General features: G+C 43.2%; 2 long non-coding RNA genes across 3 annotated transcripts; both read right to left on the bottom strand.

Moving 5' to 3' along the window:
- Positions 1-53,883: 53,883 nt before the first annotated feature.
- LOC133663432 (uncharacterized) lies at positions 53,884-65,750 on the bottom strand. The gene is made up of 3 exons (XR_009828351.1): positions 65,443-65,750; positions 55,382-55,467; positions 53,884-54,612 (listed from the first exon to the last, which is right to left on the bottom strand). It is a non-coding gene; the product is annotated as an uncharacterized LOC133663432 (long non-coding RNA).
- A 197-nt stretch (positions 65,751-65,947) lies between these two features.
- Positions 65,948-131,170, bottom strand: LOC133663430 (uncharacterized). 2 transcript variants are annotated; one of them, XR_009828349.1, is made up of 3 exons: positions 131,124-131,170; positions 129,637-129,825; positions 65,948-66,095 (listed from the first exon to the last, which is right to left on the bottom strand). It is a non-coding gene; the product is annotated as an uncharacterized LOC133663430 (long non-coding RNA). The 2 variants fall into 2 exon arrangements; XR_009828350.1 differs by lacking the exon at positions 65,948-66,095 and adding an exon at positions 129,074-129,552.
- Positions 131,171-144,179: the final 13,009 nt, after the last annotated feature.

Here is a 144,179-nt window from a genome sequence, read left to right as displayed (position 1 = left end):
TTGTGCTCATAGCACGGAAGGCAAAAACTAAAGGAGCTAGCGTGGGAGCTAGAAGGTAAAAAGAAGGCTAGCGTGGAAGCTAGCAGGTTCAGAGCAGGAAACGAAAGTCGTCATCTGATGTATGAAAACAAACTAGGAAGCCAGACCGACTCACTGGCAAGGCAGGCTTAACTAATGTCAGTGATGACTAACAGGTGCGCGTACGGAAACACACGCGGCAGGTGAAAACCATAAGCAGCCATGGCAACAAACTCAGGTGCACAAACAGGCACTCAAGGAGTCCAAAACTAACAGAAAACACAAGTGCCTCGAAAACGTAAACAGAAATATGATCCGGGCAGCGGATCATAACAGTACCCCCCCTTAAGGGACAGATTCCAGATGTCCCCTGGAAAAACTAAAACCCACAAACTACAAGAAAGTTCAAGAGTCAAGGGAGGGCGGAGGGAGGCCTTGGCGGAGGGTCGCCAAGGCCGCCACCGGGGACGAGTCAGGTGGCGGCGGAGAATGGAACGCCGCCGCCGCAGGCAAGGCGGGCGACCACGGAACGGCCACATACGTGGCCGCCGAGAAGGTGGGCGTGAGTGGCACCAGAAATTCAGCAGCCGGAGAGTTATATGACAACGTCCTGGGCGTCGCTGCTGTTTGCGCCACTGGCGTCCATTCACTGACCTCTGAGAGAGCTGCTTGTGCAGCCGGACCACTCGAGGTCGCTGAGACGACGATGAGGGCGAAGAAGGTGGCGGCGCCCTGGGAAAGCCCACCGGAGACGAGGAGAGAGCAGACGTCGCCGTGGAAGCGGTAGGCGTCATCGTTGCCGTGAAAGCAGGAGGAGTCGACGTCGCAGTGGAAGCAGGAGGAGTCGACGTCGCCGTGGAAACACGAGGAGTCGACGTCGCGTGGAAACACGAGGAGGAGCTAGTGGTGGAGCAGGCGGCTCGTCTGCCGGCGTGGGCGGGGCAGGCTGCTCGTTTGCCGGCGTGGGCGGAGCCGGCGGCTCGTCTGCCGGCGTGGGCAGAGCCAGAGGTGAAGCAGGCGGCTCAGCTGTCGGCATGGGCGGAGTCAGAGGCACAGGCGTCCGGGCTGTCGTTGTCGTTGCCGTGGAAGCAGGTGCTGGTGCGGAAACCAGCCTTGGAGTCGGTGCTGGTGCGTAAATCAGCCTAGGAGCAGGTGCTGGTGCGGAAACCAGCGAAGGGGCAGGTGCTGGTACGGAAACCAGCCAAGGGACAGGTACTGGTGCGGAAACCAGCCAAGGGGCAGATGCTGGTGCGGAAACGAGCCTAGGGGCAGGTGCTGGTCGTGCTGCTGCGACAGGTGCTGGTGGAGGTGGCCTAGTTGGGGGTTGCGGCTTGGTAGGCCGAAAGACCGGTGGTGGCGGCCGGGCCGGAAGTTGCGGCTTAGCCTGCCGAAGGACTGGTGGTGGGGGCCAGGCCGGAGGTTGCGGCTTAGCAGGCCGAAGGACTGGTGGTGGCAGCCGGATCGGGGGTTGCGGCTTAGCTGGGCGCAGCTGTGCCACCCCACTAGCACAGCTCCCAGCACTAGCCCCCCCCCTCAAGAAGCAGATACCAGACGCGCTCCTTGTGGTTTGGAACCGTCTTCAGGGGTGGGGGGAGGGAGGTCAGGAGGGGGGTAGACTCCTCCCCTCTCACTTGTCCAAAAAGTCAATTTCTGGGAGCATTAGTCACTGGGGGCGGAGCCAAAGTCACTGGAGGCGGGGAATGGAAAACAGGAGACTGAGACTGAAAAAATCTAAATTTCTAAAAAAAATTTGCATAAGGATTAATTCTAGAAACAAAGTCCTTAGTGGGGGGCTGACAGAGGGAGTAAACAGAATCTAAAAAAAAATCTTGGTCTCTGACGTCATCCCTAGTGGGCGAGATGACGTCATCATTAGGCAGCGGCGTAATGTCAACAGCGCGGGTCTCACTTTGGCTCACAGCCCAGTCGGAAAATTGTTGGGCACAAACATGAATGGAATTACCAAACCTCAGAGGGGAAGACTGGGCTGCTTTTGGCGTGCTGCTGTCCGAAAGAGGAGTCTTCGGGAGCGACGCGTCCTGACGGCGAGGCGAAGACTCCTTGCTGTCCGATGCGAGAGAACGAGGTGCTGGCTTCTTTTTGTCACGATCGGGGCGCATGATGATGCTGGGTTTTGTTCTCCCAAGATACAAAGGACGAAGCCGGACAGGACTTGCAGGTAACAACTTGATTTAATAATAAAACAACACAAAACAGGTACAAAAGAGAAAACAAACCGACTGGAAAAGGTGCCGAGCGCACCGGAAACTAAGGCTACAACTTAGCAAAGACTATGACACTTAGCAGGGGCTAGGAGACAAGCAAAAACTTACGTAGCAGTTGTGTGACGCAAATAAAGAATCCAGACTGACTGACTGGAAAGGCAGGCTTAAATAATGTCAGTGATGACTAACAGGTGCGCGTCCGGAAACACACGCGGCAGGTGAAAACAATAAGCAGCCATGGCAACAAACTCAGGTGCACAAACAGGCACTCAAGGAGTCCAAAACTAACAGAAAACACAAGTGCCTCGAAAACGTAAACAGAAATATGATCCGGGCAGCGGATCATAACAGCTAGGTCCTACATTTACAAAGAATTGATTTAATTCATTGACAATTTCATCTTTGTTTTCAATTAACATATTATCTTTTTTTAAATATCTAGGTAGTTCTGTTCGCCTTGTCTTATTCCCTATTGCTTTATTCAAAATATTCCATGTAGCCTTTATGTTATTTTTATTTTCATGCAACATTCTTTTGTAATATTCCCTTTTTGTTTGTCTCAATATATTGGTCAACTTGTTTTTGTAGTTCTTACAGCATTTTTCAGCATTCTCTGTTCTTGATTTGATAAACTCCTTATAAAGTCTATTTTTCTTTTTACATGCATTTTTCAAACTGTTAATCATCCAAGGTGCATTATTTTGCCTTTGTTTAGATCTGCATGGAACCTCAGGACAATGCTTGTTATACAGAGTAATATAATGTTTAAGAAAATAATCATAGGCAGTGTTTATATCGTCTGTGTACAGCTCTTTCCACTCTTGTTTTAATAGGTAATTCCTGAAGTTGTTAATATGATTGACACTTCTTTTCCTCTTAAGTATTTGATGATATGTTCTTTTAGGGAATTGATTGTCAAATATTGCAAATATAGGCATTGAGACTTTTATTAGTAGGTTGCAGATGATCACTTATGTCATATATCACTAACCCAGTGGTGATGTGAATCCCTAAAACATTTGTAAATATATTGTCTATTAAGGTTGCACTAGTTGTGGTTATTCTGCTAGGCTTTGTAATTAATGGGTACAGCATTTTTTCATATAATATCTCTAAAAAATCGTTTATGTTTATGTGAATCTACCTTTTAGTGTTGTGTCGTTCGCGAACGACTCGTTCGAACGAACAAATCTTTTGAGTGAGCATACTGAACCGAATCACTTCATGAACTTATTCGTTCCTTTCTCAGTTCAGTTGAGCTCCGCCGCGACCATGCCGGTATGAGTGGAACTGGCGCATTCTGTGACTCACTGAACCCTCGACGTCGGCGAACGACGCAGCCAGCTACTCATCATGGGGGCGGGGGGAGGGACTGAGCGAACGATTCGTTCACCGCGGATTAACGACATGAATCACTCAGTGAACGACAAAGCTCTCGCTCTCTGCTCTGCTTGCCCCAATGCCGCGAGTGATTCTCCTCCCGTCGCGGGGATATGTTTCATGCCATTGGCATCCGTTCTCCATTCATTCTCCAAGCTAACGGCTAATGTTGACTCAAGCCACATGAAAACAAACACACACACGCGCCCCGTCCCCATTATCTCAACACATAAAGTTATGAGAGTAGAGGAGACAGAAAGAAACTCAGTGCAGGCAGGGCAAGGCTGAGCAGCAGCGACGCGAGGGGGAGGGGCGGTAGTGTTGTGTCGTTCGCAAACGAGATTCAGGTTCGCGCTGCACTCACTCACTCATTCAGAATCAGGACTCGCGAACCTACTGACACAGAAAACTGACTGTGTCGTGGAGGAGGACGTCACATTGAGGCTCTCGTTCAGTCACTGTGCGCGTCGTTCATTGGGTGCTGAGGGCTTGTGTCGTTCGCGAACTGACACACACCGAGATCTGCCGCTGGGGAAGCTGTTACTGACTGACTCATGATTCGCCGACCTGCACACAGAACTGCTGGTGCAGAAGTGATTCAGGTTCACGTACTGAACTGTGCTGACTGTGGCGCTATGTGTCAGTCACTCACTGCCTGGTGTACTGCATGCACAGAGCTGTGTAGGGGGGTTGGGGGGGGGTTCGGTGAACAAATTTTTTGAACGACTCAATTTAAGGAACTGATTCTAGTGAATCAGTACAGTCAAAAGAACTGCCGATCCCATCACTACTACCTTTAGAAGATCAATATTATAATCTCCACATATTACGATAGTCCTATTTTTATTTAGACCATTAATCATTTCCTCTAATTTATCCATGAAGGTTTCCACTATTGATCCTGGTTTTCTATATACACATGCAACAACAATGTTTCTGTACACATGCAACAGCTACACACTCCATTAAATCATTTATGGCCATTGTCATACATTTAACTGGTCTGCATTTTAGTTCATTATATATATATAGAGGGCCACCCCTCCTCCAGTCCTATTGTCTCTGCTAGTGACATACAGATCATAGTCCTCTAATTTCAGATCAACCTCCTTGCCTTTCTTTATCCATGTTTCAGATAAAGCAATTACCTTAAATCTACCTTTAAGTGACTCCAAAACAATTTTGATTTTAGAAAAATGTTTTGGTAGACTTCTACAATTAAAATGAATCAAAGAAAATGTATTTTCTATGCCCACGTCATCAAGTTGTTCCTCAGTATAATACCGGCAAGAATCCTTGATATGCTTAAATATATGAGTCTCTGGATCCACTTCATTATCAAAATCAAATGTGCCTCTGGAGTCTCTGGATGAGTCTAGATGAGTCTCTGAATCCACTTCATTCTCAAAATCAAATGTGCCACTTTCTGTATAATCAACACTTGAAAGGGCTTCAGTCTTGAAAGAAAGAGTCATGAGTTCCTTACAGGAGATCCAATAATCAAGCAAAAAAGAAGAAAAAGAAAAATGCACTCACTATTTTCATTTGTACTGAGCCAGGTCGTTCAATGTTCTCATCACAATCACTTTGGCTTGTTCTGGTGGTCCGTCTGTCCGGATGACAATTTTTCCATTCCTGGTCCAGGTTGATTGGATTTTATTTTGCTTTTTGAGGATCCGGCCTGTCCAAGCAATTTCCACATTTTGCTTTGTCAGGTGCTCATTTAGATAAACTCCAGTGCCTTTAAGTTTTTGAGCTGCCTTCAGAATTTCCACCTTGTGCTTTCTATTTGCAAACTTGATGATGACTTTAGGCTTGTTTTTTTTGTCCTTACTTGGAAGAACGAAACCTTAGTTCACATGCTGGTAAACTTTACTCTCCTCTTTCAATTGACACCTCTCCCTGGTCAGCTGAGATGCGGTTAAAATTAACCTTTGTTGCCTTTTCTACACATTCAACCGCACTGATGATACCTATCTTGGTTTTGGATTTCAACCACACATCCTCGGGTGAAAAATTTACCACCTGAACTGGAAAGACAGACTTATGAGCTTCAACCAGCGTTTGGACCACTACTAGACCAGTAGGTAAGGGCATTTGTCAAAGGAGAGTCAACGAGAATGCGGGCTCCCGTGGATGTGATAAAAAAGGTGGTGTGTGCCTTGTATTACCTGGCCGTCGAGGGAAGACTACGGAAAACTGCGAATGCTTTCGGACTGGCAAAGCAGACTGTATCAGTTATTGTCCGCCATGTATGACACAGACTCAACGTCTAGGTCCAGAGTATATAAAGTCACCAAAAACGAATGGACAATGAAGGTGAAGGCAAAAGAGTGAGGAGTGTCCTGACCAGATATCTACATCCCGAGATTGATTGTTGTAAAATGTTCTTTGTCATATTGTGTACTTTCACGTGTTGAATAAAGATTTGATTAATTTATGATGGCTCAGGTGTTATACACTACATTAGTGCCCCACAGCACACTGGATTCCAGTTAATCGAAATACCACAACACTGGATATTGTTCAGATAAGTTAAATTGAAGAACTTGCACACAAAGCAACACTGGATGTGACTATCCCAAGCATCATCTGTTGCGCTCACGACAGACTGGTGGACCTATGTGGAACTATGTGACGATAAGCGCTCACTTCATCACAGCTGACTGGGGGATGAGAAGACACGCCCCCTCTACGAGAGTCAACTTGCGCAGGTACTGGCACAAGCAGTGGAGGAATGGAAGATAAAGATATCCCAGTCACACGTTATAATGCCAAAAATCTAATAATTGCAGTGAATGAGGCAGGACTGGGACCACAGGTAGGTGCTTTGCACATTTAGTGAATTTGGCATTACATCTCAGTCAATAGGATGGAGCGCCTCCTTGGGAGGATCAGGAAGGAGGTTTCCTATTTTCCCCCCAAGCATAACAGCTGCTCATGTGCTTAAGACAAAGCAAGAAATGCTAAAGCTGCCTACTCATAAGCTCATACATGATGTCCCAATGAGGTGGAACTCCACTTATGATATGTTGGAGCAGCAGGCAGCAACAGTATATAATCTGCATTGACCCACAAGACCCTGAAGACAAATGTCAAAGATATCATCAACCTGTCTGATGATGATGTGAGAGTGGCAGAGGAGGTCCTCCAGGTGCTTAAACCCCTCACAACTGTTACATCTCTACTGAGCACTGACACTTCACCATCTGTTCCAATGATCCTGCCACTGAAAACAAGGATTATGATAAATAAATGATAAATGGGTTATACTTGTATAGCGCTTTTCTACCTTCAAGGTACTCAAAGGGCTTTGACAGTATTTCCACATTCACCCATTCACACACACATTCACACACTGATGGCGGGAGCTGCCATGCAAGGCGCTAACCATCAACCATCAGGAGCAAGGGTGAAGTGTCTTGCCCAAGGACAGAACGGACGTGACTAGCATGGTAGAAGGTGGGGATTGAACCCCAGTAACCAGCAACCCTCTGATTGCTGGCACGGCCACTCTACCAACCCATGGCTCCAAGTGTGGAAGACAGCAGCATCACTCCAGATGTCAGGCTTTATTTCACTATCTATCTTTCAAGGAAGATGATGTGCCTTCTTATGTTGCACTTTAAGTTGTTTTTTATTAATGGTCATTGGTCCAAGTTTAAAGAAAGGAGAAATGCCTTTTTATGTTGCACTGTTTTTCATTAATTATGTTAAAAGGAAAATAAAAATGCATGTCAAGTTGATCAACAGATTGTATTATTCTCTGTCACGGCCAGGGCTCATCCTTGCGCTCGGACTATCGCACCTCGGGACACGCCCACGGCCGCGTCGCCGCCCTGCAGCAGCCGACAGCTGCAATCATTTACCGGCAATCAGCACACCTGCCGGTAATGAAGGAGCTGCCTTCATAAGCCTGGACAACTTGGCACCGGAGTATAATCATCTGTTGGCATACAGTAAGCGATCGCCTGCTTTATGCAATCCTGCTCTCTCAGTGTTTTCCCTTCCGTGTTTCATTGTCGTGTCATCCTACCGCAGACCTTCGTTCCCGTGTTTTGACGTTGCTGTGTGTCTCGTCATTCCTCGTCGTCGTTCCCCCGCTTCTCGGACTGCCCCTTGGATCTCGACCTCCCGCTTGGACACGGATTCCCCTCTTCCTCTCACACTTCAGCTAACTACACACATTGCCTTACACCACATACACTTTTGGATCTAGTTCACACTCCATTCTATAGTTTATTAGTGTTGTTTATTATTATATATATATTAACTATATATTTAATAAATCATTGTACATACTGCCCTCTGGTGTCAGACAGTTGCCGTCACCTTCCCCCTGCAAACCATAACATTCTCCAGTGCAATAACAGTACTGAAATGAAGGCTAAAAGGGCATTAAAGGCCTACTGAAACCCACTACTACCGACCACGCAGTCTGATAGTTTACATATCAATGATGAAATCTTAACATTGCAACACATGCCAATACGGCCGGGTTAACTTATAAAGTGCATTTTTAAATTTCCCGCTAAACTTCCGGTTGAAAACGTCTATGTATGATGACGTATGCGCGTGACGTCAATCGTTGAAACGGAAGTATTCGGACACCATTGTATCCAATACAAAAAGCTCAGTTTTCATCGCAAAATTCCACAGTATTCTGGACATCTGTGTTGGTGAATCTTTTGCAATTTGTTTAATGAACAATGAAGACTGCAAAGAAGAAAGTTGTAGGTGGGATCTGTGTATTAGCGGCTGGCTGCAGCAACACAACCAGGAGGACTTTGACTTGGATAGCAGACGCGCTATCCGAAGCTAGCCGCCGACCGCACGGATGATCGTGTGAAGTCCTTCGTCGCGCTGTCGATCGCTGGAACGCAGGTGAGCACGGGTGTTGATGAGCAGATGAGGGCTGGCTGGCGTAGGTGGATAGCTAATGTTTTTAGCATAGCTCTGTGAGGTCCCGTTGCTAAGTTAGCTTCAATGGCGTCATTAGCAACAGCATTGTTAAGCTTCGCCAGGCTGGAAAGCATTAACCGTGTATTTACAGGTCCATGGTTTATAGTATTGTTGATTTTCTGTCTATCCTTCCAGTCAGGGGTTTATTTATTTTGTTTCTATCTGCAGTTAAGCCCGATGCTAGCACGTTAGCTCCGTAGCTAAAGTGCTTCGCCGATGTATTGTCGTGGAGATAAAAGTCACTGTGAATGTCCATTTCGCGTTTTCAACTCTCATTTTCAAGAGGATATAGTATCCGAGGTGGTTTAAAATACAAATCCGTGATCCACAATAAAAAAGGAGAGAATGTGGAATCCAATGAGCCAGCTTGTACCTAAATTACGGTCAGAGCGAAAAAAGATGCGTCCTGCACTGCACTCTAGTCCTTCACTCTCACGTTCCTCATCCACAAATTTTTCATCCTGGCTCAAATTAATGGGGTAATCTTCGCTTTCTCAGTCCGAATCGCTCTCGCTGCTGGTGTAAACAATGGGGAAATGTGAGGAGCCTTTCAACCTGTGACGTCACGCTACTTCCGGTACAGGCAAGGCTTTTTTTTTATCACCGACCAAAAGTTGCGAACTTTATCGTCGATATTCTCTACTAAATTCTTTCAGCAAAAATATGGCAATATCGCGAAATGATCAAGTATGACACGTAGAATGGATCTGCAATCTCTGTTTAAATAAAAAAATTATAATTTCAGTAGGCCTTTAATGGGAGCTTTAAAAAAAAAAAAAGAAAAAAAAAAGTAACTAGTTACTTTTCACAGTAACGCATTACTTTTTGGTTTAAGTAAATGAGTTAGTAAATGAGTTACTTTTTAAATAAAGTAACTAGTAACTGTAACTAGTTACTGGTTTTCAGTAACTAACAACACTGGTTATTACTAATCTGTCATATATCTATGTCTGATCTTTTACCAAACATTCCTGCCTACCAACATGTATTATGTGGAAAATAACTTGTTTGGTGTTTCCGTAAAACTAAAATGTAAAATTTTCCAAATAAATGGCATTTTAAGGGTCAAAATAATACAAATCATCATAACAGTTGGTATGTTTTTTATGGATTTACGGTAAGTGAGATTTTAGCGATAAAAGCAAATTAAAAAAAATACCCATTTAGCTATTCGACAGGCAATAGCTGGCACTAGTTTGTTTAAGGGGCTCACTTTAGACAAGACGGTGTGTGGGTCACTGTAGAACTCTAAAATATAATTTAGTGGCTTTAATCCAGCTGATGTTCATCAAACACATACAGTACACCTATCATCTAGTTCTGTAACAAACAAACAAACCAAAATATACATAAGTTTACAACTTGTGATTTGCATAACTAGATTCTTTGATCTGCTTGCGCTGTGGAAGGCGGCTGCATCTCCAGTAGTTCTGTAGTTATATATATTTTAAACATATTTTATGTTTATCTTTTATCTTTAATTATTATTATTATTTATTAGATCTTATAAACTTGTATTTTATCTTTTATCTTTTGTCTTTTATCTTTTTTATGTTTTCCTTGAAGAGAGTGAATCCCTGTACATATCCAATGGATACTTTTGGCAGTTTTAAAAGACCAGCAGCCAGCTTTCTTACTTATTCGAGAGAGGAGCTGCTCACTCTGAAAACAAATGGCCGTACTGGTGTACGACTTTCCATTCCTGTGGAGCTGAGAAAGAATCCTCGGGGCTGCAAAGCGGGGGCTAAGCTAAAGGCTAAGCGAGAGGAAAATCGACGGCGCTATAAACCATCCATTCCTTCCGTCATTATGGGGAACGTGAACTCACTGCCGAACAAGATCGACGAGCTTCATGGACTAAAAAGCCAGCGTGCATATCGAGAGAGCAGCCTGTTTATCTTCACGGAAACGTGGCTAAACCATCTGGTACCGGATGCTAACGTGGACCTACAGGGATTCACCGCAGTGAGAGCTGACAGAGACACTAAAGCATGTGGGAAAAGCAAAGGTGGGGGGCTCATCATATACGTTAACAACCACTGGTGTAACCCGGGACACATCTCCGTGAAGAAAGTCTTGTGTTGCCCGGACCTGGAGCTACTAGCTGTTAGCCTCCGGCCATACTATCTGCCGAGGGAGTTCAGTCACGTGATCTCCCTCTGTGTTTACATTCCCCCGAGGGCAGATGCAGCCAATGCATGTGAGATGATCCACGCCATCACATCAAGGCTACAGACAAAACATCCTGAGGCTTTTTTCATCATTTCTGGGGACTTCAACCATGCTACTTTGGACTCAACGTTAGCTGCTTTTTACCAGGCTGTGGATTGCCCCCCAAGAAACAACAGGACAATTGACCTACTCTATGCTAATGTCAAGGATGCATACAAGGTCACACCCCTCCCCCCACTAGGGAAGTCTGACCACAATCTTGTCCATTTGCAGCCAAAATACACCCCCCTGGTCCAAAGGCAGCCTGTTAACACTTGCTCTGTGGGGAGGTGGTCCCCTGAAATGGAAGATGCCCTCAGGGACTGCTACAACACCACAGACTGGGACGTGCTGCTTCCACAGGGTGAGGACATTGATGGGCTGACTCACTGTCTCACGGATTACCTCAACTTCTGCTTGGACGTGATCTGCCCTGCTAAGACTGTTCGGTGCTACCCTAATAACAAACCCTGGGTAACACAAGAGGTTAAAGCTGTCCTCATCAAGAAGAAAGCTGCCTTCAGGAGTGGAGACAGGGAGGCAATGAGAGCAGCACAGCGGGAGGTGAAACAACGCGTGAGAGAGGCTAAGGACAGCTACAGGAAGAAGCTGGAGCAGAAGCTGCAGCAGAACAACATGAGGAAGGTCTGGGAAGGTGTGAAAACCATCACAGGCCACAAGACAAAGACCAGAGCTGTTGGGGGGACAATAGAGAGGGCCAATGAGATGAATAACTTCTTCAACCGTTTCAACCAGCCCGTGTCCTCTCCACCCCTCACTCCGCATCGCAGCCACCCCCTCTTCTTTCCCCCTCAACACACCTCCCCCTCAGCCATGGAAGCACCCCCCTCCACCACCTCTACGCAGACATTAGTCATCTCTGCGGACCAGGTCAGAGGTCAACTGAGGAAGCTACAGCCTAGGAAAGCAGCAGGCCCAAACAAGGTGTGCCCCCAACTCCTGAAGACCTGTGCTGCAGAACTGGGTGAACCACTCCAGCGGATCTTCAACCTCAGCCTGCAGCTGGGGAGAGTGCCCACCCTCTGGAAGACATTTTGCATTGTTCCAGTTCCCAAAAAGAACTGCCCCAGTGAGCTGAACGACTACAGACCAGTGGCGCTCACCTCTCATCTAATGAAGACAATGGAGCGGCTCTTTCTCAGCCTCCTCAGACCACAGGTGCAACATGCCCAGGACAGCCTGCAGTTTGCGTACCAGGCAGGCGTTGGTGTGGAGGATGCTATCCTTTACCTGCTGCACCGAGCCCACTCACACCTGGATAAGGGAAATGGCGCTGTGAGGATCCTGTTCCTGGACTTCTCGAGTGTCTTTAATACTATCCAGCCCCGCCTTCTCCAGGACAAGCTGGACAGTATGCGAGTGGACCCCTGCCTGGTTGCCTGGATTTCAGACTACCTCACCGATAGGGCACAGTACGTCAGACTGAAGGACATCATATCTGACACTGTGATCAGCAGCACCGGAGCACCGCAGAGAATGGTGCTGGCCCCTCTTCTGTTCACCCTGTACACCGCTGACTTCTGCTACAACTCAGAGCTGTGTCACATCCAGAAGTACGCGGATGACACAGCCATCGTCGGGTGCATCAGGGACGGCAGAGAGGAGGAGTTTCGGAGGCTGGTGAGGGACATTGTTGTCTGGTGCCACAGGAATCTCTTGCAGCTCAATCCGACAAAGACCAAGGAGCTGGTCATTGACTTTGGGAGGTCGAGTCCAAGATCACAACCTATTGTGATCGAGGGAGTCGAGGTACAGACCGTGGACTCATTCAAGTACCTCGGGGTGTGGGTGGACAATAAGTTGGACTAGACTGTTAACACAGACCACTTGTACAGGAAAGGACAGAGCAGGCTGTACTTCCTGAGGAGGCTGCACTCCTTCAACATCTGTAAAAAACTCTTGTGTATGAACTACCAGTCTGTGGTTGACAGTGCTCTGTACTACATCATAGTGTGCTGGGGGGCAGCATATCTAAGAAGGACAGCTCCAGACTGGAGAAATTGATCAGGCGGGCCGGTTCTACAATCGGAATAAAACTGGACTCACTGGTGACGGTGGCAGAGAAGAGGACTGTGGAAAAACTAGTGAGCATCCTGGATGATGCCAGTCACCCTCTGCATACCGTTGTCAGTAGCCAGAGGAGCCTGTTCAGTGCTAGACTGCTTCATCCCAAGTGCAGGACTAATAGACTCAAAAACTCCTTTGTCCCACATGCCATTAGACTGTACAACTCCTCTCTGGGGGGGAGGGGAGGGGGGGGGGGGGGGGGGTAGTAGGATGACAGGGGATGCAAAACAATAACAGTGAAATACTTTTTCATAACATGGTCACTACTGCCTAGTTTCTCTTGTTATATTCTTATTTTAGTGTTATATTTTTATTCTCATCGTTGCTTTTTATTTTTATTCTATTGTAATATTTTTCTATTTTGTCTCCATTTATACCCCCATTATTTACTTTTTACTTTTTACAATTTTGTACACTGCTGCTGGAATTTAAATTTTCCTGAGGGAACTCTCCTGAAGGAATCAATAAAGTACTATCTATCTATCTATCTATCTATCTATCTATCTATCTATCTATCTATCTATCTATCTATCTATCTATCTATCTATCTATCTATCTATCTATCTATCTATCTATCTATCTATCTATGTATCTATCTATCTATATATCTATCTATCTATCTATCTATCTATCTATCTATCTATCTATCTATCTATCTAATCAAAATAAAGATTTACGTGTCACAAAACCAGCTGTACTGCTTTCAGCTCTGACACATAAATGAAAGCAATACAAATTCGCCATCTAGTGGCAATACAATAAACTACAGAATGGTGATGGCATGGGATTTCTGCCAAAGCTAAACAATCAACAGCTGCGGTTATAACATTAGCTGACTGCAATATGCAAATGCTAATCAACAAGCTCTCATTCACGCATATGAATGACAACAACCAGATGGCTAATAGGTTAACAATGACAATCTAGAAGACACATTTATCCTGTCGTCATATTATGGATACATAGCACACACTAACTCTTTGTCATTAACTTCAGTGTTCTTTTCATCACCCGTAAGACATGAAAAAAGGGTCAACATTGGACTAACTGGACCGCGAAGCAGAAACATGTATCATATACTGGTAACAAGAGGAAAAAACTCAATGACAACACAAGATCATAAACGTGACCTCACATGATTATAGGAAGGGCTCATTCACACTGTGCCGGTTTTGAACATTTTTCAAATTGCCAAGAGCGCCACAAAAAATTTAACATGATAAATAATTTTGCCAGGTCCAAGTTGTTCTCAGGTTTCATAGCAGAAGGGTGACTGATGAACAGGTTTGTGTTTGGTGTTAAAATGGCCTATGGCGGAGCACGCAAAGGCTGTGGTGGCGGTTTCTGTAGTGTACACAGTGCCAGGGATATCGCACCATAGTTGCAGCAGCTATGTCTCCTGTTCCCCGTTCTTGTGGAGACCACTTTCTGTTATTGTATGTTCTTTGACTCCAGCACCACGGAGACCGGTCTCTTGTACATCTGTCTATCCAGAAATTCCTGGAGGTGGACTGGCGGCCAGATAATTTAGAGACTCGGCCTCACAGGTACATTCTCTGAAATCCCTCCCCTGTATCTGCAAGTTGTCCATCCTTATAGTGGGGCGTTCCAAGGCATGAACAAGCTTATTTGTGGCGTCAATATTACAAGCCAAAGTACACTGTGATGGTGAATTAAGTGACGATCCGACCGTAGAATATGGGATGGAATAAGTCAATGCACACGCGCTTGTCTTTTAGAGTTATGCGATGATCAATGCGTCCTCCAGCTCAGTTGCCCTTTGTTCATGGCACTTAATCTGGAGGACAGAGTCAAGGCCTTAAAAAAAAAGTCTAATTGTCTCACCGTTCCTGGCAGTCTTGTCATATTAAGGAAATGTCTCTACCACTATCAATATTCCGATCGATCCAGCCATTCGCAGTTTGTAGGTACAGTCAGACCAGTCTATAGTATACCTTACTGTCTATTCAATTTTTTTTTCTCAAAACTGAACTTTAAGACAAAATAAATGTGTTCATACAAAAGGACAAGCAGTAGAAAATTATGGATGGATACAAAGTGGCATTTATGCCTCACCTCGCGTAAAAGGTCACGACATGTCACTGGTGAGCATTAGAGGTAGGAATCTTTAGGCATCTCATGATTCAAATAAAATTACAATTCAGGGGCAACAATTCGATTATAAATCGATTACTTATACATCTATAAGTATTATATTATTGTTTTGTTTATTTGTTAATATATTGTGTATTATTATTATTTATTATTTTTGAACATATTACATATAATTATTAATACTATTAATAAATATACAAGACTCTTCCTTTGGCTACCAAAAAGTCTTTTGATACTTTACGGTACTTTTCTAAATAAAGGGGACCACACAAAATTGCATTATTGGCTTTATTTTAACAAAAAATCTTACGGTACATTAAACATATGCTTCTTATTGCAATTTTGTCTGTTAGGATCCGCTGCTCGGATCACAGTTTGTTTACTTTTTAGTGTCACGTGTGTTTTCAGCACCTTGTTTTTGTTTCTGTTGCCATGACGGCAGATTGTGCTCACCTGCCTCTGGTTAGCGTTCGGGACGTGCACCTGTTGCCCGAGCGCTAATCAGAGGGCTATTTAGTCTTCGCCCGGGCCGCACTCTGCCTGGCTTGCTAATTTGCTTTTACGCAACAGCTAACGACCACTTAGATCCCTGCTAGCTTTCAGGCTATGCTATTTTGCTTGCTAGCTCCCACGCTAGTCGCTTTGTTTTTTTTCTTCCATGCTATGAGCACGTTTTTGTTTTTTCCTGTCTGATTTATTTGCTGAAATAAATCATTTTCCTACCTGCACGCTGTGTCCGAAGCCGTCTGCATTCCTGGGAGAACACCTCGCACCACGATGCGACCCCGTCGTTACAGTAGCAAGCCAGCAAGAAGAGGTTCTCCCGCAGCGAGCACGTTGGAGGAGATGGACGAAGGTGCGTGGGAGGTGTTGCGAGCGATGGAGGCGGAGACGCTTCGCTATTCCCCTTCGGAGCGCCAGGACCTGATATGGGGTCCTAACGGAAGGTTGGTCCCATTCAACTCCGTATGGCCCGAGGACATCGCCACACCCCCGCAGTACCGCACGCGTCAGCGAAGACGGAAGCCGCCCAAGAGGTCTTCACTTCGCTGCCAAGACGCGCCACTCCCTCAGACTCCTCCACCGGTACACAGCAAGCTACATGCAGCCCAAGCTTCCCCTCCTCAGATGTTTGGCAACCCAATTGATCACTTCGCCAAACATTTTTCCGACTGGGCTGTCAGTCACATGGACAGCGGCAACAATGACGTCATTCCATTTGCGCCCCCTGATGAGGTAACTCCGCCCACTTCAGATGACGTCAAAATTCAAGATTATTTTTTTCCATCGTCTACTCCTTTTTGTCAGCCACTTCCTAAGGACTTTAATTCTAAAATAAAACATTATCAGGACATTTTTGTTAAATGTAAATCTAGTCAGTCCCAGTCACTTTATGACTCTCAATCTCCACCTCCTGTTACTATTGCTCCGCCCACTACACAGACTTTTTTCCCCTGTGCTCCTGCCCAATCTCAAGTGGGGGGTGAGAATAGACATATTGGACATTTTAAAGGGGAGGAGTATACCCCCCTCCTGACCTCCCTCCACCCACCCTTGAAGACGGTTCCAAACTGCAAGGAGCGCGTCTGGTTTCCGCTTCTTGAGGGGGGGACTAGTGCTGGGAGCTGTGCTAGTGGGGTGGCACAACGACGCTCTGCTAAGCCGCAACCTCCTGCCCGGCCACCGTCACCAGTTTTTCGGCGTGCTAAGCCGCAACCTCCTGCCCGGCCACCGCCACCAGTTTTTCGGCGTGGTAAGCCGCAACCTCCTGCTCGGCCACCGCCACCAGTCCTTCGGCGGGCTAAGCCGCAACCTCCTGCTCGGCCACCGCCACCAGTCCGTCTGCGTGCTAAACCGCAACCACCTGCCCGGCCGCCACCACCGGTTTTTCGGCCTGCTAAGCCGCAACCGCCAGCTAGGCCACCGTCACCAGTTTTTCGGCGTGCTAAGCCGCAACCTCCTGCCCGGCCACCGCCACCAGTTTTTTGTTAATATCTGCTTACTTTCTCTTTTAACATGTTCTGTCTACACTTCTGTTAAAATGTAATAATCACTTATTCTTCTGTTGTTTGGATGCTTTACATTAGTTTTGGATGATACCACAAATTTGGGTATCAATCTGATACCAAGTAGTTACAGGATCATACATTGGTCATATTCAAAGTCCTCATGTGTCTAGGGACATATTTCCTGAGTTTATAAAAATAATATACATTTTTAAAAAACAGAAGAAGATTTTGTGATGCTAAAAAATATCAATGTAATCATAGTCGTATCGACTAGATACGCTTCTTTACTTGGTATCATAACAGTGGATGTTAGGTGTAGAGCCATTTTTCGAGGCGGTATAGTACCGAATATGATTCATTAGCATCGCGGTACTATACTAATACCGGTATACCATACAACCCTAGTATAGATACAATATAAACATGGAAGACAAGATACATGAGAATTGTAGTAGCCTGCTAAGTGAAAAAATGAATAAACGTCCTTACTTGACAAGTAGACAACCTTTATTTTTTATTTTTTGCCTTTAAAACCACATACTTGTTATGATCGGCTTAGTCAAAGTAGGACACCAATGCAGAGCAAAAAATAAATAAGAACAATAACAAAATGAGCACTTACAATTTTTTTGAAAAAAAACAACTAAGGATGCACATAAGGTGTGAGAAATCGCAAACAAGGTGTGGCCAAACAGCTCAATTTTTGTTTCATCCGACATCACATGGACAAAGATAAGACCTTCTCGAGGATAGTTCTGTGGTCAGATGAAACAAAAATTGAGCTGTTTGGCCACAATACTCAGCAATATGTTTGGGGGAGAAAAGGTGAGGCCTTTAATCCCAGGACCACCATTCCTACCGTCAAGCTTGGTGGTGGTAGTATTAGGCTTTGGGCCTGTTTTTCTGCCAATTGAACTGGTGCTTTACAGAGAGTAAATGGGACAATGAAAAAGGAGGATTACCTCCAAATTCTTCAAGACAACCTAAAATCATCAGCCCGGAGTTTGGGTCTTGGGCGCAGTTGGGTGTTCCAACAGGACAATGACCCGTAGCCAAAAGTGGTAAAGGAATGGCTAAATCAGGCTAGAATTAAGGTTTTAGAATGGCCTTCCCAAAGTTCTGACTTAAATGTGTGGACAATGCTGAAGAAACAAGTCCATGTCAGAAAACCAACAAATTTGACTGAACTGCACCAATTTTGTCAAGAGGAGTGTTTAAAAACTCAACCAGAAGCTTGTGGATGGCTACCAAAAGCACCTTATTGCAGGGAAACTTGCCAAGGGACATGTAACCAAATATTAACATTGCTGTATGTATAATTTTGACCCAGCAGATTTGGTCACATTTTCAGTAGACTTATAATAAATTCATAAAAGAACCAAACTTCATGAATGTTTTTTGTGACCAAAGGGTATGTGCTCCAATCACTCTATCAAAAATAAGAGTTGTACAAATGATTGGAAACTCAAGACAGCCATGACATTATGTTCTTTACAAGTGTATGTAAACTTTTGACCATGACTGTATATATAGGTATATAGATATATATATATATGTACATACATACCGGTACATACATATATAGTTTCAGATACACCGTTTGGTGCCCCTGGACACATCGTCAGTGATGTAACCTGGGATCACAGGGGGTTTTGGGTATTTCAACAATCAGACACCCTCCCCTGTAGCAGTTCCCTGGACAACATAACCATAAACTCTTCGATCAGGCTGCTGATGGGGAGCTTCAGCTTGTTGTTCACGTACAAAGCAGCAGTCCCAGCAATCTGCGAAGAAACCTGCTGATCCTCCTCTCAAAGCCTTCCACCGTTGAAATGGGGATTTCATAGACCAGGAGTGGCCAGAAGGTCCAAGAGACAATACCATGCTGGTAAATCCAGGCCTTAAAGGCCTACTGAAACCCACTACTACCGACCACGCAGTCTGATAGTTTATATATCAATGATGAAATCTCAACATTGCAACACATGCCAATACGGCCGGGTTAACTTGTAAAGTGCAATTTTAAATTTCCCGGGAAACTTCCGGCTGAAAACGTCTAGGTATGATGACGTTTGCGCGTGATGTCAAGGGTTGAAGGAGACATTTTGGAATAGCACGGTCGCCAGCTTAAGTCGTCTGTTTTCACCACATAATTCCACAGTATTCTGGACATCTGTGTTGGTGAATCTTTTGCAATTTGTTCAATTAACAATGGAGACTGCAAAGAAGAAAGCTGTAGGTGGGATCAGTGTATTAGCGGCTGGCTACAGCAACACAACCAGGAGGACTTTGAGTTGGATAGCAGACGCGCTACCGTGAGTACAGCTTCGGCTTCCAAACATTTGATCGCTTGCCCGTACGTGCGTGGCGCTATGTGCATGTCACATATGTAACTTTGGGGAAATATATGTTTCTTGCCGACTCTGATGGCGGCCGGGGTGTCGTCGAAAGCTACAACGCCCGCCGCCGCGCCGCTGTCCTCACCTTGACTTCCTCTGTCTCCGGGCCGCCGACCGCATCGATGATCGGTTGAAGTCCTTCGTCGCGCCGTCGATCGCTGGAACGCAGGTGAGCACGGGTCGTGATGAGCAGATGAGGGCTGGCGTAGGTGGAGAGCTAATGTTTTTAGCATAGCTCTGTCGAGGTCCCGTAGCTAAGTTAGCTTCAATGGTGTCTTTAGCAACAGCATTGCTAGGCTTCGTGTGGTTACAGGTCCAGAGTTTGGTAGTATTGTTGATCTTCTGTCTATCCTTCCAGTCAGGGGCTTATTTCTTTTGTTTCTATCTGCATTTAAGCACGATGCTATCACGTTAGCTCCGTAGCTAAAGTGCTTCGACGATGTATTGTCGTGGAGATAAAAGTTACTGTGAATGTCCATTTCGCGTTCTCGACTCTCATTTTCAAGAGGATATAGTATCCAAGGTGGTTTAAAATACAAATCCGTGATCCACAATAGAAAAAGGAGAGAGTGTGGAATCCAATGAGCCCTTGTACCTAAGTTACGGTCAGAGCGAAAAAATATACGTCCTGCACTGCACTCTAGTCCTTCACTCTAACGTACCTCATCCACAAATCTTTCATCCTGGCTCAAATTAATGGGGTAATCGTCGCTTTCTCGGTCCGAATCGCTCTCGCTGCTTGTGTAAACAATGTGCAAATGTGAGGAGCCCTTCAACCTGTGACGTCACGCTACTTCCGGTACAGGCAAGGCTTTTTTATCAGCGACCAAAACTTTATCGTCTATGTTCTCTACTAAATCCTTTCAGCAAAAATATGGCAATATCGCGAAATGATCAAGTATGACACAGGGAACGGATCTGTTAATATCGCTAAAATTCGTTCCATCTTGTCCACTAGCGACGCTGAGATCATTATTCATGCGTTCGTTACGTCTCGTCTCGATTACTGTAACGTATTATTTTCGGGCCTCCCTATGTCTAGCATTAAAAGATTACAGTTGGTACAAAATGCGGCTGCAAGGCTTTTGACAAAAACAAGAAAGTTTGATCATATTACGCCTATACTGGCTCACTTGCACTGGCTTCCTGTGCACTTAAGATGCGACTTTAAGGTTTTACTACTTACGTATAAAATATTACACGGTTTAGCTCCAGCCTATCTCGCCGATTGTATTGTACCATATGTCCCGACAAGAAATCTGCGTTCAAAGAACTCCGGCTTATTAGTGATTCCCAGAGCCAAAAAAAAGTCTGCGGGCTATAGAGCGTTTTCTATTCGGGCTCCAGTACTCTGGAATGCCCTCCCGGTAACAGTTAGAGATGCTACCTCAGTAGAAGCATTTAAGTCCCATCTTAAAACTCATTTGTATAATCTAGCCTTTAAATAGACCCCCCCTTTTTTAGACCAGTTGATCTGCCGTTTCTTTTCTTCTCTCCTCTTCTCCCCTGTCCCTTGCGAGGGGGAGTTGCATAGGTCCGGTGGCCATGGATGAAGTGCTGGCTGTCCAGAGCCGGGACCCCGGGTGGACCACTAGCCTGTGCATCGGTTGGGGACATCTCTGCGCTGCTGACCCGTCTCCGCTCGGGATGGTTTCCTGTTGGCCCCGCTGTGGACTGGACTCCCGCTGATGTGTTGGATCCACTGTGGACTGGACTTTCACAATGTTATGTCAGACCCACTCGACATCCGTTGCTTTCGGTCTCCCCTAGAGGGGGGGGGTTACCCACATATGCGGTCCTCTCCAAGGTTTCTCATAGTCATTCACCGACGTCCCACTGGGGTGAGTTTTTCCTTGCCCGTATGTGGGCTCTGTACCGAGGATGTCGTTGTGGCTTGTACAGCCCTTTGAGACACTTGTGATTTAGGGCTGTATAAATAAACATTGATTGATTGATTATCCCCGTTTAAATAAGAACATTTCATTTCAGTAGGCCTTTAAATTTGCCAGGGAGGTCAGACTTGTCCACTTTGGCTAGCCAGGTCTCCAGGTCTTAGTTGGTTCTATGAAGCTGCGTCTTTTAGGCTGCAGCTGAACACCTTACCCAAGTGAGTGATGTATATTGCTGGTGCCAAGTGAGAAGCAGAACTTGCCAATAACCTTTCCCTTTTTTAGTATGAGAGACCTTGACTCATGCAAGCCCAGGAAATCATCTCCTCGAGGCCATTCAGGATCCACCTGCAGCCTGGCACAAATGTAGTTGTCACTGTCAGGGCGTCCATGAAAGCTCGGATGGGTGGCTGTCGAACTTCAGACTTGGTGAGGGGCCCCTTACACTGAATTTCCGCAGACTTCACCAGCATGTTCATGGCAAGGGTAAAGATGATGACCAAGATTGTACATCTGGTGATGATTACCTTTTCAAGCTTGTGCCAGTTGGAGGTTGGTGTTCCAGAGGAGACTCTCAGGCGAAAGTTGGCATAGTAGTCCAGGATGAGGTCTCTGAACTTCTTCGGGATGTGATGCCGGTTCAGAGCATCTTCGACCAGCTTGTGTGGTATTGATTTGTAGGCGATGGCGAGGTCCAGCCACAGTACAGCCAGGTCCCCTTTGTTTTCCCTGGCTTCCCTGATAAGCTGTGTGACCACGTCTGTGTGCTCCAGACACCCGGATCCCTCCTTTCTGTGCCAAGGTTTTGATGTATAGTTCTTCAGGAGGTAGTCTGTCAGTCGCCTGGCAACGAGGCTGAAGAAAATATTCCCTTCAACACTTAACAGCGAGATGGTTCGGGACTGATCGATGTTTTCAGACTGTTCCTCTTTTGGGATCCACACACCCTCTGACTGGCGCCACTGGTCCCTCCTCCAGATCACCTTCAGGATCTTCAACAGCCTGTGTAGTAACCTCAGGCAGTTCTTGTACACCTTATATGGTACTCCACTGGGCCCTGGAGCAGAGCTTGATCTTGCCCTTTTAACCACCTCCTGGATTTCCTTCCAACCGGGCTGCTTCTCGTTGAAGTTTAGGGCTGGTACAGGTCGATTGATCAGAGACCTGCAGGGGTCTTGCGTGCATCAGGTGCTTGCATCACATGGTAAGCTACGGGCACTGTGGGGTGACTCTAGGGTAGGTTCCTCCTGCGTCTCTCCAGGCATAGTTTCTGAGTGCTGTGACGCTACGATCTTCTGCATACATTTCATCTTGGCCTGGTGGATCCGCAAGCCATGTTGGTTCTTGCATACCTTGCCACATAGGCATTCCATAAATCAAAAATATGAGGTAGATCACTTAACTTGGTCATTTGAAAAGTAGCTAGCCTGCTTAATTAAAGATTTTTACGATTTTAAGAAATTAAAGATTTTCTGTGTTTCTGCTACGGCGAAAGTAATTAGCTTCTGCTTGCTGGAGATTTAGGGAACTTGATTATCATACCAATGAGTACCAGAAAAACAGTATTATGTACACTATAATGTACACTATAATTTGAATAGAATAGAATGTGATCTTATAGTCCAAATAGAATGGAGCAGAGCTTGATCTTGCCCTTTTAACCACCTCCTGGATTTCCTTCCAACCGGGCTGCTTCTCGTTGAACTTTAGGGCTGGTACAGGGCGATTGATCGGAGACCTGCAGGGATCTAGAGCTTTCTCTCTGCATTTATAACTGTAGGTTTTCTTGAGGTGGTGGTCGACCTCAGCTTTGGAGCTTGCAAGTTGACCGCTATGCTTCTGTCCTAGAAGCTGTTTTGTGAACCCAAATGGCTTTGCTAGGAAGGCAGCTCTCCTCCGACACCTCTTCTTCCTCCTTCTCCTCTGCCACTCAGATCTCCTCAAGATCATCAACCTCTTGCGGATTATGCTGCGAAACTCTGCTAAAGGTCCCTTCTTCTCTTCACTCGCAACCCTGAACTCTTCAGTTCCTGTCTGAGCTGATGGATCTTGCTTGCTCTGTTGTTCATGGTATAGAGAGGCTTCACTGCTCTCTTTTCTTCTAGCCTGAACCTCTATGCAGCTAGGCTGATGATGATCGTGGTCATCGTCTTGAGTCGTCATTCACTCTTCCTTTGGCACTTGACTGCTAGATGGTGTCAGTGTCTTCGTCAAAATGAAGCTACTCCTTCCCCTTAATAGCTCGGGGCCACTTCACCCGTTCTGGTGCTTGCATCACATGGAGGCTCCGGGCACTGTGGGGTGACTCTGGGCCAAACCAAGCCAAATAAAAGCCCAGTTCAGCACAGTTTTTACCTGTTAAGTGTTATTCGTGCAGTGATGGGGAGGGCTGTGGGGGTAAGAAATTGCTTTGATATATAGTGTTGTCATTAAATGTTATCTTGCTTTAAAGACGAGGCTATACCGAGCATGTGGCTAATTTTAATTGTTTTAAATTAAAACTATGAAATTATTTAAGAAAACACAACAATTAAATACCATATTACAGCAAGTTTTAAAATTAGTGGCCGCTATATGGAGTAAAAAAAATATATATACAGTATATATATTCTCGGATGCAAAACAAGTGTCTGCTGGCCACTTTACATACAAGTGGTCACTGACACAGTTTTGACTGCATATCTTTTCAGAATTACTTCATTTTAAACATGCAGTGTTATGTTGCAAGTGTTGCTTTCATGTTGGAAGAATGGGTGAAGAGAGTAGTCAAGAAAGGAAATGCCTGTTCATTACAGTGTGCCTGTCTGTTGTGGGCATACAATAGAGTTTGTCTTGTAGCCAGAATTTGAAGGGAGGTTGTATAAACTTTGCTGCTCCCCCCCCAACCCCCCCACTGTTATTTAAATTTCTTCTAGCAGTATGTGCTATGGAGAGCAACAGGAGGTAACATTACCAAGTGTAAAATATGGCAAAAAGAAATTAAAGAAAGGATGATGAGGACAAGGATCAGGATTAAGCAAAAAACAAAACAACAACAACACGAAAATACTTTATGTCCAACATGATTAACCAGCTCCTTTACCACACTTACAGTGTCTCAACATCAAGAGGCTGTCAGGAAAGCAGGAGCGTGAAGCAAGTTGAAGGTGCAAATCGTCTTTGCTCGACTGTCCAGGTCTGTACCACTACCCAAAAGAACAAACAATCTATTTTTATTTACTGTTAAGATCCTCATGTTGTATTGTTCCTTGTAAATTGTCTTTTCTCTGAACAACCCTATGGTGGTACATTATTTGACAATGAATGACAGTTCACTTCTTTGTAAGCACCACCTGAACATTGTGTTTGCATGCTAAATTTTTTCATAGAAAGAACAAACTCACCAGATTTTGAACCATGTGGATGTGATGAGAGGAAACTCATATCAGTCATGCTAGGAGATCACATGGCCGATTTCAGCGCAGGTTAATACATTTAACCTCTGTAATCTGGTTGCTGTCTCAATGGTATAGTTTTTACCTCACTATGGGTGTTGTCGCATAATGTTTAACCTCAAAATGTATTGAGCCTGTTTCTCTTTTGAATATGTTAATGGTATGATCTATTATGTCAATTGTGTATTAATTTTTTTAATGTAGTGCCATTTTATGTTTATGGCACCTCAGTCTTAATCCTAAATCTCCTAAACTCATTAATATTATTTGATTTCACCATCCTGGATTTACAGTTATCCACTAATGATATTAATGTTAGTGTGATGTTACTGTAGGTCAACTAGGGATTACATTTTTATTATTGAGGTTACTCTGTTGGCTTGTCAGAGAGCTCAGCAGACTTTTAGATGTCCTCTGTCCAAGACAGAGTTGAACTTGCCCATCATTCGCCTGTTATGTTTGCAGGAGGAGTGTAGACGGCACAGACCACATGGGGGAATTATTGCTCTGTGATTTATTATATATATTAACTATATATATAATAATGAAACAATATATTAATTAACAAGGGTATGGGGTGTGACAAAATCCAAGGGAGTGTGTGTGTGTGTTTAAACTATGTGTGGGAATTAACTGCTGAGTGTTACCGCAATTATGAACGAGAGGAGGGACAAGGCAGCGCTCGGAGGTCCGTGAGACAGGCAGGTAGTCTGGGGGGTATAGCGAGGCGTCAACAGGTCCGTGTCCAGAGCGGGGGTCAAGGATCGGGGGGGGGGGGGGGGGCAGTCAGAATCCAGTGGGGTGTCCAGGGAAGTGAGGCGCAAAGCTCACTTCCAAGGCGACAGAGGATACTGCGGGAACGACACAGGAAAACGCACAATGAAACTTGGAGGGGATAAACACAAAGAGAGGGAGAGCAAGGTTGCATAGAGCATGACGTGGCTTACGGTACTCGAACAACTGATTTACGTTCTGGCCTCGAACAGCTGATTTACGTTCTGGCCCCGGATAGTAGGTTGAGAAGGCTTTTAAAGGCAGTCCTCTGATGATCAGCTTCAGTTGCGCTGATTGCCGGTGAATGATTTCAGCAGGGCGGACAGGCCCCTGGTGCGCTCCTGGAAGTGTGCGGTCGTGGGTGTGTCCCGAGGTGCGCTCTTGGAGGTGCAACTAGCAGAGCGCACAGATGAGGGCGCATTGGAATGCGCCCTGGCCATGACATCGCCATCCTTATGTGAGACAAGAACAGATGCCTTTCTCTTTTATTTGCCTCGCATATAATTAAAAACTGCTAGCAAGAGGCGGCTAACAATGCTGGTAAGGGGAGTCATCTAGCTGACCTCTAAAGGCTTCTAAAAAAACATAAAAAAATCACCAATATCGCTAAATTTATATGCTGTGACCTGCATATTAACCAAGCTATAGAAACATTGTTATTGCAAGAGCTAACACAGAGGAACTACTTTTAGTAACACAGCGCCTTGCTTACAAAGACACTAACACCCCCCCACCCACTATTGAGAGCTAAGCTAATTGCTGAGCTACTGCTGCTGAATCTCGTATTAGTTTGAAAAATTATAAACTATGCCTCACACTTGTGTAGTAGAAGACCCGAAGACATCGCTAGGAAGACTCGGCAAGATGCTCGTTACATCCGAGGTTTTTTACCTGACTGGTGAGGTTCATGCTGAATTTACCAGCACAAGTCTGTGCTGAAAAATACAACCATCCACCAGTCGGCGTCCCAGTGAGAACGACTATTGTAAGTCACTGTTTTGTTACGTTTGTATTTTGTTCAACACTAGTATATCCTCAATATAGTCAGATCACAAATGTGTACGTATAGGTTCTGGATCCTCATTTGTCCCAAAGTAATTGTGGTTAGCTCTCACAAAGTCTGCCATGATTAGTAGTAGTTGTTGTTGACGGAAGTAGCATGCGTTGCTATGCACTCTGTGTAATTAATGTGCCCTTGAAGAAGTTCCGGTAATGCATAACATGACCAAAATACTGTAAAGATGTACATGCTATCATGAATGTGCGTGCTACTAATTTACATACATACAACATGTATTTAAAGTCTTGTTGGTGTCATAACCTCTCACGACATTAATTCTTAGTTTCTGGTATTTTGTTTTATTTTCTGTCCAGTGCTCTTATTTTTTTAAATTTTCCATTTCGCTTGTCTGAGCGCTGGCTCCCTCATCTGTCCCCAATTAGGACACCCCTGTCCCTGGTTGCCAACCTTGATGATTTTTATGCCAGCCCTGCCTTCTGGTCATTGTGATTTGTAGCTCCATGCTGTATAGCTTTTCCTATATGTTTCCTGTGACTGTTTTGCCCTTTTGTACACTTCCTTTCTGCATTGTGTGTCATTAAATATATTTTACCTGCACTTTGCCTGTCTTTTCTGCAATTGTTGGTCGTGACCTACACAACCGTTGTCTGACATTGGAGGATTTTGGATGTTTTTAGAGGGGTTTATAAGCGAGGTCAGCTCACATTACCTGTATTGTTAGCCACCTCTTGCTAGCATTTTTTTGCACTATTTAGAACACCCAAAAAAGAGAAAGAGATGTGTGTTCTTGTCTCACATAGGGATTGTGGATGATAGGCAAAATCCCCAAAAAGCGCAGTTCACCTTTAAGGTTTTTTTATCTGTTATTGTGACTTTCATTGGCACTGACAACTGGGTGTTAGCATTGTTCCCCCATTAGATGTGGGACCCAGGGCATAGCACCGCATTTTGGGCCCCCATACATAATACTCCTGAAGGACCTCCCACCCCTTCCTGATCCCAGCACCGCTGGCCCCCCATATACACAAACTTAGTACATTTACATGCATTAAAAAAGCAAAGTATTGCATTTTAAACTCTAATTAGTATTTTTCTCAACATGTCAGGATTGGAATTGGAATTGTAAACCGGTTCCCTCTTGCATTTATACATTCTCATTGAATGATTCAAGATTTATTGAGTCGGAAATTTTTTTTATTGGCATTTTGATTAGTTTGTTCGTTTTTGAATACTGTATTTATTCATCATTTTTATTCCTGTGTTAACGAGAACCCTTTGATGCACAATGGAACCCGTTTTGTCACAGTCTCTGTGACAGTTTTGGATTATTACGCTGGGGTTTATGTGTTTGTTAGCTAGTTAGTTAGCAACATAGCTTTTGATGAAAGTTTCAGGAAAGGTCAGAAATAGGTAATAATAAAACTATAGCTTTACTTTTTTGGTGATACACTCATTGTGTAAAAAGATTCAAGATTCAAGATTGTTTATTGTCATATGCACAGTTAAACAGACAGTTTGCCGTACAATGAAAATCTTACTTTGCTAGTCCACCCTTCAACAAGTCACACGGTACTTAGCTAAAATAAAAAAATATATACAAGGCACAGTGAGTAACATAACATTAGTGCACATTCTGATTCACAGTCAACAGTATAAATATGGAGGTGACATTGGATCACAGCAGCAATTAAAAGCGTCTTTAGTGATCAAAGGTGAAAAGTGTCTACAGTGATGGTTCACAGTTCGGGGGTGGTCATGGTAGCTGTCTTTTGTTCAAAAGATAAAAGTAAAAAAGGGAGGAGGTAGCTAGGGGAGCTAGCATTCACAAGTTAGCATTCACAAACCTGATGGCCTGTGGGTAGAAACTGTTTATCAGTCTCGTAGTCCTGGCTTTCAGGCTCCTGTATCGTCTGCCTGATGGTAGGAGGCTGAAGAGACTGTGCTGGGGGTGTGCACTGTCCTTTATGATGTTGTGTGCTCTCCTGTTGGCCCTGGTAGAGTACATGTCCTGTAGTGAGGGGAAGGCTGCTCCTGATATGTACCGAGCAGTTTTAATCACTCGCTGGAGTGCCTTCCTGTCCTTAGCAGCGCAGTTTCCATACCAGACCGTGATTGAGCTGGTAAGGACACTCTCAACCGTACTTCTATAGAAGTTGCTGAGAATTTTGGGTGGCATGCCAAATTTTCTCAGCCTTCTTAGGAAGTACAGTCGCTGCTGGGCTTTCTTAAAGTTAAAGTTAAAGTTGAAGTACCAATGATTGTCACACACACACTAGGTGTGGTGAAATTTGTCCTCTGCATTTGACCCATCCCCTTGATCACCCCCTGGGAGGTGAGGGGAGCAGTGGGCAGCAGCGTAGCCGCGCCCGGGAATCATTTTTGGTGATTTTTATTGTTTTATTGACTTTATTGTTTGTTGGGTGTTGTGAACCCAGGTGAGGTCCTCACTGATGTGGGTCCCGAGGAATTTAAAGGTTTTCACCCTGTCCACCTCCGTCTCCCCTATGTACGGAGGTGTGTACTGTGCACTCCTTCTCCGTGGGTCAATAATCATATCCTTGGTCTTGTCTGTGTTCAAGGAGAGATTATTATCCTGACACCAGGCCACCAGTTCATCTACCTCCCTTCTGTACGCTGCCTCAGATCCCCCGGTGATCAGTCCGACGACCGTAGTATCATCTGCAAACTTTATGATACTGGTGTTGTTCTGGAAGGCCACACAGTCGTGTGTGAAGAGGGTGTACAACAGGGGGCTCAGCACGCAGCCTTGGGGGGTCCCTGTGCTTAGAACCTTTGTGCCTGATGTCTGGTTGCCGACTCTGACTGACCGGGGCCGGTTTGTGAGAAAGTTCAGCACCCAGTCACAGAGAGCCGGTGTCAAACCAACAGTGAGGAGTTTAGCAGTGAGTTTTTGTGGGATGACCGTATTAAAGAGCTGTAGTCGATGAATAATAGCCTGGCATAGGTGTCCTTGCCCTCCAAGTGGGTGAGGGTGGTGTGGATAACGGTGTTGACTGCATCCTCAATGGACCGGTTCTGCCGGTAGGCAAACTGTAGAGGGTCCAGTGTGTCTGGGATGGTCTTCTTGATGTGTGACATGACTATCCTCTCGAAGCACTTCATCACCATTGGGGTGAGTGCAACGGGGCGATAGTCATTCAGACAGGTGACACAGTGTTTTTCTTTGGCAGGGGCACGATGGTGGTGGCCTTGAAGCAGGTGGTACAACAGCTTGTGCTAGTGACAAGTTGTATATGTCAGCAAGTACATCAGCCAGCTCTGATGAACAGACCCTGCAGGCCCGGCCAGGTATGTAGTCTGGGCCGGCTGCCTTCTGTGGGTTTGTTCTCCTCAGAACTGTACGTACCTCTGCTGTTGTCACAGTGAGTGATGGGTCCTGCTACCGTGAACACAGCATCGGGGTGTGCGGTCTCTTGTTTACTGATGACGTCATGCAGCAGCCCCAGCGCTGTTGTGGAGTCCGCCCGTGGCGGGATGTAAACAGACAGTATAAACACTGCACTGAACTCCCTTGGCAGGTAAAAAGGTCTGCATTTCACCATTAAAAACTCAATATTGTCCAAGCAGTGTCTTTCAACCACCTGTACGTCCGAGCACCAGCTGTTACTCACGTAAACACAGACGCCGCCGCCTCTCGCCTTTCTTGAAGCCATTGTCCGGTCTCCACAGTAGACTGAGTGCGTTGCTAGCTGGATGGCAGAGTCTGGGATGCTGTCCGAAAGCCAGGTTTCCGTGAAAATAAGAGCAAAACATTCTCTCAGTTCACGCTGGGATGTAATGCTGGTTCTCAGCTCATCCAGCTTGTTGTCGAGTGAGCGCACATTAGCTAGCAGCAGGCTAGGTAGCGGTGGTCGTGTAGCTCTAGCCTTTAGTCTAGCATGTATGCATGAAATCAGCGAAAACCAGCTAATGCGCATGTAAACACATATATCCAAATGTATTCAATGTATTCAATTCAATAAGTCAAAATAAAACAGTCTATCAAATTAGAAACCAGTTCTCCCTTGCGTGTACACATTTCGGACCAGTGGCAATTGTTGTGAGACTGCAAGAGAAGCTCAGCTCCCCCTAAAACAGGGGTGTCATATGTGTTTTCATTAAGGGTCACATCAAAGTTTGGGCGGTCTTCAGAGGGCTGCTTACCCATATGAATCCATCCATCCATCCATCTTCTTCCGCTTATCCGAGGTCGGGTCGCGGGGGCAGCAGCCTAAGCAGGGAAGCCCAGACTTTCCTCTCCCCAGCCACTTCGTCCAGCTCTTCCCGGGGGATCCCGAGGCGTTCCCAGGCCAGCCGGGACACATAGTCTTCCCAACATGTCCTGGGTCTTCCCCGTGGCCTCCTACCGGTCGGACGTGCCCTAAACACCTCCCAGGGAGGCGTTCGGGTGGCATCCTGACCAGATGCCCGAACCAGCTCATCTGGCTCCTCTCCATGTGGCGGAGCAGCGGCTTTACTTTGAGCTCCTCCCGGATGGCAGAGCTTCTCCCCCTATCTCTAAGGGACAGCCCCGCCACCCGGCGGAGGAAACTCATTTCGGCTGCTTGTACCCGTGATCTTGTCCTTTTGGTCATAACCCAAAGCTCATGACCATAGGTGAGGATGGGAATGTAGATCGACCGGTAAATTGAGAGCTTTGCCTTCCGGCTCAGTTCCTTCTTCACCACAACAGATCGATACATCGTCCGCATTACTGAAGACGCCGCACCGATCCGCCTGTCGATCTCACGATCCACTCTTCCCTCACTCGTGAACAAGACTCCAAGGTACTTGAACTCCTCCACTTGGGGCAGGGTCTCCTCCGCAACCCAGAGATGGCACTCCACCCTTTTCCGGGCGAGAACCATGGACTCGGACTTGGAGGTGCTGATTCTCATCCCAGTCGCTTCACACTCAGCTGCGAACCGATCCAGTGAGAGCTGAAGATCCTGGCCAGATGAAGCCAACAGGACCACATCATCTGCAAAAAGCAGAGACCTAATCCTGCAGCCACCAAACCAGATCCCCTCAACGCGCTGACTGCGCCGAGACATTCTGTCCATAAAAGTTATGAACAGAATCGTTGACAAAGGGCAGCCCTGGCGGAGTCCAACCCTCACTGGAAACGTGTCCGACTTACTGCCGGCAATGCGGACCAAGCTCTGGCACTGATCATACAGGGAGCGGACCGCCACAATGAGACAGTCCGATACCCCATACTCTCTGAGCACTCCCCACAGGACTTCCCGAGGGACACGGTCGAATGCCTTCTCCAAGTCCACAAAACACATGTAGACTGGTTGGGCAAACTCCCATGCACCCTCAAGGACCCTGCCTAAAGTATAGAGCTGGTCCACAGTTCCACGGCCAGGACGAAAACCACACTGTTCCTCCTGAATCCGAGGTTCGACTGTCCGGCGTAGCCTCCTCTCCAGTACACCTGAATAGACCTTACCGGGAAGGCTGAGGAGTGTGATCCCACGATAGTTAGAACACACCCTCCGGTTCCCCTTCTTAAAGAGAGGAACCACCACCCCGGTCTGCCAATCCAGAGGTACCGCCCCATATGAATATACATGTATAATCCCCTCATCTTGCCAACGCGTTGCATTATCAGATTTGTGTACGTTCAAATTGATGGATACTTTAAAATCATATATGAGATCTGATTGTTATTTATTTATATAATAATAATATAATAATAATAATAAATCAGATAATTGCTTTACTTTAAAAGATATGCAATTGCATGCAGTAAATAAAAACATTTCTATCACGATGGAAATAACGGAAACAAAAGTACTTGACGCATGCTATTATATAATGATGTGGCAGTTTGACACCTGTGCCCTAAAATATAAAAAAAATAGGTGGTCAAATATCTACTTTTGTGTGTACATTTCATTTAATAAATATGCGCTAGTGTGTTGAACCTCTGTTCAGAAGAAGATACTTTTTACGACAGCTGATAAAACTTTCTTCTCATTCATTGTGGTGGCAGTCACAGTGCAATAAACAGTGTGGAAGCTGAGTGTCCATTGACTTCAATGGGGGAGCATAGAGTGGGTTGTTCCACTGCAGCCAAATTAGACAGTCATGGAGGCTGAGCTTCCGCATGATGATTGGATGATCTGTCTGAGACTGAATACCTTTTTGTTTTGCCAGCAAAATGAGCACATCAGTGACCTTGAAATATAAACCACTGCCAAAGCATCAATCCGTTTTTCCGGGATAATACAGATAATTTTATAATCTCATAAATGAAGTTTTCTTGGTAAAATCTAGGTTCTTTATATAGTTGTATATGTTATTAAAGACTGTTTAGAGCAGACCTGGGCAATTATTTTGGCTTGTGTCTAATGTGTCTAAAGGCTGGTTTATAGTTGTGTGTAAAAATCTGATACAATATTTGTGCTGGGGTCCCTTTTTTCAGGAACACTAATACAAAAACACACAATGACTGAATGAATGCTAAAACCGTTATGACAACACTTCAAAAAACAGAATTGAATTGAATTTTTTTTTTTTACTAACTGTGTCCCCCGGATTGTACATAAAAATAGAATGTCGGATTTACAATATTAACTACGAACGATAAAACACTGAATATTAACAGCATATGAACGTTGCTCCTCTTTTATTTCTCAGACCACCTCTTTGATCGACGTCTTTTACAATCAGGCAAAATGCAACAAAAATGCAACACACACGGCAAAATATGAATTTAAAGGGTAAAAAACACCTAATCTGATGCAATATCACTTTTCTGCGTAACTTTGTTCTAAAAATCTGCTTCACACCCGTGTTTCAGGTTGGCTGGCTGCTCTGAAAACAAACCCTGTCCACACTGCTTGGTGCCCCGTCTGTTTGGAGCTACTGTGATGTAGATTACCGTAATAACCCGTAAATCCCTCACAAGTGAAAAGTTCCAACCATTGACATACTTTCCATTGTTCAAGACTTATGGAATTTTGAAAACAGCACTGCACATCATAATGGCGGCTACCTGTGGTGTGCCGTCAGGGCCAGCAAAGCCTTCTCTGCTGGCCTGACATAACCAGAAATCATGATCATAATTAAAGATAACAGTATTTTTAAATTTACTTTCCCTAAATATCTAAAATTATTCATATTCTCTTCATGTCATATTATGCTCGTTCCAGTGCTGTTGGTTTTAGTTTTAGTTTGTATCCAATCAGAATTCAGCCAGTTTATGCTGCCATGCTGTACGAAATCTGCCCGAGGCCTTCAGAATCAACAATGCGGGCGTCTGTGCACTGTAAGTGAACGGGGACATACAGTGATAGACAGTTGCGATAGATCAGATCACAAGTTGTTGTCAGTAAGGCCTTCCAGATGGCCTCACGTTGAACATGATGTTTACGAGTCCTGTGATTGGATACTTACCGGGACCGTTAGCGGATGAATTTGAGAATACATAGAGTTGAGAGACAGTTGCGATAGCTAATCAGATCACAAGTTGTTAACAGTAGCCTATCTAAGGCCTGATGTTAACGAGACTGTGATTGGATACTCACTTGTCATTCCAAAGTGAGTATCCAATAAAAAGTTTAAATTTAGCAGGAAGCGGGATGTGTTGCGCCGTAGCCAGACCGGGATAGCAGAGAAGGAGAACAAATCGTTGATGAGGTGGCAGATGTATTGTAGCGTCCCGGAAGAGTTGGTGCTGCAGGGAATTCTGGGAATTTGTTCTATTGTGTTTATGTTGTGTTGTGGTGCAAATATTCTCCCGAAATGGGTTTGTCATTTTTGTCTAGTGTGGTTTCATCATATGGCACATATTTATGACAGTGTTGCCGTTGTTCATACGGCCACCCTTAGTGTGACGTGTATGGCTGTTGACTAAGTATGCCCTTCATTCACATGTGTTCAAAATTAACAGGATTATTAAAATTGACATAGATCTGGCAGAGTGAAATCTTTTCTTTACATCTTCAACTAAAAACCATTATTAACTCATCAAACGCTACAATATATTTGCAAGGCCATTTTCAAGAAGGATATTTCAAGAGAAGATAGATCTTGTGAGACGGGAATCAGCCGACGACGAGGGGTACCACTGGTTAAAACGGCGTCGAAAAGTGAGTTCAAATATTTTATTTTCTCACTTTTAATATGTTTGTTGCAATTTTTATTTTTACAGTACCACATAAGATATGTTATAATTGTTGAAGCGTTTTAATTTATTTTTAAATGCGCCAGAAAATAACTCGTTTTGTATACTCTTGAGATGATTCAATGCACAGTAGTGTGTAAATGTGTTCCTGTATAGTATTTCTTCAGCAATGGTCATGTAGTGACATAAATGATGTTTTTTGAGAGGTAATCACTGAAGTCGAATATCACTGAAGGCCTAGGTGGGAAACGCACGGCCCGCCACTGGCGGCTACAGTTTCAATGTCAAAGGTCTAAAAAAATTATTAGTAAACGTGCGGAGGGCCAGATTAAAATCTTAATGGGGCACATGCGGCCCAAGTTGCATTTTGCCCAGATCTGGTAGAGAGTCGTTGATAATGAGCTTCCCTCACATGGACGCTGCCACTGCTTCCAACGATACAGAACTCTAAAAAAACATCCAAAAACTGCCAACTGTGTTACGTACGGCGGGGGAAGAAGACGACACCACAGCAGGGATCGGTTCAATAGGTTTATTGATGCTGCTGAATAGTTGGGGTGTGTATGATACTCTACGTGAATGGTGCAAGACGATGTGTAGAATTAACAGTGTAAATGTTACTAGAGTAATCCTTTGTCAGACCAAAGGGTTACCCCTTGCGGTGAGAAGGTAGTCCGCGGGAAAGTGAGAGGCGGCGAATTTCGTGTCCCAGTGACGTGCAGTCAGTAGAGGCAGGGGAGGCGGGGCCTCACCTGTCATCATGGAAAGGTGGTACACACGCAAAGGCTGGCTGTGTGGATGTCCAGCAAGAAAGGTAAGACCATAATAATGTTTTTTTTATTAAATGTGCTTTTTTGTGTGCTACAGTTTGTATGTGTAAAGAATGCTGGTATGAGCTTTTAAACATAACCCATTAACTGCTGCCAATCAAATGGTGAATAAGATACTCTTTAGGGCTCATATGTTTGTAAATCTGACTGTGATGAAGTCAGTGCCTCACTAGACATGAACCTCACCGCACGTCACTGGCGGGGTTAGAGGATCGAGGGAGGCAGTCCAAAATCCAGTGGGAAGTCAAGGCACACTGCTCGATCACGGGCAACAGAGGGAACACTACGGGGAACACAGAGGACATCAGACACAGGCACAGGGTAGGCATAGATAGAGCAAGTAGGCAGAGGGAAGCCAGAGACGGGATGCTTACTACGAAGAGTGAACTATGTTCCGGCACTGGATCTTTGGGTCCGCTGATCTTTATGCTGGCTGCCCTCATCAGGCCCAGGTGTACGGATTGATGATTGCCTGCAGCCGTGCAGGCGCGTGGCCGCGATGCGGGAACAGCGAGCAGGGGCGTGTCCCGGCGCGCTTCTAGCGGAGGTGCCGGCTGCGTTTGCAGCAGATGACATGCGGGATTGCGCCGTGACAAACTGAGGCTGTTTATACCAACAGGGAGGCACATATTTTTTATATATTTTTTAAGTATTTTTTATATGAATACAATTACATTTAAAAAAAAAAAATCTGTCACAGTGTGGACAATACTGCAAATGTGGTATCTTTGTGGGTAATTTTTGGATCCGATACCAAATAAATAGGCCTAAACAGCCAGTATTGCCAATACTTTTTACTTGAAATGTTTACATTTATGATATAAATATTTAAGACATGACTTTGTTTGGTTATTTGGTCATAAATGTCAATTATTTTAATGTTGACATAGGTTCTGTTAAGTTTTTCTCAAGAATTTTCAGTATGCAAAAAGGAAGATCCAGGTGCAATTCAGCTTAGAGTCTTTTAATGCTCAAAATACGGAAAAAACACACGCAGCAGTGTAACAGCAAACACACGGTAACAAAACATGAACCGGGGAGGCTTCAACAGCCAGCTTGGCCGGACGGTATCACAGATAATTTAGATACGCAAGCAAGCAGTAAAACGCAGTATCACACCTGGAAGAGGTAAAAGTTAAGGATTCAGGAAATGGTTGGGCCAGTACGAACCTGCGATCACGTGTAATCATTAGGCATTTATAGAGTGAGTGAAGACAATTGTCAACAAACAGGTGCACACAGTGGTAATGTCTTCCGCCTGAAGTCAATGGTGTAAACATGTGAAGGAGACAGAAAGAAAATGAGTAACCACAACAAACAGCAGATCAACAGAATATAAGAAGCTAATTGTTTAAATTTCAGGTACATTTGTGGTACTAAGCACAAAAGTGTTAAATTGAGTTGCATCCACCATGAACAATGTAACATACTGTATATGTGAACCACTGTAGATCACTAATCATTGACATTAATTAGTATTATTACTAATGAAAAAACATCATAATTGGGTTCTATGTGTTCCACTTTGAGCAGAAATGTGTCTGGGTTCTTATGGGTTTTTCATTACTCACCTTGCCAGGTGTGTGGGATCCAACTATGGGATTGATATTTTGTCATTATATATTATATTGACTTAAAAAAATAGTTTTATTATCAGGTTATTTGGGTAAGCCATCTATTTAATGTCTTGTTGGAGCTGATTACATCCAAACATGAGATATTTTATTTCTACATGAAGTTGGCCCCATATCTTTTTAGAATTGCTTCCTATTTTGGGTCCCATCACTGAGTGCCAGTCTGAGGCTCAATGATCCATCATGCAGCAGGCGACCATGTTTTGTGAAAGGACCGTGAATTTGTTGCCATCCGTTCAGCCTCTAAGTCTGAATGTCAGTGCCCCCCCCCCCCACCACCACCTTTTTTTTAACATCCCCTTTCTGTGGACTTTCCTTTCCCAGGATCATGGACCAACTGAGATAATTGGGCTGCATTCAGTGTGACCAAGTTGAAATGGAGATATCGAGTCTTGTTCCATCATTTCTTCGACCTTCCTTTCAAACCTCTTTCTTTTGCTTGCCTCCCTCTGTGGCCATGACGGGTGATCATCATGACTTCTCACAGTGACACAACAACCATAGTACATTATCCTTAGTGGGTCTGCTGGCCTGGAGCTCTGTCTATAGACTTCTATTTCCCAAGCTGTTGTCTAGTATCCTCAGTTCTAGCCTGTTAAACATGGCACATATTCAAAACCTCAAGGGTATTTAACTCTTCTGGCAGAATCCAATCTTTTTCTTCCCCTTGCTGCTCTCTTCTGAGTTTAATGAGTGCGCAAACATAAAGGGAAGCTTATGATTTGCTGAATGAAGGCTGGAGGAGTTTCATTAAGAATATTCAAGTGTTTTTTTTTTTAACCAGAGGCAAAAGTGATTGAGATGTAAGAGACAGAATCACTGACTCTGGCAAGGCAACTTGAGCATTCGTAAGCCCCGGAGGGGGTGACGATAAAGAGGATAAAAATCTAAGCCAAAGTATTATGATGATCAAACTGATTCACGTAGCTGTATCTGTATCACCTCCAGTGCTGTGTTTTATTTTAATGATTGCTCTGGATCGTATGCTTTTGTACGAATTTTCCTTTGGGCACAAATGAAGTCCTATTTGTCTGTCCATCCGTCCATTCTTTTATCTACTGTCTGTATCTATCGGGCAACAGATTAGACTACAGGAAGCATCCAGCTTGGTTTGTTGTTTTGCATGTTCTAAGCCTTACACTGGTTCTCCAATGGGGGTACTATTATCCCTGGGAGTACTTCAATGCACTCCACTGGGTACTTAAGATTTACAAAATATGTTTGTACACACGCACACACACACACACACACACACACACACACACACACACACACACACACACACACACACACACACACACACACACACACACACACACACACACACACACACACACACACACAGACACTCACATTCTTGTATTTGTTACCTTCTTGAGACTTCCGAAAAATGCCTACCTCTTTAGGACCACCCTTTGTAGATATATAAAGATTTGTATTTACAACATTAATAGAATAGAATAGAAAGTACTTCATTGATCCCTGAGGGAAATTCAGCACCACGGTTCGCTCACAATAGACAGTAATAATAATAAATAATATAATATATATATATAATATAATATATATATAATATATAAATAATATAAATGTATTCTACATATACTCTACATTTAAGTGCAGTCAAGGAACATATGCATTATACAGTCTGATGGCTGTCGGTATGAAGGACCTCCTGTGTCGTTCCGTGTTGCATTTTGGAAGTCTGAACCTTCCACTGAACGTGCTCATTCTCCCCGCAAGGTCCGAGTGTAGTGGGTGGGAGGTTTTGTCCATAATGGCTAGGAGTTTTGCTAGACTTCTCCTCTCTGACACCACCGCCATAATATATACATACTATGCAAATATAAAAAAGGTAAGCTTTTTGTTAATTTTTTGTGTGTAATTGGTTTTTAATCTTTATTATTTACTTCAAGTTACTACAGTATGTCTCTATATACATATTTATTTTTATTTTTTAATTAATTTTGGCCTAAGAAGGCACATTTCAATTTCTTATTCTTGTTACATATGTTGGCCATAGGAGGAGCACTTCAAATTTGTACACACACTTGTTAGTTCATATGTTGACCAGAGGGTGAGCACTTTTAAAACAGACACACAGTCAATTTGAAATATCACTCCTTTTTGGGACCACCCAAATGTTGATAGATTTCACCACAAGGGGTGCAAATGAGACATTATCTATCAGATGCAATGGTTTTCTGTATTGGGACCATTATTTCAGTCCTAACTTGTTCAACGGTCTTCATATGGAAGGTACTTTTCCTTGTTGATGTCTCAAGAAGGGTAGAAATACAAGAACACACACACACACACACACACACACACACACACACACACACACACACACACACACACACACACACACACACACACACACACACACACACACACACACACACACACACACACACAAATAAAATAAATAAATAAATAAATACTATCATATTGTGTCTGTGAATATTTGTAGCATTGTTGAACACTCTGGGAGTTTCGGAGGGATAAACGAACAGTGGGTTCATATAGTTGCCGCTAGCGTTAGCACAAACAAGCAGTTTGTCATTCATTCATTCGTCAGCTTGTGTCCTGGAAATGCCTTCTCCTTTGCTGTAATGAGGTCCGCTGTGGCATATTGTATGGTTTCATCACAAATAAAGACTTGCTGTGGAACAAAGCCCCCTTTGTTGATAAAATCCTCAAATTGAGGACATGGTCCGCACACAGAGGCATTTTTGGCGCGATGTAAATGTTCGTAAATCGAAAAGGACGCAATAAATACATACATACCGTATTTCCTTGAATAGCCGCAGGGGCGTTAATTAATTTAAAACCTCCTGTCACTCCTGCGTTTACCGGAAACCGGCGGGATGGCCGTGCATGCGGTAATTATTTTAAAACCTCTTCTCACTCCGGCGTTTACCAAAAGGAATCCATAAAATTTAGGCGTGCGCTTTGAGTGTGATGTAAGCATACCATCATGAAAAGCACATTTAATTAAAAAAAACGTTATTATGGTCTTACCTGTACTTATAAATGGAGTCCATTTGCAGCTCCTTCTGACCAAAAGCATCGATAACTTGTTTATAGAAGTCTTCATTATTTTCTTTTTTCCGTTTTAAAAGTCTCTGTCTCGATGGAGATATTCCTTTAATTATTACCTCCTGCTTCCATTGAAAGTCCAGTTTAGAAAACTGTTTTATTTTAGATACCGGTATGTAATCCTCCTTGTTAAAAAAAAAAAAATCTCTTGCTGCGTGTGTTCACTTCTTCTGCAGTACCGGAAGTCGCAAGAAGGATCACTAGCGCGGCAGCGCCCTCTACCACCAGGAGGCGGGAGTCATTTAATGACTTATACAGTATTTCACACACGCAGCTACGGTATATTAATAAAACATAGATGCTTACTGTTCTCTTTAACATACTGTGCCGGTATTCAATAGCTTGGACCTTAAATCCTACTGAATAGCTCTTTATCTTTTTTCCTTTGTGCGATTGTAAACTACTGAAATCAGCTTCCTCCATTTTGAAAATGAGGACAGATGCGTCACTCGTGACGTAACGAATTTGACCCGGTGGAAGTTCTAGCCATATGCTAAATATTTTGCGAAACGAGTTTGACCCGGTGAAAATTATAGACATGCGATAATAAAATTAATATTTTGCAAAACGAATTTGATCCGGCTTCAATAATAAACCGGCGATAAGGCCAAGCATGCGTTAATTATTTTGAGAAACGAGTTTGACCCGGCAGTAATTCTAGACGTGCGAATACTATATTCCCTGCGCCAATTCAAGGAAATACGGTATATATACACACACACACACACACACACACACACACACACACACACACACATATATATATATATATATATATATATATATATATATATATATATATATATATGTATGTATGTCTGTATATAAAATGAAGATTCACAACCTTATCTTTTTGAAGCTAAATATACGAAGGATGATCCACTGCTTCTAGAAGCCAGCACTAAGGACGAGTGAGACATTGGAGCTGACAGAAGCCAAGAGAGTGAGGTAAAAGTGACTTGAAAATGCAAAATGTGGAATTTGAAGCCATGCTATTTCAACATAAATGGAGTGCTTACCCAAATAAATCAGTAAAAACGTTCTCGGCCAGCTGGACCAAACAAACAATTGTCCATCGAGTGAGTCACACTTTATATTGATCATGACACACGCAGCACGTCATGTCAGTACAGATTAGTGTCCTTTCGCAGTGTTTTGTGCATTACAAACTCAAACGCATTTCGTGCTCAGGTAGAAGAAGGCTTATCTCTTTCCATAGTTAGCTTGTACAGCTAATACTGAAGCATACCGATGTGTTACTATGCTAGAAAAAAAAGTTCCTCAGTGTTCGCTCTTACAATAACAATGTTGCCACAGGTTACCGAACGTAAATTAAGTATTGTTGATGGTTTTTTAATGCATTTTTAAAGTGATTTAGTGGTAGAATCAATTGCTCCCAATAGCTGCATTACTAGCAACAAAGAACGAGCTAATTTTTACATGTTAGAAAGCAAAAAAAATAAAATAAAAATGTGTCTTCGTATATCTCAAAATGATAGAACGATAGATAAAATTCCAAAAAAGTGCAGTTCACCTTTTAAGCACAAACCATATTCCAAAGGGAATACCGTATCTCCGAACTAAACCGAACAAAAATATGAACGCAACACCTTTATTTGTGCTCTCATTTTTCAAGAGTTGAATTTAAAGATCTAAAACTTTTACTATATACACAAAATACCTATTCCTTTCAAATATTTTTCATAAATCTGTCTAAATCTGTGTTAGTGAGCATTTCGTCTTTGCCAAGATAATCCATTTGGCCTCACAGGTGTGGCATATCAAGATGCTGATTAAACATCATGATTAGGCTGCCCACAATAAAAGGCCATACTGAAATGTGCAGTTTTGTCACACAGCACAATGCCACAAATATTTGAGAGAGCGTGCAGTTGGCATCCTGACTGCAGGAATGTCCAGCAGAGCTGTTGCCCGTGAATTGAATGTTAATTTCCAAAAGTGTTGCAGAGAATTTGGCAGTACATCCAACCGGCCTCACAACCGCTGACCACGTATAACCACAACAGCCCAGGACCTCCATATCCAGCAAGTGAACCTACAGACCAGTCACCCGGACAGCTGCTGCAACATTTGGTTAGCGTAACCAAACTGTGAGAAACCGTCTCAGGGAAGCTCATCTGCATGCTCGTCGTCGTCATTGGGGTCCCGACCTGACTGCAGTTAGTCGTTTTAACCCACTTCAGTGGGAAAATGCTCATACTCGGTGGCGTCTGTCACGTTGGAGAGGTGTTCTGTTCACGGATTGATTTTGGTTGTCACTGTTCAGGGGGGGGGTGCTTGAGCTTATCTCAGCTGCATTTGGGCAGAAGGCGCGGTACACCTGACCCCGAAAGGGACAAGCGGTAGAAAACGGATGGATGGACTGTTTAGGGCAGATGGCAGACAGCATGTGTGGCGCCGTGCAGAAGAGCGTTTTGCTGATGTCAACGTGAATCAAGTGGCCCATGGTGGGGGTGGGGTTATAGTATGGGAAGGTATATGTTATTGACAACAAATGCAAGTGCATTTTATTGATGGCATTTTGAATGCACAGAGATAACGTGCCATTCAACCGAGAAAATCACCTAATGTTGCAGCATAACAATGCACGGCCCCCCGTTGTACGGATATGTACACAATTCCTGGAAGATGAAAACATCCCAGTTCTTGCATGGCCAGCATACTCACCGGAAATGTCACCCATTGAGCATGTTTGGGATGCTGTGGATCGGCGTATAAGACAGCGTGTTCAAGTTCCTGCCAATATCCAGAAACTTCGCACAGCCATTGAAGACGAGTGGACCAACATTCCACAGGCCACAATCAATGCCTGATCAACTCTATGCGAAGGAAATGTGTTGTTGTGTGAGGCAAATGGTGGTCACACCAGATATTTACTGTTTTTCTGACCCCCCAGACCCCAAATAAAGCAAAACTGCACATTTGAGTGTGGCCTTTTATCGTGGGCAGCCTAAGGCACACCTGTGCAATGATCATGCTGTTTAATCAGCATCTTGATATGCCACACTTGTGAGGACGGATGGATTATCTTGGCAAAGAAAAAGTGCTCACTAACACAGACTTAAACAGATTTGTGAACTATTGTGAAATATTTGAGAGGAATATGCATTTTATGTATAAAGTAAAAGTTTTAGATCTTTGAGTTCAACTCATGAAAAATAGGAGCATAAACAAAAGTGTTGCATTTATATTTTTGTTTAGTATATATAATGCCATTAATTCATGTCGATCTGTGACTGGTGATTTGCGTGCAACATGGTTTTGGAACTCAACAGGAACATAGATGAAGATAAATGGCAGTTGGTTATGATCACCTTCTCTTCAATCTGTGCTCGACACAGGGTGATACAATGCAAAGTGTTTGGATACACTTTGTGATAGGTATCATCAAGGGATAGCTGATCTTACCCACATGTTTGGAACTGCTTCGCCCTGTCCCAGTTTTGAAACTGTTTATTTCCCTTTTAGCTGTCACCTGAATTTGTATGAGTCCCTCACATAGTGGTGTTATTTGGCGTGGTACCTCCAGACATTCGACTGCCAACCTGAATTGCCAATTTTGGGGCTTTTCTCAGCTTGCTTGCTAGCTGATGCACTGGAAGAATCCTTGCTTTACCTCTCCCTTGACTTAGATACAAGATGCTCTACCTTTCAAGAAGTTGGAAAAGATAAGGCACTGTCTCCGTGGATCTGATGCCAAGTTTGCCTAAATATGGCACTCATTTCAGGAACATGCAACATGCAAGAAAAGCATCTGGTTATGCTTCAAAAAGGGCCAAATTCGTCTGCAACATGAGCAGCCTGTTGTGCTTTTTATCAGGCATCACCTTTTTATTCCTCACCCACTTTGTTCTTGTTCGTTTTTTAACTTGATGCACATTTTACTGCCATTTTTCACATACTTTGGATTCTGCACCAGGCTTTGTTCACATTGCAGGCCAATCAGATATTTATACCGATATATGACATACAGCTGATTTTTCATGCCAGTGTGTGAACAGTACAATTACATAAAAAAAAAAAAAAATCATACCCAGGTCTCTCTCGTGTGTGGTCCTAAATCCGATATGTAGCCGATACGACTGCAGTTTGGATGCTCGGGTTGCGCTCATCCGATCCATATGTCATCGAAAGACAACAAAGGTTATAGTTATCCAGCTAATGCTGTACAGAGTAAGGAACTGGATGTTGGGCAAATCGTACGGTGTTAACTGTGGCCTTCGCTATGCCAACTCGTGGAGAGGAGGTATCTGAAGCTGGCACATAGCTAAAGTTTTTTCTGGCAATTAATGGCAAAAAATTGCCAAGCATCTAAAACAATTCACAAGATGGGGCACTCGTAAACTGAGCTACGACTGTAATAAAACAATTTAAAAATAAAGAGTTAACTGACTGCTGCGATATTATGTCCATCATCCATAAACGCTCTAGTGGTCTTTTGGAAAGTTCAATATTGATTAATTCAGTGGATGATGATGGTGGCAGAATTAGCTTGAGATTATGTCTGCTCGAGTGAAATTAATACTGCAAAGGTAATCCCAATCTTCAAAAATGGTAAATGGAAATAAAAACTATCTCCTTTCTCTTGTAATTTTCACAACATTTTAGAAAAACTGTGTGACAGTTTCGTGCTGTCATGGGGGTTCCAAGGACCATCAAGAAACGACATTCTGCGAGCAGATGTAGACTTTTTTATTTTGCAATAAGAAAAAGACTCTTCAGGTTGCTTTTCAGCCTTGCCGTTCGTCTTCTGCTCGCTCCTAGGCTCCAGCTCTTCAGCTGCGTGCGTCGTCGTCTTCCTTGCGCTCTCTTTCGCTCTTGCTCTGCATCCGCCTCTCTCTGGCTCCTTCTCTTATCTGCGCCTCTTCCCCGGCTGCCGCCCTCTTATACAGTTCACAAGGATTATTAAATTGTGCCCAGCTGAGCGCTCCACGCACCTGGTGATAATTGCGGTGATAATTGCGGCATCGATATCGGCAAGCTCAGCACCGCGTGGTGACCCCTGCTTTAAACTGATGTACGGTAGCGATTTTGTAATGGCCCGTCGCTTGAAAGTTTAAGTACTTGTCTGACATGCTTTCTGTTTTGCCAGTAAAGCACACACACAGTTCCGGGATGCAATGTCGTAAAATGGTTTAATGAAGAAGCAAAATGTGCAAAAAGAAAAACTTGCTTAGTTCGTCTATAGAGAGCACGTAGTGGAAGAGTCCAAAGCTTTCAATAAAGCGTCCCATTTCTCCTATAAATCGTGCAATATAGCATGTAAAAGCGGTCAACAAAAATTATAGTTATCCAGCTCAAATTTCTCCTCTCGCCACGCCAAATGCAGTTAACAACGCCCCTTTTATAGTGCCTGCATCTAATGTCATGTGACACATACTTCCGTTCTTTGAATACACCCACAAACTCACCAATGTGACCTTACATACACATTTCTCGCTCTTACACACCAGCCCCTTAATTATGTTCTCATAATTACCCTTAGCAATATAACAAGCAGGAGACAAATGCAGCAGCAATAATATCAATCTTAGAAGCATGTATGGTGGCCTTCAAAAAAATAATCATTCATACTGGCATATTATTTCTTCATTAAAAACAGCATGTCCATAGTCAATTGTGAACAAAAAAGATGTCCCCCACAAAAAAGAAAGAAGCAAAATGAATAAATAAATAAAAATAAAGTAATTCACAAATGGATTTCTGTGAAGTCCAAAGTCTGTACAGAGTTTCTTCTTCAGCTCTGCTATACACTTTCCCCCGTCCTCCTCATCGAGGGCATTCTGCGTCTCTGTCCACAGCTTGCCATCCTTCTGTATTTTGGAGATCCCTTTCGCGATCTTTACGGTCCTCTCCATCTTGGTCGTCGTCGTCCTCCTTTCCACTCTTCTTGCTGGAAGAATCCTGTACTTTGATCCTGCACCTCTTCTTCTCTTGCTCGTAACCTTTTTGTTTCTTATCGTACTTGGAAGATCTGGTCCTTGCCTTTGCATCAGAGCCTGTTGCTTTGGAATTGTCATTTGTTTCATAGATTACTTTGGATAAAACTGAGATTCTGTTGTCTGTTATTTGTAGCATTTTACCATTTATGGTCGTCTATTTGCTGCCTCCCACTGGTCCATTAACAGTCCATCCCAGCCTAGTCCTTCTGGCAAATGGTCCTTCGTCTTCACTGTACACCACTTCTAAAGGCTCCAGGGCTTTTGGCACATTTGTTCCGATCAGGAGCTCAATTCCTGCTTCAATTTGAGACAAGTGAATGTGTTTCAGGTAAAGCCATTTTTAATATCCTTTTTTGTACAGGAATATTTACTTTGTGTACTGGCATAGACTTTAGGCAGCTCAAGAAATTCACCCCCATGTAACGCAGCCACCTCCAATCCTAACACTGTGTTTATGCTCACAACCTTCTGTTGTTTCATCGTGCATAGAAGGATGTGTTCTTTCCTTTCTGTGAGTTGCAATTTATTCATTAAGCTTTCTGTACAAAAAGTGCTGTACTTCCTTGATCCAAAAAAGCATAAGTTGTGACAATTGTATTTCCTTTTTTAGATTTTGCTTGGACTGGTACAATTGGCAGCTCGCAATTTGGGTCTCTATTCCCAGTAAGACCACTTGACACCAGCGTGTGGATACCATCTTCTGCATCCTTCTCAGCCTGCTCTGAATTATTTTTTTGTGTGGAGTACAGTGGGATGCTTCAGGCTACACTTGGCAAGTTGGCTCATGCAGCAAACTGTTGGTTGTTATTATTTCGGTTGTTGAATTTATTATGCTTTCTGCTGATTATATACAACCATAACCCCAACCCCAACCTTAAAGGCCTACAGAAACCCACTATTACCGACCACGCAGTCTGATAGTTTATACATCAATGATGAAATCTTAACATTGCAACACATGCCAATACGGCCGGGTTAACTTATAAAGTGCAATTTTAAATTTCCCGCTAAACTTCCGGTTGAAAACGTCTTTGTATGATGACGTATGCGCGTGACGTCACTAGATAAACGGAAGTATTGGTACACCTTTGAATCCAATACAAAAAAGCTCTGTTTTCATCTCAAAATTCCACAGTATTCTGGACATCTGTGTTGGTGAATCTTTTGCAATTTGTTTAATGAACAATGAAGACTGCAAAGAAGAAAGTTGTAGGTGGGATCGGTGTATTAGCGGCTGGCTGTAGCAACACAACCAGGAGGACTTACTTGGATAGCAGACGCGCTAGCCGACGCTAGCCAACGCTAGCCGACGCTAGCCGACGCTAGCCGCCGAACGCACGGATGATCGGGTGAAGTCCTTCGTCCTTCCGTCGATCGCTGGAACGCAGGTGAGCACGGGTGTTGATGAGCAGATGAGGGCTGGCTGGCGTAGGTGGAGCGCTAATGTTTTTATCATAGCTCTGTGAGGTCCCGTTGCTAAGTTAGCTTCAATGGCGTCGTTAGCAACAGCATTGTTAATCTTCGCCAAGCTGGAAAGCATTAACCGTGTATTTACATGTCCAGAGTTTAATAGTATTGTTGATTTTCTGTCTATCCTTCCAGTCAGGGGTTTATTTCTTTTGTTTATATCTGCATTTGATATGCTATCACATTAGCTCCGTAGCTAAAGTGTTTCGCCGAGGTATTGTCGTGGAGATAAACGTCACTGTGAATGTCCATTTCGCGTTCTCGACTCTCATTTTCAAGAGGATATAGTATCCGAGGTGGTTTAAAATACAAATCCGTGATCTACAATAGAAAAAGGAGAAAGTGTGGAATCCAATGAACCCTTGTACCTAAGTTACGGTCAGAGCGAAAAAAGATACGTCCTGCATTGCACTATAGCCCTTCACTCTCACTTTCCTCATCCACGAATCTTTCATCCTCGCTCAAATTAAAGGGGTAATCGTCGCTTTCTCGGTCCGAATCTCTCTCGCTGCTGGTGTAAACAATAGGGAAATGTGAGCAGCACTCCAGCTTGTGACGTCATGCTACTTCCGGTAGGGGCAAGGTTTTTTTTTTATCAGCGACCAAAAGTTGCAAACTTTATTGTTGTTGTTCTCTACTAAATCCTTTCAGCAAAAATATGGCAATATCGCAAAATGATCAAGTATGACACACAGAATGGATCTGCTATCCCCGTTTAAATAAAAAAAAATCATTATAGTAGGCCTTTAACCCTAACCAAAACCCAAACATAACCATAACCCTAACCCTAACCCTAACCTAAAACTTATTTTCACCAGTATTTTTGTATTTATTTATTTCTGATTTCCGTATTACATTGTCTCTCTGATTAATTTACGTTGTCGTCACCCCTGTGGGCACGTCCTTAAGTGGAAGCGACTTAGAGTGTACGTGACTTAGACCTAAAGTGGGCGCGAATTAGTGTAGTTCTGCATGGCCGCAACTAGATTTATTAGAATTTATTTAGATTTTTTGGTTTAATGAGTATTCTTCTTCTACTCTTTCCACTGCTGCTTCATTGTGACACATATGCCCTGCTGTTGCCCCCTGCAGGGTGGCAGAGGAACTGCATACATGAGCCACCCTAGTTTGAAAGGTTTCATCAAGCCTATTCAGGTGATGTTCGGCGAGCCAAATGAAAAGCTTTGGCTGAATGTGGTCCACGGGCCGCAAGTTTAATAGGCTGGTTTATTGGTATTTGGTGTGCATCACAAAACACATGACCTCTTTATTTTTAGTTGGTTCTTGTGGGTTTTTGTAATGTTGTTCGGTTTCCTTTATCCATTGTCTTGTTTCATTTTGAAATGATTAGGTGTATTTTATTATGCCTGAAAACCATTCGACTTGTTTATCCACTTCATCTTGTGGCAGTAGTGGCAACAATTTGTCATGAGCATTGCTTGTACATTCAACAAGTGTATTCAACTTCTCCAGAAATTCCTTGATTTGAGAAAAAATGTTCTTTTGTCTCATGAGCTCTTTAATATGTGATATCATTCCTTTGACTTCGTTCACAAACCTTTTGAGCTCATTTTCCAGGTTTTCAATTTCATAAAGCAAAGCCTTTTCTTTTTTTAAATCAAATTTTTTTTCAGTCCAGTGAAACGATTGCATCATATATTCCACTCAATCCACAGTGTGTGATGAAAAGATGGTTTCACTTCAACAAAGCAATACCATCCACTGCATTGAAACTCCACATCGCAATGTTTAAACCACAATGACGGCGTTCAAACGTATAAACAAGCACACGTGTTGCAAACAGCTCATGTTAAAGGGGAACTGCACTTTTTTTGTTGCCTATTGTTCACATTCTTCATGAAAGACATGAGGACAAATGTGTTTTTTTTAATGCATTCTCATAAATAAACATAAATAAAAGTCAACTTACAACGCAGCTAATGGGAGGTCTTCCATTCCGCTCATGAAAACCCAATAAACAAACATCCAAAGACCTCAAACAATACACCATTTACATTTCATGACTTGAATATTAACCAAGTATTAGTGATAAAGTTATTATAAGCGCTAACGCAGACAAACTATTTATAGCGGCGCCGGGATCACTAGCGTGTGTGTCAATGTTGACTAATCAGCCGTTTCCTCTCTTTCTTTGCCCGTGAAAGTTTATTGTAGAGCATAAATCATGCGTCTCACCTGGATAGTAGAAGGACAAGGACGTATTCCGACAAGTTGGTACACTCTGACATCCAATTTAGACCCGGTATTCTGCTCTTGCTTTTTGCTGGTTAGCTTAGCAGATAGCTAACATGATATAATCCTTGATGAAAAAAGAGTCCCAAGCGTCTAGTGTAGTTTAGGTCTTTTTAGTGAAGGATCAATCGTATATTTTGTAAAACTGTGAACAAAAACACATAAACAAACATTTTACATTCAGCATACGTCTATATACAACATACATGTTTACGTAGCATCCAAACCGACAAAATGCTGCCAGTAATTAGCTTTCAACAATGGGCACAAATATCTTACTAAAGCAGTCTTAAACTGAAAATGCACAAATAATGTGTCACAATACACATATGCATGTTACATTCATATAAACTTACAGGTTTAGACCTTCAAAGTCTTCAAAGTCGAAAAGAAAGCTTAAAGCCTGCAGTACGTCCTGTTTGTTTGACATCTGCTCTCAACTGTTCTCTACTGCTCTCTGAAACACACCCTCACTAAGCTGACTACGGCAAAACAGGAGGGTCAAAATAGAACACAAACTGCAAAACTGATTTCCACCTCTAGGTGTCTTAGAAAATAACATTGTGGGGCATAACACCCGGTAATGGCGAGAACGACACGAAAAGACACTTGCTTCCACCCCCTTTTTCTTCATAAGGATTATGAGTCATTAAAAAAAAATAATAGAAAAACATATGTGTTCTTGACTTACATAAGGATTGTGAATGATGGGCAAAAATCCCAAAAAAGTGCAGTTCCCCTTTAATCAGTGCATGCACGCATCAAACAGCTGTCAGTCAGAGCGTGTGCAGCCAACACACTTCCTTAAATGACCAGCGCTTGTCAGAAAGTTCCACAAAAACACAGTCCAGTAATAGAGCACAAGCCAGTCATTTTCCATGAGTAAACATAACCAGGCCTCCTACCTGCCCTCCAGAGCAGTGTTTGCATGGTCGTGCTGTGCGATACCACTGATTTTCTTTCCGATCCGATACCAAGTAAAATTCCGGCTAGTATCAGTGATACTGATCCGAAACGATACTTAGTACAAATATGCCTAACGTTTCTGCTAAAATGTAAAAGTTGTGTTGTGGTGGAGGAGTGTGATCAGCGCTGCTTGCAGGAGGAAAAGTCACCGCCGCTGTCCATGGTACTGAAGACGAGCACCATCGGGCAGGTGCTGACGGCGAAACACAGCTGGTAGGTGATTAGATTTCACAGGTGGTACGCGTTAATCTAATCATCTGTTGTCTTTAACAGTAAGCGGCCGGGAGCAGAGGAGAGAGGAGGATACGGACATGACTGAAAAGTCATGTTCTGGGAGAGAAACCGATTACTGAAAAATATTATCATTAAAAACCTTGTAAAACATGCACGCTGGACTCTTGTGCCATGTCTTCAGTGGAACTGCTAGGAAGCGACTTCCACATGTGTATTTTCAAATAAAAGTGAAGTGAAGTGAAGTGAATTACATTTATATAGCGCTTTTTCTCAAGTGACTCAAAGCGCTTTACATAGTGAAACCCAATATCTAAGTTACATTCAAACCAGTGTGGGTGGCACTGGGAGCAGGTGGGTAAAGTGTCTTGCCCAAGGACACAACGGCAGTGACTAGGATGGCGGAAGCGGGGATCGAACCTGCAACCCTCAAGTTGCTGGCACGGCCGCTCTACCAACCGAGCTATACCGCCCCGCATATCTATCTAAAAAAAACAGCAGTAAAAATATAACAAAAAAGAGCAACAAATTGGAATTTAATGATAAAAAGCTATTTTTTTAGACTAATAATAGTAATACACTCAGTCACCTAAAACACAAAGTTTGTCTTTAAATACAGTATATATAATATCTATTTTCAGCATTTAAAAAAATAAAAAATAAAATAATAATTAAAATGCCCCCTCCCCATACTTGACTTTTCAATATGCAGCAATTGGTGGAAAAGGTTTAGAGACCCCTGATCTACAGTATTAGAAGCTCTCAAAAAAAAAAAAAGATATACCTAAAATATAAACAAAGTTCCATTCATCATTTTTCTACAGCTTGTCCCTCTTGGGGTCGTGGGGGTGGCTGGAGCCTATCCCAGCTGCATTCGGGTGGAAGGCGGGGTACACCCTGGACAAGTCGCCACCTCATCACAGGGCCAACACAGATAGAAAACATCCACACTCACATTCACAGTCTAGGGCCAATTTAGTGTTGTCAATCAAACTATCCCCAGGTGCATGTCTTTGGAGGTGGGAGGAAGCCGGAGTAACTGGTGGGAGCCATAAACAAAGTTTAGTTAGTTCATTAAGAAATAAAATAATATTAATTTATGAATGCAGCTAAGATAGGCTCCAGCACCCCCGCAACGCCGAACGGGACAAGCGGTAGAAAATGGATGGATTGATGAATTAATTTGAAAAATGACAACAACCATAATAAACACTGTTAAATGTGTATCTTTACTGGACATTAATATTTTCGTACAGGCAGAATTTTTGATAAACTAGGTTATGCAGTTACACAATTATTAATATTTCCATTCTAGTTACATGGAAAAAACAACAGTAAAATGTAAAAAAAAAAGAGCAAAATGAGTATGTAATGAGAAAAAGATGAAATGTTCTAACTAATAATAATAACATACTTTGTCACCAATAATACAAAGCTGACACAATATCTGTTTTTAGCATTTAGAAAATAATAATAATATCACAATGGCCCCCGCATACTTTCACTTTTCAGACTGCGGCCCTTAGTGGAAGGTTTTTGGACACACCTGAACTACAGTATCAGAATTATTGTTATTTTGATTTGTGAATCGATATTAGAGCATAAATATTTGGTATTGCCCTGATGTGGGATCTGAGCAGACGATGTTGTTGTGGCTTGTGCAGCCCTTTTTTCCTTGCTGGTAGCGGTGTCTTGTATCTTAAATTGTGTGTGGTGGCTTTCCTTCAACACCATTTTTTGTTGACAAAATGTAGCGACTCCAAATCGGGCTGTTGCTTAAAAGTAAAAAGCTGGGTTTAGTACTTGTCTGACACGCTTCCTGTTTCTCCAGTTAAGCACACACACAGTTCCCGGATGCCAATGTCGTGAATGATTTGATGAAGTAGCAAAACGTAAACAATAAACTTTCTTAGTTCGTCCGTAGACAGCATGTAGTGGAAGTGTCCATAGCTTTCAATAAAGCGTCCACTGTCTTGCAATAGAATATAGCGTGGAACAGCGTGCAACAAAAATGATAGTTATCTTGCTCATCTTTCTCCTCGCCAAACGCAGGTAACAACGCCCATTTATAATGTCATGTGACACATACTTCTGTTCTGTGAATACACACCCACTAACACACCACGTGACATTATACACACATTTCACAACTAATTTAGGCAATGTCCACACTGACTCTCCAGTCTTAAAAAGATCTCCATTCACACAAGTGTCATTTCAAAACAGTCGCTGCCCACAGGAAATGACATTTACGGCTGTCATGCGTATTTGGTCCAATCACATGCCAGAAAAGCCGCCACCGCTGACTTAAAAGTGTATCTAAATCTCCCCATACTTGTCCCATTCGTTTGTGCTATGTTTGTGCTGCAAAAATTGTGTCTGTGCCGTTGCTAAGCATTTGTAAAATACATTTTCTGACTAGTGATGTCATCCAACCCCCCTCCCCCCCAACACACACACATACACCTTGTCCAAATCACCGCAAATGTGTTCCATTTCACTTGTGCTGCAAACATTTTTTTGCCTAAGTATTATATTTTTTAAGTTATTATCGTATCAATATTCATAACCAGCCCCCCCACCTTGTCAAAACCTCCCCAAACCAGCCCCAATCGTTTGTACTACATTTGTGCTGCAAACATTTTTGGTCTCACTATTATAGTTTTTAAGTTATTAATGTTTTATGGTTTTGTGTTATCAACGCGTAATTAACATGTTTTTATAATCATAACTATAACCCAACTATTTAAACATCTCCCCAAATATGTCCCATTTATTTGTGCTGCAAAGATTTTTGGTCAAACTATTATGGTTGTTATGTTATTAACGTTTTGTGATTCACCCGTGTGAAGTTGCCCCCTCAGCCTGTCCAAATCTCTGCCGAAATTGTTCCAATCGTTTGCTTATTATTTATTGTTTATTGAGGATCCCCATTAGCCGACGCACAAACGCCAGGCTAGTCTTCCTGGGGTCCTCTTCAAAAGTTCAAAGTAAAATAATAATTCACACATCCAGTTACAAAACATACACAAATCCAGTTACAAATAAAAAAAAAAGGAAAAAGGAAAAGAAAAAGAAAATTCTCAAAATAATAAAAAAAATAACAGTACACAGATCCAGTTACAGAACATACTAAATCCAGTTACAATAAAAGAAAGGAAAAAGGGAAAGAGAAATTTTTTTTTTCTCAAACTGATAACATGAAAGATGAACTCTTAAGTCTAAAAAAGTGACTTTACATGATTCTTACATGCTTTTATACTGGGAATAGTCCTAATATTTAAATTAAGAGTATCCCATAATAAAATGCCTCTGTATATGTGGAGGGGGCGCGGCCTGCGGGCCTGCCACGGAACAGGGTGTGTCAGGACCGGCCTCGAAGACAGCGACAGGTGCGTAGATGGCACAGGTGGGCCTTGTTAGCTAATCACCTGTCGCCTTTATTAGGAGCAGCCGTGATGAAACGAGTGGTGGTAGTTGGAGGTGCTGCTGAAAGACACTGTGCTGAAAAGCAAAAGACTTTGAACACCAATGGAGAAGAAAATACACGGTGCTGAGAAGCAAAAGACTGCACCATTGGTTAAAAATAAAACAGTGTTTTATCCTGAATTCCTGGCAGTCTGTGGTGGTCTGAAGAACCCACTAGAGGGCAACCTTTACAGTATTCAACAGTGATTTTCATTGAATTAGTTCTTGGTCGTGGTAATGCAAGTAGACCTTGAGTTGAAGCTCTGGTACTGTAGTGGTGAACATCAGCATTATAACCAATCTGCTTAAAAAGAGCTGTAGGGTACTTGTTATGAATAATATTTTGAATAAATAACAATAAACTGCTGGATAATCTATGAATAACCTTCAGCCATCCAAGACAAGAATGCATACGGTCCACACTTGTCATGATCCTGGGTCCGGATCATGTTTGTTTTGTGTTTTCTGTTAGTTTTGGACTCCTTTTGTTATTGCCTGTGCACTTATGAGTTTGTTTCATCATCATGGCTACTTATGATTTTCACCTGCCTCTCTTGTTTGGGACACACCTGTGTCTAATCATCAGAGACTCTATTTTAGCCTGATTTTCCCGGTCACTCATTGTAGCTCCGTTGTTTGCTGTATGCAACAGTCACGTTTGTTTATCCCTGTTCTTGAGTCCTTATTCTTGATTCCGGTGCTAAGTAAGTTTTTGTTTTAGCTTCTCGTGCGAACGGCACGCTTTCCTTTTGTTTTTGTCTGTTTGTATCCATTTACTATTTATGTTAAATAAACCACATCTTACCTGCACGCTGTCGTCCGGAGTAGTCCATGTAGCATTGGAGGAACGATCCCGCAGCAAGCTGCAACCCCAACCGTGACAACACTCATCTATAAGAACAATCAAGAGTAAGTCTAGCTGCCCTATTTTGAGCTGTTTGTAATTATGTAAGCTCAACCTTGGGTACAGAAGCCCAAATAACTGAAAAATAATCCAGATGACACAACACCAATGTTTGTACTACCTGTCTGCGAATTGCAGGTGTTACATACGTAGCAGCGATACTTCTACCTATCTTAGCGACAATTTGTTGAGTTATTCGTTTGTGCTATGTTTCTGCTGCAACATTTTTTGTTTGTGCCATTGCAGATTTTAGATGATGAAAGTTGAATGGTTTTTATGGTATCAACGTGTTATAATTCATAACCAACCCCACAACCATGTTAAAGTCTCCCCAACTTCACCCAATTGTTTGTGCTACATTTTGGCTGGTTTTTACTGCAAAATGTTTTGGTCTAATTATTATAGTTTTGAAGTTATAAACAAATAATGATTCATAAAAAGCCCCCTCTCCCACACCTTCTCAAAATCATCCTAAACCTGTTCAAATTGTTTGTACTGCAACATTTTTTGGTCTAACTATTGTAGTTTTTAAGTTATTAACGAATTAGGATTTATAACCAGACTGCACGATGGAACGGGGGTTAGTGCGTTTGCCTCAGTTCAAGAAGGTCCTGGGTTCGATCCCCAGGCTCAGGGTCTTTCTGTGTGAAGTTGCCATGTTTTCCTTGTGACTGCGTGGGTTCTCACCGGGTACTCCGGCTTCCTCCCACCTCCAAAGACATGCACCTGGGGATAGGTTGATTGGCTACACTAAATTGGCCCTAGTGTGTAAATGTGAGTGTGAATGTTGTCTGTCTATCTGTGTTGGCCCTGCGATGAGGTGGCGACTTGTCCAGGCCTTCCACTCAACTGCAGCTGGGATAGGCTCCAGCTCCCAACAGGTGTAAAAGAAAGGGCATCTCTATCCTCCTTGAGAACCGCAATAAAAGTACCTGCACTTTTGAGTTCACACCTGTATCAATATCCGAGGTAAACAGTGCACTAAAGAGCCTGGACACAACTAAAGCAGCAGGACCTGACCAAATTGAACCCTTTTTCTTAAAATTGGCTGCTGATTTTGTTGCTGAGCCTCTCTCGCATATTTTTAACCTAAGTCTAACAAGTAAAAGCATTCCAAAAATCTGGAAATCGGCCTTTGTTCTTCCCCTGCTAAAAGGGGGTGAACCCACAAATATAAATAATTACAGACCAATTTCTAAATTATGCATTTTAGCAAAATTGTTTGAGAAGATCATCAGTAACCAGCTAGAGGATTTTTTTAGAATCAAACAATATTTTATCTCCATTTCAATCTGGTTTTAGAAAACAGCATAGCACTATTACAGCTGCTCTTAAGGTCCTCAATGATTTAATCGAGGCTGTGGACGGCAAGAAATATTGTGCCGCCCTATTTATTGATTTGTCAAAAGCATTTGACACAGTAGACCACAGTCTGTTAATTCAAGCCCTTCATCACGTTGGATTATCTAAAAATGCAGCTGCTTGGTTCACAGACTATCTCTCCAGCAGAACACAACGTGTACAGGTGGCTGGGACCACCTCTTCATTACTGGACATTACCAAAGGTGTTCCACAAGGCTCAGTGCTGGGGCCCATTTTATTTTCTATCTACATAAATAATCTTTGTAATAATTTGTCAAATGCAATGTACCATTTTTATGCAGACGACACCATTATTTATTGCTGTTCAACCTCCATCACTCAGGCTTTTGAGTTTTTACAAGCTGCTTCTGATGTCATCCAGGCTTTCTTATTTGATCTTAAATTGGTTTTAAATACAGATAAAAGCAAGGTAATGGTTTTCTCTCATTCAAGGGTGCTACTAGAAAATATTCCAAATATTGTAACATCAAATGGAAACCCTATAGAGCAGGTCTTAAATTACAAGTTTTTGGGTTTTACTCTTGATCAGGAGCTTTCATTTGAAGCCCATATTAACAACTTGGTCTCTAAGCTTAGGGTAAAGCTTGGTTTCTTTTTTAGAAATAAAAACTGCTTCTCTCTTAAAGTCAGAAAGAAATTGGTGACAGCAACTATCTTGCCTGTAATTGATTATGTAGACGTGCTTTATTTTAGTGCTTCATCTAAATGCCTCCAGTCCTTGGACACTGTTTTTCATTCAGCACTAAGATTTGTTACTGGCTGTCGTAGTCTCACCCACCATTGTCAACTGTATATGAAGTCAGACTTATCTTCATTGAGTGCACGCAGATACACACATTGGCTGACTATCATTTATAAGGCTCTTTTAGGTTTAATACCTCCATACTTGTGTACTCTGTTACAAAGAAAAAGCAGCTCTTACGCATTACGTTCTAACAATTTGTATGTTTTAACTGTTCCTCATGTACGGACTGAATTTGGCAAAAGAGCTTTTGGCATTGCTGCCCCTATGGCATGGAATGCATTGCAGACGAAACTTACAGAACTACTTCCATTTGGAGCCTTCTGTTCTGTCCTGAGGGACAAACAGCGAGAGACATTTGCACAGTGCCTGTGTTTTTAAAGATGTAAATCTCTGTTGTTTTACAGTTCTCTTATGTATTTTAAAATGTATGTCTTAATGTATTATTTTTTAAACTGCTCTGTGACATGTGCTGTTGACCTCTTGGCCAGGTCACCCTTGTGAAAGAGATCTTGATCTCAATGGGTTTTCTTATCTGGTTAAATAAAGGTTCTATATACACCTCCAGGCAACTTCAACCCTAAACTAACACCCTCCCCAGGTTGTTAATAATCAAATGTAAATAATCAAATGTAGATACTTTTCTTATGCTTTCTGATCTCTCTCTATCTCTCTCTCTCTCTCTCTCTCTCTCTCTATGTCCACTACTTGCTGTACATATCCTACCAAGTCAGACCTACACTGTTTCAAAGTCCATTTCTCTGTTCTCCATTGTTGATGACTGAAGTGATGATAACAACCAAACCTAACCCCCCACACCCCCTCCACATCCCACACCCCGGATTGTAAATAATGTAAATAATTCAATGTATATACCCTGATGATTATCTTGTGTGATGACTGTATTATGACGATAGTATATATCAGAGGTGGGACCAAGTCATTGCTTTGCAAGTCACAAGTAAGTCTCAAGTCTTTGCCCTCAAGTCTCGAGTCAAGTCCCGAGTCAAGACAGGCAAGTCCCGAGTCAAGTCCAAAGTCAAGACTGGAAAGTCTCAAGTCAAGTCACAAGTCCTGCATTTTGAGTTTCGAGTCCTTTCAAGTCCTTTTAACCACAGACTAATATTTTTACACAGATTGTGTATGCTTTTAAACCGCTGTATTTATTTATTAAAACAAGTGCATTTGAAATAGCATGAAAAAAAAATAGTACTGACATTGCAATTCATAATAGCACTATTAACCAGTCATTTTAATAGTTTAAACAATTTTAAACATTTAACTCATTCCTTTACAGAATAAACACATTTGCAAAAACAAGTGTAACTGTACTTATTTGTACAAAAGTGTTAACATTGTATTTCCATGGCATATTGCATTGTAACTAGTTCCACAGCAGTTTCTATCCTGTTCTTACCTTATCTCATTGATCTCATCTCATACTGTATGTGTGTTTATGTGTGCGTACACATGAAAAACATAACAAATACATGAACATAACAATGAACAGAGTTGTACTTTTTAGATGTCAGGGCCCTATGCAATATGTACACATATTCTTAATATAGTATACATTTTAACTGACCTTTATTTGACTATGTTTGTCTTTTTGTAGGTGGCTAAAATACGCGGTGCTGCTGACCGCCGTCTAATGTTACGTTACTGTGTGTGATACATTGACTAACATAACGTTAAGTAGAGGTACCTCATGCAACCCTGCTTAAAAAAATCACTTGACAAAAAGTATGAATAAGGTAGCAAACTGCAGTGGACGCATCATATTGCTGTGTTTGAAATGATGTTATAACCATAGACATCTTATAAGTAGACGCAGTATTGGTTGCTGTGACGCAAGCAAATTGCATCTCGAAGTGGTGATGAGGAGCCGGCGAGCAGCCTAAACTGACAGTTGACAGGTAGAAAACAAAGATGCCGGGCTGGTGTTCAGCGTTTTCCTGCTCAAATGAGCGGACTGTTGAAAATAGGAATCGGGGGATTACTTTTCACAAGTAAGATTTAACATTAATGTACTATTGGTTGTATTTTATGAAAATAACATTACCACAGAGTTGAGAAGGAGCAAAGATCTTCAATATATGTATGTGAAAATCACAAAGAAATCTTCTGGGGGAGGATGACACCCCTACAGGGGTTTGGTTTACAAACTTTCAGCCCCACCTAAAACAAAATTCACCAGCCGCCACTGATTATGATGCATTCTCATTTTAGGCAAAATATAAGACAATACTTTCTTAACAGTATAATTGTAACCAGGAATAAGTCTTCAAGTAACAATATTCAAATACTAACATTGTTGGGTAAGACAGCATTTAGTTTTATTCTGAATCCAGTGAAAGAGATTGGTGGTTTTAGCTGATATAAAGAGTTTCAGGTGTTTATATATGTTTAAGTATTTGGCAGACGCTTTTATCCAAAGCGACATACATAAAAAATACATGTATAACAATCACTGTAAACATTATCATTTAAGGGAAGAATGTAATACAAAATATCAATACAAAGTGTCAAGACAGAATAAACTCTCTGCTGCTGCAGCAACAGAGATACTGTCTATACGATATATAGATATCTAATGTATTCATACATTGTTTATGTAGGATGTACGCATGTATATATAACATAATCATATTGTTTCTTCAACTTAAAAATAGCTGACCGTTTTTTTCCCCCTTCTCTGGGCTTATATTCCCAGTTTTGATCTCGGACGTCTGGTCACTTATAGCATATAAGAATATTATATTACTGTTAAGCAAACTATGAATAATAAAACATGTGTCCGTTATCATAGCTACACGTATGACAAAAAAGCGCGTGAAAATGAGTGGTATTCAGTGAGGTAAAATGAATTAAATGCGCTGACAGTTCATTGCTCCTGCCAAATGAATTGCACTGAGTGGAGCGGATCACCACTCCAAGATGGCGGCCCCGCGTCTCGTCTGCGCCAGTAGGCAGTAGCGCTCGATGCTGCGTCTACTTATAAGATGTCTATGGTTATGACGTTAGCAGTGAGTTTACAGCCTCACTGATTTAACTACACAGCAAATAAAAGTCATGTTACTTAGCCAATAAACGTTAGCTTACATTCAAAACTTACCCTTCTTTGTGCAACTTCAAATGTCGAACGAAGTTGGAAGTTGTTGCGTCTCCGTCTGTAATATTCGAACTGCGTGATTTGCATACGGCAATTCGTTTTTTGTTGACCAAGTCGTAGTTTTTATACCCGAACGAAACCAACTTTGGTATAAATCTCTCTCACTGGCGCGTTGTTTGACAACTCTTGTTCATTGGTTGTCCTGCAATTTGATTGGCTGAATGCTGTGTGATGAAAACAATGTAGATCTAATTTGATTGGCTGTTGTACTGACACGCAGCACACACGCTGATGGACAGACACGTACAAAATGAAAGCAACGGAGCGCTCCCAAATAACTTTTTAAGCTTTAGGTTTTGGGGAAAGTAGCAAGTCATGTCAAGTCAAAAGGCTCAAGTCCAAGTGAAGTCACAAGTCATTGATGTTAAAGTCTAAGTCGAGTTGTAAGTCTCTTTACATTTTGTCAAGTCGAGTCTAAAGTCATCAAATTCATGACTCGAGTCTGACTCGAGTCCAAGTCATGTGACTCGAGTCCACACCTCTGGTATATATCTGATAGTATATATCTGTATCATGAATCAATTTAAGTGGACCCCGACTTAAACAAGTTGAAAAACGTATTCGGGTGTTACCATTTAGTGGTCAATTGTACGGAATATGTACTTCACTGTGCAACCTACTAATAAAAGTCTCAATCAATCAATCAAAAACCCCCTGCGACCTAGAGAGGGACAAGCAGTAGACAATAGATGGATGGATTCATAACCACTTCACACGGGTCGTTATAACACCTCTGTTCATCAACATAGTTGAACGTGCTGTCACCGACTCGCATCGCTGCAGTAGTTGTGACCCCAGGACGCAGGAGACAGGAGGACGATACACAGGTAAGAGTCTTTTAATGTCCACAAAATGGCACGAGGTGCAGCAGGGAAGTGCACAGAAGCAATAAACAGCATACAAGGAGAGCCAGACTGTAAGTGACATTGAACACAAAACCATCCTCCAGCTCTGATGAAAGGGCGAGGCAGGCATTTATAGAACCCAGCTGGCTGAGAACCACTACCAGGTGTGGCCAGGTTGCCAATCAGCGGCAGGTGAGGGGAAAGAGCGCTCAGGGAGACATGCAGGAAAAGCAACCAAAAATAAGAGCGCTACACAGGAAATAAAACACAAACTAAAGGAAACCTAACAAGACGTGATGTGACAGATCGTCACTGGTGCAATGAAGTCTATATTATCTTCAAAACCAGCACACATTCACACAGAGCCCAGGAAACATCTTAAATTTTTGTTTTACCACCTGCTCAGTGGCCTTGTGGTTAGAATGTTCGCCCTGAGACTGTAAGGTCGTGAGTTCAAACCCCGGCCGAGTCATACCAAAGACTATAAAAATGGGACCCATTGCCTCCCTGCTTGGCACTCAGCATCAAGGGTTGGAATTGGGGGTTAAATCACCAAATGATTCCCGAGCGCGGCCACCACTGCTGCTCACTGCTCCCCTCACCTCCCAGGGGTTGAACATGGGGATGGGTCAAATGCATAGGATCATTTCACCACACCCAGTGTGTGCGTGACTATCGTTGGGACTTTAACTTTAACTTTAACTTTTAGTTGCCCGATCATGTTATAAGAAAGGAAACCAACACTTAAGAATAACTTCATGTTCTGTTGTTGTATAAAGGTTATGAACATTAGATAATGTCACACCTTTCTTATGACACAAACCAAAACGTTGGCGAAATGTCGTAATAAATAGACCCCTTTTTAGACCAGTTGATCTGCCGTTTCTTTACTTTTCTCCTCTGCCCCCCTCTCCCTTTGGAGGGGGAGACACACAGGCCATGGATGAAGTGCTGGCTGTCCAGAGTCGGGACCCGGGGTGGACCGCTCACCTGTGCATCGGTTGGGGACATCTCTGCGCTGCTAACCCGTCTCCACTCGAGATGGTCTCCTGCTGGCCCCACTATGGACTGGACTCTCACTATTATGTTAGATCTACAATGGACTGGACTTTCACAATATTATGTCAGACCCACTCAATGTCCATTGCATCCGGTCTCCCCTAGAGGGAGGGGGGTTTCTCATAGTCATTCACATCGACGTCCCATTGGGGTTGTGAGTTTTTCCTTGCCTTTATGTGGGTTTTGTACCGCGGATGTCGTTGTTGCTTCTGCAGCTCTTTGAGACACTTGTGATTTAGGGCTATATAAATAAACATTGATTGAAACATTGAGTATATATGGAGAATGTAGCAGCACCAGCGTCTTTTGGAGCCCATACTGACCCGTCGGGAAAGACGACACACAGTTATGACATCATCAGATGGAGACAAATAAGCCATAACTCTTCGTTTAACCCGTCCACACACGCGCGAAAGACGGAGTTTTTAAACTCTACACCCTCGCTGACGTTTTAAGGGCATACTTTTAGTGTTGCCTAAACACACTCATTTGTTCTTTGTTTTGGTGCATGGAAATGTACTGAAATGTTTAAAAACAACGGCTAGTAGCTATGTTCCAGTCGACCCTTTTGATGACGTCAACTATTCCCAAGCAAGCATCAAGCTACTCACTCCAGTCCTGTCTGGCACTCTTTGGTCCTAGTTTCATTTTCAGACACATTCATATGGTAATAAAGGTCATTAGATGAAGGGGTTCTCACGTTCAGTTAAACTTAGCTCTTTGTTTAGCCATGACTCAAGCTACCGAAACAGCGGCCAAGGGGGGGGAAATCCCCAGTGAGTCTGGTCTTGGTTTGGACCGTGCACATACTGTAGGGACCGGCCTGGTCTTAATGGAGACCTGACACTATGGGCAACTTTAGGATTTACATGGTACATTTAGTAAAATCCTGCTTTTTTTTTGTTAGAATTGATGGTCTGTAATTGGGACGTAGCTCAGTTCCTATTGTCGGTTAAAGGCCTACTGAAATGATTTTTTTTTATTTAAACGGGGATAGCAGATCTATTCTATGTGTCATACTTGATCATTTCGCGATATTGCCATATTTTTGCTGAAAGGATTTAGTAGAGAACAACGACGATAAAGATCGCAACTTTTGGTATCTGACCAAAAAAAGCCTTGCCCCTACCGGAAGTAGCGTGACGTAGTCAGTTGAACATTTCCGCAAAGTTCCCTATTGTTTACAGTGATGGCGGCCAGAAGTGAGAGCGATTCGGACCGAAAAAGCGACGATTTCCCCATTAACTTGAGCGAGGATGAAAGATTTGAAGATGAGGAAAGTGCAAGTGAAGGACTAGTGAGGAGTGGAAGCTATTCAGATAGGGAAGATGCTGTGAGAGGCGGGTGGGACCTGATATTCAGCTGGGAATGACTACAACAGTAAATAAACACAAGACATATATATACTCTATTAGCCACAACACAACCAGGCTTATATTAAATATGCCACAAATTAATCCCGCATAACAAACACCTAGGTGTTTGTTATGCTAGCTCCTAGCTCCTAGCTACCGTCCATATAACCCGCCAATACAATTCAAACACCTGCACAACACACACAATCACTCAGCCCAAAGGACCGTTCACCTAACCCAAAGTTCATAAAGCTTATATATTTACCCAAAGTTACGTATGTGACACGCACGTACGGGCAAGCGGTCAAATGTTTGGAAGCGCAGCTGCGTACTCACGGTAGCACGTCTGCGTCTGTGTATCCAAATCAAAGTAATCCTGGTAAAAGGTCTGTGTTGTCCCAGTTCTCTACAGGCGTCTGTGTATCGAAGTCGAAGTCCTCCTGGTAAGAATCTCTGTTGTCCGAGTTCTTCGATCTTGACTGCATCTTTCGGGAATGTAAACAATGAAACGCCGGCTGTGTTGTGTTGCTGACTTCCCTCGCAAAATACTCCACTTCGCACCGACAACTTTCTTCTTTGCTTGCTCGGCTTCTTTCTCCATAATGCAATGAACAAATTGCAACAGATTCATCAACACAGATGTCCAGAATACTGTGGAATTATGAAATGAAAACAGAGCTATTTTGTATTGGCTTCACTGGGCTACCGATCCTCCTGTTTCACTGGCTACGTCACGCGCATACGTCATCATCCAAAGAAGTTGTCAACCGGAAGTTTAGCGGGAAATTTAAAATTGCACTTTATAAGTTAACCCGGCCGTATTGGCATGTGTTGCAATGTTAAGATTTCATCATTGATATATAAACTATCAGACTGCGTGGTCGGTAGTAGTGGGTTTCAGTAGGCCTTTAATGCATATTTAATGCTATTACAAAAATGTCCAAAATCATTTGAAATATCTTTGACACATATCTCATACCAGTTAAGCTTGGTTCATGCTTTTGTGTCAAGGCTTGCTCCTCCCATGCGTAGTAAATAAAATCTTAACTTGTGTTGTGATGTAGTGGACCGTAAGGAATTGGTCTGCTTTTAGAACATTATTTCCTGTGTGTGTATACAGCACGGTCCTTTTCCTCGGATTTTGGATCAATATTTGTAATAAAATTCACTGTTGTAACACATTGATCAATTCTAGCTTCAATAACACTTTTCATTTGTCTTTAATTGGCATAGTTTACTAGTAACGAAGGAAGTTAAGAAGCTAAATAATAGACGAATGCCATGATTGCGCTCTGAGCTGACACACCTGTCATCAGTTTTCCTAACATTTTGGCGGGATATGCTGCAGGTCAGGTCCACACAATCCAGAACATGATAAGCGGAAGAAAATGGATGGATGGGCTTACAATGGGAGTGTCATGATCCTCTGTGACCGTTTTTGGACTTGTGTTGTTTTCCCTGTGCGGGGTGTTATTTCCATCGCTCTTGGTTAATGGTTTCCATTTCCTGCTTGTCTTTCATTTCCTGCCACTTCCCCTCTGGCCTGAGCATTGCCTCTCTCACCTGTTCCTAATTGGCAATCAGGACACAACTGTTCCTGGCTGCCAATCAACATGCTTCATATACCTGCGCCCTCCTCTAGATCCTTGTTCTAAGATCTCATAGCTTTCTCATAGCTTTTTTTTTTTTTTTCCCAAGGTGGCGCCGCTGTAGTGGCTGCTGTTGACAGGAGCTCTGTGCTCTTGTGTCATCCTTTTGTGTTTCCCTCTTGTTTTCATGTGTTATTATATATATATATATCAATCAATCAATCAATCAATCAATGTTTATTTATATAGCCCTGTGACGAGACCTCTGTACCGGGTTCTTCTGAGACCACAGGAAAGGGCACAACACTCTGCTGCGGCGGTTTACAATAGTTTTAATTATATTGCACACACGAGTCAGTTGGCTTTTCAGCTCCTCCTTGGTGTCCTCGCCTCTGCTTTTCAGCACCGCTCTCGTGGTGTCGCTCTCGTGCTCTCCAGCCCACCCCCCCCCCTCATGGTCTCCGACGCTGCTAATAAAGGAACAGGTGATTAGATAACTCGTTCCAGCTGAGATATCCACTCACCTGTCTGCCGCTTCATGGCCGGCCCCTGCACACACCCCGCCCGCAGGGAACGCGTGAACCACGCCCCTCTCCACAAGCCCTAAATCACAAGTGTCTCAAAGGGCTGCACAAGCCACAACGACATCCTCGGTACAAAGCCCACATACGGTCAAGGAAAAACTCACCCCAGTGGGACGTCGATGTGAATGACTATGAGAAACCTTGGAGAGGACCGCATATGTGGGTAACCCCCCCCCCCCCCCCCCCACACGCCTCTCTCTCTCTCTCTCTCTCTCTCTCTCTCTCTCTCTCTCTCTCTCTCTCTCTCTCTCTCTATATATATATATATATATATATATATATATATATATATATATATATATATATATATATATACATATATATTTATTTTGCCTTTTGGTTCGGGACCCTTTGGGACTGTGTGACAAGGGGTGGCACTTAAGTGACTTCTGTGGTGCTTTTTTGTGGACTCTGGATCTGCCTCCTGGGAGCCTTTTGGCCATGGAGACCATCTGCTGGGTCTCTGCCACACCAGAGTCCGTTTGGAGAGACTGGAGGAGATGTGGCATGGTATTTATAATTTTCAACATTTACAAACAAGCAAAGAAACAATAATAATCCAAAGAAGTACAGAAACAGTACAAAAACAGTACAATACAGTGACAGGGGGTTGTAAACTCAATAAAGCAACTAAAGTAGAATGCAAAATATATATATGTAACAAAGTGTAAAGCCATAAACTCACACAAGTTCCGTAAATAATCCAAATTTGGAGCACAGCATCATAGTTTTCACAGCGTTTTGGTTGAGGTAGAAAGTGTTTTAAAGGAAAGTTCTAATTCCATTTTAAAGGCACAAAAAACAGGTTGAGTATTGAGAAACTTACATTTATGAATATAAAACTTAGCTAATAGTATAATGAGGTTGCAAAGGTAAAATTCCTTTTCAATGTTTTTGTCATTCTGTGTACATCCAAATAGCACATCTTTAAAACAAAGGACAAATTTGTAATGAATATTGTCCAGGATGAAAGGACAGATGCCCTGCCATAGTGATCACTTGCACAACATGGTTGAACTCTGCAGCTCTTGCACACGTCACATACAACAGCGCAGCCTCTTAAAGGCACACACACATAAATCACAGCTATTACACTGCCTTGCCCTTTATGAAGCTCTTAGCCCCGAGGGGTCAACGATAAAATCAATGAACCTTGGTGGTCTGCGCCTGTCTCTGTAGCTAGCCCTGTACTGGCTCATGTTCATCAACAGGTGGCACTAGCGGCTGAACAGAGACAATAATGGGAGAATCTGAGGAACTTTGATCCACTAAACGTCCTGTGCCATCTGGTGAGGCAGGCACCGCCTCAAACTGGGGAACTTCTCTGCCCCTGTAGGCTGCCAACAGATCTCTATGCAGGGCTAACTTTCTGAAATTGCAACTTCATAAACTACCTCTCCTACCCTCTCAAGGCGGGTCTGTCCCAATGACTGTTCAACCTGGGGAAAAATCCTTATTTTATTTTGGGGCGTGTACACCCAAACCAGCTCGTCAGGCTTGAAAAGAATCTGAATAGATTTACTGTTAAACCCCTAGTATTAATAATTTATGGGAGTGCGTCATAGTGTGTTGATAGTGACTTGATGTCCTAAAGTGACCATGCTGGAACCAGCACGGACAGGGCCGGCCCGTGGCATAGGCCGTATAGGCAAATGCTAAGGGCGCCGTCCATCAGGGGCGCCACGCCAGTGCCACAAATGTTGGAGAAAAAAAAAAAAAAAAAAAGTTGGTACTATTATTTCTAAATACAAAAAATAATCCCACGTTAATTAAAATGCAAAGTAAAGCCTATTTAATAGAAATATTATTCGTTACAACATTACGCGCCCCCCATCCCCCCGCACGGTGCGCCCCCTCCCTTCCCGTATCATGACTCTTACCACATCAAAAAATCAACACAAGATGTCAAAACGGCCAAAACTGCCAGGTGCCCAAGGAAGAAAAAAAAATAAAAGAAGAGGAGGAGAAACGAGAAAAAGACAGAGGTAGCAGGTAGGTAACGTTAGCCTACATGAAATTATTTGTCTGTTACAGAATGTGATAGTAACCTGGCTTTAGCATTAAGCTAATGTTACATGATTCGGCAATTGCTAATCAATAAATAGCTAGTTCTGTTTTAACGTCGGGTTAATATTGTGGAGGGGGCTTAATTGTTATGGAAAATGTCGTAGAATTTCTGACCTTTTGACCTATATTACTTGTCTATTAAGAATGTCCGCTCATTTTCAATTGTCTTCTATTTTGTGCCATTGAGTGGACCAGTTGTGGGACAAAGGTGAATATGGAGTTATGCCAACCTGTCTACAGAAAGTTTAGATTTTCCAAATATGACTAAGAGATACAAGGTTGTTTTGGAACAGACAAACCAAAACAAAACAATCATGACGCACTAGATAAAAACAGTGACGCACAAGATAAAAAACAGTGACGCACAAGAGACATATAAAAAATGGCAGAAGACCGGAACTCGACAGTGATTTTGGCTTGTGTGTGTCTTGTTTGCTCCGGAGTAACATGTGGTCTGTCTGCACGGCCAACTCAATTCAACCTGCACTTCTGATAATGGGTAAATAAAATTGTTGTACTAAACTACTTTTGTTGCCTGCTTAAGCTTCGGACAATCCACTACAAAAATAATAATGTAACGTTAGGCAATTACAGTACTCCCACCTTACATTCCTCAGGGACATTTGTATTAGATCTTTTAAGCAGGTGTTTTTGTTTACATTGTTATTGCCTTCTGGTTAGCTAATGTTTGCCCTGCAGGTAATAGTCACTTCTCCACCCCTTTATATATTAGGTATAGTGGTAAGCCTAGTTGTTAAAGTGCACATCATTAATGTTAATTAAGCAATATCACATGAGAGGGAATGCTGTTTTTTAATTTGAGCACTGCTGTGATTCGGTTAAAGATAATCATAACATAACATTCTCATATAATATGTTAATTTGCTTTCTTTAAGTAAAAAAAAAGGTCAAAGACAAAGCTATTCGGTTTCTTGTGAGTATATACACTTCACTGCCGATGTGGGGGGGCGGGGGGGTGGGGGCGCCACCTAAAGTCTTGCCTAGGGCGCCAGATTGGTTAGGGCCAGGCCTGGTCACCAAACACTGTAATGCAGAACATAACACGGAAAGACCACTTGTACAGTAATCCTTAAGGATGATGTTGCTGGAAAATATGCAACAACTTGCTTAATTGTTCACATACAGTTTGGCTATTTTCTCCCGTTTTTTAACACACTTGAAGTTACACATGTTTCTGTAATTTTTATTCTCCCATCCAGCCAGTTAACCCGCCCACCACAAAAGTACTTAAGTCGTGAATTAAAACTTTGCCGCAAAGCTTTTTTTTGGCTGTGTGAAAATCATAGAACATGGAGTTTTACTAACACTTTGTCTTTGTAATCCATTAAAAAAATAACATTTAAAATCTGAATAGGCCATACAATCCAGGTCGTGCTAGATGTCACTGTGGAAAAAAGCATCCGGGTTTACCCAAACCAGAAACCCTGGATGACAAGCCAGGTCCGCATGCTCCTCAAGGCCCGCGGCACCGCTTTCAGGTCAGGTGACAGTGCTCAATACAGTGCTGCGCGTGCTGACCTGAAGACAGGACTCAAGGAAGCCAAGATGGACTACAAAGAGAGGATCGAAGACCACCTCTCAAGCAACAACCCATGGCAGATGTGGCAGGGCATACAGCACATCACCAACTACAAAGGCTGTGACGCAGCAACCGGGCACTGGGATGTATCGCTGGCAGAGGAGCTGAACTGCTTCTTTGCTCGCTTTGAGACGTCACAAACAGTCACAACCACACCACACCCAGCCCTCCCAACCCCCCCAGCCCCCAGCACTCCCACACTCACTCTTGAGGAACACAAGGTCAGACGGGTGCTCAAGGCAGTGAACCCCAGGAAGGCGGCTGGTCCAGACAGTGTACCCGGGAAGGTGCTCAAAGCATGTGCTGACCAGCTCTCCTACATAATCACCGTCCTCTTCAACCTCTCCTTGGCACAGGCACTCATCCCACCCTGCCTTAAATCCGCCACAATTATCCCGGCACCCAAGAAAGCTGCCACAAACAACCTCAACCACTATCGCCCAGTAGCACTCACACCTGTCATCATGAAGTGCTTCGAGAGGCTAGTCTTACACCACATCCAAGCCTGCCTCCCACCCACCCTAGACCCACAGCAGTTTGCCTACCGGGCGAACAGATCCACGGACGACGCCATAACCATGGTTCTCCACTCTACCCTGAGCCACCTGGAACACCGGGGTAGCTATGTCAAGATGCTTTTCATCGACTATAGCTCCGCCTTCAACACCATCATTCCAGACATCCTGGTCACCAAACTGCTGGATTTAGGCCTCCCCACACCCACCTGTCTTTGGATTAAGGACTTTCTGACCAACCGACCTCAGACAGTGAAACTCGGCCCCCATCTCTCCTCCTCCCGCACACTCAGCATCGGCTCTCCACAGGGCTGTGTGCTGAGCCCTTTGCTGTATTCCCTCTACACCCATGACTGTAGTCCAGCCCACCCGGAGAACACCATCATCAAATTTGCCGATGACACAACGGTGGTGGGTCCCATTACAGGGGGGGATGAGTCTGCATACAGAGATGAGGTCCTGAAGCTATCAGCGTGGTGTTCAGTGAATAATCTGACACTGAACACCACAAAAACCAAGGAACTCATCTTTGACTTCAGGAAAAACACTGCAGACCCCGCCCCTCTCTACATCAACGGCGAGGAGGTGGAGAGAGTCAGCTCCTTCAAGTTCCTCGCTACCCTCATATCTGCTGACCTCTCCTGGCCCCAAAATACAACTGCGGTCATCCGAAAGGTCCAGCGGAGACTCCACTTCCTGAGGGTGCTGAGGAAGAACAGACTGGAGAGGCAGCTGATGGTGACCTTCTATCGCTCAGCAGTCGAGAGCCTGCTGACGTACTGCATAACAGTGTGGTACGCCAGCTGCACTGAAGCAGACAAACAGGCGATTCAGAGGGTCATAAAGTCTGCACAAAAAATCATCGGTTGCCCCCTCCCCTCCCTGAAGGATTTACACAACTCCCGCTGTCTCAACAGAGCAAAAAGCATCACTAAGGACAGCACACACCCTGGCTTCCACCTGTTCGACCTACTACCATCGGGCATGCGTTACAGGATCATCAGAGCCAGAACAAACAGGCTCAGAGACAGCTTCTTTCCCAGAGTTGTCACCATCCTGAACTCTAACTTATAATAATAATTCACCCCTAAACAATATCCTACCCTAATACCCTACTGTGCAATATTACCCTTCGAGTGCAATACATCCGACACTGATTGTTATGTTTTACTCCGGTACTCTTGCCTTGTACTGTATGTTGTACAGTATTTTGTATTTTGTATTTCTATAGTGTTTTGTATATTGTACAGGATTGCTTATTATTTTTATTGAATAGTAGTCTGTTTATTTCAATTGTTAGTTGTTGTTTTTTTGTTTTTTTTCATTACCTCTTGTCTAATTTATTTTTACCCCATATTTTGCACTTTAAGTTGGAGTCCTTAATCTCGTTATATGCAAATATAATGACAATAAAGTCCATTCTATTCTATTCTATTCTATTCTATTCTATTCTATTCTATTCTATTCTATATTGCATGTGTGTCGGCATGGTGATATAGTAGTGTGTGTATGCACACAACAACAGCTGTTTCGTCTTGGCTGGATGTGGATAATAATCCGTAGATTCAACTTTGTTTCACTTATTCAGTGTAGCCACTGATGTTATTTGTAGTGTTGAGCTGTATGGACAAACATACTGTATATATCCCAATATAGGTATTTTTTATATCCTGATTACGATATATACAGTATATCAATATTTTTTCTTAAAACTATTTATACACACAAAATAAATGCCAATTTTGATTGTCTTTTTTAATTTTATTTATAAGACACATTTAATACGGTGGAACAGGAGTTAGTCCGTGTGCCTCACAATAAATAAATAATAAGAAGGTTCTGGGTTCCATCTTCAGGGTCTTTCTGTGTGGAGTTTGCATGTTCTCCCTGTGACTGCGTGGGTTCCCTCCGGGTACTCCGGCTTCCTCCCACCTCCAAAGACATGTACCTGGGGATAGGTTGATTGGCAACACTAAATTGGCCCTAGTGTGTGAATGTGAGTGTGAATGTTGTCTGTCTATCTGTGTTGTCCAGGGTGTACCCCGCCTTCCACCCGAATGCAGCTGGGATAGGCTCTGACAACCCCCGCGACTCCGAGAGGGACAAGCGGTAGAAGATGAATGGATATTTAATACGGAACAATTAAAAAAACAGATTTGCGAGTGCCAGCCTTTCTTTTCAACATTGTAAACTAGGGACATGTCAACACATTAATTTAGAGATGGAATCTGTAATTTCTCAGTGTCTGCTTGTCATATAGACGGTACTTTTGGACTAAGTATTGGTATTGTTTTGATATTGGCCAAATTTAGTGGATTACTCCGAAAGGGACAAGCGGTAAAAAAATTAATGGAGGGTTGGATATCGGGAAAAACAATTGAGTCTCTCCAATTTATTATTGTGCGACGTGCCGTTGAAATTTTTTTTTAATAAAAATATGACAGCAGCAGCAACACACTGCAGCCAACCCAGTTGTGAGCGGGTGTGCCATTTCTCTTGGGGCATTGTCATGTCTCCTATGTGGAGTTACTATACATACAAAGGAAATAAATGTAGGTAGGTGCAATTTGTGTGAAGCGGCATTGGACATTTCAAAACCACAAATAGAGTCTAACATTCGGTAAAAGCATCACAGTAAGGAGTATGTTGAGTTTTTTATTGTATTTTTTTACTTTAGTCATCTAGTGCTAAGAATAAAGCTGAGCAAATTCTGATTCAACTGAGGTCTGTTGCTGATTTCTATTTGAAAAATAACACGGCACACACATGGTTGTGCGTCCAGATATGTCCTTTGAAAACAAGAGATGGTGAAATGTGTGACAGGCCCAGAGCAAAAGTAAAACACGGTTAATGAAAAGACACATTTATTTGCTTTCTTTTTTGACTGCTTCTCTTTTAGTGCTGGCTTTTAGTCAAGGACTACAGACAATGTTGATTTTGTCATGGGGCGTGTGAAAAATAAACACGAGCAGGAATGTATATTTGTGTCTTGTGTGCACATTCTGCAACCTAACTCAAGTCTTTCAGTCAGCAAACTGGTTTCAGAACAGCTATAATTTGACTTTTGAGTAGTTGTATTTTGTAGTTTACTTACAAATATTAAAAAAAATTTTTTTAACTTGTCTTTATAAGCAAATCTAGATAATATGATTTCTTACCACACACTTCACTTAGTTATTTAATTAAATAGATTTTTATTTGTTCCATGGCCCCTCTACTACAGTAAATTTCTCGGCAATCATTTTGCAGTCATTTCAAGGTCAAGGCCCCAGGCATGATCCTGCTCATCACTTAAGTTTATGTGGCCTGTAAAAGCCAGAAAATAATGCACGTCATACCAAAAATGCAGTTAATTAAATGTGTTGTTGAATGACAAAATGGTTGTGGCCCCTTTATGGGTGTACTAATCAGATACATTAGATTTTACACTAATTTGCTTTATCAACTCTTATCTGACAAAATGCTGTAATAAGACAACACTCAATTTAATGGGGGCCTAAGATGATTTTTCCTTTTTCTGTCTGATAAATTTTGCAATGTTGGATACCTGTGTTCAACAAGGCCAAAGTCATCAAAAATTGACAATAACAGCACTATAATATTACGCCAAATTCACCAATATTAAGAAATAATTTCATTCCTTGATGACATTAGACCATTTAATGCCCCTGGCAAGAGTTCCCCCCTCCTCCCCCCAGAAAAGTTTAACCCCCCATCCCAGAGAAAAGTCTATATTCAGCATTACACAGTAGGTAATTATTTATTTGACATGTAAAGACAACAAAATGCAATTTGGAGAAAAAAAACAACATTTAAATAGATTCCCTGAAAATAAAATTATAACTTAACACCTACAAATGTAGTTCAAATAGCACCTCCGCCGCCAGCTACTCGTCCGCCCAGCCTGGCCGGCACCTCCAGCAACCTCAGTGGGCCCTGCCACAGGCGCAACCCGCAACTCCAGTGGGTCTGCCGCAGGCACCACCATCCTCTGCAGTGGGTCTGCCGCAGACGCCGCCAGTCTTGGAGTCAGCTCCAGCATCGCTGGCAATCCTAGAGTCAGCTCCAGCTTTGCCACCAATCCTGGAATCGCCTCCAGCGTCGTCGCATCTTGTCCTGCAGTCAGCTCCAGCGTCGTCTTTTGCTTGTCTTTGTCATTATATTAAATAGTTATTTACTTGCACGTTGCCTCCTCGGCCTTCTGCATCCTAGGAACACACCAGTATCGCCATCATGCGACCCAAACGTCACAGACGCCAGTGAGACGTGAAGGCTATATTAAAGAGCCCCGATGACAAATTGCAGAAATGGCCAGGCAAATCGTGCCATATTATGCATTTCAACAGCCAAGCGTTAAATTACGATTGTTGCATTGCACCTAAGGTGCAGTGCGCCGTGCATGCGCAATGATCCACCTGTTAGCACACGACACAGGTGACAAATGTTCAAAATTAAAGATGATTTTGTGTCAACATACGATGGTCTGGCAAAGCTGGAAATGAAACACATGCTAACGTTAGCAAATCAGCATCTATTTGTGGTATGTACTCACTAGTAGTAGTGCTGAGGAAGCAGTCAACAACCATAGCCAGAGCCACACTGACTGTGGGTTTGTTTGCCATTAATTAAGCTAAATATGTTCCAGACCAAAAATCCCTCCATATTATCTCTTGCTTGCCTGTGTTGCCATACCTGAATTATTGTGTCAAAATATGGGGAAATAACTGCAACAATACACTTCATTCACTAGCCATGTTGCAAAAGAGGTCACTTAGAATAATACATACGATTGGATATAGAGAACATTCAAACCCTTCATTTATTGTATATCAAATATTGAAATGTAATGACTTGGTGCAGATGCAAACAGTCAAAATTTTGTACAAAGCTAAATTATACCTGCTACCCAAAAATGTACAACAAGTATTCACACAAATCCGGTCCGAAGCTGCAGCCATCGGGCACCGCTCCTCAAGTCAACATATTGCAGGGGGTAGAAGCCACGAAAGCGTGGGGTGGGAGTATTTCTGCCTATCTGTGTAGTAGTGCATGGGTGCGTGTTTTCGGAATCAGAATCAGAAATACTTTAATAATCCCTGAGGGGAAATTAAGATTTTCAGCACAACCCCACAGGGAGACAAAACAGGATTGCTGACGAGTCTGCCAACTTTCGGCGCCCCTTACAAAGAAGGTGAAAAACAGGTAAACGCTGGGGGGAAGAAAAAAAAATTCAGTCTAAGCCTGGGCCCCTGGAGAGAGGGTCCATACTGAGGCCAAGGAAAAAAAGACTCATAGCCATAGCACACATAAACATGTGTGTAAGAGGGAAACATAAAAAAACACAAAGGACATTAAATACATTAAAAGAGCAGAACTGATGTAACCAGCCACTTCTACACACAGCCAAAAAATTAAAACAACAACAACAACAACAACAACAAAAACATATACACAATGGTGGCCTCTGCGGTGTTTCACGCCACCGTCTGCTGGGGTGGGGGGAGCATGGCCAGAGACAGGAGCAACAAAGCAACCAAGAGAGCCGACTCCACCCTGGGCCGCCCACCAACTCTCGGCCAGTGTCCAGTCCGCATGGATGAGCGAGGATGCGTCTAAGGAGACCGAGGTATCCGATACCTGCTCATTCAGCCAAGACACTGTGAAAGTTGTCCGTCCCAGCGCTCAGCGCCAGCTCCGCAGCCCTGTCTCTTCATCCGCATCCCCTCCAGTCTCTCCAAACGGACTCTGGTGTGGCAGAGACCCAGCAGCTGGTCTCCATGGCCAAAAGGCTCCCGGGAGGCAGATCCAGAAGTTCACAAAAAAGCACCGTAAAAAAGTCACGAAAGTGCCAGCCCTTGTCACACAGTCCCAAAGGGTCCAGAACCAAAAGGCAGAAAAAAAACACATGAAAACAAGAGGGAAACATCAGGAACACAAAAGGATGACACAAGAGCACAGAGCTCCTGCCAACAGCGGCCACTACAGCGGCGCCATCTTTGAAAAAAAAAAAGTCTAAGTCTTTTTTTGTCTATAAGCCTGGAGGTCTGAACATCCCAGGTGTCTTTGAAGAAGAAGGAAGGGAATTTCAGAGCATCTTTTGCTGCAATGGTCTTACAGAGGTGTTTACAACATGGCCTTGCCAATGCCATAGCAGAGGCAGCCGAATTATAGATACGTATTTTTTTGGTTAGGGCAAACAAACACATTACAATTGTTCGTCTGCTCTATTCTGGCTTTCAAATTGATCATAATTTTACCTTGCAAAGTAAAAAGCTTATCCGAGATTTTATCCAATTTGCGATTGAATTCTGAGATGGCCAAAGTCAGAGTGCCCACAGCTCTGCCCAACCCATCCATCATATCATGTTTTATGTCGCACGTTTGCACCAAGAAAAATTCCTAGTTTGTGAACCCGTTCTCAAACAATGGCAATAAAACTATTCTGATTCTGATTCTGATATCGAGCAGCCTTTGGGCTTCTTGAACGGCAGCCATCGTCTACCGAATTTGTCGATAGACCAGAGCAATGCTCAATCCAATCAGCAGATGTCCTGTTATCACCGTTCAAAATAGATGGATAGCTATCTTCAATGATTTGGACAGAAAGAACCGTCAGGCATATGACTCTCCATTTATTCCAAGAGTCCTTCATGTATCCAGCAGCAAAAACATGACAGGGAGAGTCCCCCAAACCAGAGCTTCTCGTCAAGAAAACTTGTCAATTAAGTTGAGACCAGTTTATCGATTACGTGCTTTAGATTTCCGAGAACAGTGTATAAGAGAGGCTCTTAGAAAGTTACGACAAGACGAGACAAGACAAGACAAAGAAGCAAATCAGGAGAGATATGAAATGGAGGGAAATGCGTCCGCCTTTGTTGATAGCCAGGGAGAGCAAAAGTCAATATGAAAGACACTAAACAGCACCTGGGTCCTTCTGATGAGAAACTTTAGACAAAAATATGTTACGGCTCAGACTCCTGCCGACGCCGCTCATCCGTCTGTGCGCACCTCGGTACACGCCCACGGGTGCGCACTGCGCACATCCAGGGACGCGCCGCGCGCGTCTCCGCCCTGCAGCAGCCACCAGCTGCAATCACTCACCAGAAATCTGCACACCTGGGACTGATGAGGGCGAGCTGGATAAAAGACCAGTGGACCCAAGGATCGGCGCGGGAACTTAGTTTTCTCATGATGTACCGTAAGCGTCAAGCTTTATGCTCTCGTCTTGTTTTCCTCTCCGTGGCTTACTTGTCCCTTGTTTTCTCCCGCGTCCCCGCAGAATTCCCTCTTCGAGATCTCCCGTTGTTTCCCCGGTGTTTTGGACTGCTTTCCTCGTTTCCCGACTTCTCGCTCGCCCCTGGACTCTGACGCTTCTCTCTCGCCGCTGATCACCTGCCTGCCCCATGGACTGCCTCGTTCGCTCTCGTCAAAACTTGGTAACACACTTCAGCTAACTACACACATAGTCTTACACCACACACTCTTGTATTCTAATTCACACTCAATTTCCTTAGTTTAGTTGTATTGTTTATTATTATTATTATATATATATATATATATATTGTCTATATATATAATAAATAATTGTACATACTCCCCTGGTGTCTGTTTGCCGTCACCTCCCCTTAGTCCAACCGCAACAGTAAGTTCCCGCCAAATTAAACATAAGGACCTGACGGCACAATTTTTTTTAGCTCGTCCCCCAGTGACTTTAGCCCCGCCCCCAGTGACATTTTTTTCCCAATTATTTTGCCCCATTCACCATGGCCTTTTCTTTTTTTGCTTCAAACCGGAGGATTTGTCTTGTCCTGCCGAGCTGTCATGGTAAGGCATGTTCAGTAGCAAATTTTCTAATCGCCTGGACACCCTCCTCCCACCCTTAGAGACTCAGTCAACTGGAAGCGTCTGGAATCCGCCTTTGGAGGGGGGAATGGTACCGACAGCCGTGCTGGTGAGGTAGCTCAGCTGCGGCCAGCAAGACCGCTACCATCGATCTTTCAGTCTGCCTGGCCGCAACCACCAACCACGCTACCAGCACTTGTCCCCGAGCAGGCGCCCGAGCTAGCACCAGCCCCTCGGCTAGCCCCTGAGCTAGCCCCTGAGCTAGCACCAGCCCCTCGGCTAGCCTCCGAGCTAGCACCAGCCCCTCGGCTAGCCCCCGAGCTAGTACCAGCCCCTCGGCTAGCCCCCGAGATAGCACCAGCCCCTCGGCTATCCTCCGAGCTAGCACTATCCCCCGAGCTAGCACCAGTCCCCAGGCTAGCCTCTGAGCTAGCACCAGTCCCCAGGCTAGCTTCTGAGCTAGCACCAGTCCCCAGGATAGCCCCCGCGTCTCCACCAGCTCCCAGGCTGGCCCTGACCTTCGCCCCTCGGCCAGCAGCGCCGACCTTCGCCCCTCGGCTGGCAGCACCAACTTCAGCCCCTCGGCCAGCAGCGCCAACTTCAGCCCCTCGGCCTGCTCCGCCGACTTCAGCCCCTCGGCCTGCTCCGCCGACTTCAGCCCCTCGGCCTGCTCCGCCGACTTCAGCACCTCGGCCTGCTCCGCCGACTTCAGCACCTCGGCCTGCTCCGCCGACCTCAGCACCTCGGCCTGATCCTCAGCTGTCCTCCTCGTTTCCGGCGCCGCCGAAGACGTCCGCTGCTTCCTCGCCGCCGAAGACGTCCGCTGCTTCCACGCCGCCGAAGACGTCCGCTGCTTCCACGCCGCGGATGACGTCCGCTGCTTCCACGCCGCCGATGACAACATGCCCTCCTCCTCGTGTCCGGTGGGACGCACCACGGCGCCATTCGCGTCCGCCTTACCGACGGCCAAGAAGTCGACCGTTCCTTGGTCATCCACCTCGCCGGCCGCAGCGACGGTCTACTCGCCGCCGCCACCAGACTTGTCCCCGATGGCTTCTGAGACACTTGGGCCGGCGTCCCACCACCAGTTCTCCCCTCCGCCCTCCCTTACTTTTTGAGTTTATTTTTTCTTACTTTTTGAGTTTGTTTATTTTTTCTACCATGCCTATCCTGATGTTCCACGGCGCTCGTCGGGTGCCTCGCCTAAGGGGGGGATGGGTTTCCCCGGTGTTTTGGACTGCTTTCCTCGTTTCCCGACTCCTCGCTCGCCCCTGGACTCTGACGCCTCTCTCTCGCCCCTGATCACCTGCCTGCCCCATGGACTGCCTCGTCTGCTCTCGTCAACACTTGGTAACACACTTCAGCTAACTACACACATAGTCTTACACCACACACTCTTGTATTCTAATTCACACTCCATTTCCTTAGTTTAGTTGTATTGTTTATTATTATTATATATATATTGTCTATATATATATAATAAATAATTGTACATACTATCCTGATGTTCCCCGGCGCTCGTCGGGTGCCTCGCCTAAGGGGGGGGATGGGTTTCCCCGGTGTTTTGGACTGCTTTCCTCGTTTCCCGACTCATCGCTCGCCCCTGGACTCTGACGCCTCTCTCTCGCCCCTGATCACCTGCCTGCCCCATGGACTGCCTCGTCTGCTCTCGTCAACACTTGGTAACACACTTCAGCTAACTACACACATAGTCTTACACCACACACTCTTGTATTCTAATTCACACTCCATTTCCTTAGTTTAGTTGTATTGTTTATTATTATTATATATATATTGTCTATATATATAATACATAATTGTACATACTCCCCTGGTGTCTGTTTGCCGTCACCTCCCCTTAGTCCAACCTCAACTGTCGTAGAATTTCTGACCTTTTGACCTATATTTCTTGTCTTTTAAGAATGTCTGCTCATTTTCAATGCTCTTGTATTTTGTGCCATTGAATGGACCAGTGTGGGACAAAAGTGAATATTAAGTCGTGCCAACCTGTCTACAGAATGTGTTGACTGTCTAAAGGATTCGAGTTGTTATGGAACAGATAGGGAAAACAACAAGACATTGACGCATTTAGATAACAAACAATGACGCACAAGAGACATATAAAAAATGACAGAAGACCGGAACTTGACAGTGATTTTGGCTTGTGTGTGTCTTGTTTGCTCCGGAGTAACATGTGGTCTGTCTGCACGGCCAACTTAATTCAACCTGCACTTCTGATAATGGGTAAATAAATGTGTTGTACTAAACTACTTTTGTTGCCTGTTTAAGCTTCGGACAATCCACTACACAAATTGGCGTCACGAACAGGATGGTTTAGAAGCTACAGGTCGACAGCCGCTCCCGCTCTCTCTGTCAGGCAGACAGTGTGCTGCACGCGCGCATAACAAGGTAAGCAGTTTGCTTAAAGTGTAAACATTTTCTGCCTGGAGAGAGCCGGATCGATAAGACTAATTGCTGAATCTATTTTTGATAAAAGATAGGTTTAGTCAGGTTCTCCAAAAACAACCTGGACTGGGGTAAATTATGGTTGGATTGAGTTGTTTTATATGTGATCATTTGTCTGTGTGTTTGTTGAAAACTTGTGATTTCTTGTTTTTAACATAAGGGGATTGTTGATAGAATTTTGGTAGTTTGGAGTGTAGAAGCATAGACTATGTGAGACGAAAAATTTCTCTTAACCTCTTCATCCTCTGTCGTTGTTGGCAGAGGATGCTTCTTTCTGCAAGTGAATCAGAATTAGCCAGAGTTGGATACAGCTAAATTTAAGGCAGGGGTTTGCTAACTGGTGTAACATTTGGCCCATACAAATTCATGAAGTCTATGAATGTGCGACATATCTCTCTATGTGGAAACTGCAGCGTTGGAAAAGCCTCATTTTGGGTGACCGTTTGGTGACTCCGGTAAAGGAGATCAACTGAGCTGTATTTGTCACGACGTTCTGTTTAATTGGCTGCAGTATAGATGGATATTGATCGGGCTGCATATGGTAGAGCTTTGGTGGAGCTTTGGTGAAGCTTTGGTGAAACTGTATGGAACTGACCAAAACATGATGACTGTAGAGCATTGGGTGATTATCAGTGACTCTATGGTGCTTTTATGCTGTTGCCGTGTATTGGTCAGGGAGTAAAACCAGGGGCTGCTCCGCTGAACGGGTTAATCGCCGTTGTATGAGTAATGATGGGACCTGTGTTTGTTAATGAGACGGCCGATTCCACAAAAGCACGCGTATATTAGTTGTTTATATTGGTCCGGACCAGGGGGGCGTGGGTTGTGGGATAAAAATGTGTGTTTTTAAAATTTATATATATATATCTGCATAATTTAATAACTTTTGTGTAGCACCTGGTTTCTTATCTGGTTTAATTTCCCCCTTCCTTTTCCTCCCCCCCTCTCGCAACCTCCCTTCACGCTTTTTCTCACAGCCCCGCTATCTGTAAAAGTTTGGAAATTGTCTAAAATGTGTGTGCGTGTGAGAAAGTAGACAAAGTTTATGTACAGAAAACATATGAGTGTATGATCTATCCATTTAATTATCTTATTCCGCTCTCGGAGGTTGGATCGCGGGGGAAGCAGCCTAAGCAGGGAAGTCCAGAATACCCTCCTTAAACTTGACTATTTGTCCATCTAAGAGTGAATGATAAATGTTGTTCTTACTATTAAGGTTCTGATATGATACAGCTGTGCTTCTGGATGAGAAAAATAGTTGTCTATTGCATTTACTTTTAACTGTGTTGGTAAATTCTCTGTGTGAGTGACTGTGTGACGCATATAAAGAAAAGAAAAAAAAGAAAAAAAAAGAGTCTCAGCTGGAAGACATTTTGAGATAAGAGTGTGTGCGTGTGGCGAGGCTGTGTGAGTGTCAGCTGTACGAGGCGTGGGCCAAAGAGGTGTGACAATGTTAGGATAGCATTGAGCTAGGTTAGCATTGTGTTAGCATAGCATTGAGCTAGGTTAGCATTGTGTTAGCATAGCATTGGGCTAGGTTAGCAAAAGTTTGCTTACTGAGGCATAGTAAGGCTAAGTTAGCATCTAGCTTGGCATTACTAAGTGTGGTTGAACAGTTATTCTCGGTCTATAGAGTGTGCTAGTAGTAGGTGCTTGCTAAGTCCAGTAAAATAAGAGATATATGGAAAATTACACGTTTAAATATCAATAAATAAATACGGATTGTGGGACATTGAAACATTGTTTAATTCATCATTATTTTATACGTCTAGTATACTTTTTTTTGGTACAGCCTTGATGCTCTGCTGATCCATACAGTTCCTGTGGGAAGTTGCGACAAACACACACATCATAGATTAGGACACACTGTAACTTTGAATTAATAGTTATACAACAAATAAATTAATAATATTGCATTTAAATTTGATAAAGATAAATTGATTATACATTGACATTTTAATTTTTTTTAGGAATAAACACACAATAAAATAAAAGTTAAATTTATATTCTAAAACATCTAGGGGTATCTGTGCAGGCTGTGAAACATAGAGTCTGAAGAAGTACAGATAAGAGCCACTCAGCGCCATTGTCAAAACAAAACGTAGAGAAGCGTTAAACAAATTCTAATCAGAAGGAAGACAGACCAAAATATGAGAACTTAAGTAAACAGACAGCAAGTAAACCAGAAATAATAATATAAATAAATAACAAAGAAAGCAAATTTCTATGTGACATTTGGTGCATGTAGAATAACATGTAAAGAATAAAACTAAATGGAAACAACTGTCTGCAAGATCAGCATGACGTCATGAATTGTGCTCGGTTTAGTAATAGATAGATAGATAGACAGATAAAACGTTATTGATTCCTTCAGGAGAGTTCCCTCAGGAAGAAGAAGTAAAAAGTAAACAGTAACTAATAAGGGTATAAATGGAAACAGAATAGAAAAATATTACAAGGAGAATAAAAATAGAACAGTAAAATAAGAGAAACTAGGCATTAACGACCATGATATAAAAAAGTATTGCACTGTTATTGTTTTGCATTCCCTGTCATCCTAGCCCCCCCAAAGAGGAGTTGTACAGTGTAATGATGTATGAGACAAAGGATTTTTTATAGGCTAAACCAGTAGTTCTCAAAGGAGGGTATGGTGTTTCCGCCCGGACAAAAAAGGGAGGTACTTGAAGGTATGCCAAGGGGTACCTGAGATTTTAAATATTTTAAAATAGCGACAATTCAAAATCCTTCATAAATATAATTATAGAAGAATAATTCTTCAACAAAATAAATATTTAGAATTAAGTTCACGAGCCCAGATGGATCTTTATTACAATATCCAAAGAAGGTTGATGATTGATTATATGTATAGAAATCTTTATTATAATTTCATTACTTGTAAAATTTTTAAAACGTTTTAGTTATTCTTATATTTTTTGTCCAAATAAGTCAAGTAAAACCACAACAAATGAGCAATATGGTGCACTGTTATACAATTTAATAAATCAGAAAATGATGACATTATGCTGTATTTTATTTCTTTAGTTTACTGGGAAAAAAGGTTGAAAACCACTGCCCTAAATCATATCTAAAGCTAAAATTATTTTATAAGACTGATTATTTTGGATTATTGTGTTTGTATTGTGAGAGAAGGAGAGAAAGTGAGAGAGAGAGGAAGAGAGAGCAGGTGAAAAAACAGAATGAGGGTGAAGAGGATGGTTTGAGAAAATATGGGAAAAGGATGTTTATAACCTTACGTTATGTGAATGGTTTCTAGGAGAACAGAAAATAGAAACATTGTGTGAAGTGTAAGGAAGAGATGGATACAGGATGTTGTTTGTAAAGGAAAACGAAAGTGAAGAAAAGATGAGAAAGTGACAAAGGAAGGTATTCGTAAATGGTATGCTGTTGATTGTGGTTAGCTGCAAGTTTGTTTATTTGTTTATTTGTTTAGTTGTTTAAGTGAAATGGGAAGAAATCAATAGGAATAATTACATGCAAAATGGAATAAAACTATGAGTGCGATAGATAATGAATGAATAAATGAAATAAGTTTATTTTGGTCATATAATCAACCATCAACCAATTTGTGTGAGCAGTTTAACAGTAAATTAGACATATTAACAATCATACACATTTACACACAGAACAAAAAAGAAAAAGAATGACCGGAAAAAAAAAAAAAGAATAGGCGGAAGCCAAAGCTTATTATGGCCTATGATATACAATTACTGAACATTAAATTACCTGGAACATCAACGTTAAAAGATGAAAGTAATTGTTACTATATTTTATTATGTTCAAAAAACTTTACTTTTCAAGGGTCTCCAAAACCATAACAAAAAACTACATGTGTTCAGCTCATCACTGAGGATGGTACATTATTTAACTCCTAAAACTGAAATACATTTGTGTTTTTATTTTATTTTACTTGACCTATTTCAAAAATCAATATCCCCCGTAAATGATAGTTTTCTCTTCATAATGCAAATAAGCTAAGAATACAAACTGGAAGGCTGTTGTTCTTTACTCAGAAACATAATTGCCATTGTTTTAAAATTAAATTATCTGAACATTTAACACATTATGACTTATAAAAATGGATTGGTATGATCATAATAATAATGCTTTGTGTAATATTGAAATGAGCCTTTTAATTTTACGTATTGGGTCTATATTTCTTCTATAAACATTTCCCCAAACTTCAAAACAATATTACACATGGAAAAATAAATGAATAATATAACATGTGCAGACATTTCTTATTCAGCATGTGTTTAACTTTATACCGAATAGCAATGGATTTGGATATTTTTCTTTAATATGTTCAATATGCGGCTTCCAGCATATTAATGATCAATTACTTGTGACGATCGGTCACTTCCTTTCTGTTTGTCTCCTTGGTTTTTGTATTACTTCCGGTCAGTGCTCTTATTTTGTTAAATTTCCTGTTCCGCGGAGCACTGTTTTCTCTTCACCTGCCGTTGATTGGCAGCCGGTCCACACCTGCTGCCAATCAGCATATGTCTATTTATGTTTTCTCTCGAGCACTCTTCAGTGCTCGATGATAGACTTCTATGTTTGGAACAATTCTGCAAGACTGCTTTATTTTTCTGTTTATGTTAATTAAAATCATCTTACCTGCACATCCTCCTCCTGGTTCTTGCATCTTGGGGACACACAAACTGCAGCCATGCGAGTTCCTCACATTACTATTCTCAAGAATGTAGTTCATATACTCTGTCAATTTCCACTTGATTCAACTTTAATTTTTGTTTCACAATTTGACTTTGCACCCTGGACAGGTTGCCACCTCATCACAGGGCCAACACAGATAGATAGACAGACAACATTCACACACTAGGGCAAATTTAGTCTTATTAATTTCTACATATTGAGATCTATTACTTAAAATAACTACTTAACCACTGTTGTGAAACACTTTTACTTTATGGGAGTATTGGGATAGGATTGAGGAAGATGTCTGCTGTGGTGGTGGTTAGTTTGGAAATTAATTTAATAAAAGTAACTTTAATGTGCAGTCTGGCATTTTAGTTTGGAGTAATTTGTGGTTTTATTTAGACATTGCAGTACACCATACCATGCGCCCGGGAATCATTTTTGGTGATTTGGCTCCCAAAATTTTTTGTGGTCTTTGGTGTGACTCGGCCGGGGTTTTGGGCTTGCGACATGCCGATCTCAGGGCGGACACTCTAACCACTAGGCCACTGAGATGAAGTAGGCAAACAAAATCTCAACAGCTTTCAGTTAGCTATAGATTTTGAGAGTATAATGCGAATAACTATAACTTTACAACTGTTTGCTGTGAATAGTGTTGAATAATAATTACAAACAACAGCCTACATTAATAATTAGAATAAGAGCCGATATGTAAAGTGTTAAAAAGAGGAGAAGTGTGATTAGGGCTGGCGCCTAGAGCATGGCCTTGTGTGTTTTGTTGTGACTCGGTTGGATAACCAGTCGGAGACAGGCAAGGAAAGGATAGGCAGCTTTGTTTGTGTGGCGTTTTTCATGCAACAAAGTGAAATGAAAGAAAATAAAAGCAAAATTAAAATGCAGACAATAAAAATAAACACAGTGCGGACGTTAAAAGTTAAAAGATTAAAATATATAGCTGAAAGATAAGGAGAAACGTGAATAAAAACATTCCTTTGTTTTGGAGAGTATCACGCACAGCGGGAGGTCAGAGTGCAAGCATGACAGCTTGCTCGCGCCTACTGATAGACAAATGATAGTTTAAATTAACTTATACATAATCTTTAAGTGAATTAAAAGGGTACTTAAATACGCATGAAGTAGTACGTATAATCTTTGAATTAAGGTTTTTGATTAGCAATTAATGGGATAGTTAAGACTGTAATTTTAAAACGTGATATGCAAATTGAACTAACCGAGAGGATATGAAAACGATGGGTGTACATGTTTTGAGTTCCAAATTCTGGAGGAAAAAACCTCAACAAAACGTAAAACCATACAGACGGACTTGGGTGGTAGCCACGGTTGTGCTAGGTCAAGCAAGGGTGGAAAGGATATGCAGCCGGGGGACTGCCAGCTTCTCTGAACAAGACAAGCTCCAAGGTGTAGCCAGAACATGCTCACAAAAAATACAGGTGTGACAGCAGGACGAACAGCAGGATACAAACAGACCCCTGCTGGACATAAGTGTCAATGGACAATGTTCAACACAATCTTTGAAGCATTCCTTTGTGGTCAACCTGCACACACCTTGTAATGACCTGCTTACGAACTGTGCCCTGACAATTCAATACTGCACAGAAGGAACTTCCTGATGTTGCCTGACAGCACGACATCAGCTGACAACTACTGGGGACGCCTCCCAGGAATGAGTGGAAGACGGGGACTGCTCCAACTGTCCTAGCACTAGCTGACTGAGGTGCGTCCGTGTGTCCTGCCACCCAAACCGCCAAAGTGTATGATCACCAATTAGACGACTCATAATAGGAGCCTTTTGACTCTTATATATGGTGGGACTCAAGGTATGGCCGCTCATGTGAACTATCCTTACAACAATTAGAATGGTATACGATGGACAACTAATGAACCACATTGTTCCTTTGCTCTCTGTCCTGCCTACGAAACCAAAAATGTAGGTCAAATGATAAAACAGGGCGTAGCTGCCGCTGATTGAACCGATACGCTAATACCACATTTTCAATTATTTCGGTTGTCTGTTAAAAACAAAGCTATTGGTTGCAATTTGGACATTCCTGCTGTAGGCTACAAGGAGCTAGCAGCTACACAACAGCTGAGCTAAAACAAAATTTAAGCATATCAAATAATTGTAGTTGCTTTTTACATACACAAAGTCGCAGAGAGACAGAAGTCTGTAGAAAGTATTCAGTAACAAACGTGTCCGCATTATTAAACTTTCTACCACAGGAAATATACTGAACAAATACAGCAGTTACTGTCAGACTCGAATCCGGATTACCGTGTCTATCAGAGACATGGTTAAAACCCACAACACCTTTCGTTCTAATTAATGTCCCGGGGGACAAGATTACAGAAAAGACAGATCGAGTGACAAAGGGGGGAGGAATTATGATTTATGAAAGGGAAAACATTAAAAGTAGATCAATTTGAGTATGTTGAAATTAAAATCACATTTTCCTCAGAAATGTATTTCAAGGTAATTGTAGTATACCGACCGACCACAGCTAAAGACATTTTTCTTGATTCATTTTCAGACATCCTCAAACAGCATAGTATGAAAGAAGTAACGTCATGGAGGACGTTAATCTGGACTGGTTAAATAAAACACGTAGAAAGAAACTTAAGGATATTATAAACGGCTTCTACATGATACAAATGATAAGCAGCTCTACTAGAATTACAATTGGATGACAAAAATCAAAGAGAACATCTGTAAATACACAAATACAAAACCAGAAAGAAGAGTGCTAAAATAAAAATACCATTGGATTCTAATAAAGACATGAGGACTCAGCTCTCATAAGAGCAATTATAACAGGTCTAAATACAGATCGTATGATTTAAAAGTTTGGAGGAACAAAGTTACAATGTTTATGCGGAAGTCTAAGGCTGACTTTCACTTAGAAGTAATCAAAGTGTCAAAAGGGAACATTAGAAAGTTATGGAAAACCAGATACAAACTTACGGAAAGAGAGCAAACAAGAAACAACACTATAACATTAAATATCAATGGCGCTACTATCGCAGACAGTCTGGACATAAGTAATAATTTTAATGAACATTTCATCCAGTCTGTACAAACCCTGAATAAAAAATCCCTCAAAATCAGTGCAAATAATTGTCATTTATTCAGGATGGACTAATTTTAGAAGTAACAAATGAAACAAAGTTAAACAAAATCTTCACTGCATTATCAGACTCACGATCTAGAGATATATATATATATGGGTTGGACACTATCTTCCTAAAAACATATAAGGATTGTATTATTGCTCGTATAACAACGATTGATAAATAAATCAATAACGGAAAACACTTTCCCTACCACGTCGAGAAACTGCTACTATAATTAAATCCATAAAGCAGGAAATAAAGAAGACCAGAACATGTACAGACCAATTAGCCTTCTCCACGTTATAACAAAAGGAATAGAAAATTTGAAATTAAAAAGTGGCTTTGGAGCAATCAAGGCTGCTCAGACGGTCACTAAGAGGGGCATTATGTTGACACATCAATTTAATGAGTATTATATTTATCTATGAGAGCATTTTTGTTGTAAATTGTGAGGTATGGCTGTTAAAATCTTGGTTGTTTTTACGAATGATGACAGATGTGAACAAGAGCATGTATGGTCTTTGTGTGATGATGTAAATAAGGTGTGGTTGTATTGTATGGTAAGTATGTGTCCATGAAGGGGCATTTGGTGACTTTTCTTATAATTGATTACATGCTACAGTATGATTATTTTTGATTAATTATTGATTATTATGAATGTATATATTTATTATGATTAATTAGTGTCATAATTTTATTGCTTGATTTTTGGATTCCTTTAATTTAGGTAGCCAGGGACTGCAGATGGAAAGTAGCTATTTAGATATAATCTGGTACAGAACATATCTGTTTCTGAAAGTAATGTTTCTGTGCATTGTCCCATCATAGATAGACTAAATAAAATACAACTATTTAGTGAATTATTGAGGCCACGATAATTCACTAGGTGTTGTAAAATATCAAAGTACTATTGCAAAAGCGAACAGTGACCTCAAACATGACCTGTCCTCCGCCTCTGTTCTTGCTGCACTTGACTATCAGCTGTCTTTTCTTTTTCTTGGATGTTTCTGAAACTACTAATACTACTACTACTATTACTATTACTATTACTACGACTAACACTGTCCCTGTGAGAGGGACAGAGGGGGGAGGTGAGTTTGGATTGGGTGAAGTTTGAGCGTGTTGAGGTTTTATTTAATCGATATGATCAATCCGGTACAAGGATAAAGGAACGTAATGATTTAGATTGACAATTGCAGTGGTTGGCGGAAGCAACCCCACCCTCAAAGGAGGGTGCCAATTCAGTAATTAAATGTTTTGTGAATTATCTAATATCCCGACATGGTTTCCCCAAAAAGATTAGGTCAAACAACAGCACCTATTTTAAGAAAACAGGTTATCATCTCAGTCACAAGATCAGCACTTCTCAGGACCAGCAGCTTCCTAGGAAGGTGGAAAGACCATGAGACCAAAATGGTAAGTTTGCAAAATGTAGAATTTGTGTGCCAGTTCCTCTGTGCAGATTTGAGGATGAAAGCAGCCACTCCAGATTCCCTTGCACTCGCTAAGAGGGGCACGGTCAAAGCCAATCCAGGACCAACACCCGATACCTGACTGGAAGGAACCGAGAGGAGAGACAACACCTTGCCAGCGATGACGAGAACGACTAAGGTTGCCAGCCAAAATGTGTCCGTCGGGACTCCAGCAGCTGTGGAAGGAGGCCCTGAAGCAAGCCGAGGGCCTGGACCAAAGCCCCCACGCCCCATACTCTGCCCCAGCCTTCCCCAAAGCCCCCACAGCTCCAACTCTACCTGAGTTTTCCCCAATTTCGGCCAGCACGCACATGCCATTGCACAGTCTGCCCAATGGACTGAACCACACCCCAAGAAGAGACAGAGACAGACTGTTTGAGTGGATCTCTTTCTTCACCAGGGCAGCCGAAAGCCCAACGAGGTGTCGGCAGGCCATCAGCCTGAGGCACCACCGAGCCATCTATACGAGCACTAATCGAACATGGACTTATACGAAATTCAGTTGTGTGTTCAAAATCAATTGATAATTAACAATATTGGTAACTACATTCATTGCAAATGCCGGGAAAAATATTTTTGCAAATGTCTTACAGTCATAAGTCTATATACATTCATCTATTTATGTTCAATGATGTTCATGATCAAAGTATTTGTTATTCCTTTACTAAATCAAAGGGTAGGCCACTAATTGTGTTCTGTGAGATGGTTTTACTGCAGGCTGGTAACAGCGATCGCTCTGAAGGAGGGTCATAGACGGAATTTTTGCCTCGTATAAAAACATTGAGGTTTTTGCCTCTATCTGTGGTAGAGATTTAACTAGTGGTCTACATCAGAAATTGTTTTGGTCCAGGGTCTTAAGACCCTGGAAGGAGGGTATGTCGTAGAATTTCTGACCTTTTGACCTATATTTCTTGTCTTTTAAGAATGTCCGCTCATTTTCAATTCTCTTGTATTTTGTGCCATTGAATGGACCAGTGTGGGACAAAAGTGAAAATTAAGTCGTGCCAACATGTCTACAGAATGTGTTGACTGTCTAAAGGATTCGAGTTGTTATGGAACAGATAGGGAAAACAACAAGACATTGACGCATTTAGATAACAAACAATGACGCCCAAGAGACATATAAAAAATGACAGAGGACCGGAACTCGACAGTGATTTTGGCTTGTGTGTGTCTTGTTTGCTCCGGAGTAACATGTGGTCTGTCTGCACGGCCAACTTAATTCAACCTGCAGTTCTGATAATGGGTAAATAAATTTGTTGTACTAAACTACTTTTGTTGCCTGTTTAAGCTTCGGACAATCCACTACATAACAAAATAAACATGTTGAAACAGTCGTCCAGCATAATTATGCACACTCTGCAAGAAAGGGTTTTCTTTTCACCGAAACACTTCACAAACGATTGGTCGAGCGGCCGTGCCTTAAGGGTTCCAGGTTCAATTCCCTCTTCTGCCATCCTGGGCAAGAAACTTTACCCATCAGCTCCCAGTGCCACCCACACTGGTTTATTCTTTGGTGGTGGAGGGGGAACTAAATGTAATAATCTTAAAGTGAGGCGATTGTCTTGTTGCTGGCTCCCCCCATTCAACATGTACAGAAGTAGCGTTATATACTGTTGAGTTTGTTGCTCTAAAACCGAGAATAGCAAAAACAAAAGTATGGTCTGGAGTGTCATATGTCGATGAAACAATAAAAGGAGGGATCCAGTTGTCGTCTCAACGACCTGTTGTATTCACGGCCTTTCAGCTATTCTAAGTGCTAACTGCTAGCCTCAGGCACGTAACATTAAAGTACCAGTAGAGGGATGCATTTATTAATATTATAAACAAACATGCTCCTCTACATAAATTCAAGGTGAAAAGTAGAAATAATAATTTCTTCTCTTCAGAACTGTCCAGTCTCAGGAGGCAGCCTAGGCCAAGCCTTGAAATCCAAAATCCCTTGGTGACTGGATGTTTTTTAGTCAGCTCAGAAATCACTTTACTTCTCTTGTCAAGAAGTCAAAGTCTAAGTTATATCTTGCTTGTGCAAACCACCGGTAACTTGAACGATCCCAAGAAATTCTGGAAAGTCATAAAAACATCTTAAGGGAGTGAAACCACAAATGATCTGCCAACTTGTATTTTGAATGACTCATGTAGTCTAACTGATAAATCAACCAATGAACATTTTATTTATTCTGGTTCTTTATTTGATTCCTTATTTCCACATCCAAATCAGCCAAATGTTCAGAAGGATTGCATGTCACCACCCTTTACACCTACATAGCTAATACATTTAGTTTCAAGAGAGCTTTATTCAAGATAATTCTGGTAAATCTGCATGTCCTGACAAACGTGAGCCCTTCTTTTTAAAGTCAGCCATTTATTTTATTGCAGAACCTCTTATGCATATATTTAATCTTTCCTCATCCAGTAATTACATTCTTAGTTAATAACTATAGACCTATCTCCAAGTTATGTATCCTAGCTAAAGTTCTTAAAAAATGATTGTTAATCCAGAACTTAAAGAATTCTTAGACACCTATGGTCTGCTTTATCAACGTCAACCAGGTTTTACAGAGAGACATAGCACCATAACTGCTGCTATCAAAGTTGTTAATGATAATATTGAGGCATTGGATTGCAAAAAAATATTGTGCAGTTCTATTTAGCAACCTGTCAAAATTCATTTGATACAGTTGACCATCTTGGCAGCCATCTGTGTATATGATCTCTGTGATAATTGTCATGTCTGTTCATGTTTTTGTTTTGGTTATGCGTCATGTCTGTTAATGTTTTTGTTTTGGCCATGTGTTTGTTTTTTGGACTCTTTTTAGTTCCTGGTTGCACTTCCTTGTTTGGTTTGGTTTCCATGGTCACCCATTAGTTTTCACCTGTCTTGTCGCGCACCTGTTTCGAGTCACGCACCTGTTTTCACTGATCACGTCACTATTTAAATCTGTCTGTTTCTGTTGTTCGTCCTGGCGTCCTCACACATTCACACTCCTGCCACTCTGATGATCCATGCTGCTCTTTTTCATGTTTTTTCTCATACCAAGTAAGTTTTGTTTATTAAGACCACAGTTAGTGTTTTTGTTTCTTTGTTCATAGTTTTTGTGTCCACGTGCATGTCTTTTGTTTCTTAGTCAAGTTTGTATTTCCGCCTTTGTGCGCGCCATTTGTTTGCTTCCTTTTTTGTAGTTTGTTAGTGTTAATAAATAAATCATGTATTTAAATTCACGCCTTGCCCGCGCCAATTTTCCTTTGCCTTCCGGAGAAGCAAACCCCAAGAATCAAGTCATGACAGTAGGACGCCAGCAGAAGAGTTTCTCCGCAAGAAAATTGGACAATTTTGACGAGGCAGCGTGGGAGGTCCTCCGCGCGATGGAGGAAGAGACGCTCCGTTATTCCTCCGGGAAGCGCAGAGACCTGATGTGGGGGCCAGATGGAAATCTGGTGCCATTGAGCTCCAGTTGGCCTGAGGACGGCGCTGCGTCACCGCAGTCCCGGAAGCGCCGCTCCAGACCAAGGACATCAGAGAAGGCGAGCGGACAGCATGCGGCGCTGCCGCAGGCTCCTCCCACTGCGGGCGGAAGCAGGTTGCTGCCAGCTCCGCAGCTCCAAAATGACATCACAGACCAGGATTTTTTTTTTCTGAACTCTTTTTCTTTTGATCACCCGCCCCCAGCAAAAGACTCTAAGTCCAAGATAGAGCATTATCAGGACATGTTTTTACAAATTAGAGCATATCAGTCACAGTCACCCAGTTTTCATGCCCCGCCCCCCCAGGACTCAAGCCACGCCCAAGTCACACAATTTTTTTTTTTCACCCACTCAATTTAAGGAAGAAGAAATACCTTTTGGACAGTTTGGAGGGGAAGATTCTGCCCCCCTCCTGGCCTCCCTCCACCCACCCCAAAAGACGGTTCCAGACCGCAGGGAGCGCGTCTGGGATCCACTCCTTGAGGGGGGGGGGCTAGGGCTGGGGACTGTTCAGGTGGGGTCGTTCTTCGGTCTGCCAAGCCACAGCCTCCAGCTCGGCCACCACCACCTGAATTTCGTCACGCCAAGCCACAGCCACCAGCACGGCCGCCACCACCAGTCTTTCGACCTGCCAAGCCACAGCCTCCAGCTAGGCCACCTCCACCTGCTCCACGCCCTGCTCCAAGGCTATCACCATGCCAAGCTCCACCATGCAAAGCTCCACCATGCCCAGCTTCACGCCAAGCGCCACCAGTCGCAGCTTCACGCTAAGCGCCACCAGTCGCAGCTTCACGCCAAGCGCCACCAGTTGCAGCTTTACGCCAAGCGCCACCAGTCGCAGCTCCACGCCAAGCGCCATCAGTCGCAGCTCCACGCCAACGCCACCAGTCGCAGCTCCACGCCAAGCGCCGCCAGTCGCAGCTTCACGACGCCAAGTGCCGCCAGTCGCAGCTTCACGACGCCAAGTGCCGCCAGTCGCAGCTTCACGACGCCAAGTGCCGCCAGTCGCAGCTTCACGACGCCAAGTGCCGCCAGTCGCAGCTCCATGACGCGACCCCTCAAGCCAAGACCAAGATCCCCCAAGTCCAAGCCAAGACCAAGATCCCCCAAGTCCAAGCCAAGACCAAGATCCCCCAAGTCCAAGCCAAGACCAAGATTCCCCAAGTCCAAGCCAAGACCAAGACCCCCCAAGTCCAAGCCAAGACCAAGAACCCCCACGCCAAGACCAAGTCCAAGACCAACCATGCCAAGACTATGTCCAAGACCAACCATGCCAAGACCAAGACCAAGTCCAAGACCACCCTCGCCAAGACCAAGACCCAGACCCTCGCCAAGACCCTCCAAGCAGCCAAGACCCTCCAAGCGGCCAAGACCAAGCTTCGCCGCCCGAAGTGCCACGCCAAGCTTCGCCGCCTGCTTCGTCTGCTGCACCCGCACCTGCTTAATCTGCGGCTTCCACGCCTGCAATGACGATGACGCGCCTGCCTCCTCGCACACATTTAAAAAGGAGCGACCGGGAGGATCGGGGGTTGACAAGGAGTACCGGGTGAACACGCGCAGGCTGGGAAGGAATCCCCAGGACTATCCAGCAGACCCACAGGCTACCGGAGCGAACCCCCAGAATCCCACAACATGCAGGGGCAGAGGAAACTCTGCCTCCAAAGTAAGTGTCGTGCCTTCTGGATTTGCGGGGGTATTCAACTGCCTTGGGCTGTGGGCTTGCGGGGCGTGCGGCGTGCGCTGGCTGTGTGGTTCTGTGAGCAGGAGCAGTCGGGACCCGGAGACCTGCGGTGACTCCCGGGAGAGACCAAGAGGCGGAGCGAGCCGGGACAAGTACGGCTACTTAGGTCCCGCGAGAGACCGGAGACTGGCGAGGAGGGTGGGCGTGCCCAATACTTCTCTGCAGAATTACAGCAGAGGCAGGGCCTGCCTTGCGCGTAAGTGGGACGTCAGCCCTGAGAGCGTCTCGGTGTTTTTAAATTATTTTAACCCCATGGCCTGCCTCCGATTTAATTTGTGTGCAGGAGGACGCCGTGGAAGTGAGCGGATGCCAGGACACTGACCACACCTGTCGTGGCTGTACCCTCACCTGTATTATTGTTTACCAATTGGTATTTTTAGTGTTATCCACTTGACTGTTTTTATAATCTATATTGTAATCAATTGTAAATGAGCATCATTATCTTAACTTATTTTGGGACGGTTGCTCTCACTACATTGGGTTCTTAATATTTATTAGTTTTTAGCAAAATTTTATTAGATTTTAAATTTCCACCACTCGGGTCCATCACACGGTCATATATTGTTCATCCCCCGCTGTAGCGCAAACCATTGAGCTCCTGCAGTCTGCTTTTGATATTGTTCAATCCCAGTTGACTCAGCTGAGACTTGTGCTAAATCAGTTCAGTTCAGTTCAGTTTATTTATTTAAATGGCACATTTAAAAACAACACCAGTTGGCCAATGTGCTGTACAGACATGAGAAACAATTTGCAACAAAAAAGGGCCACATAGTGTAACATTTACATGGTAATACAGAAGGATGAATAAAATACAATAATAAAATATACCTTACAAGAAGTGCAGAATATATCAAATAAAATGTAATAAATAAATAAAAAAGGATAAAACAAGAAATAAAAAACAACAAATGTCCTGCCTAACTGGATTTGAACCCCAGGGAGTAAAACTATGTTTTTAGCCTAAGTTTAAATTGGCTCAGAGACTGGGAGGCTCTAATAGATAGTGGAAGGTTATTCCACAGTCTGGGCCCCGCCACTGAGAAAGCTCTATCTCAGGGGTCGGCAACCCAACATGTTGAAAGAGCCATATTGGACCAAAAATACAGAAAACAAATCTGTCTGGAGCCGCAAAAAGTTAAAAGCCTTATGTAAGTGTTATAATGAAGGCAACACATGGTGTAAGTGTCTCAGAGGGTTAGATAACTCCAGGACTTACTGGCTTAAAGCTGCCAAAGGTATATATGTGTGTGCCCAAGTTAAAGGAAAGGACAGGCTGTTTTCTTCTAATGGATTTATTACAATCTTTGCAAGCTGGGTAACATTTGCTGTAGTCTGGAACAACAAGGCACACAATCAGAAATGCAGCCAATGCAACATACAAATAGTGTGTCATGAGACACGCAAATATAAATTAAATACACAGGACATAAGTAAAGGAAATTAAATTAACTCAAATATACCTACAAACGAGGCATAAAGATGCAATATGTACACACAGCTAGCCTAAATAGCATGTTAGCATGGATTATTAGCACTCCACGCAAGTCAATACCATCAACAAAGCTCACTTTTGTGCATTCATGCACAGCACAAAATGTTTGTTGGACAAAATGAGACAAAGAAGGAGTGGCATAAAGCACATCTTTCTGTGGCACCGACAGAGAAAGTTGTACCCGTAAACATACTACGGTGAGTTCAAAGACCGCCAAAATTAGTAGAACAAAACGGTGCTGGCAAAATACTGTCATCAGTGAAGCATGAACACAAACATATTACACCGTGGGCATTCTAACAATTAGGAATGTTTGTGTTATGTTTGTCCTCCTACAGAAACATTATTAAAACACACATTCCCCTCGGGGATTAATACAGTACTTCTGATTTTGATTATGATATTTTTCCACTCTTTTTCCATTTTTGAAAAAGCTCAAAGGAGCCAATAGGGCGGTGCTAAAGAGCCGCATGCGACTCTCGTTTTTAGCCTAGTTTTTGAGACAGCCAATAGGAGCTGGTCTGAAGACTTCAAGGGTCCTGCTGGGACAATAAGGCTGCAGCAGCTCAATAAGATAGGGCTGTGCTTCTTGGTGTAAGCATTTAAAAACAATATGTACAATTTTCTCCTCCGGGTTGCGGAGGAGACCCTGCCCCAAGTGGAGGAGTTCAAGTACCTCTGAGTCTTATGTTAAAGAGGTTCATTTAGCCTAATAATGTGTATTTATAAATGGTTGATTTATATAGGCTAGTAAGGTAAAGTTTTGTACCTGACAAGTGTGCACACCGCCATCCCACCACCTCAGGTGGGATGGAACAATCCATATAACACGTCACAGATGACGTCACACTAACATCACGTGACACCTCTGAGGAAGGCTGCAGAAGCAAGATAGCCGAAACTTGTCAGGTACAAAACTTTACCTTACTAGCCTATATAAATCAACCATTTATAAATACACATTAGTAGGCTAAATGAACCTCTTTAACATATTACGTATAAGTCATGGACAGTGCAGTGTCAAAGAATTCCGTTGTTTGGAACAACTGGAACACAAACTGGCCCGCTTCCGCAACCACCTGAGATTCACATTACGTTGCCGAGATGAAAGAGTTGTTCCAACAAGCTTTGGGATCAAAAACCCAATTCCGACGATGAACGCGGAACGAATTGTAAGAAAAGCACGGAATGCCTTGGTGAGAGAAAGAATACGATGCACGGTGAATAAGATCAACAACATAGAAGAGCAGTTAACCGAAAAAAGGAGTGGATTTAAACAACGTTTCCCCCTGGACACGGAAACCGAACGAATAATGAATGAACACCTACAACGTGAGCACGAGAAGGAATTCAAGACAACAAAATACCGTCACATCAGAAAACTTGAGAAGCTAACCTCAGCGAAAAAGGAGGAGGAAAACACAGAAAAAAGAGAAAAATGGGTATGTAACCTTTCACAACGCAAATTAACAGTAACGGAAAACAAGGTGTTGTCTCGCGGTCTTAACTTTGCCACAACCCCAATAAACATCCCATACGAAGAATTCATCGTAGCAACAGAGATAGCATGTCATAAATTAACAAATCAAGGCGACAAAGCGGGTTTGCGCAACGAGGTAGCAGAGATACTGAAGACTGCCAAAATAACACACAAAAACACCAGTAGGGAAGAATGGAAAGCTATACAGTCAATAGCCAAAGACAAAACCATCAAAATACTACCTGCAGATAAAGGAAGGACAACAGTCATTATGGACACAAAACAATATGAAAACCAAATGATAGCTATGCTGGAGGATAAAGACACAAACTGAAGACTCTACTAAAACCATTAGTGGACGAGGGAAAAATAGACAAGGACAACTACAGTTTTTTAGTACCGACAGCCAGTATCACCCCTAGAATATACGGCACCCCCAAAATACATAAAAAAGACGTTCCACTCCGCCCAATTGTTGACAGTATAGGCTCAGTTACATACAACCTTTCGAAAGCCCTAGTCGAGATAATAAAACCTCTCCTAGGCCAGACGAAGCAACGCTGCAAAAACTCAAAGCAGCTGGCACAAGAATTAAGCACTGTAAAAGTAGAATCAGACGAGATACTCATATCTCACGACGTAGTCTCCCTATTCACAAAAACACCAGTGGACGTCACAATAAACATAGTACAGAACCGCCTGAAAGCAGATTCAACACTCCGGAAACGAACAAACCTAACAGTTGAAGACACAGTCCAGTTGTTATCATTCGTAGCCAAGTCTACATATTTCCTGTTCAGAGGGACCATATACAGACAGAAGGAGGGTTTTGCCATGGGGGACCCCCTCTCAGCCATCATGAGTGGTTTCTTCATGGAGGACCTGGAGGCCAAAGCCATAGCCACCGCCCCCGAAGGATGTAGACTGTCCCTCTGGAGGCGCTATGTGGACGACATCCTGGAGAAGATTAAGACCGGCCACACACAAAGACTCACAGACCACTTAAACACCATAGATGAGACGGGAAACATAAAGTTTACTCATGAAGAGGAAGAGCATAGATCCATCGCATTCCTGGACCTGAAAATCAAGCACACTGAGGATGGAAGCATCAAGATAACAATATACAGAAAACCCACACACACAGATCAATAATTACTATGGACATCAGAGCACCCCACAGCACACAAATTGTCAGTAGTCCGCACCCTATATGATCGCACCAAGGTGATCACAGACAACCATGACAGAGAAAAGGAGGAGGACCATATAAAACAGGCGCTCAAAGCCTGCAACTACCCAAACTGGGCCATAAACAAAGGCAAACGAGAGGTCCAAAGGAACAACAAGGAGGAAAAAAAGAAGAAAGGTTCTAGGCCTGAGAACCTGGGCATGGTCACCCTCCCATACGTCAGGGGTGTCACAGAACGCATACAGCGAGCGATGAGGAAACACCACATCAGCACACCAGTGAAGCCGCACATCAAGCTTCGCCAAATCCTAGTACACCCTAAGGATGAGATCCCCCCTGAGAAAAAGTGTGATGTGATATATGAGAACCCTTGCCTAACATGCAATAAAACATACATAGGAGAGACAGGTCGACAGTTCAGCACACGAAAAAAGGAACACCAGAAAGAATGTGAAAAGGAAACATCTGGAACGCTCACCCGTGCAACGAGAATGAAAGCAACGCAGGAAAATCTGAAATCAGCCATTTCAGACCACTGCAAGAGGGAAAACCATCTAATGAACTGGGAGGCAGCCAAGGTAATTAGAATGGAAAGCAACACATTCCATCGGTGGATCAAAGAGGCGGTTGAAATCAGGAAGCGGGCCCCAAAGACTGTCAACAGGGACGAGGGAGCCTACCAACTATCCCACACCTGGGACACAGTCCTGCAGGGCCGCCCCTGGCCGTTTGGTGGACATCCGGACGACAGGGGGCGCCCCGCCCTACCCCGGACGCACACCAGGGGACACCGCCATCCCACCACCTCAGGTGGGATGGAACAATCCATATAACACGTCACAGATGATGTCACACTAACATCACGTGACACCTCTGAGGAAGGCTGCAGAAGCAAGATAGCCGAAACTTGTCAGGTACAAAACTTTACCTTACTAGCCTATATAAATCAACCATTTATAAACCTCTGAGTCTTGTTCACGAGTGGGGGAAGAGTGGATCGTGAGATCGACAGGCGGATCGGTGCGGCGTCTTCAGTAATGCGGACGCTGTATCGATCCGTTGTGGTGAAAAAGGAGCTGAGCCGGAAGGCAAAGCTCTCAATTTACCGGTCGATCTACGTTCCCATCCTCACCTATGGTCATGAGCTTTGGGTTATGACCGAAGGGACAAGATCACGGGTACAAGCGGCTGAAATTAGTTTCCTCCGCCGGGTGGCGGGGCTCTCCCTTAGAAATAGGGTGAGAAGCTCTGCCATCCGGGGGGAGCTCAAAGTAAAGCCGCTGCTCCTCCACATGGAGAGGAGCCAGATGAGGTGGTTCGGGCATCTGGTCAGGATGCCACCCGAACGCCTCCCTAGGGAGGTGTTTAGGGCAAGTCAGAAAATACTTTTTTTTTTTCATGTTTTTCCTAATAAATTCAGTTTACAAAAAAAAGATAACATTTGAGGTGCTGTGGCTTAGCCTAGCGTATAAAATAAAATAAATCACAAAATAATTCGAGTCTGCAAAACAACGTGTGACTCTTTCTACCACGGGGAAGACCCAGGACACGTTGGGAAGACTATGTCTCCCGGCTGGCCTGGGAACACCTCGGGATCCCCCGGGAAGAGCTGGACGAAGTGGCTGGGGAGAGTGAAGTCTGGGTTTCCCTGCTTAGGCTGCTGCCCCCGCGACCCGACCTCGGATAAGCGGAAGAAGATGGATGGATGGATGGATGTACAATTTTAAAATTAACTCTAAAAGTAACTGGGAGGAAGCCAGTACTGGGGTAATGTGCTCACGTCGTTTGGTTTTGGTTAAAAGACGAGCAGCAGAGTTCTGAAGGCACTGCCGCCGCTGGAGAGAGCCCTGATTCAGGCCTACGCACAACAAATTACAGTAATCCAGGCATGCCGTCACAAATACATGGATAGCTCTTTCAAAGACAGCCAGTGGAATATATTTTTGCAAGGAATCTTAGTTGAAAGAAGCTATATTTAATGACAGAGTTAATGTTTGTCCAGCTTAGGCAAGCTGTCAAAGCGGACTCCACAGCTCCTTGCTGATTTTGCAATATGAGGACAGAGGACCAATATCGCTGTCATGTCCTTGCAGCGGGTTTGTTTGACCAAATATGACGATTTCTGTTTTATTTTTGTTTAAGTATAAAAAATTGCCCCCCAACCATCCTTGTACATCATTTAAAGAGTTCTGCAGAGTAGTCATGGCAACCTGGGTATTGCTTACTGTTACAGAATCACAATCAGAATCAGAAATACTTGAATAATCCCCGAGGGGAAATTAAGGCAGATATATTTGAATATTATCTGCGAAACAGTGAAAAGAGACATTGGGCCACATTCAGCAACCGTTCTTTAGAGCAAATTTCGTTTTTAGGCCCACTTATGACATTTTTAAGGAGATTTTTGTATTCACCAATGTTTTCTTAGCTGGGATTTGTTCGTAGGTAAGAACAAAATCTACGAGTGCTCCAGAGCACTCTTAAAGTGGCCTATTTGTTCTTAACTGTGACGAGTTCCCTTACTTCTATTGTCTAATGTTAAATTAATATCATAGATAGATAGATTGATGGATAGAGATAGATAGATAGATATATAGATATAGATAAGACAGACAGACAGACATATAGCAAAATGAGCAATATATAGACATTTGAAAATACTGTGTGCGTGCACATGCGCACGCACTCACGCACGCACGCACACGTGCACACTCTTGCTGCTACTGCAAGATGCCGCAGATCGTGCCCTGGGAAGGGAGCGCATATTTTACGACCATGGGCTACCTCAGCAGTCCCACTTTCTTAAACTTACGTTTTGACATTATGTATTTCGGGATTATACGAATTTCTCTTTTGTAATCTGTTTGTGTTTTCTCCGTGTGTCTGATGTTTGGCTTTTCCGCCAGAATTGTGCCCTTATATGAGGAATTAAGGGCGTTTACCTATGAAAATTACGGAATTAAGGGTGTTTACATGTGCATATATATAAATAAGGGTGTGTTTATCTCCAAATTATGATAGACGCGCATGCGCTAACCATTTGGCATTCAGCAACTTAAGAACAGCAGGTTGGAAAAATTTGGGCGTTTAAGAACACGTCATGAATTTGAATGGACTCCTCTTAGGAAATCACTTAGGAAGAAAGATAAGAGGAAAAGTTAGGAACGTATTGCTTAATGGGGCCCATTGTCCATCCATCCATCCATCCATTTTCTACCGCTTATTCCCTTAGGCTCCAGCGCCCCCCGCGATCCCGATCTCAGCTACAATCGTGCGGAAGGCGGTGTACACCCTGGACAAGTCGCCACCTCATCACAGGGTGGGGCCCATTGTGATTTTTAAAAACAGCACCCAGAGGAAGCATGTATAAAGAAAAGAGGACAGGTGCTGAAATTTAACCTTGGGGTACACCATACTTAAAGGCAGACTCAGAGGAGAAGTATTGGCCTAGGTTTACGGAAAAACTCCTGCTGGTCAAAAATTCCTGGAACCATTTTAGAGCTGTACCCTTAATACCCACACAAGACTCAAGGCAAATTAAAAGAATGGTATGGTCCACCGTATCAAAAGGAGAAGTCAAATCTAAAAGTACAATGACTGCAATTTGACCTTAGTCCACAGCTAGAAGCAGGTCATTAAAAACTATTAAAAGGGCAGTTTCTGTGCTATGTTGTGTTTTAAAACCAGACTGAAATGTTTCCCCAATATCATTTGAGTTAAGATAAGAAAGAAGTTGATCATAAACAACCTTCTCACTGGATAAAAATGGCAACTTTGAGATTGGTCTAAAATTTGATAAAATATTGGGGTCAAGGTTATTCTTTTTGATTAGTGGCTGGATCACAGCATGTTTCAAGGAGGTTGGAAAACATCCACACTTCAGTGAAGAATTTACTAGATAGGCAATAAAAGGCCCAATAGAGTTAAAAAGCCGACATGGCATAATGTCCAGTGGACATGCAGAGGGTTTTATCTGTTGAACTGTTTTTGTTAAGTCAGGGAAGGCAGTAAGACATGTTTCCACTGAGACTACAGCAGCAGGAAGGGACAGTCTAATCATTGATATTTTCTCTGTGAAAAATGTCAAAAATTGTTCACAGAGAGTTGAAGAAGGCACCACACTGTTGGAGTTCAGTGGATGAATAAGCCAGTTCGAAGTGTTAAATAGCACATGTGGTTTGTGGCTACTGTTAGACAAGATTAGAAATCAATCAATTAATCAATCAATGTTTACTTATTAGCCCTAAATCACAGGTGTCTCAAAGGGCTGCACAAGCCACAACGAAAGAAAAATAGATGCTTTTTGCTACTTTGACAGCCCTTTGATATTCTACTAGACTGTCCCTTAATATTTGTGGAGAGATGCAAAGGTTGTCTTTTTTCCACTTCCGCTCAGCGCGTCAACACGCACGTCTGAGCTCGCGGGTGTTATCATTTAGCTGCCTGGTTGGTTTGATGCGTGTCTGTTTAAATGGGGCCACTGCGTCCAGGATCTCCATGCAGGCGTTATCAAAATAAGGGAGCAGTTCATCTGGGGTGGAGTTAAGCAAATCACAATGAGTTAGGATCTCAGATGAGGTGATAGATTCGGAAACGATGATGCAGTTTGTGGGTTAATTGTGCTTACCCGTAGCCTGGCTTTGTAAGCATGATACAGAAAATATTATAGCAAAATGACCCGAGAAATGTATTTCAACAGTTTCAACTTCAGACACATTGCAGCCAAAAGATAACACAAAGTCCAGTGTGTGTCCTCTTTCATGTGTCGAGCCCGACGCCGACTGTATCAAATTGAAAGAGTCTTTTAGGCTCAAATAGTCTTGCAAAAAAATCTAAAGTGATGTTATTTTTTAATGGCCAACGACTGCCATTGAACATTCCAAAAATATCATCTGCTCATAAGGTTGAACTTAAAATGGTCACGATATATAAGAACATGGGAATTGTTGTTGATGAAAACTTGTCTTTTAAATCACACATATAAAAACTTGTGGTTGAACTTTAAATCAAATTGTTTTTTTTCTTTAGGAACAAGTCCTGTTTTCCCTACAAGTTAGAAAACGCTTGATTCTGACCACTTTTGTACCCTTGCTAGATTATTGAGACAAACGTTTTATTACTGGTTGTAGCAATCTTGTCCACCATTGCACTTTGTATGCAAAAGCAAACTGTCCATCTTTGTTAGTTTGCAGATTTTCTCGATGGATAGTTTTTATGTATGATTCACTTCTTGGTCTGGTTCCCCCTTACTTATGACTCCAGTCACTACAGTTTAATGTCTCAGAACATCCTTTGTGTGTTGGTTCCTAGAGCCAACACAAGTCTTGGTAAAAAAAAAAAAAAAACCTTGAGATTTACTGGTCCATGCTCATGGAATGAATTACAAAAGGATCTGAGGCTACCTGAACTGGCCACTTTGGGGGAATTTCAGGCCATTTTAAAGGATGGAGTTGCTGTTTCTATTGGGCACTCTACAGGGGAACCTCGATTCACCAACGCCTCTATTTGCGTTCTTTTTGGTCGACAAACGTTGAGACTGAGCCAAATATGCCTCGGTGTGTAACCAATGTCTCGGTGTCGGTCACTTCATTAATTTTTTCATTTATTTATTAATTGTATTTGCCGCTAGAACCACTGCGGGGGCAGCCATTTTGATGAAAACACCATTTTGAAGAGGCGGGGCTCCGACGTCACATCCTGTTAATGTTTTGATCGGAGTACCAGACTAGCGTTACCGCCAACGGGTCATGGATTGGCTAACATGTCTGTCAAAAACCAGTCCACAATTGCAACCATTATCAAAAAGGACGTTTATATGATTGCTGACTTTGCCGAAGGCGTTAAATAACTCCGCAAGGACGGAAAGAACGTACAAGGGAAGGTGAAAAAGTTGTCGCAAGTGTAGCTGAATGAGAATCAGCCAGAGAGAGGGCTTGCCATTTATATGGCGACTTGATGTCCTAAAGTGACCATGCTGGAACCAGCACGGACAGGGCCGGCCTGTGGCATAGGCCGTATAGGCCAGGGGTCGGCAACCCGCGGCTCCGGAGCCGCATGCGGCTCCTTGACCACTCTGATGCAGCTCAGCTACATACATGTCGACCCCCAATTTTCCCAGGAGACTTATGGATCTCAGTGTCTCTCATAGATTACTCCCAGGGAAAAAATAATCCTATTTACACTCTAATTACTAAATAAAGGACGTGCCCTAATTGCACTGCAGTAATTGTCCTCTATAGCATTTATATACAGCACCAGTCCAACAACATGTTGCATGTTGTTATTACTTGCAAACACAGGAGACAGCAAAGCATACTTACTCATCAGCCACACAGCTTACACTGACGGTAGCCGTATCAAACAACTTTAACATTGTTACGTTACAAATATGCGCCACACTGTGAACCCACACCAAAAAAGAATGAAAAACACATTTCTGGAGAACATCCCACCGTAACACAACATAAACACAACACAAACATTACCCAGAATCCCATGCAGCCCTAACTCTTCCGGTCTACATTATACACCCCCGCTACCACCAAATCCCCCCACACATCAACCCCCCCCCCTCTCCGTGCGTTGGTTGAGCGGAAGAGTTAGGGCTGCATGGGATTCTGGGTATTGGTACCGTCAGTGTAAGATGTGTGGCTGCTGAGTTAGTAGCCTTGCTGTCACTTATTTGAACAAGCTGGACAAGCATTCTACGTGTTGTCGAGCAGGTACACTGTTAGGGCAGATTGTAGAGGGTGCCAAAAGCAGTGTCACCACGCTCTGATATTCGGGAGTCTCCCGGGAAAAATGAGAGGATTGGCAAGTATGACGCTATCAATTGCCATTCATTCAAAACTCGCGGGCTGCACTAACATCAAATTTCCACATTAAAGCGCGTGCCGGTGCGTGTGTCGGAGACCCCTGGGTAACATAGCACAAAGCATTTAAGCTCTGTATGCGGTGTTTTTCATTTTAAATTTTTTTTTTTTTTTTGTGGCTCCCATTACTTTCTTTAATTTGTGAAACTTGCCAAAATGGCTCTTTGAGTGGTAAAGGTTGCCGACCCCTGGTATAGGCAAATGCTAAGGGCGTCGTCCATCATGGGGCGCCACGCCAGTGCCACAAATGTTGGAGAAAAAAAAAAGAAAAAAAAAGTTGGTACTATTATTTCTAAATACAAAAAATAATCCCACGTTAATTAAAATGCAAAGTAAAGCCTATTTAATATAAAATATTATTTTTTACAACATTACGCCCCCCCTTCCCCCACACGGTGCGCCCCCTCCCTTCCCGTATCATGACTCTTTTTGGACGTCACCACATCAAAAAATCAACACAAGATGTCAAAACGGCCAAAACTTTCAGGTGCCCAGGGAAGAAAAAAGAGAAAAGAAGAGGAGGAGAAACGAGAAAAAGACAGGTAGCAGGTAGGTAACGTTAGCCTACATGAAATTATTTGTCTGTTACAGAATGTGATAGTAACCTGGCTTTTTAGCATTAAGCTAATGTTACATGATTCGGCAATTGCTAATCAATAAATAGCTAGTTCTGTTTTAACGTCGGGTTAATATTGTGGAGGGGGCTAAATTGTTATGGAAAATAATAATGTAACGTTAGGTAATTACAGTACTCAGGGACATTTGTATTAGATCTTTTAAGCAGGTGTTTTTTGTTTACATTGTTATTGCCTTCTGGTTAGCTAATGTTTGCCCTGCAGGTAATAGTCACTTTTCCACCCCTTTATATATTAGGTATATTTGTAAGCCTAGTTGTTAAAGTGCACATCATTAATGTTAATTAAGCAATATCACATCAGACATACCACAAGTTAAAGAGCATTTCCTGGGCTTTTTTGTTGCACAGGAATCAACAGGAGATCATTTGTCAACTCTCATCCTAAAACGGTTAGAGGAGCTTAACATTCCTTTTGAAGACTGCAGAGGACAGTCTTATGACAATGGGGCCAACATGAAGGGGAAAATAAAGGTGTTCAGGCAAGGTTGCTTCAGCTAAACTCAATAGCTTTTTTGTCCCATGTGCTGCCCACACTTTAAATCTGGTAGTAGCTGATGCTGCAAAAAGCTCACCAGATGCCCTTAGCTACTTTGGGCATTTAGCAAAGTTATTCAAGCTCTTCTCAGCCTCCACCCATAGGTGGGGTGTCCTCCTGAAACATGTTAAAACCACTTTGAAATCATGGGCTGAGACCAGATGGGAAAGCAGGATAAAAAGCATTGAGGCAGTCAGATATCAGACTCTGCAAGTCAGAGAGGCTCTTCTGGAGGTGAGGGAAACAACTACAGACCCTGTGGTGAGAGTTGAATCCCAGTCTTTGGCTGAGGAGATTGGATCCTATCGTTTGTGCATTTGTACAGCCATCTGGTATGACATTCTCAGCAAGATCCAGTATGTGAGTAAACTCATGCAGTCGCCCTCCATGCAGCTCGATGTGGCTGTCGACTTGCTGAAGAAAACCAAAGATTCCCTCACCAGCTACAGAAACACTGGATTTTCTGATGCACAGACAACGGCAAAGGAGATGTGTGAAGAAATGAATGTGGAGGCTGAACTCAAACAAAAGCGATTGAGAACCACCAAAAGGCACTTCGGTTATGCGTCTCCAGATGAGCCCATACAAGATGCACTTAAAACAATGGAAACCACATTTTTAATGTGGTAGTGGATACAGCCATCTCTTTACTTGATGAGAGATTTCAGAGCCTTGGAGAGGTGAGAGGTTTGGAGTACTCCTCAATTTCCACAACTTACAAAAAGAAGAGCTGCTACAGCAGTGCCAAACCCTGAGAACTACTCTGACCCATGACAGCCAGCTAGACATTAATGGCACAGAACTTGCAATGGAAATGCAGAATTTCCCACCATTGCCATCAAAGAACATGACAAACATGGAACTCTTGACCTTCCTGCATGAGAAGAAGCTGGCAGAAATGTACCCCAACATGTGGGTTGCTCTGAATCTCTGCCACTCTTCCTGTTACAGTGGCTGCTGCTGAAAGAAGCTTCTCTAAGCTCAAACTCATTCAAACCTACCTGAGATCTACTATGATGCAAGAACGTCTCAGTGGACTTTCCATCATAAGCAAAAATCATGTGGTCTCAAATCAGTTGTCATATGATGATGTTGTAGATGACTTTGCTGCAAGAAAGACTAGGAGAGTAAGGCTGTAGCAGGTGATGTGAGGTTGATGAGATGGTGGTGTACAGTAATTTGTAAGTCATTCTAGTTAATGCAATATTAAAAAGCACAAATAGAGAACTGTAGGATCCCCTTTTTTTGTAATATAGTTGTTAAAGTCATACTGGTTTGATATCTTGTTTTGTGCAGTGCCTTATTTATATTGTATTTTTAATTTATTTTATGCAACTTGACACGTTTTATTTCGTGTTTATGTATGTAAAAAATATTGTATTTCATATATTCATTTTTTATTTTTTGTATTCATTTATTTATTCATATTTTTTTTAATCTTGTTAACTATTCTGATTGTTAATTTGCTTTCTTTAAGTAAAAAAAAGGTCTAAGACAAAGCTATTCGGTTTCTTGTGAGTATATACACTTCACTGCCGATGTGGGGGGGCGCCACCTAAAATCTTGCCTAGGGCGCCAGATTGGTTAGGGCCAGGCCTGAGCACGGAAGAACAATTTAAGGTGATGGGTGTTTGGAAAAGTTTCAAAAGAGAAGCTGTCATTCACAGCGTCGGTGCCCGCTGCAACGCTGACTCTTCAATTTGGATTTTATTTACGAGGGGAGATTTACACCTATGTTTTTAACTGTCATATGACCAAAGTTTTTTGGTAAAATGTGCCAGGGGGATATTTTTCGCCAGAACACGTAAACACAACAAGCCTCACACTGCTAGTTCGTGCTAACTCTAGCTGTGGGTGGAACATGTGGAAGATGACGCTATGATTGTTTACCTCTCCCAGACTGTTCAACAAATGTCACAAATATTCAAAGTCACAAGGTAAAATAATTGTATTGTAGCAACATGTTTGCTAACATTTTGAAGTGATCCGAAACGGGACTTGTGTGTGTGTGTGTGTGTGTGTGTGTGTGTGTGTGTGTGTGTGTGTGTGTGTGTGTGTGTGTGTGTGTGTGTGTGTGTGTGTGTGTGTGTGTGTGTGTGTGTGTGTGTGTGTGTGTGTGTGTGTGTGTGTGTGTGTGTGTGTGTGTGTGTGTGTGTGTGTTTGTATTTCTACCCTTCTTGAGACATCAACAAGGAAAAGTACCTACCATATGAGGACCGGTGAACAAGTTAGGACCAAAATCATGGTCCCAATACGCAAAATCATTGCATCTACAGTAATAGATAATGTCTCATTTGCACCCCTGGTGGTGAAATCTATCAAAATTAGAGTGGTCCCAAAAAAGAGGGATTTTTCAAATTGTCTGTGTGTTGCTTTTAAAAGTGCTCCCCCTCTGGTCAACATATGAAATAACAAGTGTGTGTACAAATTTAAAGTGCTCCCCCTCTGGCCAACATATATAATAACAAGTGTGTGTAATAAATTGAAATGCGCTCCCTTTGGCCATAATAAATACATAAAATTTTAAATATTAAAAAATATATGTATATAGAGACATACTGTAATAACTTGAAGTAAATAATGAAGATTAAAAACCAATTACAAACAAAAAATTGAAAAAAAAAAAAAGATACTGAAAGCGTACCTTTTTTATATTTGCCTAGTGTGTATATATTATTAATGTTGTAAATACACATCTATATATATCTAGAAAAGGTGGTCCTGAAGAGGTAGGCATTTTTCGGAGGTCGCAGGAAGGTAACAAATACAGGAATGTGTGCGTGTGTGTGTGTGTGTGTGTGTGCGTGTGCGTGTGTGTGTGTGTGTGTGGACACATTCACAGTTAAGCTGGCTCTTGTTGTTGTGATGTTTAAATTAAAAAATATATTGTTCAGCCAATCAAAGACCTCAATGAAAAATAAAAACTATGGACCCAGATTTCCCTCGCCCGGACGCGGGTCACCGGGGCCCCCCTCTGGAGCCAGTCTCGGAGGTGGGGCACGATGGCGAGCGCCTGGTGGCTGGGCCTGACCCCATTGGGCCCGGCCGGGCACAGCCCGAAGAGGCAACGTGGGTCCCCCCTCCAATGGGCTCACCACCCATAGCAGGGGTCATAGAGGTCGGGTGCAATGTGAGCTGGGCGGCAGCCGAAGGCAGGGCACCTGGCTGTCCGATCCTCGGCTACAGAAGCTAGCTCTTGGAACGTGGAACGTCACCTCGCTGGGGGGAAGGAGCCTGAGCTAGTGCGCGAGGTGGAGAAGTTCCGGCTAGACATAGTCGGACTCACTTCGACGCACAGCAAGGGCTCTGGAACCAGTTCTCTCGAGAGGGGCTGGACTCTCTTCCACTCTGGCGTTGCCGGCAGTGAGAGGCGACGGGCTGGGGTGGCAATTTTTGTTGCCCCCCGGCTCAGAGCCTGTATGTTGGAGTTCAACCCGGTGGACGAGAGGGTAGCTTCCCTCCGCCTTCGGGTGGGGGACGGGTCCTGACTGTGGTTTGCGCTTACGCGCCAAACCGCAGCTCAGAGTACCCACCCTTTTTGGATTCACTCGAGGGAGTACTTGAGAGTGCTCTCCCGGGTGATTCCCTTGTCCTACTGGGGGACTTCAACGCTCTTGTTGGCAGCGACAGTGAAACCTGGAGAGGCGTGATTGGGAAGAATGGCTGCCCGGATCTGAACCCGAGCGGTGTTTTGTTATTGGACTTTTGTGCTCGTCACAGATTGTCCATAACGAACACCATGTTCAAACATAAGGGTGTCCATATGTGCACTTGGCACCAGGACACCCTACGCCGCAGTTCCATGATCGACTTTGTAGTTCTGTCGTCGGATTTGCGGCCTCATGTTTTGGACACTCGGGTGAAGAGAGGGGCGTAGCTTTCTACCGATCACCACCTGGTGGTGAGTTGGCTGCGATGGTGGGGGAGGATGCCGGACAGACATGGCAGGCCCAAACGCATTGTGAGGGTTTGCTGGGAACGTCTGGCAGGGTCTCCTGTCAGAGAGAGTTTCAATTCCCACCTCCGGAAGAACTTTGAACATGTCACGAGGGAGGTGCTGGACATTGAGTCCGAATGGACCATGTTCCGCGCCTCTATTGTCGAGGCGGCTGATTGGAGCTGTGGCCGCAAGGTAGTTGGTGCCTGTCGTGGCGGTAATCCTAGAACCCGTTGGTGGACACCGGCGGTGAGGGATGCCGTCAAGCTGAAGAAGGAGTCCTATCGGGTTCTTTTGGCTCATAGGACTCCTGAGGCAGCGGACAGGTACCGACAGGCCAAGCGGTGTGCGGCTTCGGCGGTCGCAGAGGCAAAAACTCGGACATGGGAGGAGTTCGGGGAGGCCATGGAAAATGACTTCCGGACTGCTTCGAAGCGATTCTGGACCACCATCCGCCGCCTCAGGAAGGGGAAGCAGTGCACTATCAACACCGTGTATGGTGAGGATGGTGTTCTGCTGACCTCGACTGCGGATGTTGTGGATCGGTGGAGCGAATTCTTCGAAGACCTCCTCAATCCCACCAACACGTCTTCCTTTGAGGAAACAGTGCCTGGGGAATCTGTGGTGGGCTCTCCTATTTCTGGGGCTGAGGTTGCTGAGGTAGTTAAAAAGCTCCTCGGTGGCAAGGCCCCGGGGGTGGATGAGACCCGCCTGGAGTTCCTTAAGGCTCTGGATGCTGTGGGGCTGTCTTGGTTGACAAGACTCTGCAGCATCGCATGGACACCGGGGGCGGTACCTCTGGATTGGCAGACCGGGGTGGTGGTTCCTCTCTTTAAGAAGGGGAACCGGAGGGTGTGTTCTAACTATCGTGGGATCATACTCCTCAGCCTTCCCGGTAAGGTCTATTCAGGTGTGCTGGAGAGGAGGCTACGCCGGATAGTCGAACCTCGGATTCAGGAGGAACAGTGTGGTTTTCGTCCTGGTCGTGGAACTGTGGACCAGCTCTATACTCTCGGCAGGGTCCTTGAGGGTGCATGGGAGTTTGCCCAACCAGTCTACATGTGTTTTGTGGACTTGGAGAAGGCATTCGACCGTGTCCCTCGGGAAGTCCTGTGGGGAGTGCTCAGAGAGTATGGGGTATCGGACTGTCTGATTGTGGCGGTCCGCTCCCTGTATGATCAGTGCCAGAGTTTGGTCCGCATTGCCGGCAGTAAGTCGGACACATTTCCAGTGAGGGTTGGACTCCGCCAAGGCTGCCCTTTGTCACCGATTCTGTTCATAACTTTTATGGACAGAATTTCTAGGCGAAGTCAAGGCGTTGAGGGGTTCTGGTTTGGTGGCTGCAGGATTGGGTCTCTGCTTTTTGCAGATGATGTGGTCCTGATGGCTTCATCTGGCCAGGATCTTCAGCTCTCACTGGATCGGTTCGCAGCTGAGTGTGAAGCGACTGGGATGAGAATCAGCACCTCCAAGTCCGAGTCCATGGTTCTCGCCCGGAAAAGGGTGGAGTGCCATCTCCGGGTTGCGGAGGAGACCCTTCCCCAAGTGGAGGAGTTCAAGTACCTCTGAGTCTTGTTCACGAGTGGGGGAAGAGTGGATCGTGAGATCGACAGGCGGATCGGTGCGGCGTCTTCAGTAATGCGGACGCGGTATCGAACCGTTGTGGTGAAGAAGGAGCTGAGCCGGAAGGCAAAGCTCTCAATTTACTGGTCGATCTACGTTCCCATCCTCACCTATGGTCATGAGCTTTGGGTTATGACCGAAAGGACAAGATCACGGGTACAAACGGCCGAAATGAGTTTCCTCCGCCGGGTGGCGGGGCTCTCCCTTAGAGATAGGATGGGAAGCTCTGCCATCCGGGGGAAGCTCAAAGTAAAGCCGCTGCTCCTCCACATCGAGAGGAGCCAGATGAGGTGGTTCGGGCATCTGGTCAGGATGCCACCCGAACGCCTCCCTAGGGAGGTGTTTAGGGCACGTCCGACCGGTAGGAGGCCACGGGGAAGACCCAGGACACGTTGGGAAGACTATGTCTCCCGGCTGGCATGGGAACGCCTCGGATCCCCCGGGAGGAGCTGGACGAAGTGGCTGGGGAGAGGGAAGTCTGGGTTTCCCTGCTTAGGCTGCTGCCCCCGCGACCTGACCTCGGATAAGCGGAAGAAGATGGATGGATGGATGGATTGTTCAGCCATTACCTGCTTGGTATGTTATTTTGATACATATACAGTATATATACACATTATATTAGAGTGTCCGCCCTTAGATCGGTAGGTTGTGAGTTCAAACCCCGGCCGAGTCATACCAAAGACTATAAAAATGGGATCCATTACCTCACTGCTTGGCACTCAACATCAAGGGTTGGAATTGGGGGTTAAATCACCATAAATGATTCCCGGGCGCAGCACCGCTGCTGCCCACTGCTCCCCTCACCTCCCAGGGGGTGAACAAGGGGATGGGTCAAATGCAGAGGACAAATTTCACCACACCTAGTGTGTGTGTGACAATCATTGGTACTTTAACTTTAACTTATAGTCTCTTCAAAGTATGCATTTTATAATACAAAATGGCGACTTTTGTCGAGGCTAGAACCAATTATTCATGTTTTCATTGTCTGTTTAACTTGACAAACGTTTCGGTCGGCAAACCATGTTTAAGAACATTTTATTTTTTATCTGTTGCATGTTTTTTATGTTTATGTTGTAAGTCATGTGTACTTTTAACTATAGTGTGTGACTGCTCCTGTTTTCTGTTGTTCTATGTATTTATAAAACCTGTTTTTGCTGCCCTCTTGGCCAGGTCACTCTTGAAAAATAGATTTTATACTCAATGAGGTTTTTTTTACCTGGTTAAAAAAATGAAAATGAAATGAATGACTCTAAAACCAAAGGTGCAGATTTCCCTTTGGTTTTTTCAGTTTGCCATATTGGCATTTTTTTGCTCAATGGCTTCTTTAATCTTTATTTGAGGGGTCTGTGAGGGATGAAAAATCTCTTCAGATTTGTGTGTATGCTGCTTTTGTTAACTTGGCTGTAAGAAATCAATTTGTTAACGAGGGCTGATATCGTGTACATAAGATGTTGAGGCAGTAGCAAGAAAAGATGCGACGTGCAACATTATTTTGGGGTACATTCCACTATACTTTTACATTTACATGGGACTGCCCAAAAGGTCTTGTTCCTATTTCTGGAAAATTATTTTTAAGAATTGTATGCCCTCGTTGAAAATGAGTAGTGAAGTAAATTCTATTTATATAGTGCTTTTTCTCTAAAGACTGAAAGCGCTTTATAGTGGAACACATTATCTACAACTTTTAAGCTACATTTAAAGTAGTGTGAGTGGCGCTGGGAGCAGGTAGGTAAAGTGTCTTGCCTAAAGACACAGCTGCAGTGACGAGGATGGAAGTTGCAAGGTTGCTCTACCAACGGAGCCACGCCGCCCCAGTACTGCGTTCGATTTGGTCGAATATCTCAGTAAAGTGATACTGAAATGGGATATATACTTTTGGGATATTCAGAGGGAATCTGACTTTAATGTTATACTTGCGTCATTCTGTACTCTAACATAGTATTGTGTTCATTCATTCTCGATCATGTTTGTTTATTGTACTGCCGTCAGTGAAATACATTCTCACGCTTTGTTTCACACACACTTCCTATGGGATTCCTCTCGGCCTGTTGACCCGTTACAAATGTAGGGTGCTCTGTACTGTATGTGCCTCAGCGGAATGTTCAAGTTATTGCGTTCACTCGACTGTGTTCATGGCAAATCACTTTAAATATTCCCTTTGTAACGACCTGGTCGCATCGTGGTGCGAGGTGTTCTCCCAGAGATGCAGACGGCTTCGGACACAGCTTGCAGGTAGGAAAATGATTTATTTCAGCAAATAAATCAGACAGGAAAAAACAAAAACGTGCTCATAGCACGGAAGACAAAAAACAAAGGGGCTAGCGTGGGAGCTAGCCAGCAAAAATAACATAGCATGAAAGCTAGCAGGAAACAAAGTGGTCGTTAGCTGTTGCGTAAAAGCAAATTAGCAAGCCAGGCCGAGTGAGGCCCGGGCAAAGACTAAATAGCCCTCTGATTAGCGCTCGGGCAACAGGTGCGCGTCCCGAACGCTAACCAGAGGCAGGTGAGCACAATCTGCCGTCATGGCAACAGAAACAAACACACGTGACACTAAAAAGTAAACAAACTGTGATCCGAGCAGCGGATCCTAACACCCTTAACACTTTTAAAGCAGCATTATGTTGTAACTTATTACTCTTATGAGAAGAGCCGAGCATACACGTTGATTACAAATGTACTTTTCATTGCTCATTTGTTGCTCATCTTAATGTTCAGGGTTGCTTGTTGCACACTTCAATTATAAAACAATATCTAGGTCACGACTGTACATTAATTAGCTTGACTTCTCTATCTTTTGATGTCACCTTTTTTAATCTTCTCATTACAAAACTTGTCTTTTACAGCCGGTTTGCATATATTAAATCAAAATAGTCCTTTCCGTGGGTTTGTACAGCTATATATATATACTCTGTTAAGCCGCTGAGGTAAATTAAGGTGCCTCAGCAGCATTTTCACACAACATACTGTAGCCACAAGTGTGTATATTAAATACAATATCTACTTAATAGAAAGGCACCAGCAGTATTGAGTAATACAATAGATTGCTTGTAAAATGAATTAGATACAATATTGTCAGTAATAACCTGGTTTATACCAGATCAACAAAAAACACCACTGTGCGCAAGCTTTATTGTCATTCTAGTCAAGACATACAATGAATTCTGAGCAGAATCTGTGTTAGATATGCGTATATTATACTTACTGTATGGTTATGGTGTTAGTTTATTCTGAACATGCATACAATTACAATATGAAACATCACATAATTACAGTTACTCATTCCAGCATGTCCGAAAATGAGCAGGAAGAAGCCGAGCTTATTTAATCCTAACCCTTTTCATATCATTGAAATTACTGAAACATGTTTTACTCATACTGTAACACAACAAGGTATCAATGAATGAATGAATCAATCAATCAATCAATCAATCAATAGACAAATTAATGAGTAATCAACTATAACATACATAAAAAACAATAAATAAAGTTCTCAAAAATAGTTAAGTAGTTAATGGTTTACATTATGAGATGAATAGGATGATCTAATTTTTAATAAGATTCAAGATTGTTATCAGGATTCTTCTTCTTTGTACTTTCATTGTACATTCCATAATTTAATTCCACATACTGATATGAAAAAGTTATTAAGTGTTATACATGCATACAAAGGTTTTAAATTAGATTTTTCTCAAAGGTTACATCTTTCTTTTTTTGTTGACAAGAATTGTTGTACATTTTTGGGTAGCAGGTTACAGTTTGCCTTGTACATAATTTTAGCTGTTTGCAAATTCACCAAATCATAGAATTTCAATATTTTTGATTCAATAAATAAAGGGTTTGAATGTTCTCGATAACCTACATTATGTATTATTATAATTTACCTTTTTCAGAACATGGTTAGTGAATGAAGCCTACTCATGTAGTTCCATCCATCCATCTTCTTCCGCTTATCCGAGGTCGGGTCGCGGGGGCAGCAGCCTAAGCAGGGAAGCCCTGACTTTCCTCTCCCCAGCCATTTCATCCAGCTCTTCCCGGGGGATCCCGAGGCGTTCCCATGCCAGCCAGGAGACATAGTCTTCCCAACGTGTCCTAGGTCTTCCCCGTGGCCTCCTACCGGTCGGACATGCCCTAAACACCTCCCTAGGGAGGCGTTCGGGTGGCATCCTGACCAGATGCCCGAACCACCTCATCTGGCTCCTCTCCGTGTGGAGGAGCAGCGGCTTTACTTTGAGCTTCCCCCGGATGGCAGAGCTTCTCACCCTATCTCTAAGGGAGAGCCCCGCCACCCGGCGGAGGAAACTCATTTCGGCCGCTTGTACCCGTGATCTTGTCCTTTCGGTCATAACCCAAAACTTATGACCATAGGTGAGGATGGGAACGTACATCGACCGGTAAATTGAGGTAGATCGACCGGTAAATTTAGAGCTTTGCCTTCCGGCTCAGCTCCTTCTTCACCACAACGGAAATTCTGTCCATAAAAGTTATGAACAGAATCGGTGACAAAGGGTAACCTTGGCGCAGTCCAACCCTCACTGGAAATGTGTCCGACTTACTGCCGGCAATGCGGACCAAGCTCTGACACTGATCGTACAGGGAGCGGACCGCCACAATCAGACAGTCCGATACCCCATACTCTCTGAGCACTCCCCACAGGACTTCCCGAGGGTCACGGTCAAATGCCTTCTCCAAGTCCACAAAGCACATGTAGACAGGTTGGGCAAACTCCCATGCACCCTCAATGACCCTGCTGAGAGTATAGAGCTGGTCCACAGTTCCACGACCAGGACGAAAACCACACTGTTCCTCCTGAATCCGAGGTTCGACTATCCGGCATTGCCTCCTCTCCAGTACACCTGAATAAACCTTACCGGGAAGGCTGAGGAGTGTGATCCTACGATAGTTAGAACACACCCTCTGGTTCCCCTTCTTAAAGAGAGGAACCACCGGTCTGCCGATCCAGAGGTACCGCCCCCGATGTCCTCGCGATGCTGCAGAGTCTTGTCAACCAAGACAGCCCCACAGCATCCAGAGCCTTAAGGAACTCCGGGCGGTTCTCATCCACCCCCGGGGCCTTGCCACCGAAGAGCTTTTTAACTACCTCAGCAACCTCAGCCCCAGAAATAGGAGAGACCACCACAGAATCCCCAGGCACTGCTTCCTCATAGGAAGACGTGTTGGTGGGATTGAGGAGGTCTTCGAAGTATTCCCTCCACCGATCCACAACATCCGCAGTCGAGGTCAGCAGAACACTATCCGCACCATACACTATGTTGATAGTGCTCTGCTTCCCCTTCCTGAGGCGGCGGATTGTGGTCCAGAATTGCTTCGAAGCCATCCGGAAGTCATTTTCAATGGCTTCCCCGAACTCCTCCCATGTCCGAGTTTTTGCCTCCGCAACCGCTGAAGCCGCACACCGCTTGGCCTGTCGGTACCTGTCCACTGCCTCCGGAGTCCTATGAGCCAAAAGAACCCGATAGGACTCGTTCTTCAGCTTGACGGCATCCCTCACCGCCGGTGTTCACCAACAGGTTCTAGGATTACTGCCACGACAGGCACCAACTACCTTGCGGCCACAGCTCCAATCAGCCGCCTCGACAATAGAGGTGCGAAACATGGTCCACTCGGACTCAATGTCCAGCACCTCCCTCGTGACATGTTCAAAGTTCTTCCGGAGGTGGGAATTGAAACTCTCTCTGACAGGAGACTCTGCCAGACGTTCCCAGCAGACCCTCACAATGCGTTTAGGCCTGCCAGGTCTGTCCGGCATCCTCCCCCACCATCGCAGCAAACTCACCACCAGGTGGTGATCGGTAGAAAGCTCCGCTCCGCCCCTCTCTTCACCCGAGTGTCCAAAACATGAGGCCTCAAATCCGATGACACAACTACAAAGTCAATCATGGAACTACGGCGTAGGGTGTCCTGGTGCCAAGTGCACATATGGACACCCTTATGTTTGAACATGGTGTTTGTTATGGACAATCTGTGACAAGCACAAAAGTCCAATAACAAAACACCACTTGGGTTCAGATCCGGGCGGCTATTCTTCCCAATCACGCCTCTCCAGGTTTTACTGTCGTTGCCAACAAGAGCGTTGAAGTCCCCCAGTAGGACAAGGGAATCACCCGGGGGAGCACTTTCCAGTACTCCCTCAAGTGTATCCAAAAAGGGTGGGTACTCTGAACTGCTGTTTGGTGCGTAAGCACAAACAGTCAGGACCCGTCCCCCCCACCCGAAGGCGGACGGAGCATACCCTCTCGTCCACTGGGTTGAACTCCAACATGCAGGCTTTGAGCCGGGGGGCAACAAGAATTGCTACCCCAGCTCGTCACCTCTCATTGCGTCCAACGCCAGTGTGGAAGAGAGTCCATCCCCTCTCGAGAGAACAGGTTCCAGAGCCCTTGCTGTGCGTCGAGGTGAGTCCGACTATATCCAGCCGGAACTTCTCCACCTCGCGCACTAGCTCAGGCTCCTTCTTCCCCAGCGAGGTGACGTTCCACGTGCCAAGAGCTAGCTTGTGTAGCCGAGGATCAGACCACCAAGAGCCCTGCCTTCGGCTGCCGCCCAGCTCACGATGCACCCGACCTCTATGGCCCCTCCCATGAGTGGTGAGCCCATTTGAGGGACTCATGTAGTTGTTTTCCCATATTTCTGTACAATAACTCAGATATGGTAACACTAGCGAGCAATAGAGTTTGAGTGATGTCTGGTCCAGAACATTTGGTTTATTCATTACTTACATTTTTCTTGCCACTTTATTCTGAGTATTTTCAATATGAGATTTCCAGTTAATTTTATCACCTAATATTACACCTTGAACTTTGGTTTATTTTATTTTCCTCTTTCTACTCCGTCTATTTTTATTTGTAATTGACTTTCTCTCCTTATGTTGACAAATAGCATTATTCTAGTTTTAATGAGATTCAAAGATAGTCTGTTTTTTTTCAAATCTTATTTTTAATTTGTTAATTACTTCTTTTATTATTTGTATTAAACAAAACGCAGCCATGTTGTCTGCAAATAATAACAACTTTAAGTCCTTTGTAACTTTACAAATGTTGTTTATATAAAGATTAAAAAATGTTGGTCCCTATATTGATCCTTGGGGTACGCCACAAAATACTGTATATTTAATGCTGTGGATGTATGTTTGCCTGGCTTCTGGTATTGCTTATTGTTAGTTTAGTACAGGGATCCCCAAACTACGGCCCGCCAGCCGGATCCGGCCCGCCAGCGTCCAAAATCCGGCCCGCGGGAATTTCCAAGTTAAAAAATGTTTTTTTAAATTATTATTATTTTTAAATCTGTCCTTTCTAATCTATTTTCTACCCCTTGTTACTCTCGGTGTCTCCTAGCCGCTCAGGCAAATCATATTGTCTAAAAATGCATTTTCCCATCGATAACGTGACATCATCACGCTTGGAACGTGTATATATATATGTGGGAGGGGGTTGTGATTAGCGCACTGCAGGAGCAAAAGGTCACCGCCTCAGTCGATGGTGTTGAGGGCGGAGCACCGTCGACTAGGGGCGGGGCATGTGCGGGACGGCGAGACGCAGCTGGCAGGTGATTAGATTTCGCAGGTGGTACGTGTTAATCTGATCATCTGTTGTCTTTAACAGTGAGCGGCCAGCGGAGGAGGGGGGAGAGAGAGAGAAACGTCTGAAAAGATTGTACTGGATATTATAACTTATAACACATGTTGATTAAAAGGCTTGATGAAACGGCACGACTGACTCTTTGCAGTAATATCAGGGGAACGGGTAGGGAACGACCTCTACATCTGGCGCCCAACGTGAAAGAAGAAAGGCTGCGATGTCGTCACCAAGCCCCATAGAGGCGCTGGGACAATTCTTGGCGGAGGTGTCGACGGCGAACCACCGGCAGAATGAGGCGATGCAGGCCCAAATTGCACAGCAGAGCCAGATCCTGCGAGCGCTCACGGAAAGGTCCGGAGCGGGGACAACCCCAGCAGCAAGGCCGACATTGACGACGGTGGGGATGCACAGGATGGCAGAGACAGAAGACGCGCAAAGTTTCATGGACATGTTTGAGGCGACAGCGAAGGCATGCGCATGGCCGGAGGAAGAGTGGGCGGTGCGGCTGCTACCGTTGCTGGTGGGAGAGGCGCAGCAAGCGGCGCTCAGCCTGCCACCAGCGTCCCGCGTGAGCTACCGGGACATGAGGAGGGCGGTGTTGGACCGGACAGGAGGGTCCAAAGAGGACCACAGACGCCGGTTCCGGACCATGAGACTCGGTCAAGAGGAGCGGCCTTTTGCCCTGGGCCAACAGCTGAGAGACGCGGCGACCAGATGGCTACAACCCGGAGGAATAGAGGAGGTGATCAAGCAGATCATCCTGGAACAATTCCTGGAGGCAATCCCGGCGTGGACGTCAGTGTGGGTCCGCTACCATCGGCCACAAGGCGTAGCAGCGGCGGTAGCCTTGGCGGAGGACCACCTGGCCTTACACCGGGAGAAGGGGAAGGAGGAGAAGGCTGCAGGAGGAGCGGAGCGGCCAGTCCCGGTGCCGCGCAGGATGCGGGCGCTGCCAGCAGAAGGAGCCCAGCCGTGGTCACGGCCACGACACAACCCAAGTCTGCTTTCTCCTCCTCAGGGCCAGGCCGCTGCGGACACTGCGTTTCCCCCGCAAACGGCGCCTCGAATGCCGGGGCAGGTGTGCTGGAGGTGTGGGCGGCTAGGACACCTGCAGCGGGAGTGTCCAGCGATGGATGTGGGGCAGGTGATCCGGGTTGGCGACCCTCCAGCACCCTCCCCCGGGCCAGGAGAGACATACTATGTACCGGTAAGGATACAAGGTAGTATACACCGGGCGATGGTGGATTCGGGCTGCGAGCAGTCCATGATTCACCAAAACCTGGTTCGACCCGGGGCGTTGAGAAAAGCTACACGGGTGCGGGTTAAATGTGTGCCTGGGGATATTCACGAGTACCCTATCGTGCCGGTGGACATTTTTTTTAAAGGGGAAAAACAAAGTGTTAAGGTGGCTGTAAATTCGCGCCTGGCGCACCACTTAATCTTGGAAACAAATTGGGCGGGATTTAATGGGTTAATAAAGCAGTGCGCAGGGGTGCGTTCACGACCGGTAGGAAAAGGGAATGTCCGCGCTGTTCTCATCGGCGACGCGAGATTATCCAACGCTGCCGGGGGGGGGGGGGGGAGGGGAGCCGGCGGGGGCTTCGCAGGAGGATCTCCTGTTCCCCAATGGCGCCCCATGGATGATTTTCCACTCGAGCAGTCTCGAGATGACACTCTGCGCGCGACCTGGGACCAAGGGATTTCAATTGATGGGCAGCGGGTTCGCCCGGGTATAGCGCGGGATTTCCCTCACTTTGCATTGATTAGGGATAGATTATACAGAGTGAGTCTTGACACTCAGACAGGGGAGGAAATCACCCAATTGTTGGTGCCAAAAAGCCGTCGGGAAATGATTTTCCAGGCGGCGCATTTTAACCCGATGGCCGGTCACATGGGTTATGATAAAACACTTAATCGGATAATGGTCCGGTTCTATTGGCCAGGCATTCGGGCAGACGTGCGCCGCTGGTGCGCGGCCTGCCCGGACTGTCAACTAGTCAACCCCGCGGCCACCGCTAGAGCACCTTTGCGGCCATTACCACTCATAGAGGTCCCGTTTGAGCGAATTGGCATGGACCTCGTCGGACCATTTCACCCGAGCACCCAGGGATATCGCTTTGCACTAGTCCTGGTGGATTTTGCAACGCGCTATCCCGAAGCAGTGCCGCTGCGCTCTATCTCTGCAAAGAGTGTCGCGCAGGCAGTATTTCAAGTTATCTCCCGAGTTGGAATCCCGAAAGAGATTCTAACTGACCAGAGCACGTCCTTTATGTCACGCACGTTAAAGGAGCTGTACGGATTATTGGGGATCAAATCTATTCGGACCAGCGTTTACCACCCACAGACGGATGGGCTGGTAGAGCGGTTGAATAGAACCTTGAAATCCATGATCCGGAAGTTCGTACACGAGGACAAACCAAATTGGCATAAATGGTTGGATCCCCTGTTATTTGCAGTTTGGGAGGTTCCTCAGGCCTCAACAGGATTTTCTCCATTTGAACTGTTGTTCGGCAGGAAGCCGCGCGGGGTTCTGGACCTAGTTAAAGAAAGCTGGGAGGAAGGTCCAAGCCCCAGTAAAAATGAAATTCAGTACGTCATGGACTTGAGAGCAAAACTCCACACTTTGGGGCACTTGTCACGTGAGAATTTGCTCCAAGCCCAAGAACGTCAGCAGCGCCTGTATAACAAGGGGTCGAAACTCAGACAATTTTCACCGGGAGAGAAAGTACTTGTATTACTCCCAACATCCAGCTCCAAATTACTCGCCAGGTGGCAGGGACCCTTTGTGGTCACACGACGAGTAGGTGACGTGGATTACGAGGTCAGGCGGTCTGACCGGGGTGGGGCAAAACAAATATACCACCTCAACCTACTAAAAGGTTGGAGGGAAGCGGAGCCTGTCTCCATGGTGACGGCGATAGCGGAGGGCGAGGAGCTGGGGCCGGAGGTTCTCCCCTCCCCCCGGCCCTTTCCTCTCCGCTGTGATAATCATCTGACGCCGTCACAGAAAGCAGACGTGGCCAAATTGCAGCAGCATTTTGCTGACGTGTTCTCCCCCCTGCCAGGCCGCACGACTCTCACTCAGCATCACATAGAGACCAGCCCAGGCGTGACGGTGAGGTCTCGGCCCTATAGGCTGCCCGAACACAAGCGCAAAGTTGTTCGGGAAGAATTAAAAGACATGCTGGAATTGGGAGTGATAGAAGAGTCACACAGTGCGTGATGCAGCCCCATAGTTCTGGTGGGGAAGAACGATGGGTCTGTGTGGTTCTGTGTGGACTACCGCAAGGTAAATGATGTGTCACCTTTTGACGCCTAGCCAATGCCCCGGGTCGACGAGCTTCTGGACCGGTTGGGCACTGCTCGGTTTTTTACGACACTTGATTTGACTAAGGGCTACTGGCAGATTCCCTTGTCTCCAGAGTCTAAGGAAAAAACGGCATTCTCCACTCCGGAAGGTTTATACCAATTCGTGACCCTTCCGTTCGGCTTGTTCGGTGCGCCCGCCACATTTCAGAGACTCATGGACCGGGTGCTGCGGCCCCACGCTGCATATGCTGCCGCCTATCTGGATGATGTCATCATCCAGGGGAACAGCTGGGCGGAGCATGTGCAGAGGGTGGGGGCGGTGCTCGAGTCCCTGAGGCGGGCGGGGCTCACCGCCAACCCGGCGAAGTGCGCGGTTGGCCGGAGGGAGGTACAGTATCTGGGGTACCACTTGGGGGAAGGTCAGGTGCGGCCTCAGGTGGAAAAAACCGCAGCAGTTGCGGCCTGCCCGACCCCGAAGACGAAAAAGGAGGTGAGGCAGTTTTTAGGGTTGGTGGGCTACTACCGGAGGTTCATACCCCAGTTTGCGGACCTGACCAGCCCACTAACTGACCTCACCCGAAAAGGTGCTCCAGATCTGGTCCAGTGGACGGGGCAGTGCCAGCAGGCATTCGAGAAGGTGAGGAAAGCACTTTGCGAGGAGCCGGTACTGTGCATGCCTGATTTTTCTATCCCATTTTGTTTGCAGGCGGACGCGTCGGGCAGAGAACTGGGAGCCGTTTTATCCCAGCAGCGGGGGGGCACCGACCACCCGGTCCTGTACATCAGCAGAAAGCTATCGGAAAGGGAGGCCAGATACAGTACGGTGGAAAGAGAGTGCCTCGCCATCCGGTGGGCGGTTGGTGCCCTCCGGTACTATCTACTGGGACGCCCGTTCAGCCTCTGCTGATGTACAGGACCGTACAGCCCCTCCAGTGGCTCCACCGCATGAAGGATGCCAACGCGCGGATCACCCGGTGGTATCTCGCTTTACAACCCTACAATTTCAGAGTGATCCATAGGCCGGGGGCGCAGATGGCCGTGGCAGACTTCCTCTCCCGCTCCCAGGGGGGGGTGGGGGGGGGGGGGTGGTGGGGGGGAGTTGGCGCGGCCGGATGATGTCCTGGCCTAAGTCTGGCGGTGGAGGTATGTGGGAGGAGGTTGTGATTAGCGCACTGCAGGAGCAAAAGGTCACCGCCTCAGTCGATGGTGTTGAGGGCGGAGCGCCGTCGACTAGGGGCGGGGCATGTGCGGGACGGCGAGACGCAGCTGGCAGGTGATTAGATTTCGCAGGTGGTACGTGTTAATCTGATCATCTGTTATCTTTAACAGTGAGCGGCCAGCGGAGGAGGGGGGAGAGAGAGAGACACGTCTGAAAAGATTGTACTGGATATTATAACTTATATTATTTCTGTCTTGCCACTGGTGAGGGCGGTCGCATCTCTCTCCGCTCCCTCCTTCCCTCCCTGCTTGCTCTCTTTGTTTTTGTCTTGTTTGAACTATTTTGAAGCCTCTTTTCTTGAGCTGTCCTCAAATCTAAACATCAAAATGAATTTGATCAACTGGACTCTCGACGCAATTGACACAGTCTTTTCGACAAGGAAAAGAGGCTCGGGGGAGCCTGGCTGCCCTGATGGAACCATTGCTGCGGGGTACGTGAGAGATTCCTGGAATACTTGGAGAATCATGTGCCTCTCAGTCCTTTCCATCGAGGACGTGGAAGACATCTACCTATTTGGAGCTGTGATCGCAGGGCATTTGCTGATTGGGCTGGGCATTGCTCTGGTGTATCGTCAAATTCGGAAGACGATGGCAGCCACTCAAGGGGCCAACAGGCTGTTCAACGCAATGGAAGGAATGGGTCGTGCTGTGGGATCACAGACTGGAGCGATTGCTGATTTGAATCGCAAGGTAGATTCGATCTTGATGATGTTACAGAAAGAATAAATTGGAATTGTCAGAGCCAGCATATAGAGCAGGAATGTCATTGTTTTGACTGCTCGAAGAAAAAAACAACATCTTAATCTACGATTTGACTCCCTCGAATGGCCTTGAGGAACAGGCTGTTTGAAAACACTCCCCCGAGGACTCCTCAAAGATGGACGCTTTTGACCTTTCCCTTTTCTTCAAAAGCACCTGGGTCGGACTCTTGAACTCTTGAACTCTTGGGGCCGGCCTCGGCCCATAAAGACAATCCAACATCTCACCCAAGTTAATTGGGCATACATGCACGCACATACCCTTCCCCAATCAACGCCTTCACCAATGCTTTATTCCTCCGGGGTTGTGGGGGCTGAGCAGCGCTTAACAGCAGCTGCTGGCCTCCAAGGTCCTGTTGGATGACTTTGTTGCGAGTTTGTTGTGATTAAATGTACCTTGTTTATGTGTGCCATGCTATGTGAGGTTTTTTTCCTCGGACTCAGTCTGGACCATTCCTGAGGGTCCAGCCTCAGACTGATATTTTTTTTACTTCCACCCTCCCCCCAATGTCACCTTTTTCCCACCTTTTTGAGGAGCGCCTAAGTGAGGCTGATCCGTTGGCGGTCCCGTCTTGTCTCCCTGTAACGTATGTCTGCTCTTAGCGGGATTGTGCCGAAAATGTAATTTCAGTTCTTATGTGTCTTGTACATGTAAGAATGGACAATAAAGCTGATTGATTGATTGATTATAACACATGGTGATTAAAAGGCTTGATGAAACGGCACGACTGACTCTTTGCAGTAATATCAGGGGAACGGGTAGGGAACGACCTCTACAATATATATATATATATATATATATATATATATATATATATATATATATATATATATATATATATATATATATATATATATATATATATATATATATATATATATATATATATGTATATATATATACAGGACGGCCCCTGGCCAAATTTTTTTTAACCCAATGCAGCCCCCGAGTCAAAAAGTTTGGGGACCCTTGGTTTAGTACCTTCTTGCCTAGTTCAGTACCAACCCTCTGATGCCATACCACATTTATTTGTTAATTAAGTTATTATGATTAATTGTGTCGAATGCTTTTGTTAGATCTATAAACACTGAAGCTGCTCACTGTTGCATTGGTGGATTAATGGCATCGATGTTGAGATGTTGGCTCTGTATGCATATTGGTTGCCAGCGAGTGTTCCACTTTTATTTATGATTTTGTCCAATCTTTTTTAAACATATTTTCTATTATTTTAGACAATTGTGGAAGTAAGGAAACAGGTCTAAAGTTTGTAAACTGGTATTTGTCTCCAGTTTTATAAACCAGCACAACTGTTGCTATTTTCATTTTTTGTGTTAATTTGAACACCCTTCTGCCCCGATCGATCAGTTTAGACAGCCGGTCATTTCTACCGTCTAGAGTCCTGGTGGTTCCAAACTTTTTTTATTTATGGATAATAGAGGCTCACTGGGACCTTCAAGGCAGCAGATATTTTCCTGTACCCTTCCCCAGATTTGTGCCGCAAAACAATCCTGTCTCTGAGGTCTACAATTTTTTCGACTCCATTTTTGGTTTCTGCTCTGCAATGCACTGTCAAGTGAGGGCACATATACAGTATATAGACAGTTATATGCCTTTCCAAATCATGTCCAACCAACTGAATATACCCCAGGAGGACTCCAATTAAGCTGTAAGAACATCTCAAGGATGGTCAGTTGAAACAGGACGTCCCTAAGCTCAGTTTTGAGCTTCATGTCAAGGGCTGTGAACACTTATGTACATGTGATTTCTTAGTTTTTAATTTTTAATACATTTGCAAAATTGGTCACTTTGTCATTAAGGGGTATTATCTGTAGAATTATATTTTTTCCATTTTTGGAATAAGTCTGTAATAACAACATTTGAAAAAATGTGAAGGGCTATGAATACTTTCCGGGTGCACTGTATCTATGACGTCATCAATGGTATTTTTCTTATTAAGGATCAATAGGTCATATGAAATCATATGTAATAACATGAATAACAAATAATGTCATATAAAATCAAACAAATCCAAATAAAATTATACACGGATATTACTGTATGTTATGCAATGGTATTTTCAGTTACTTTTGTATGTGTTAAGTTTATTATTACACACATTTTTTTTTACAAAAATTCAACATTAAGCTGATAATGCTGTCCAGTTGTTATATCTTGTGTTTTTTTTTTTTACACTTCTGAGTCTCTTTTGCAGGTATTACATGGTAGACTTTGCATACAGCTGCAATTCCAAAACATTAGATGGCAGTAGTGAATAAGCAACGGCGCACTACACGGAGGGCGGTTTATTTTTGCAGAGATACAAATCTCCACCAACATGTGAAAAATGTCAGGATGTTTCCACAAAGCCAACACAACTGAGGACAAGTTTCTCTTTTCTGAGTTGATGTAGTGTACTAAGATACCTCAGCAATTACGCATTCATTTCAGTTTGTTCTCGGTGGGTTACAGGAGTCAGGAAGAAGTCTTTGCAATTAAGTTGAATGTGCTTGTTTTGTCTTTTGTTGATCCATACTAAGTATTTATACTATAAGTATTGTATTTCCTTAATGGGATTCTAAGGTGCACAAGAACGATCCAGACGTAGTGCAAGTTTAAAATCTTTAATATTCAAAACAGAAAAACACACTTCCTGTGAACTATCGCTCAGTGGGAAAACCTCCCCAAAAAGTTAACAAAACTAGAACCAAGTAAGGGGAAAGCCACAACAGCCAGATTGGCCAGCTGGTACCATGGAAGTGGCAACAACAACAATTAGAGTCTAAATAAACATACCTTGGAGCAGCAAAGGTAGTAATGGGATTGGTCGTCGTTAGGGCCAGTACGAATCTGCGATTACTTAGAGTGACCGTCAGGCAATTAAAGGGTATTTGATGATAATGACTGACAGGTGCGCACAGTGCAACCGTTTTCCGCCGTAAGTCAATGATCCAAACATGTGAGGGAAAAAAGGGATGAGTAACCTCAAAAAATATAGCAGGTAGGCAAAATATAGTATTACACTAGCTGCATCTTAGTTGTAGTTTCAAATACCAAATTTGGAGGTTTTCACTAATTCTAATCAATAGCATGTGCATGGCATATCCAAAATAAATTAACATCGAGCTAGCGCATTTTGAAAGATGAAGCCTTACTTTTGAATGCTTTCTATCAGGCATGCTTGCTACGTTGGCATGGAAAATAACAACATTACCTCGAAACAGTCGCTATGAATATGCCTGTTTTTCTCCAAATGCTTGAGCCGGTGCTGAGTCTGCAATTAGATGTGATGTCACGTGCAACAAAAGTATCAAAATATGGTACTATGTGATTTTATGGGAGTCAGTACCCCGTAGTACATATAGATTTAAGTCAGTGCCAACAAAAGTACCACATTTGGTATGTATCCTGAGTTGTGTTGTACCGTGTCATTGTTATGCTATACTGTGATGTCTTATGTTGGTTTGTGTTATGTAGTGATGTGCCCTTCGGTGTCTCCACCAATCAGTATGGGCCAATTTTCGTAAAAGGGCCTTTGCCGAATAATGCATTTTATTGCCGATCACAAACACAAACTCCGGCTGACAAGCAACTAGAAGCTAATTATGTGTCTCCATACACAGTGTGGAGCAGCTCCTCTAAACTATATGTCAAATAAACTGCTTTTCTTTAATCATCAATATAATGATGATAAATGGGTAATACAATCACTGGAGGACGAGGCTAAACATATTACACACAAAGGAAGAAAGTAAGCAACTAGTTTGAATATTGTGTTGATGTTGTTAAACTGTCAATAGCACTCACCTTTAAAATATGTGAAAATGTATAGTTGATACATGTGGCTCGGTTGGTAGAGCGGCCGTGCCAGCAACTTAAGGGTTCCTGGTTCGATCCTCGGTTTCCGTTATCCTGGTCACGCCCGTTGTGTCCTTGGACAAGACACTTCACCCTTGCTGATGGATCGTGGTTAGGGCCTTGCATGGCAGCTCCCTCCTTCAATGTGTGAATGTGTGAATGTGGAAATAGTGTCAAAGTGCTTTGAGTACCTTGAAGGTAGAAAAGCGCTATACAAGTACAACCCATTTACCAAGGATGATCGGAATCGGCAACATAAAACCGTGTTTAGAACATCCCTAATGTTATGGTATGCTATGTTGCTTGGTTTCTATCAATCAGATTTACATTAATCTGCAAGAAGTTAGGACAGATGACAACAAAACCATTGTTTTACCTCCCTTGAACATGTGTTCTGTCATCATCATCATCATCATCATCACCTTTTCTTTCTCTTTTGCTGTTTTTTACAATAATATTTTTGTGTTTTGTATGCAAGTTAAAAGCCTTTAACAGTATTCCTTTTTGCATTTGACAGCTTTGTGGTTCAATTTTGCTTGTAGTGTAAATGTTTTATTATCTGATTCACTGTAAAATACAAGCACCGCAATTTATTTTCTCATCATTTTCCCCGAGTATAACCACATTTACTCTTTTATTTTGAAAGATACATATAGTTTCTTGGGTTGGGTCTCTGCAGTCTCGGTGACTGTGCAGCTGCAGTGTCCACACAGTGCTGATGCTGTAGTTTATTTTGTGCACCAGCAGATGGAGAAAGGAATTGTCTTCATGGGATAAACTGATGTATTTGCAGACACACAGGGAGTAAATAGAGGTTTTCCAGTATGACTGACTTGTGTTTGAGTGTGCGTGCGTGTGTGTGTGTTACGTGTCAGTTTATTATATTAGAATATTCTAAAGCCTGTCTGTTATAATTGACATACTGTAGGAAAATGTATTGTGGTTTACCAGTTAAGTACTTTACTGGTTTTATTTATTTTTGGTTTGATGAATACACTTATTCTATATACTGCAAGTATATTACGCTTATTCAAAATGTTTGATTTTCTATCAGTTCTGTATTGGCATATTTTATGACATATACACCTTGTATCACAGAGTCATCAGAGTCATTTTATAATGATAAACACATAAATGTCAACGAATATACATCTACAGTATATTTACAGGTTTAAAAGATGAGGTAAAATTCAACTTTTCAAAGGTTTTCTGTCAATTTTGTCTTTGCAGCTGACAATAATAATAATAGATGAATAGGCACTACTAATGATATACTTGTTTCACCTGTAACACAAAGCTGACATGCTGGTGTTTTTTTCTTCAAATACAAACATCTTTTTTAGCATCTCTACAAAATAGAAAATATTAAAATGTTCAAGGTTTTGAGCATTGGTATGTATTTTTTGCTGAATAAACATCCCATAGTATACATTCACCTTGTACGTCGTCTACGGGAAATGATTTCCTTCCCAGTCCGTCGTCCCCCTCGAACCCCCCACTCCTTGCTCCCCGGCTCCCACCGCCCTCCACTCGGCTACGCAGTGTTAACGCAGTGTTCCAGCGGAATGTTGGACTCCCTGACCTCCATTGCAGTTCACTGGGTTCAGCCTGGCCGGGCTGTGCTCCGGCATCAGCAGTAAGCAAGCAGCATCCCCCTTCTGCCTCCTCCTCCTCTGTGTTTTCCCCCTCCAGAGCCCCTTCACTCCACTCTCCCTCTTCTTCCTCTTTACACCATCTGCTCATTTCGCCTTGGCTCCTCTTCCTCGCTTTTACTCCGACTGTAACTTTGAATCCCTTTCTGCACAAAACCACTGTTTGCTCAATTTGGTCCCATCCCTGAATACCACATTAATTGTATTTCCCTTTGTATTTGTATGCATTTTTGGTTTTCACAGTCACGGTTTCTTCTTATCTTTTGTCTCATTTCATTCACTGATGACAAGCATCATGTCAAAATATGGACAATGCATTGTCGAGCTTTAATTGCAAATTGTCCAATGGCCACAACTGCAAAAACTCAGAAGTAGGGGTGGACAATACTGCAAATGATGGCATCAATCCATTACCGGGTAAATGCAGGCCATTTTTGTCAAGCCTGGTACTAAGGCCCCGTTTACACAAAGCCGGATAAGGTTATCCGGGGTAAATCCCACCTAACCTTATCCGTGTCCACACACAACAATGCCACCGTTTAAGACCCCCGGTCCCCTCCGTCCGCTGGCGCAACGCGACCTAGTATGCATGTGCGGAAAATGCGCATGTCATAGTCACGTCCAGTGTTGCTTTGTGTGCAAGTTTTTAAATTTAACTTATCTGAACAATATCCAGTAGGGGTGTGGGAAAAAATCGATTCGAATTCGAATCGTGATTCTCACGTTGTGCGATTCAGAATCGATTCTCATTTTTAAAAAATCTTTTTGTTTTTTTTTTAATTGATTTTAATTTGTTTTATTTTTTTATTTTTATTTTTTTAATTTTTTTAAAAATTAATCAGTCCAACAAAACAATGCACAGCAATACCATAACAATGCAATCTAATTCCAAATCCAAACCCGACCCAGCAACACTCAGAACTGCAATAAACAGAGCAATTGAGAGGAGACACAAACACGACACAGAACAAACCAAAAGTAGTGAAACAAAAATCAATATTATCAACAACAGTATCAATATTAGTAACAATTTCAACATAGCAGTGATTAAAAATCCGTCATTGACATTATCATTAGACATTTATAAAAATAAAAAAAATTAACAATAGTGTCACAGTGGCTTACACTTCCATCGCATCTCATAAGCTTGACAACATACTGTGTACAATATTTTCACTTAGATAAAATAAGTCATATTTTTGTTTCATTTAATAGTTAAAACAAATTTACATTATTGCAATCAGTTGATAAAACATTGTTCTTTGCAATTATAAAAGCTTTTTACAAAAATCTACTACTCTGCTTGCATGTCAGCAGACTGGGGTAGATCCTGCTGAAATCCTATGTATTGAATGAATAGAGAATCGTTTTGAATCGGAAAAAAATCGTTTTGGAATCGAGAATCATGTTGAATTGAAAAAAAAAAAATCGATTTTGAATCGAATCGTGACCCCCAGAATCGATATCGAATCGAATCGTGGGACACCCAAAGATTCACAGCCCTAATATCCAGTGTTGTGGTATCTAAATGAACTGGAATCCAGTGTGCTGTGGGGCCTTATTGTAGTGAATCACACCTGATCCATCATAAACTAATCAAATCTTTATTAGACACGTAAACAATGTGATAAAGAACATTTTACATCAATCAAACTAGGGATCTGGATATCTGGTCAGGACACTCCTCACTCTTTTGCCTTCACCTTCATTGTCCATTTGTTTTTGGTGACTTTATATACTCCGGACCTAGACGTTGAGTCCGCAACATACATGGCGGACAATAACTGATACAGTCTGCTTTGCCAGTCCAAATACATTCTCCGTTTTCCTCGACGGCCAGGTAATACAAAGCACACTACCATTTTTATCACATCCACGAGAGCCCGCATTCTCGTTGTCTCTCCTTCGACAAATGGACAAAGTTTTTCGCTAAGTAGAATCAGAGCTGACCCGGACATTCCAAAGTTCTCTTGCTGTCTGAAAAGTGTTGTATCCCAAATAGCTGCAATCGCTTTCTCTTAAGGTATTCATGTGTGATTTCCACAAGCGTCTGTACATGTATAAGAAGGAGAAATAGGGGTATGTCTGGATGACTCGCCTCCATTTTTCCAATGTGTAGCTCCAAGTTACGAAAAACCGCTTTATTATGAAGCTGGCTGTGGCGCGTTCATTCTGACGTCACTTCCTGTGTGGACGCGGTCTTTCTGGTGTCACTTCCTCTCTGAACTCACTTTGTAAACGATTCAAGAAATACATGGCGCATTTACCCATGCAAAAATTTGTCCGAGGAGGGGGACCTTAAACGCTGGTTTAGTGTGGTTGAAACTGGGCTTAGGCTAAATAATTATTAGTTTAAGTGGTTAAACGACTTAGTGTAGACATGGCCTAACACTGACACCAGCATCGGTTTACAGTGGTAACTCAGTTTTGTATGTCCCACTTTTTGTATGATTTGTTTTTTTACAAATGTTGACATCACAAACTAATTCATCTGCCCTAGTGTCATTCAGCAGAAAAGCAAAGAAATCCCACGTGTTGGTCACGCAGTTTCTAAGCTTTTTTTTTTTTAAAATGAGCAAGACTGCAAAATAAGCAACCATGGGGTCATGGAAAGTAGCGAGTGCTAGCACTTAGATAAAGGAAGGTGAGAAACACTATTGAATTGAAGAGATAATTTGTAGCAAGGTACAGGGTGACACAAAAAAAGCGTCCATCACCTAAACTGTATGAAGATGGCATCCGCATGGTTCTTTCCTCCTCTCTGTGTCACGGCGCGGGCTCGAACCCGCTTTTCCCCGGCAGCTGGGTCCGACGGCACCTCCGCTGGCAGCGCACCCAGACACGCCCCTGCTCAAGCTGAGCGCAGCATGCCCACGCAGCGTCAAGGCTGCAGGCAATCTCGGATCAGCGCACCTGGACCTAATGAGAGGGAGCGACATAAAGACCAGCGGACCCAAGGAACCTTTGCCAGAACGTCGCTCATCTTCCCAGTAAGCATCACGTCTGGCATTCACTCCCTTGTGCTTTGCTCGCCTTCTCTGTGATGTTCCTTGTTCCCTAGTTCATGTCCCTTGTGTCTCCCTTGTGTCTTCCCTGTCATCTGTGATCGTGTTTTGCCTCACGACATCCATCCGGATCTCTGACTGCCTTCCTTGATCCTCGACCCCTGCTCGGACACGGACTACACTGCCACTTTCCTACCCTCTACTGCTTACCTTCTTACGGACTGCCTCTTCGCCTTGCCCCCTTGACTCGATGAAAGATCCATCCAACACTCACAGACAACAAACTCTGGTAATACTTACATGGTTAATTCTACACATCGTCTACACCAGGGGTCACCAACGCGGTGCCCACGGGCACCAGGTCGCCCGTAAGGACCAGATGAGTCGCCCGCGGGCCTGTTCTAAAAAAAATTAAAAAAATAAAAATAAAATAAAAAAAAATATATATATATATATATATTTTTTAAAAATTAAATCTACATAGAAAAAACACAAGATACACTTTCAATCAGTGCATCAACCCAAACAACCCCCCCCCATGCACACTCATCCACACCCACTCACACAAAAGGGGTTATTTCTTTCTGCTACCAATATTCTGGTTCCCACAACATAGACAACACATCTGCAAGGGACACAGTCCCTGAAGTACACGTGATTGTATAGGCTGCTGGTCCACTAACATTTTCATTAATTACTATGTTTTATGTAATTATTTTTATATTGTTTTACTTTCTTTTTTATCCAAGAAAATGTTTTTTATTTATTCATCTTATTTTATTTTATTTTTTAAAAAAGGGCCTTATCTTCAACAGACCAGGTTGTCAATGAAATTAGATTTGTTTAAAGGGTTTTTTAAACCAGGCCCAGTCCAGATAATGTCCAAGTCGGACTGAGCAACACACACCTTCATTCATGTACACAGAAAAAAATTAGGGAACACAACAGATTGCATATAATTTATAAACAAAATTACATTTTCAAAATAAGCATTTATGTACAGTCCAGATTATGTCCAGGTCACTCAAATTAGGGAACACAACAACAGATATCATATAATCTATAAACATAATTATACTTTCAAAATAAGCCTTTGAGGACTTCTCATCATTTTTTTAATGTTTTTTGGCATCATTATCGTTTTCAACCATGTAACTTTCTAAAGTTAGAAAATACTGAATAAATGTTTTAAAGAAAGTAATACTAAGTGAATATCTGTTTTTGGCCTTAAAAATATACATTTTACCGAGTGCTATAATTAAATTGACTAAATCATGATTGTCAATGAACTCTCCTAAAATAACAGAAACCACATTAAGCTTCATAAACAAACCAATCCTTAAACACATTTTTTCAACTTCCACCCAAAACAAAGACACAATATGACAATACCAAAACAAATGCAGGGTGGATTCAGGCTCCTGACAACAAAATCGGCAATCATCTGACTCTGTCATATTCCATAATTTTAACATTTTCCCTGTGGGTAAGAAGTTATAAATAATTTTAATTTGAAAATAACGATTTTGCACATTGATAGTGGTTTTATAGATTAGTTTGAATATGGCATCCCATGGCAACGGGCAGTCAAAAAAGTCCTTCCATTTTCCATTTGTGTTGTATGAGGCAGCCTTCAAAGATTTTTTTATTAAATAAAAATTATATATTTTTCTATTTATTTTAGTTCCTTTTTGCCAACTAGAATTTCTTATTAGAGGTTTACAAACTAATAATTTAGTAGTTCCATAATTAATTATTTGTTTCCATCTTTTCCCAATTACTCCAGTTAGTTGATAAAATGAAAAGCTTGAGCAAGCATCACCATACATAGCTCTAAATTCATCATACTTCATAATTTTACCATTCTCATTGATAATATCATTGACAAAAATGATTCCTCTTTCAAACATATTTTTCCAAAAGAAAGGCTTTCCATCTATTACAATATTAGAGTTCATCCATATTAACTGCTGCAAAATATCGTCTCTTTTTTCTGGCACATAAAATTGAAAACACCACTATGAGTGGATTGTTTCCTTTATGAACCCCGCCATGTTTCCCAGCAGACTCTCTGGGAGGGGATTACTTGTAAAAAAAGGATACAATTTCTTTTGATACAGTACATGTTTTTTGTCCAACAGGACATTTGTGTACCACTCAATGTTTAAATACATCTTTGGAACAATTGATGCTTTTAAAGACAGACACATAGCTTCAAGGTTGAGAAGTTCCGGCCCCCATATTCATACTCTTTGTACAAAACCTTTCTTTTAATCTTTTCTGGTTTGCCGTTCCAGACAAAATCGAAGACCCTCCGCTCATAAATCTTAAAAAAGTTTTGTGATGGAGCTGGTAATGACAAAAACAAATAAATAAATTGAGGAATAATTAACGAGTTGGCAATAGACATTTTACCATACAAGGTTAGGGATTTCCCTTTCCATAATTGCATAATTTTGTCCAGCTTTCTTAGTCGATTATCATAATTTACTGAGCCTAGATCTTCCAGATTTTCTGGGACAACAACACCAAGTATGTTAACTGGTCCATCTGTCCACAAAACAGGCACTTTGCATTCCATTCGAAAGGATGTTCCCTTTAGATTTCCGATCCTTAACATTTTACATTTATCATAATTAAGCTTAAGGCCAGATTGCTGTGAAAATATGTCCAAAAGATTAAGAAGGTTCCGCAAACAATGAGGAAAAATGTTATCTTTGTGAATCAGCCTTTTCTGACATGAACTTCATCGAGAACAAACACAGAACACGCCTCACTGATGCACATATGCAAGACTCACTCAGAGTTGCAGTGTCAAGTTACACACCAGAGTACAACACACTAGTTAGCAGCATGCAATGCCAGGCTTCCCACTAACTGACAAAGAAACAGATAACAGATTTGGTGTCCAGTTCAAAGTGTGACATGATTTAAAAATTTGAGAGTTTACTTTTGTATTTTACATGAGATATTATTTGTACAAACATGGTGCAAAGTAATTCATGATTTGTTAAAAAAAAATGTTAGTGGCTAGCTAGTTAAAATGGGATATTGTGATTTCACAAGACTGTCTTAGAAGTGATCATTTGAAAATGTTCAATTTGAAAAATGTGCACTTAGAGAAAATATAAAAATAAAGTGTTGCATATTGATATGTATCTGTTTCTATATATATTTATTGTGAGAAATCATTAAGATGATCAGTGTTTCCACAAATAGAAATATAATTAATTATTAATAATAACAGAGTTAAAGGTAAATTGAGCAAATTGGCTACTTCTGGCAATTTATTTAAGTGTGTATCTAACTGGTAGCCCTTCGCAGTAATCAGTACCCAAGAAGTAGCCCTTGGTTTCAAAAAGTTTGGTGACCCCTGGTCTACACCCATTCACTTAGAGTAACATACACACGCCACTCACTCATCAAAGGTTTCAATAAACCTTGTAAACCGCAGTTCAGCCTTGGTTGTCGCCTCCTTCCCTTCTTAGTACACAACACTCTGCGCTCGTCGCTGTCTTTGCCAGGAAGTCTTCAATAAGAGTAAAAGTAATGTTGTATTTTACATTTTCTGCATGTAAATCTTAAAAACCTAATGTCTTTTGTGTGTCTGGATTTAATTGGATTTTAATACATTTTTAAGGGAGACATTTACTTCAGTTTTAGTACCGAGGTAGCACTGTAACTGAACGTTTTCCAAATCATTGAATGATGTGCAATTTATGAAATAGCGAGTACTATTAGTGGGCGTGTTGTGTGTGATCTACCAACACTGTGTGTGCAATGGAAAAGTAGTGCCTTATTTAAATTGGGATTTTGCGTGTACTCTTTTACTCATTTATGTTGTCATATTCCTTCCTACCTGTTGTGTTTTGCTATGTTTTCAAACAAGCAGGAGACATCTACCACTTGTTATGGGCATTTTAGAAGCAGCCTGCAGTATATCTACAGTAAAGCCACTTCTTTTTTTTACTGCCAAAGGTGTGCTCTTTGATGAGAGGCTGCACTTACTCTGCTCACGACGCAAAAGAATGCATACTTAATAAAGTGTTTTTCATATGAAAAAATATTTTAATATTATATATTCTAACGTCATCAAAAAAACGCATCAATTGAATGTGTTTTAATCAGCCCTCAAGTCTTCGAGAAGCTATGAAATTATAAAATGATGTTGCCGAATAGCCTATATGTCTAATTTTTTTTTTTCTGGCCGTCCAAAATGTGAACAGACTAACATTTTCGTCTGTCTGTGCAGCGCGAGCACCGATCTTGCAGTCGTCTGTGGAACTGTTAGTTTGCACCTGCTTCTGACTTGTGCTAAATAAAACGCAAAATAATGCTCGTTAAACGGCAAAGAGTGTTGAAAAATCACATTGTGCGTGCTAAATATTTATATGTGCATCTTCTCCTCCCAAAATTGGGGGCTTTTTGATGATCAGCATATATTTTGCACATTAATGAAGACAGAGACGCAAAATGGATTGCACGCCTTATTCTGCTCACTTAAGAAACGCAATTCCTTTTGCACACGTTTAGTTGATCAGCGTGTGCTATCAGGTTAGCATGTGTTTTAGTAAGCACAAACCTTTAGTAAATCAGGCCCCACACTGCAGGCACAAGACATTGAAACAACATTGAGAACTTGTTTCATTCGGTCCTGACGTTGAGCAATTTAAACCTAACGTTAAAACAACATGGTTTTTGACGACGTTTAATCGATGTCGGGTTCTGACGTTGATTTAATCATTGAATTTTGGTCATTTACCAACCAATATTCTACAACACAAATACAATGTTAAAACAACATGCTTTTTGACAACATTTACTCAATGTCAGGTTGTGATGTTGATTTGACCATTGAAATTTGGTCATGGGGAATTACCAAATTTCAATGCACGTGGATCCAACGTTAGACATCAACAGTTTACAAATACTATTTGTAACATTGTTTCAAAGTTAATTTTAAAGATCATGTACACTACCGTTCAAAAGTTTGGGGTCACCCAAACAATTTTGTGGAATAGCCTTCATTTCTAAGAACAAGAATAGACTGTCGAGTTTCAGATGAAAGTTCTCTTTTTCTGGCCATTTTGAGCGTTTAATTGACCCCACAAATGTGATGCTCCAGAAACTCAATCTGCTCAAAGGAAGGTCAGTTTTGTAGCTTCTGTAACGAGCTAAACTGTTTTCAGATGTGTGAACATGATTGCACAAGGGTTTTCTAATCATCAATTAGCCTTCTGAGCCAATGAGCAAACACATTGTACCATTAGAACACTGGAGTGATAGTTTCTGGAAATGGGCCTCTATACACCTATGTAGATATTGCACCAAAAACCAGACATTTGCAGCTAGAATAGTCATTTACCACATTAGCAATGTATAGAGTGTATTTCTTTCAAGTTAAGACTAGTTTAAAGTTATCTTCATTGAAAAGTACAGTGCTTTTCCTTCAAAAATAAGGACATTTCAATGTGACCCCAAACTTTTGAACGGTAGTCTATGTATAATCAATGTTGTATAAATTGTGCCCACTTGGTAAGGATTTTCATAGTCGTTGGATTTTGTCCACAGTCAGTGGTATTGTGTCTTTTTAAAGCGAGAAATAAACAGATTGTAATGATATGTGGTAGTAGGTGTGTGAATGAATGTAGCTCGAGCTGCTATTTGGTGATTTTTTTCATCCATTCATCCATCCATTTTCTTCCGCTTATTCCCTTCGGGGTTGCGGGGGGCGCTGGAGCCCATCTCAGCTACAATCGGGCGGTACACCCTGGACAAGTCGCCACCTCATCGCAGGGCCAACACAGATAGACAGACAACATTCACACTCACATTCACACACTAGGGCCAATTTTAGTGTTGCCAATCAACCTATCCCCAGGTGCATGTCTTTGGAGGTGGGAGGAAACCGGAGTACCCGGAGGGAACCCACGCAGTCACAGGGAGAACATGCAAACTCCACACAGAAAGATCCAGAGGCCGGGATTGAACTCACGACTACTCAGGACCTTCGTATTGTGAGGCAGACTCACTAACCCCTCTTCCACCGTGTTAGTAAAATAAACCTATAAATGGAATTCATTATCATTAAAGAGATCAAAACAGATATATCATTTGCAACTTTTTTCCACCTCAAAGAAAAAGGCTAAACCACGCATATACCACAAATAAACATGGTAGAGATTGGACAATTTAGTGAGGTCTTCCAGGCTGGCAAAGCGCCAAGAAGACATCAAGCTTAGAGGATGTAAAAGTTGTAACAAAGTTTCTATGTGTGAACTTTCAGAAGTCTGTAAAGCATGTGTGTTGCATTTTTATGTCTGAAAAATAGTTTATGAATAAAGTGTGATTTGATTTTAAAGGATGTTTACCTTTACCAGGTCAGGGCAGCAGAGGTGCAGTAAGGACTTTTGAACTGGGAGGAATAAACTGTCCACAAATGATTTAAACTCAATGCATTATTTTTCCACTCCGTGCCAATATGTTTTATTTAAACATGTTTATAATAATAACTGTGCTGTAAACAACATATGTACATGGATTAAGAAGTTTGTATAGTGGAAATGAAATTCACGTTTCAAATGACAGAAGTATCAGAAGTAAGTAATAATGTAGTAATCATAATACAGAAGCAATAAGTATTAGCCGGTATGCCATTGAGATACGTTTCATGAGAGTAGAGTGCGTGAGTGTGTGCCTATTAAGGCAGTGCCTGTTGTCAAGTGACGTGTGACGTCAGCTTTACTATAGGTGTTCACTGCATGTTGTTGGTTAAAAGAGCGAATGGATGCGTTTCGGTGGCTGTGTCTCTCCTTGTCCATAAACAGGTCCCAGTGAACAATGGTCTGATTACTGCTACAAGCACTAGCGCAGCTACCAGATCCTCTTTAGAACCCCGATTAAAATTCCGAGGAGCTGTCGCTGCTTGCTGGTGTGACTTGTCTAAAAACAGTACACAAGAATCTCTTACTAACATTTAAAGAAGACACGATGAACCATACCGACACACTTTTGCTTTGCCAGACAAATTGTACTCAACCCAATTTCCTACGATTCGATTATGACGAGGTTAGTAGTCAAAGCAAAGCTAAAGCTACTATTGGTTCCCATTTAAATCCTCCTGTGTCCAAAAACACATTCCCTGAGTTTATAAACAATATATTATTATAACAAAGAACACCGCATTGAAAAAAAAATGTGACCCGTGCTGGCAAAATGAGTCGGAATACGCACAGGCTAATTTTGAGCTACAGGCAAATAAGTGAAAAAAATGTATCTTGGTTGAAATTGAGATTTTCACAAAAATGAGTCCATAAAGCCACAATCTAGCGATCCCAATCATCGAAATAGCAAGAAAACATCTTAAATCACCTTTATTTGAAGGTTTTGTACGAGGTATGTCTTCAGAAATTAGTCCTTTGTGTCAAAATTCCTTGAGAAAATCCAGTGTTTTCAACGCTCACTCGCAGCAATAAGGGGGAATCCTCCTAGCCATATTTGGTATCATTGTGACGCCAAGTTTACGTTCTTTCTAAAAATGAGCATGGAATTCCCGATGACACCATTCTGAACCAATACAATTCGAGTTTTTAAACCTGTCCCGACGTAAACAAATTGCTAAGGGTCGCTGTGAGGCGTACCCTCATTGGTTGAATCACCCCGCGTGGTGCATTGTGGTATCATGGCTGCGCCCTGATGAAAAACAACACAGTAATTCGAGCGGAATATTATGTGAAAAAAGGTGATTTTCGAACATTTAATTATTATTTTTGTGGATAAGTTAGACTGTTTTACATTCCGTAATGGATTTAGAAGGTGGAGAGGGTACACAGGCGGTTGCAAGTGCGCTAAATTCACTGCAGTCGGCGAATCTTCTTAGTGCTGCTGGTCAGGAATATTACGGACAGCTGACCAGCTGACAAACTGACCAGTGAACAGAAAAACTGTGACATAACAGTGTTGAAATTTTTGTACACAACTGTTTTCAATAGAGTTGAATATATATTTTTCCTTTAGACATGGGATTTGACTTTAATTGTACCAATTTTGGTGTTGCTACAAGGACTTTTAAGGTATGGTTGCTATGGAGTTTTGTTTTGGAACATTCTGTTCTGGAACAGTAAACTTTAAGCTGTTTTTTCTCAAAACGGAACCTAAAACTTGGTCGACTTCAATCGGATGTAACTCGGTCATTTTCTGTCCGATTCCAAGAAACCATATATCATTTTGAAGGTCTTTAGATAGAGAATGTGTAAATAACAATAACTCAGTTTTTAAAATTTCCTCATTGTGACTCATTTTGCCAGCACAGGTCACAAATAATCATAGAAGAAAACAACTGGAAAAAAACTATCTCACCACGATAGCGTCAATCCGATACTGATGCCACCCTTTTGTATCAATCGTTTTTATCTGTCCACCCTTATTCAGAAGCCATTGTGTGCATTACTTTGTATTGTCTCTATCCCCCAGCACTATCTGCAATACCTCACAGAGAGTTGAGCCCCAGCACTCCACACGGAGTGTGTTGCATTTCCTAGAAACAGGATACAGCTAGAGGCTGTTCTATTTCCAAGCCATGAGGTGACGTTACAATGGTTACAAGTGCATCCGGCTGATTGGCGGTTTCATTACAAAGTTGTCAAGATGGCCACAGCAGACATGTTCTGCTTATAGTCTGCGCATCAGTTCACTGAGTGTAAACTCGCTGCTGGATGAAACGCAGCCAGTTTATTTGTCTGGCAAAGCAAGTCATGCTTTACAAGACAAGCTGAACTTCAGGTACTGCACACCAATTGATTACTGTAATAAAATGGAAAATAATTTACTGAAATTGGTGTTTTGGAAATCATAAAGCTGCATGCACATCTACAGTAATTGAAGGGAAGTCTGTTGCATACTTCGGGATGCAACGATTACCGATATCAATGTTAAACCACGGTGAAATTCTGGACGGTTATTAATCACAATTTTAATTACTGTAAAATTGTGATTGATTACAGCACTCACAGCACAGTGATACTGCTCATTCCCTAGAGGAAATCTTTAGCTTGCATCAATTTACCACGTAGGCTCGCGTGCCTATGTGGCAGATATCTTAGCAAAGCGAAGGCCTGGTAGCTAGCGCGCTAAATGCGAGCTGGCTGAATGCCAACATAATACAAGAGAGTCTTTTCCCAATGAACGCATCATACCCCAATCTAAACGTGGATAAACACTAAGCTCTTCCATTGTACACATTGAATCTTTAGTGGTTCTCAAACTTTTTTCACCAAGTACCACCTCAGAAAACACTTGGCTATCCAAGTACCACCATAATGACCAATATTAAAATACAGTGGTGTAGCAGGCCAAAGTATTGATTAAAATCTAGGCAGAAGTTTTATTTAGCACATATAATTAATATATTGGCCACTGTAACATTACACACAGTTTGAACAGTAACACTGTGTTTGTATATAAGAAAACATTGTACCTAATAAATGAATCAAACATTTGGGGTACCACTGTAAAGCCTGTGAACCACAGTTTGAAAATCACTGGTTTAGGTTGTGCTCTCTCAGCACAGATACATACTGTACACAGACATGTCTACTACTTAAACATAAAACATATTTAAACACTCACATAAAATGATATTGTATCTTAAGAAGTCAGAACAATATTGAATGTTTCTTCTGCAAAAGAAAGTATATTGTGTGCCCATTGTTTATTTATGTATTTAAAAAGAAAACTTTGTAAAATATGTCAGTGTGTGTATAATTTGAGAACCACACTGTCAATCAATCAATCAATCAATCAAAGATTATTTATATAGCCATAAATCACAAGTGTC

This window comes from Entelurus aequoreus, linkage group LG13 (assembly GCF_033978785.1).
Source record: "Entelurus aequoreus isolate RoL-2023_Sb linkage group LG13, RoL_Eaeq_v1.1, whole genome shotgun sequence".
NCBI lineage: Eukaryota > Metazoa > Chordata > Actinopteri > Syngnathiformes > Syngnathidae > Entelurus > Entelurus aequoreus.
This window is presented reverse-complemented; position numbering and strand designations above follow the sequence as displayed.